Raw genomic sequence first — 121,896 nt, forward strand, 5'->3', positions numbered from 1 at the left:
TGCTCGTTGGCAGTCAAGTCACCGTGTTATGTAAATAGCACACCTGTCCTCCCACTGATGTGATGATTTTTATGGGAAAAAAAATGTCTTCTTGTGTTTGAGTACCACACAAGCTTAATTATTTTGTGTGAGAATTTAGTGGCATAAAGTGGCACTGCCTTGCCTTGACTCAATGACGACCCAATTACACAATAAATCCAACATCCACAATTGAATCCAACAATTCTGCATTTAGAAAGGTAATGATGCTCAGTTTTATTGACACTGTCAGACATTATCATTTCAACAATCATCATGTTTATGATTGTAGTTGTATTTTGCTCTGGTGGAAACCTGTGATGCATCATGAAGGCTTGAATTGTTAATTGTATTGTAGCTCAATAACCAAAAATATTACTGGGTTTCAGAATGATGGAATGTAATTCTAAATATACTGTGCAATACTGTAGGTAACTGAAAAAAAGTTACTTTGAGGTACAAACTGTGGCTATTGGAGTTTACCATAGCGGACAAAAGCCGGTATCTTCAACAATGATCAAGGGCTGCTTATCCAGTGCCATCATTTCCGAGATGGAATCTGGAATCTGGGAATTCTTGTTTATAAAGAAGGATCTTTTAATACAGCTTATGCAGCTCTATGTAAATCTTGGACTGACTGTATACAGTACATGTTAAAGTTCTCATTCTCCTTCCAGTGTTGTAACAATGACAAATGCTGCCATATCTATCTTGGTCTCTTAAAGTTTAAATTCAGTCCAAGTTGGATCCCTCTGACTTGCTTCTCCATGTTATTTTTGTCTTTGTGCAACAAGAAGAACAAATCAAATAAAGAGAAAAAACAATGACAAGATGATGATAGATTGCAACACCATCCATTTCACAAGTTCCTTTCCAAGCACGCCAGCCAGTGCATTGAATGTTTTTAGCATCTTGTAATAATCTCCAGCACGAGGCACACCTACATGTGGAGGTGTAGCGGCCTCACACCATAAACAAAGAAGCCGCTCTGCTATAATGACTGTGAGGTGATCCACTTGTGTCTCTCAAATTACTTTTATCAGCTTCAACAGAAATCTGGTGAGGAGGAAAATCCACACTCGATAACAATGAAAAATTCATATTGTTGTTTTTTTTCCCCCCCATCCTTCTCTGTCTCCCTTTCTCTCGTTTCTCTCATCTCTCTCCCTCACGCCTCTACCGCTCCCACTCTGTGATATATTTAAATGTTAATAACCATTCATTCCTGACACCCCATCTATGAGGCCCCAAGTTTAACAGGAAATCTATTTAATCTGAAGAATCTCATTACATGATCATGGTAGCAGCTAAAGCCATGACTATTATCAATAGATTTGAGTTTGGAGGAAGAAAGCAGGGCACCAAAAAAAAAAAAATGAATACAGCACTATATTAAATTTGATATTATTTAATTTTACCTCATCTTGTGCAGGGAGCTACACAAAGATGGCATAAAGAGCTTGTGTTCTTTTATTTGAGGAGATAATGGCTAAATGTTTTTATTGTGCTACACAGCTAAAAGGATTAATCCTTCTTGGCAACACAGGAAAAAACACAGCACACCCTTTAGTGCATTTTATACTAATTTATATATAAAGTTCTTTGAAGGCCATTAAACGATTATCACTGATTTAACAAAATGCCTGCTTAGAGCATTAGCTACAGATGGTTCCCAAACCACTCTCAACACCATTCTCTGAGCTTCTATTATCTCATCCACCCAGCACTATTTAATTTCATTTCCATGAATATGCAATGAATTTAATTTTGAACACTATTTTCCTCTGCTCCTGTAATCACAAAAAATGCCAGCGTAATTAGTTTCTAATTACTTGGTGTAATTGTTGTAGTAATCATTTTAATTACCCAACTGCGCAGACATTAGATGCTAAAAGGGAAGTAATCTGCTTGTACCTCCTACTGTTTCTCTCCTTCTCCAGAGTTTGATATCTAGATTCTGACATGAACCACTTGGGCTGTTGTTTTACACACATGATGCATATATAGGTGGGAGTATGGGGTGGGGGGGTGGGGGCTTGCACGGCATTACAGAGACAGACTGACGGGGCCAGACTTACATTGTAGCATCTCTGCAATCTGCTCAGTGCAAATTTGCATGCTCCGGAAAGCCATTAAGTTAAAATATACAGTTATTGTACCTTTCTGGGACCGGCGCCATACAAATGCTTATTGCATGTGCTTATAGCTCAGTCTACCAGATGGTAAATCATGAAATTTTATGAAATTATTGCACCAGTGAGGTGTTTTGAAAAGGAGCAGCTGTGAGGGAGATGGGACATTATAAACACTCACAGGTGTTCTGTCTTTCTCCTCCGCCAGCCACAACATAAAAAATTAAATTATAAATAAACCAGCAAATGTTGTAATCTCTTTCATGGATACACTAGTTACAGGAGACATTGCTTAAACCAAGCAAAGAATTGAATTTTAATTTGCATAAAATATTTATTGAGGCTCGGAAATGTCTTAGAGGAGCCGGCTCATCTGCCAAGTTTGGAAACTGCTACAGTGTAGGTTCAGCTAACATCCCCAGATGAGGATACATTAGGGAAAACTGTAATGTGCACTTCACTCAGGCACATATGGGCAAGTACACCTAATAAGAGAGAGCTGGTCAGTGCCAAACTCCACGCCAAGCTTGTGTTTCTCATTAAGAATTTATTCGTTCCTTAGTATTTAATTAGTTCATCTAGCACAGGGACCAAGGACGATGGCTTTGCATTCAATATGTTGCCACCTTCCAAGTCCAGGATGCAAAGTGAAGGTCTCCAGCTCCCAGGTCTACAAGTCCTTGTTGCTTGGTTTGAAAATTATATGCAGAAACTCGACTCATGCCCAGTGTGTTTGCGTGTGTGCGCGTCAAGTTCTCAAAATGGGATTTGATGGATGCCCTGCAAGACCATACCTCTTGATAGCCAGCTTATATGATCTCTCACATTATGATTATGGAAACTACACGCTTTTCATGGAAGTTAGGCTCTGGGACCACCAGCAAATGGCAAAAATCTGCAAGTAATAGCCACGCCCAAAGAGTGTTTGATTTGAGAAACGTCTTGCTAAAAGTAGTTCATTCATTCATTTTCTTCCGCTTTTTCCTCATGAGGGTCGCAGGGGTGCTGGAGCCTATCCCAGCTGTCTTTGGGCGCGAGGCGGGGTACACCCTGGACTGGTCGCCAGCCAATCACAGGGCACATATAGACAAACAACCATTCACACTCACATTCATACCTATGGACAATTTGGAGTCACCAATTAACCTAGCATGTTTTTGGAATGTGGGAGGAAACCGGAGTACCCGGAGAAAACCCACGCATGCACGGGGAGAACATGCAAACTCCACACAGAGATGGCCGAGGGTGGAATTGAACCCTGGTCTCCTGCTAAAAGTAGTTTATATAATAATTATATTCAATATGGCAATAAAGATAATTACACAGAAATCCACAATAGTTCAGCACCTCATTACCCGTAATATGTCAAAATAGTATAAGTATAAGTCAAAATAGGTATGTCGCGTTCACTGGCACACACAGTAATGAATATCAACCGCCATGATACCGAATAAGAACAAGACATTTAAAGACACGGCAGAGACGTACGCCATAATTCTGTGAGCAATGACCTACAGTCAACCGCTGATGACATCATAGAGGGCTATGGAGATGGTGGTACATGACTCCCAGTTGTGGTTTCCAGTTGAGAACATGCTAATAGGCTGCTAAGAGGCACATTTGTGTATGTTCCGAATTTTCTACAGACAACCGAGGCATGCGCTTGTATAAAATGCATGCTCTCAGGCCTCTTATGTCACCTGGGATAGTTTTTGCAAGAATTTCAACATCCTTTACTCCATAAATATTATCTAATGTGCATGTATTTATGATGTATGACAGGGCCTTTTAACATATTCAAATTAGATGCATGTGTATCCTTTCTCAGAAAAGGCTGGTGCCTGGACACGGGGAAGTGCTGCAAGGGTAGCTGGGATAGTCATGCATATTCAAATCCACTGCTGGACATGGCTGCCCTAAATAGTTGGAGAGCGTGCAGCACTCAAGGGGGGATAGTTTTTCACGTGCTATTTTTTTTTTCTTCTCCACTCCACTCCCATGGGAATCTATCACCAGTTCACTTATCTGTCTAGCTAGCTTGCTATCTAGCTTTCTATTTATTTAGCTATCTATCACTGTTGTTTTGGCTGCTGTTTTATTTTTAGACTTAGTTTTTTGGACCATAATTCTTCTTGTTTTAGTCACATTTTAGTCATAATTTCATAGCTTTTTTCCAGACTTAGTCAACAAAAACTCTATAAAAGTCACCAAAACTAAAAATGTTTTAGTCTAGTTTTAGCAATAATGTAAAAAAGCATTGAGAATTGGGTGAGAGGAAAAAAAGCAAATGGGATACAATTACTTTGCTTGTACTCGATTGTACTCAGTGAATTTCTTCGAAGTGGGATTTCTTATTAATAAATACTTTTTTAAAACATTATTAGAGCCCTCTAGACACAAACTAACAGCCCTATAGCCACTGTTACATTCATATTACCAAATATAGTAGACATAATAAGAGCACATAAGCCATTTATAATAAAACTTGTGCTGGTGTGTCTCGATATAAATGCCACTCAGCCTTGGAGCTGAGTGGCATACGGACAGGAAGTGAGAGTTGAGGTTACATTTGCCGTGGGTGACTGCTGTAACAGGAGCCTGTATTTTTATTAGGAATTATGTGCCCTTTGTGATATAATTCAGACCTGCAATAAAAATCTGTTATCCCAGCTATTAAATCTGGTGTGTGTCTCACCCAACATTACAATAACATTACTGACACCTAGTGACCAGTGTAGAGTACTACATACAGTATCATTCACAGCATGGTTGAATATGTCTTCTGAATGCCTTATATTTAAGTTCATTTTAGTTAATTTAGCCCATGTTGCGTTTGAATCTGCTTAATTGAAGGGAACATGCATAACATTTGCATTACTATGCTATAATAATGGGCCAAAAAGCACATGATTTATGAATTAATATATTTTTGAAAAACCATGATAGAGTGAAGCCATGAACCGCTATGTGACTTACACGATAAAACAAGAAAATGTCCAGTGGGATACATTGTTGTTCCGTTGTTTTGTCTTTCATGTAGATGCTTACACAAACTCAGGTAGAGTCGCATAACTAATACCGTCACAGTAATTGATGAAGGTATCTAAATGTGTTAATTTAATTAATGGTTCTTCCCCCCTGAGAGTATAAACTAGAATGCAATTATTCTGTAAATAAAATAGTTAAAATGATATACACAATAAAGAGTGGGTGCTGGCTAGCTGATGTTGTACATAGTGACACTTTCTTTTATGAGGCTTTAAAACCAGGCTTCTTCTCACACCACCAAACAAAGCCTCTCACGAGGAGAATCTCATTATGACCCGTAATGACAAATTCAGCCTTTGCAATTATTTGCTGCCATTTCCAGGCTATATCTCGCAGAGAGAGAATTCAGTTAGTGCACGGTGGGCCATAAACTCGGTGAGGTAGTGGCCCAGCCTGGACAGTGATATACTTGCTAAGGGCAATATTACTGATGAGATGCAATGACGTAAATAGGGTATCAGTGTTGTTTTGGCCATAAAAAAAAACAGCTTTCCAGCTTACGTTGCACATGGCTGGAGTTGTTGGCTATTCTGCAATGAAAACTGGACTGCAAAAAGTAAGTCATGCACACAAAAAAAAATGTAGTGTATAAGTGAAACATCTTCCGTAGCTAATGTAGAATATGATAATCAAATGCGCCCATAAATGATCTGAAGCTCATCAACGAGAGCATTTAATGAAATAACATCCTTAAAAGACCGTTGGGAGAGAGTGAAAAGCGAGCAATGGCTTTTCAAGCTAGTTTGAATTTTTTATTGCCTGAGAATATTAAATAAAGCCTGATTAGAAATAAAATGAAGATCTCTCCTGAATGTACGTATATGCTGGTAGACACATGAGCGGAGAGAGACATATATATATAAAGTATATACAAAGTAGCATTTGAGGACCGTGACAATGAATAATTTCATCTGTTTATGTTCATTACCATTATATTTCAGAGACTCTTATTTTAATGTTCATTCACATTGAAGGCAAAGCCACTTCCCATACCTTCCTTCTGATAGCTGCTAATATAACTGATATAACTTAATGCTTTAGGCCAGGAGTGTCCAGACTGTTGCCTTTGTGCAGTGGTTCCCAAACCAGTCATGTACTGGAGACATTTGACCTGAAGCCATGTACCCCCTACTTTTGCGCACTTAAAAAACATAAACTTTATTATGTTAATTAACTTGAAATATCAAACATAATTCAATGTTTCATTCATTTCATAGTAATTCCAGGTAAAAAATGTGACAAAAGGATAAAGTTTGACATGAGCACTGATAATTCGTCAAGTTATCATGCACATATTATTGACATATTGACGCAGATACTATATATTTTTTTGCCTGAATTAAGCATATTCATGGATAAAAATGGCTAAATGAACTAAAATGTAAATATAAGGCATTCAAAAATTTGTTGCTATGTAGTATTTTATACCGGTCATTAGGTGTCAATAATGGTACTGTAATGTTTAGTGAGCCACACAAGCACAAGTAACAGGCTTTTATTGCTGGTTTGAATTATCTCACAATATGCACAAAAAAACAACATAATAATAATTAGTATAATAATAACATAAGCTACTTTTGTGGCACTAACCCACTCCAAGCTAAAACTCAACTCTGAACTCCCAACCCGACGGATCCCGAGGCGTTCCTCGGCCAGTTGGGAGACATAGTCTCTCCAATCTGTCCTGGGTCTTCCCCAAGGCCTTGTCCGGACCGCATCACAACCAGATGTAGCGATTCTACTCCAGGTCTCTCCCGGATGACAGTGCTTCTATTTGGGTTTATGCTTATTTGGAAGGGACAGTTTATTTTAATGTACATACAATAAATTGCAGTAAATAAACCAGATTTAACAGACATAAAAACATAAATCCATGCAGTAAAAGTAAGTTAAAGGTAAAACTGAATAATGCCAATACAAAAATTCAGTAGCACAGTTAAGATATAATCAATACGATAAAAACAAATCAAATTAAATAGAAAACACAAATGTGAAGATTCATGGGTTAATGTTTAAATACATGTTATCTTACATTACAGCATGCAGTAGTTTTGGTCAACTTCATATTTTGTCGTTTTATTATTAAAAATATTACATTTTTAGAGTCCATGGTGTAATCGAAGGCATAAAATTATATTCATGGTGCACGGTATATATTGAACACACGAGTGGTGGTTGACCTATAAGTGTATAAATCATAAAATCCCTTAATGTTCAATAAAATTTTACTTTAAAGAGACTGCTGAAATTCGTCATGGGGTAATCGCTTTAATGATCTTTTGCGATAAAGGACCAGCGGTGAGGGAGCCCATCTATATAAAATAACTACTTCCAGATAGCAGAGGCCATCAGAGTGACAAGCGGGTCAAGAGGTGGTCAGACTGCCGAGCATGTGCAGTCGGCTGTGTGAAATAAAGGACACAGGGGACAAGTGAGCTTGCTTCGTCTGACCACCATCAAAATATTGGCTGTTCTTTACTCACAGCGTATAAAGTAATAGCGAGGACATGTACACATTGTCTTTACTGGACACACAAACATAGCTTCTCTTCTTACGTCCAACGTATTCGCAAAAAAGGGGAGTCAACTTATATACAACCTGTTCCAGACAGCAATAAACTACAAAATAAATATTTATTTAATCCCAACAATCGCAGCAGTTGCATGGGCCAAACTGAACACGGGCAGGTGGAAAACATGTCTGTGTTGTTTCATATATCACTGATTAGACAAAATAAAAAAGCCATAACATTGGGTCAGGCGAACACAGGGTGCTGACATTCTATCACAGCAGACACATATTGACTGGCGCTCTGAAAGTAGTCACTCACTCATCAGTGTGAGGCAGCCTGATTGAGTTGCCAGCAGCCACTAAATGAGGCCTCCATCCAGCGTGGGTCGAAATGAACTGCAATCTTTTCAGACCTGGTTGTATAAGCCCAGAGACCAAGTGAGTGTGTGTGGGGGAATTTTTATATGTGTGAAGCAGAGCAAAAGAGGTCTAAATCTCAAGAGGATTCAAAATAAGTTGCTGAAGGAAAGAGAAGAAAGCAATGAAAACAATGCAACTGGGCTTCTCAGCTTGATATCCAGAAGTATATTAAGCCTGAACTGCATCACGTTCTCTTCAAACCATTAGACAACCCTGAAAAATGATGTAAGTCATCAGTAGCAAGAGGCCATCCGAGGACACTTTAGCATATCTTTTCCCCAGCATCCTCACTTTCAACTTGAGCTCTCTTGGTAATGCAAAAAGAGAAAACCATGCAGTTAATTATGGCTAATGAAGGCGTGTTTGACCAGAGGAGGAGGGGTGCGCATTAGGAGAGAGTCAAGCGGCATGAACTAGGGGGTTCCACGCACAATTTGTTTGAACCTGGGTCCTCCTCACTCTTGTGCATGCTAATTTACCTTGGGGCTGTGCCGCATGTTTTTAAATATCGTTAATTGACTTAAGAGCTCATCAACGTGCTTCGTCTTCATTAGGTTAATGAAAAGGCCCAGTGTTTATTTTTCCTAACAGATTGTGGCAATGACATAATCTAATCGGTTACTTCCACTTCCTGAAGGATTGAATCTTTCTGATGTGAGCCATTTGGGTGTTGTGAATTTGTGGGTGTTTCTTACAAAGCAAAAATGCCGTAGAAACACATTTAGCCCTTGGCATCAATCTGTTTCACCCTTCTCTAATTGACACTGTGAACTAACAAGTACGAAATGGCAATTTTTAATGTGTGGCTTGTTTGGTTGGCTGGCTGGAAAAAAAAAAGATGGGACTTCCTCTGTAAATGTGAAAATCACACATTTGTCTTTGTAATTATAATGGTTGCAAATAAATCAGCAATGGTGGAATGTCCATAGTCCCACCTCTTCCAGGAGCTAATATGCACTTTAAGACCAAAAAGAAGAAAAACACAGCAAGATTTCATTTTTCGTTGGGAATTGTTGGTTGGGAATTTTGTTGGACGAAATTCCAAAACCAAAGCAAATTTTCCAATATAAAATTATGTGAATCCAGTTACTCCATTTACCAAAAATGAATTTTATAGACCATAATCATAGTTTACAATGCAAAATAATGATAAATTAAATGTATTATTATTATATTATTATTATAACTGCCCAATGGCTGCAACATATTGTTGATGGGGACTTCCTGCACAACCCACAAATTTGACAGGCTGTGTTTCTGAACAAGTTTACCAAGTAACTTTAGATATAAACCAAAGTAGAGACGAGCCGAAGAAAACATTAGGTACAAGGGCGGCATCAAACATTCTGCACTTAAGGCTGGCATACAATATTACTCCCCTCTTAATATGTTGCAGTATGCACCTTGGAATCTTAAACGTGTTTCACAAAATACTTAGTGTTTTTAACAGGACAGCGAGCACGATCAGGCATCGGTCACTGACGGTGTTTTTTCTTGTCTTGTCTGCTTGTTTCGGGTCGTGGCTGGTGATATAAAGTCAGTTAGAAAACTTTAATTAATTTTATTAATATATTATTAATATATATTAATAAATATATATATTATATATATTAATATATAAATATTTAAAGAATAATGTCTCAAGGATCTCCACCCTCTGCCATCTCTGTGTGGAGTTTGCATGATCTCCCCGTGCATGCGTGGGTTTTACTCCGGTTTCCTCCCACATTCCAAAAACATGCTAAGTTAATTGGCGACTCCAAATTGTCCATAGGTATGAATGTGAGTGTGAATGGTTGTTTGTCTGTATGTGCCCTGTGATTGGCTGGCGACCAGTCCAGGGTGTACCCCGCCTCTCGTCCGAAGACAGCTGAGATAGGCTCCAGCACCCCCCGCGACCCTCGTGAGGATAAGCGGTAGAAAATGAATGAATGTCTCAAGGATCACTTACTAATAATAAACAATACATATAGCAATAATAACAAAAGTGGTCACATCGTAAGATAATTTGGGCTTCTCTCAGCGTGGTTGTTTTTGTTTCCTTGTTTTTTTTTGTTTTTGTTTCCTGTTGTTCAGTTGTTGAATGAATATATTCTGCACTATTAAGCATTCTGAACTAAAATATGATGGGTGGACATCTATTAAGAGGGTATGTCAGTTAACATTTAAGCAATGTGTACGTACCTTCCTCTTGATGCCAGTTAGCCATGAGGGCATATCTATCTAGCAGTTAGGCCCATAAAGAGTGGCATGGTGGTAAAATAAATCACCTCTCAAGCCAGGACCAGCCCCTGTACTCTTCACCATATGGGCTGTGTGGCCATCAGAGGGCTGCAAAAGGTCATCAATGAGAACTTGTGAATCCTCTTCGGAGCTGTTCTGGGGTCATCTCAGCCTCTTGTCATCATAAACAGCTCTCATTGCAGGCAGGTTCCTCCCTAACCGTTTTCTGCTCACTGTCCATCCTTGTACTCCCTTTCTAGCACCGAAAAGCAGACACTTTCAATCATTCATTTGACACCCCCCACCCTTCTTCTTTGGCAGTTGTCTAGAAGCCCCCTTGTCTGTCCCCGACTTAGCCTGAGATGATGCGTTCGGCTGAAGTCACTTAAATAAAAAGATCGCAGTGGGAGACATAATGTGTTAAAGTAATAAGATGGTCTCTGGCAGGTCATGGCCCCTTTCCCTGCTCCAGTGCTCCTGTGGAGGCTCTTTGAGTTAATGGGCTGTGGTCAGTGCACTGGTGAGCCATAAAGGCTGCCCTCCGAAACTACAGCCCCATTCAGAACATGAGCTTCTCCAAAAGCCACTAACTGGCCCATCTTGATAACCGCACAGCCAGCACTATTTTCCACAGTGCATCTGACACTCCCTGGACCTGTAAATCTTTTGTATTTATCATCTCCTCCTGGACCTTTCCCCCCTGACGGTCATCCTTACACAACTGTCCTTCCTTGTCAACTGCAGTCCAGAGTTCCGGGTGAAATACAGTCTCAAAACGTGCAGAAAGAGTCTAGTTGCCAGGCATGTTTATGAAATGTTGTAATCCACATATTCCGAGTCTCGGTGTTGGCTACTTAATATCACTGCAAGTATCAGTAATGTATACAAATCATCAGGTTGAGTTTCAGCAGCAGGGTATTTTTGTGAAGGCTAACCTACCGCCACTCGTGTGTGTAATCTTCCTGAACAGAGGGAGTGACCGTTAATGAATGTAGCTTCGGGGATTAATGAGAAGAAGCAGGAAACGTGTCATCGAGAAGTGTTCTGGCATAGCGGGGAAGGCGCCACAGCCCCCATCTATGCCTCCACTTACAGTGATTACATGTGAACCCCTGTCATCTGTGATAAGTGGTTTTATGAAATTGTATTAAATGCCATTGTTTATGCGCCGCTTTTCACTTCTTCATTGGTCTTCCACTATTTATTTTTTGCCCACCCTTATCACGCTTCATTTAAGTTTCACTTTGGCTTTCATCATTGAGGGGCTATCGTGTTTAGTCAAATTAACCAATTATTCCTCTTGCCAGATTCATAGAACCTTGTGTTTCTTAGCCACATGCATCATTTTGGTAGTGAATGATTCATTTTTCATGGTTCACACGCTATCAGTAACAACAACAGACTTTTAGTGAAACAGCAGCAGCTGAAGTAGGAGGATTTACCAGAGTCAAGACCCCTACTGATATCATTTCCCCTTTTAAGCCGGCAGAACAATTCAATTGTTGGCAGGTTGGTGACTGCATTAGAATTAGAGGCCGACACCATTACTTTTTTAAATAGAATGTATCTGAACGTGAAGCACACTGGAGAGGGAGACTGATAAAGGTAATTTGAACCCTTCTATCAGTCATATCAAACAAACCTTGAAGGGTTGTTTCTCATTTTAAGCAAGACAAAGTCAAACTTCAGTGCAAAGAGTGGTATATGATAAAATGTTTGATCAGCAATAAATATTTCAATTGAATGATTGTACTGGCATGTCTAACACATCAACATATCAATACTTTGATAGTTGAATCATTTGAGGTAATGAACATCATTAAGGGGAACACAGTTCAGTCTCAGTCGGCTATTTCATTCTTAGTATAGTAGGTTTTAATAATTAATCATTAATAATTATTTTTTCTATTATTTTATTTTTTAGAAATGATTTAAAACACCATTTTCACATATTTTATTTGATTTGTTACATTATTATAAGTGTGAAATTGACATGAATTTGCTATATGTATTGTTTATTATTCAGCTATATGCGTACTGTGTATGTGTGTAAGTGATCCTAGAGACTTTATTCTTTCATTATTTTCAATGAGCTGTGTTAAGTTGTGATTCATGCAAACATGGCAAACAGGGAAATAATTTGTCAGCCTTGTTGACTGTATATTTCCTCTAAAACACTGCGTTCAGCTCTACAAGCAGTTTTCCAACTGGCTTCCCAGGTGTATCACCAGCCAAACAGGCCAAAGCAAACAGGTGAAAAAAAAATACTGTAAGTGACTAATGCACGATCGTGACCCATTGAGAAAAAAAAAGCACCATGTACGTTATGAGTTTAAGATTGCAAGGTGCATACTGCAACGTATTGAGAGGGGTGTAATATTGTAGCATGCCTATTTCAGCCATACATGCAAAATGCTTGATGCCGCTCTTGTGCCACTGTGAAAGTGTAATGTTGTGGCCAGCCAACTCAGATTACCATTACCACTGTGTATGTACCGCTAACTGAAAATTAACAAAATTCTCATATTGTAGGTAGCACGCCTGTTTTATGATGACTTTTTTATGAAATCGGAAAAAAACACATTTCAATGAAGAAATGGGGTCATGATACCCCAATTGTTGAGTAAGTTTAGTTGAGTAAGTAACTTTAGATATACACCAAAAGAGGAAAACCTAATAAAGTGGAGGTATTGTGACAAATGCCAAGCTGTTTTCAACTTCCCAATTGCGATGTGTACTGAATGAGGCACTGCTGAACTCCTCTGTGGCTGCCACTTGTGGTCTAGGGAAAGGCAGTCGCTGGCAAATCACAGAGTATGAAGAGTGACTACATCATGAGCATTTTCTTTAAACACAAATTCGGACAGTGACGAAATGTTCTCGTATCCAGCAAAAATTCATTATCTGTAATGGCTCATCCCTACTGCAAACACAATGACTAAACAGGGGAAACAGTATTGAACATTTTGTTCAGATCTGTCATGTATAATCTGATTGTTTGTGCATTGCCATTTTGTAACATACAAAGGTCTGTCACAAAGACGATGGAATAAGTAATACAAAACCGGAAATTGCATTTCAGCTGCTCGGATTTCCAAAGTCTAACACCTCATTGTGCACCAAAAGCATTTTGTGGCATTAAAGGCGTGTACGCCGACAAAATGTTATGCATCACGATGGTAACCAGCATAGCCTGTACACAGTGTAACAAAAAATTAATCATGCAAATAAACTCTACCTTGACACACAATGTGAACTTTTTGTGAACTTTTCTGTCAAAATTTAGACAATAATGAAACTGACACTGATTCAAAATCAGAAATATACCATAATGTCCAGGATGCTTGTTACTTCTCAACAGATTAAGTATAACCTTAAATGCCGGATTTATTAGCGCTTTTATTGTGTGTGGTTTTTTTTTGTTTTTTTTAGCTGTTTCTCACTATCTTCCTTTACCTATGCAACATAGTGACATAGAAGACGGCGGAGAGCAGACCCCTGCACAGACAACACTCCTGCCTCATTCCACCCTGCTTGTAATAACCTCCTGGCTTTGGAGCACACTCTTTGAGAGATATCCTTGAGCCTCACCTCCATCTCTCTAACAGGTCACACAGCGATCCAGGAGATAGTGAGGCATAGTTAAGGTCCAGATCTGCTATCTAGACTTGAATGATGGAGGAAACCATGTGGCGACATGTTTATTGTCACCCAGATGGTGCACAATGCAGAGGCTTGGCGAGCCACATCCGGCCCTAATATAATTCATGGGGTTGGCACCATTGTGGGGTGACTGATAAGGCCTTCACTTTGCCTTGCACTGGTCACTTGTCTCAAGGAGACTCCAAAGAAACTTCACACTTTACAAATGGTCACCAAAATATCTAATCCCACCAAGGGTTAGGCTTTAGTGTTAAAACTTCAGTGCTGAGAGGCCATTTATAATAGGAGAATTCAGTTTTTTGGCCATCCGGCTCTTTTGTATTAAGAGGGGGGAAAAGCAATCTCTTGCAAGAAAAATAAGGACAGGCAGACAAGAGGGACTTGAACTACTTAGTAGGAGCCCACCCAAAGTGGACCTTGAGGTTTCTAAGACTGTGACACAGTTGGGGCTGTCCACACAAAATTAGGCCTTGGCATGTCAAAATATTTTGTCACCTTGAAGTTCAAGAGAAAAGTGCTGAGAAAATGTTATTGTCACAAATGATTTAATTTGCCCATGTTTGTTGTCATTTGGATAGTGAAGCACACCAACAAAAACAGAGGAGTTAAATGGAACCAAATGTATAAATGGCCTCATAAAGGAAGGAATGGTGAACGCTTAGATCTGTTTCCCATTTGACCCTTGTGCAGCTCCTGACAAAGTAAGTGTGCATAATTGCACTCGGTTATCGAGAAATCTGTTCACCATTATTCATAGGCTGATGTCATCAGTGACATAACACTTAAAGGGTTACTTAAAAGTGGTCATGACTGCAGACCCATCGACTTATCAGTGTGAAGCATAATGACATAAATTGTTACTTTAGAAATTACCACTCTCTTTAATAACCAATTCATTGCTCTTGTAAGAATGTTACCATTACATTGAAAGGGTACGGGCACTGTTTAGTTTACCTATTTTTAGTATTAAATAAATATCATCATTTTAGATGTTGTTACATCATTTTTTTATATCAAGATTAATGACATCAGTTAAATCAAGCGATTGTAGCCCATTTGTTCACTGTCAACAGTACCTCGGTATTAAGGCCACAATTCAGTTAATTTTCAGTACAGTAAGCAACCAAAATACAAAGCATTAAACTGCTTAGCTTTTGTGTTTTTAATGATTTTAAAATAGAGCATGAAAATGCAGTTGCAATTTGCTGACATGTCATTCTCATATAAATACAATTAAGTAAAACAATTAATTGAAATTACTAATAAAATGAACAAAAAATAAAACATAGGGCTTATTATGAATTAGGGCTTATTCTTATTATTATTACTGAACTATTTGAATAATTTGAGTAACTTTTACATATTTTTTTTACTTAGAGGAATCGCTAACCGCACCATGTAAATGTTTAAATAAACTACTGGCTATATTAAGCGTCACCAAGGTTTTTTCTTGTAAGAGCTACTTTTACAAAATGAAAATGGCTAAGTGCTCCTCATTTTCGGAACATTTATTCATAGCTTATTTCAAGCCAAACAAAGCCAATATGCTTGTTTTACCAAAACATTAACAAAATGCTGATATTCACAACTCACCTTTTTTATTTCACAATGCATTTCTTTCTAGCCTTCTCACATTATTAACTGAAAAGCTGAATGAAAAGCAGGTATCCGTTGCCTTCTGAAGCGCAGATGCAGCCGACTCCCTCTTCTGTGCCCGGGAATGAGATACAATGTCAGTGTGATATTCGTTTTCACACCGCTTGTTTCAAGCGCGGCGCAAACACTCACTCATCACACGTCACACTAGTCTCACGTCACACATCATCCGGAGTCCGACACAGCCACAACAAAACACACAACAAAAGTTCCTGTTGTACTAAAAGTGCTACATAGCACTCCCAAATCCTTACTGATGTGGTACTCGGGTACAGCCAGTTGGAACCGGGGCTTGATCGCCGCTGCCTGATGGATGATAACATTGTGAGCCTCAAACTCATCACACCCTGTGTTTGGCCCCAAATGCCACACTAATTAAAGCTTTTTAAAGCGCCACCCCAGTGAATATTGCATTCTCTTCCGCTCATCCGGGTCCAGGTCGCGGGGGCAGCAGTCTCAGACGGGAAGCCTAGACTTCCCCGTCCCCGGCCACCTCCTCCAGCTCCACCAGGAGGACACCAAGGCATTCCCAGGTCCTAGGTCTGTCCTGGGGCCTTCTCCCGGCTGAGCATGACCATAACACCTAACCAGGGAGGCATTCATGAGGCATCCAGACTAGATGCCCGGGCCACCTCAAATGGCTCCTGTCCATGTGAAGGAGTAGCGGCTGAGCCCTTCCTGAATGACTGAGCTCCTCACTCTATCTCTTAAGGTGAGTCCAGCTGCCCTACTTGAGGAAACTCATTTCAGCTGCTTGCATCCGCAATCTTATTCTTTCGGTCATGACCCAAAGCTCATGACCATAGGTGAGGGCTTTACCTTCCGGCTCAGCTGTCTTTTCACTGGTACCGCATTACTGCAGATGCTGCACCGATCCGCCTATCGACCTCACGCTCCCACCTTCCCAACAACTAGACCGCAAGATACTTGAGCTCCTCCACCTAGGGCAGGACCTCAATCCCAACCTGGAGGGAGCACTCTACCCGAGAACCATGGCCTCTGATTTGTTTCACACAGAAGCTTCACACTCATACAAATCATCCCAGTAAACGCTGAAGGTCTCCGCCCGGAGAGGCCATCAGGACCACATTGCAGGGGTCCCTCGACGCCTTGACTGCACCTAGAAATTCTGTCCATGAAAATTGTGAACAGAATTGGTGACAAAGGAAAGTCTTGGCGGATGCCAACGTTCACCGGAAACAAGCTGTACTTACCGCTGGCAATGCGAACCAAGCTCCTGGTCCGGTTGTACAAGGACCGAATGGCACGTAGTAGAGCAACACCAATCCCGTACTCCCGGACAACAGGTAGGTAAACAGGGAGGGTAATAGACAACAAAGAACTAACAACATACACATAATTCCTAACAATTATTTACAAAAGCGCCATAAGGAATTCTTGGAAGTTCAGCAACTTCCTCCGATGTAACACTAAATTGGATCAAAGGAATGTATGAATGTACAAAGATGAATTAGAACAACCAGTGACTTTATTTGAAATCCAGACAAGTTGGTTAATTGTTCAAATGTGTTTAATTAATTGGAATTTGTTCTAATAGAACCGTGCAAAAGGTTACAGTAATGTGTATTCAGTACAAACTAACAAACAAAACATATAAGTAATAGTGAAAAGTAAGCCCAGCCATGACAAATTGCCTCTTTATCTACTATGTGTTACCTGTATTGCCATACTGGACAGATGAAATTGCATATGTAAATGAAAATGCATAATATTTTTCAAAGACATCCATACATGGACCTGCGGTCTACATAAGCAAACATGGCTTATTTTTCAGTGAGACCAGTATTTGGAGCTCAGCCCATCGAAGCAGCATCTTTATTCAGATGGAAAATGAATCCTCAGGAACATGGCCAGGAGCTTTATTGTGTATGCAGTGTGTGGCCAAGTTCAAATTGGCAATCAATTATCCAATTAAGGCTGACAGAAATGCACATCAGGAATTCCAGCCCATCAGTCCAAGCTTCTGATTGGAACACGATTAGAGGGACTTAATTAAACCCTAGGTGCTGGGTGTTTAAACATCATTTGCAAGCGTCTAAGAGCTTGGAAAACACATATCTGGTCATTGGATTCTTCACAGCTATCCTGGCTACAGAACAAGGAGGACAAAAATTGTATTAAAATGTCTCTTTGACTTCATCATACTTGTGACCATGTTGGTAATACAGAGAGGTGCACAGAGCAGCGTAGAATTGTCACATTACAATGCGTACCCTTGGGAAGATCAGACCAAAAGAGATAAATAAAGGGGAACATTGCACAGTACAAAGCAATAACAATAGCGACCATGATATTGTGCTACATTAGTCTTAAAACCATTCCCACAGTTTTAACAGGTTCTGAATAATTCAAGGACACCCCCACCATGGAGAGCACTACAAGTGTGATGTGTGGAATGAAATGCAGCTTGCTGCTGAGATTCTTAAGAGTGTTTAGGGCTGTTTACTCGGCTGAGCTCTGCTTCTCCTGTGTCGTTCTTTAGTGCCTCTATTGATTTCTGAGCTGTTTCTTCCTCCCTTGTCAGGCTGTACAAAATGGAAGGCCCTGCATTTTGATATTGGGTCGTGAATAAATCATTTTTTTTTTCCTGATAGTTAAGCTCAGCTCTGTCCCTGTAGGAGAACACCTTATCACAGCAAATAGGATTCAAAGGGAGAGCAGCAGTATAATCCACAGCTAATTGGATGAAATGGCTGTGCTCTTTCCTTCTTATAGGGGCTAGCGTCCACGGAGTCTCCTCCACAGGGATTTTGCAGCCACCGAACAGGTTATTACAGTTTGTCCTAAGGGAGCATTAATACCTTAGCCCTTGTTCAGACATGCAAATAATCTAATTCAAGGTCTAGCTAATTAACAACTTAGCTTCAGTAAAGATAAAGAGGCTCAATAATAAGCCAGACCTTTAGTAGGAGGGCAATGCAGTAGATACACAAATGTTGCACAATTGTTCCGACCACACAGACAATAAGAAACAATCTTGTACCATTGTGAAAATTACATCTGTAAGCACGAGAAGAGTAGCCACATAAGGACTGGAGGAACATTAATAAGGCTGCAGGGTTTCAAATTTTGGGAGAGCGGGGAAGGGTCATTAATGATGGAACCTTATCTCTCCAGAGACGGCATCATTTGTCATTATCTTTTAACAGCTCCCACCTTCACTTAAGTCTGCATTTAAGCAGAAAGCAGACTTATGCTAAATTAAAATATGACAAACAAACTAGAATGGTGCTCAGACGAGCGCGAACCACCATCAATAAAACTGAACAATCCTAATTTGGATCAGTATCAAATTGTGCACCTTTCTGAATTTTGAAATTGTGATTCATCCATTACTCATTGAAAATTTAAAGGAAAAAAAGTTTGTCCCATTAGGGGTCACTACAATGAGTCACGCTTCGTTTTTACACCGGATGCCCTTTCCGACACAACCCTCAGCATTTATCTGCAGTCACCACCAAAGTAGAAGCGCAATAATAAAATTGTAACATGAATACCTCTTTTACAATGTCAATCAAAATTGTTACCTTTGTAAAGAAGGTATATGTCATGCAGTATTTTTTACTCTACTTGGATACACATCATATCTATAGCTTAGTAGGGATAATGCGATTGCAAAAGCTTTTTTAAAGTATGTTTGTTTTTCATTTTATTATTGTTTTTTTTTTTTACAGCCTATTCCTTTTGAAAAGCTTGTGACAGCATGCTGCGACTAAAACAGCAAATGACAGTTTGCCTGACATGGTACCATTAAAAATGACATGGCTGTTGAAAAATTTTGTTTTTCTTCTTCCTACATGTTCATTTATTAACTATTATTAATTTTGTGTCTAATGTTACTGAGTGGCACTTTGTGTCAAACTGCATTTGTGGTAAATGATGGCACTATTATTTAAAGCTTGTACTATTAAGTACGGAGATTAAGTGACAGCAATATTTAAAGGTAATGTAATATATGCTTTTTTCAGTGAGTGACCAGATGGATATGTGGATATTTTTTTGACACTTAGCATGCTTAAGTCTAATAAGTGTTTCTCCTTGAGTGCTCATGCAGTCCAGTACAGGCATTTATTTAAATAGTGTCTCTAGGCTGTTGTCTGTGAACAAGTAGCAGAAAATGGAACATGTTTTAAGGCATCTCTGGCTTTACCAGGGTAAAATGTTAAAGCAGCTTTAGCAAGGTTACATGGCCAAGGTTGCCAAATTACAGACATGCACTTATCGTCGTGCCTGGGAGTGAGCAGCTCTGAAGCAGCCACTGCAGAACATTGATTGCAGCCCTACTGTGGTTGTTCCCCACTCCAAGTTCCTTCTTCTGCTTGTGAAAGTGGGCGTTACAGTTTCACTTTACATCTGCCAATGCCAAATAAGTATTTTCTTAAATATGTGACATTTCTGCTACAAAGGTTGTGTGTTGTCGGTGTGAGGTTATTGAAAACATAATGTTAGTGTATTCAGTATATATCAGCAGAGTTTAACAAACATGACGATCACTGACCTTTAGATGTTACAACATTACCATCAAGAGGGCATCAGCATCTATTACTATTGAAATATTTCAGTCGGGAAAATGTGCACATATACTTTGTTTAGATCTGGTTTAAATTGACCATGAAAAAGTGTGTTCGCCCAGAATAAAAGCACTGACATTTACTAATAAATAAACGGACACACTGTTTTCTCTGAAAGGGTGACTAAAGTTCAGGGTGGGTGTTTATGATTAAATAAATTCCTCTATAAAACACGCACTTTGTGTCTTGTGAGCCACAGTATATCGTCACATTCTGTTTATTTTTTAAATATCCATATGCATTATGACTGACAGACCATATCTGTCCCTGTACTCATTTTAGTTTTGGGTATGCAATGTAATGATATTTATATATTTATTTATTAGGGGTGCAATGATACACAAGATTTGGTTCAATATGTTTGTGTTACAGTTCAATACTTTTTCGAAACAAAAACAAAATGACCTTGCCTATTTTAATTTGAATTTTATTAAAATTGCCTATTTTTATCACCTTAAAATTACAGTTTTGCTGCACACACTTGTTACCTTGTAATAAAAAAAGCACTGTGTAATAATACAAATATAAAAATAAATCAAGTGTATATAGTTGTGACTGGAATTGTGAATTGTGAAATGCCGCTGAAAGATGAAAATATTTTATGCCGGGTATCACCAAATACAGTAACATCTGCCTGACCTTGTTTCGTAAACAGAATAGCAGAGATTGGGGAAAGGAAGAAAGTTTATCTGTCTTACACCCACACCCATATAAGGAAATCCACCTCTCTGTGACATCACAAAGGGGCAGTTTTACTACACTTTTTGAAACAGAACGTTTTGAGCCATCCTAAACTTCTTTCAGGGCTTACTTCCAAATATGAAAAACCTCATTATCTGAAACTTTGGCATCGTTTAACATGAGAATACAACATTCTAACTCCATTTATAGGTCAGAAAAGTGGAAAAAAAACATAATAGGTCCCCTTTAAGTCATGTCAGCTTTGCAGTAATGACCTGTCGTGACACTAGCTTTGAGGCTAATTAACACACGATTTATAAATTGGGTCACTATGAATGAGCTTTGTCATTTCTAATTGACAGTAAATATATGGTATAACTGTACATAATACATGGTTTACTTTTTGTACACGCCTCTGTATTATTTCTGTTAACGAAAGTACAGCAGCATGGAATTTGGTATACCAAGTCTTACAGTCCAATCACTCTCTTTAATAGCTTTATAGTGGCCAGAAAATCAAGTATTCATGAAGATTGAAGATGATCCAGTGAACTTCAATTTAATTGGTGCAAATTAAAACAATCCATCTTTTGCAGCTGTCTATCTATCTGCTATCACCACTCCATTGCTCGTCTTGCACCTTGATTGCAATTATCTTTTAATAGCAAAACTTGTCAGCAATGTCTCTCCCTGCTGATTTACTTCCCAGCCCAACACTGTTGTTCCACTCATATAATTCATGTTTTAGTGTAATGCCGAGTAAGCCTTCACTGGGCAGACAAGATGTATTGACACCATCTCCTCATATGTGCTGCATTGCAGTGACATATGGAAAAGTGTCTGTCTGTCTGTAGTATAGACACACATCCTTTCCAATCTAATAGAAAAACACCATGTTTGCAGGATCTCTGTAGACTGTGGTGGTGCATGAATAAATTACAAACTAAATGCATATGCTGACACTAGTCTTTGGATTGTCCAATAATAGTTCTGCACCATAGGACTACAAGATGACACTCTTTTGACTTATAATGTAAGACAAAGAGCTTCCTTTCTCCTCTTTTATTCTCCACTGACACAGCACCTTTTGCTGAGTTAAGGAATTTTCTGGTAATAGATAATCAAAGCATCATTTCAACATACATTTAATTTTGACAGTGGCTGGCAGTGACTGGAGTTTCAAAAGTTTCTCCTAAATAACTTAAAAGGACGCCTGCACTGCGCAGGCCTCACAACTAGGAGACCCGAGTTCAATTCCACCCTGGGACATCTCTGTGTGGAGTTTGCATGTTCTCCCCGGGGACTCCGGTTTCCTTCCACATTCCAAAAACATGCTAGGTTAATTGGCAACTCCAAATTGTCCATAGGTATGAATGTGAGTGTGAATGGTTGTTTGTCTATATGTGCCCTGTGATTGGCTGGCGACCAGTCCAGAGTGTACCCCGCCTCTCGCCCGAAGACAGCTGGGATAGGCTCCAGCACCCCAGCGACCCTCGTGAGGATAAGCAGTAGAAAATGAATGAATTAGCTTAAAGGGACTATTTTCAACTGTTATGCATTTGCCTACTGGGTGCTAACATTCTTGCTCAGAGTACCAGTACATAAGCCACGCCCCAAACGTGCACATTCATTACGTTTGTTGTTGCTACCATTAATCTATAGTTATATCATAACAACAAAATCACACATTGTTGATGGATGGATATGTCATGGATATGTACATGAATAAGTACGTATATGTACGTGCTTTGGTCTGAACCCCCAGATGTCTTCCAAACATGACAGATACAGATGATATCCTCCAACTTTCTCGTGTGTTGGGGAGGGATATTTTCAACCTTGCTTCCTGTCCAACTACCACCCACATTTATTGCAGAAAACACAAGCTTGAGTTTTCAATGGCTTATTTCCTTTTATTATGTCTACTACATTGGGTAACATAAAGTGCAAAGATTACTATAGGGTCATTATTTTAATGTCTAGAGTGTCATAATCTGTTGTGCTGCCTTGCTGCCGCCTGTCTGTTTTTGGTTACAGCTCACAGGGGCAGGGGAGGAGCTACCTCAGCACACCTGCAGCCAATTATGCCGGGACTACTTATGTTGTACTGTTTGGACTGTTCTCTGACAGATTGTCCTTAGTACTTTGTCTGACTCCTGTTCCTCCCTGCCTGGTTGCCTACCTTGATTGTGCTTACTTTCGTTCCCTGCTCGGCGACTCCAACGGTGGTTAGCTTCTTGTTGCCTGTTACATTTTCAGCAGTGCCTTTAGTTTTTGTATTTTTCCTACTTGATTTCCAGCAGTGCTTTTTGTTGTTGTGTATCTTTTGTCCTGCTATTTCCAATGTGTAGCTGCGCCTTTTGTTTGTTAGTGTTTTTTACCTTGGCTAAGTCCCGGAGTATTTCTGTTGTACTTTGTCTGTTTTTATTTGTGCATTTTTCTCCTTGTGAGTCAACCTCTGCTATAATAAACTTTCACTTTTGCCTCTGCATCTTGGGATCCTGTAGACTGGCCAGGGCCATTCGTGACATAGAGTTCTCCAATGATGTGAAAAACTGTAATGAGAACAGGCTTTCTATGCTCTAAAGATGAAAAAAAATTTTTGAAGGACTATAAGAATAGGAATGAGGAATCCAATATCACAAGAAACAAGATAAATGATAATTATTCATTTAGCAAGCTCACGAGAGCTTGATTAAAAATTGCAATAAACGAGACAATGAAAAGCTATCTTTAGGTTGCATAAAATGGCCAGAAAATAGAAATGATAGACATTTATCTTTTCTTATGACATATACAATGTGTTGCGTTAAGAAAATAATTTGGGAATTGTCTCTCTATTTCCATTGTGCCCCAAATAAACCTAGATGTTCACCATCCATCAGGTGACTACATGGAGAGCTGACCTGTCATAAATTCATGTGTGGGAATGATGACAGGGCCGTAGCCAATCTTCATGAAAGAATCAAAAAAAATGGTACATGGTTCCCATCCCCCAACTGCCAAAGCCCTCTTCCCACCCCAGCTCACCCTTTACCCTCAGCAGTGGAGCACCCTTTGCTCCTTATCTTCCGGCCTCTCTCCCTCTCTTTCGCTGTCTATTTCGGTGTCTCTCTCTCCCTTTCTCTCTTCATGGGTAAGCAGGTAATCATGAGCTGTCACAGAAAGGTGACCCATTAATGTGATGGATACGGTGTGAAAAACAAATGGTGTGAAACGTGTGGATTGCTGTCCTTACTGCACCTTGGCCTTTTGTTCTGTCATATCAATATCCACACAGGGCCTCATTACACCGCTGCACTACACAATGAGTGGAGAGCCAGGGTCAAGACTGCGCCACGCTCCCTTTGACTGGCTCTGACTGGGCTTTTCAGCTCAACTATCACCCCAGAGGACTCCCCCTGTAAACAGCTAGAGAGCAGACTTTCCAGCCAGGGAAAGCTCACAACATCTCAGAGTAAATAAGCAACCCCAAGCGCTGTTTGCATTTGGGACTTTGTTACACATACTTATGCGTCTATAATCGTAAATGTTGTCGACGTTTCATACATGTATTATGCATTTTGTAGTTAAATGCAACTTTGTAATTTAAATGTCCATGGACATCATCGAGCCATTTCTATGTTATATCGCCAAAGCAGAAATTGAAATGGGGACAATGTTGTCTCTGATACATATACAGTAACCTTCGAACCCCAAAACAGTCGCCTTACCCTCTGAGCAAAAATAATACTTGCTTTAGCCATTGATGTTTCATGAAGGTATTTTTCTGCAAATGTTCATATTCCTTTGCAATCGATCACATTTTCCCCAGACAATGACAGGCTGCATTGTAATAATTGGAACTCTACATCGCTGGGCTTTGTGTGAACGGTAGCAAAAGGATCAATAAGTAGGACTTACTGGAAAGTGTATGGACTCGTAAATTGCTTCAGGCATACTCTAAGATGGGCACTTAGTTTTTCAAAGAGCCATACTGCCAGTCAAGGTCGAGAGGGGACGCAGTGAGGAGCTATCACAGTTCTGGCCTAACCTCACACTGTCCATTATACTTCGCCACTGACTGGTCAAGCACTTATTAAAGACTGAGGCGAATTCTACTGCCAGGACCTGTGATCCACAAAGTAACAGCTAATCACCAATTAAGAAATACTGTATTATAGATTGCAATCAATTCATTTTATGTGCAGGATAAGCCCTGCAGAATTAAGTCACACTTGTAAGTGCCATCAAAGATTCATCTAAAGGAGTAAAACTTTGTGAACAGAAACATTTATAACGCCAGACACATTAAACGGTGCCGGTTCTCTTGCTTTTACAGAAGATCACCGCATAACTGAGAGTAGAACACTGTCACACAAACAAGTACAAGAGATGTCAATACACCCTCTGTGTTCCCCCGCCTGAGGGCTAAAATGGTGGTCTGGTGGACGTCTCGGATAAAACACATGGGACTCTATTAAGGGTGGTGGTTACGGACCACAAACTAATCTTATATGACAAACCATTATATTCAGACCTGGTGATGAATTGAGAGCAGTAGTCCCCCATGCTGTCAAGTCAGTGTAGAGCTGAAACAGATTGAGAAGGGTCAGACAGTTGCGTAATGTTGAGGAATCTTACCACACCTTTAAAAATATTATAAAACAGCCCAGAGGCATGGTTGAAATGATTAAATTGTGCACAGATATCTAAAACAGTGTGAGGTAACCATTAGAATAGATTTATTATCCAAGGTCCATCAAGTTTTTATTTTTTCCCTTGACTGTTATTGGAGCTCACCATTTGCTCATATTACTCTGAATATTATTTACATTAGCAATGGCCTAGCAAAGGCAAAAGGTTCAAATACATTCCTATTTGCACACCTTATCCAGACACCCATTTCCTAATCACCCATCTTCTAATGTCCAAGAATGCCAACACATGATATTTATTGTGACAAATTTTGGCCAATCCTGGCAACATACATATTGTCACATATTAATAAAAACCTTTGATTTACACCCTGGACTGGTGGCCAGCCAATCACAGGGCACATATAGACAAACAACCATTCACACTCACATTCATACCTATGGACAATTTGGAATCTGCAATTAACCTAGGATGTTTTTGGAATGTGTGAGGAAACCGGAGTACCCGGAGAAAACCCAAGCATGCACGGGGAGAACATGCAAACTCCACACAGAAATGGCCAAGGGTGGAATATTGTAACATTTCAAACAGTAATGCAATCAGCAGTGGCTCTGTCCACTACCTCCAGGGCCCCGTTTCACGAAGCAGGTTTAGTGAAAACTCGGAGTATGTTAACCCTGAAATGAGGGAAACTCTGAGTTTTCCGTTTCAAAAAGGGAGTTAAGTCAAACCAGAGACAGAGGAGTAACTCCAGCCTGTTTCACAGAGAGAGGTAACTTAACCTCGGTGTCAGTTACTATGGCAACAGACTCTGTGAACATAACCTGGTCGGGACCAGGTTTTCTTCAATGAACCTCGAGTTTCTTTCTGTCTCCGCCCTCTTACGCTACACACGGTGTGATTCATTCATTGTCGCGCGTGTTTAAAGCCAGTTTGGTCGTTTTTCACAATCACCATCACCAACAGCAGTAAAATAAACAGAAAGACAAAAAAATTTTTTATTATTTTTTTCTTTATTTCCTACAAATAAAAAAAAAAATGGTTTCTTACTTTTTAATTGTTACAATCATCAACACAATTCACCTATGACCATGCACCCACTTGTGTTTTAATAATTCAATTTCCAGATCCGTTTTAGTTATCTGGCGGTCCAGCAGCACCATTTCTTTTTCTGTTTTTTGTACTGATTTTAATAAATGCACTTTGTAGATTTCTTTTAGTGGTAGCTGGGAACTCATAAGGATGACATTATACAGTTGCACATGAATTCCACTGAATTAACCTCTGGAATTTACTGAATATCTCACTGTGTCAATCTGTGCTGTGGAGGTTGAGGGACCCTCTTCCTGCTGCCCAGCCATGCTCTGTTAAAATGGATAAGAATCCGTTAATACTTCAGTGTAGGCTAAAAGTCACTATAATCCACAAAAGCATGTAAAGACATGTGAATGGAGAGGAAATCAGTAACATCAAGATTTTACCTCTGTAGGCCTCTCAGGCTCCCTCTCAGACACCACAGAGAAGGCAGCAGACATTGTGGTCCCATCATCTTCATCATCCTGTTTAGAGTGTTGTGTTTCACTATGCTATACTTTAAATATGGCATCATCTCTGGACTATTGGCTACTTACAGTTAAATTGGCACATGGATCCACTAGACCAAGTACGCCTTCAGAATCTGTTGAGACAAAGGAAAAACACATGAAAGGGAAATTAACATTGAACTATAGGCCCAAAATAAGTTTGAGGCCTAGGCCTATTACATCTTATCAAGGCTGGTGGCTCCTGTGTAATCATGTCCGAGGATGAGGTTCCTCCAGGGATCCCCTCTGCGACTGGCCTCCCGACAGTCTGACTCATGGCCAGCTCCTCTGCCTCGGTCAGACGTGGTGGGGGTGGTCCTCCGCCAGTTTTGCGGGCATCTGCCCGCTTTCTGTTGGCTGAGTAGAAGTTAGATGTTGCTTTTCATATGTCTGATTTAACTGTATACAGGCGAGGACATTTATGTGTGTGAAAACAATATTATGTTGGAGATAATGCACACTGAAACAGCCGCTGAATGATCATCTAAGTGACATCATCATCTGAATGACATCTAAGTGACATAAATTGTAGCTGTAACACCATTCTACTTGTTTGCATCTGTAGCCTAATATTATTGTGATTACATAAATGTATATAATAAATGTAAACTTACGCATTGACTTGAGCACTAATCTTCTCCCACGCCGACTCGCGTTCTTTCGCTGCTGCAGCCGTGTTGCTTTTCTTTTTAAAAACGCTTTCAATGTTGCTTTTCTTTTTAAAAACGCTTTCAATGTTGCTTTTCTTTTTAAAAACGCTTTCAAATTCGCCGTATGACCGCATTAATATATCCAGTTCCAGAGGACTGAAATATGACGATCTTTTCTTATCACTCGTTGCCATGGTGAATCGAGGGAACGGGGCTCCATTGATCAGGGCTTTTTAAAGTCGTGGTGCACACGCTTAACTCAGAGTGAACAAACTCTGTGTTGATTGAACCAATTGAAATCACCTGTTCTGAAACCTGTAAGTCAGAGTTTCCTGTCTCAGAGTAGATCAACTCAGAGTTCAGGGTTAGACTCCAGAGTTGGTTGAACCTGCTTCTTGAAACGGGGCCCAGGATTTTGCAAAGTTGTAAACACACTAATACTAATTCAAATGTGTCCCTGCATCGCCCATCAACGTCCCCACTTCCTTGTTTACATTGAAAGGGATGTTGATTGTGCATATTTTTGGAATGTGGGAGAAAACCGGAGCACACCGGGAAGATGCACCGGGAGAACTTGCAAAATCCACACATAGATTGGAACCCTGGTTTTCCAGATCTCCTGACTGTGTGGCCAACATGCTAACCACTAGGCTACTGTGCAGCCCCCACACAATAAATTATTTACATAATTAAAACACTTTAGTGAAAAAAGATTATACCTATGCATGGATGGAGCTTTGGCTCACTTCCGCGTGCTTGCTCAAAGGTTGTGTTACCTTTTGTTGACAACTTGTATTTAATTACCAAATAAATGCATGATCAAGAAACTTGATGAAAATGAAAATGAGAAAATGTGCATCTTTACTTGCTAATCATAAGGACCAAGTCACTAAAATGTCAATGTTTATGTATGAGGTGCGTTATGAAATGGAACTGGTGATTGAGGGTGCTTTACCAAATGCAGTGAGCGTCAATAGAGCCACTCTGTAGCTAAGGGTGCGGACAAGTCCCAACATCTACACAATCTGACATACCTTTAAAGTAAGGTTGATCAAATGTAGAATTACTACAGCTTCTGCTTTGACATCAACAATTAGCAAAAATAGCCACACATAGCCTCACTGATGATGGAAACATCACAGTAGGTTGGATTCCAAGGTATGGCTGAAATGTACGCTTCCAACAATGCCTTGCATGCTGCAATATCATTCACAGTAGCGATGGCATAGTTCGTAGTCTTATTGGCTTCTGGCTGCCCAATGTCGGTCGATCATAGGGCATAAAAAAAAAATCAACATCAGCCGAGCATCCATCCTCACTATGACGTATGTCACTTAATTGATATACAGGACAGCCAGTTGAACATTATTCTGCCATACACAAACGTACACTCCGACAATGCTGCTAGCTTTGTGTACACCACACATCGGATGGCTGCCACTTTGTCAGTAGCAAGCTACCAAGCCAACGGCCGCGACTACAATTTATTTATTTTGAAACTGATGGGGAAGAAAGACAAACACTGCATACAAAGACCTGCATCCGACACAGGACATTGTCTAATAATTTTGAGATATCTGGTTTTAAGTCGTGATGTTCTGACATATCCTACTCTAATGCCTATCGTCAGACATCTCCGGATACATACCATCTTTGGGGCTGCCGGAGGTGTAAAACTATTCACACCTTGAGCTCCGTGGGGGCGGGGGCATGGAGTTGCCATGGAGAATAATCCCCTGGTTCCTTCCAAGGGAGTATCAGCATTTCACACTTTTCACATTGTTGGTAGTTTTGGCCGCACTGGTCTCAGTTCTTTTGGTTAAACAAGTAAGGAGGTGCTTTTAAATTTAGGATAAATTTAGGATAAATTCATAATGTATTTTTTTTTCATTTTTTATGTATTTAATGTGTATGTGTGTGTATATATGTATATTATTCATTAATTCATTCATTTTCTACCGCTTATCCTCACAAGGGTGACGGGGGTGCTGGAGCCTATCCCAGCTGTCTTTGGGCAAGAGGCCAATTAACCTAACATGTTTTTGGAATGTGGAAGGAAACCGGAGTCCCAAGAGAAAAGCCATGCATGCATGGGGAGAATACTCTTGCATATGCCCCTTTTCATGCAGTGAAGGTAAGGAAGCCAAAACGTACCACTTCCACACGGAATGGGAAAAGTTGTTGCAATGTAATGTAAAGAAATATCTCATCAGTCTAACAATACTGATGCCTTGTGAACAAAATACTACATGATTTGTATTTCATTATTTGTTTGACTGATAACAGGCCAAACACCGATCATGTATTAATCAATTACTTAATTTTGGAAAAAACGTGATAGAGGGAGGGAGCGATACAGCGACACAGTGAGGATCAACTATACTTTGTCTTATATTGTGGACATACAGTCTCTGTGAGCTATGAGTTATGTGAAAAAGTAAGTTAACCTTTACACACTCTTAATGGCAATTGAAAAAAATGACTAAAAGTGACAAATGGCAAAGGTGTAATGTCAGGGGAGTTACAGCACAGATAATCTTTAAACATTAGCTGTCACACAAATGTAAAAAGAAGTTAACCAGATGTTAACATAAAGTTACGATAAAACACTCATTAAACACACATTTAACACATTTAACACTCAGTCACACAGGTGGTGACTGAGTGTTATTTGAATTTTGTGGTGTATTTTTTCCAGAAATATTGGCTGAATTAAGGGCAGGTTTGACCTGCGCTATTATGATGTGCTCTGCCAAGCTGTGAGAAAATCTGTCTCTGAATCGGCAGAGTTATGAACTGGCCTCTATAACTTTGCTCACTGTATAACATTGTTGATGTATTTATCACTGCTGCCCAATGAAAAACATACGGCATGTGCATATGCACAGTATTTCTCCTGTACAGTACCTTTATTTGGAGTTACATGTTTTTTTATTGCAATGCAACTTAGTGTTATCTGAGGGCGTCTATTATTCTTTAGGGCAGCTATGATTTTTTATTAATAACAGAATAATGCAGACAATGACAATGCTCCATCGTCTATTGGTGCGCTTTTCCTCCTCACCCTCCCTCCTCACTCTTCTTCCAGTGATGACCACATCCCCACTGTAATGTACCTGTGTGTGAAGGACACTCCGACCGGCAGGGCTATCACAGACACAATCTCACAGCACTTTAATAACTTTGAGAGCGGTCAGCACCCTGTGCTTTAATAACACTCCCTGTCAGCTCACCCCACATGGCACAAAATTGTGTCGTTGGAATTCTTTATGGTGGGGGACCACACAAGTCTGGTGATGGGGCTGGAATATAGCTGCGATCAACCCACTTCTTCCCTCTAAATGGGTTTCCAAGAGCATGTTTTTATCTGTCTCAAAACAAACATGAGAAACGACAGACACTGGCCTCATAATCCTTTAAAATGAGCGTTGTTGTCTTTGAAAAAAAAAATGTAACCGTTTTCTGTAAGCGGACCTAAAATTCACTTACTCATAAGATTAAAATGTCGAAGCTTTGTGGGCAGAATGCTCACATTACATAATATATAAAAAATATATACCGAATTTTCCGGACTATAAGTTGCACTTTTTTTCATAGGTTGGCTGTTCCTGCGACTTATACTCCAGAGTGACTTATAAATGAAAATGTCTGTTACATAAACACTGGACAACTTTTCTGTTCATGTTTATTTTTTGTGTAGCTGAATAACTATTGTGTTAGCATATCTTACACCTATTCAGCCTCATCTCTATTATTTTATTTTTAGAACTTGCCTTCCAAGAGGACGTAATGTCTGTTTTGGTCAAGTAGTTTGTAAAATAAATTACCCACAAAAAATGCGACTTATAGTCCAGAAAATACAGTGTATATATATATACTTTCTCAGAGAATACTCAAAAAAACAATTGACAAGTCCACTGAAAGGGCTGAAAGACGACACAAGTCCCCAAAACAAAACAAAGTGAAATGATGTCCAAGCTTGGGTATTTTTGTGTATGCTGTCAAAAATGCATTGATTAAATTTACTGTATGTACTGTATTACTGTACTGTATTATTGCTGCCATTTGGCTGATCATTATGCACATATACGTATGTTAGGAGAGCTCACAGCCAACAGCATCACAAATGCAGCATGTTTGTCTCCAATATCCCATATGAAAGGATTCAATTCAAACTGAGCAAATGAAGTGTAAATCACTGTGTGCCACAAAGTTATTGGCTGCGTTTTCCAGCTAATGATGGGCACGGGCTGCGTGTTTTTGTGATACATTTGAGATTATAGCCTCTCTTCAGCACTGCTGCAATCCTGCTCCTCCCTGTGCAGTACAACTGATTAACATAATCAGCCAACATTAGTTATTCATGTGATGTGCAGAAGCGCTTGGGGGTCAAATCTTTGCCCTGTCTAATAACCTATGTTAAATATTAAAGAAGTACATGGGCTGCCTGATTTACATGCCTCTCATCCTGCCTTTAGATGCAGTTGTAAGAAAAAATATCACTCTAGGTCTGGGGTGCATTACTTAGAATGCAGAAAAAATAGGTGGTGCTCTGAGGAGACATTGCTTGTTCATGAGAGGAAGTGAAGAGATCATACCAACTGTATCCAATATGAGATCATGTTCATGAACTTGCACTACATGCTGAAGTACAGACAATATGAGATTATTGCACAGAAAAACAGCCAGTGACTACAACAGCCATGCACAATTGCTCTACATGTAGACGTGCACAGGGGACGTTTTCCACTCGGCTTCACCTAAATGACCCCAGTGGGCATGCATTAAATGACTTGCTGCATATTTGTGTGACTGCATCTCCTGATTTCCTTGATTAAGGACAGCGAGTGCTGAGAAAACCATGTTGGGTGTGCCAAGCACCGGGTGGAGGGGGGGGAGTTGATGGTCTGCATAGATGGAGGCTGGCTATGAAGCCTGAGGAAGTCATTAGGAGACCAGTGACCTCACTGGTACAGAGCTCAAAGAAGCTGCCCACTGGCATGATGTCATACTTCAAATGTCAGCCTTCATCATGGCAGCGCAATGACGGGTCCAAAACTGTGAAAACCACATCATGCACCTGGCAGCCTCATTGCTTTTTGATTCCCAGTTGTGGCACACACACCTACATCTACATCTGCATCTGCATACACTCTCCTTTAAATGCAGATGCATGCACTCTACTTGAATTAGACTAGATTTAATTGTGAAAATTAACAAGCCCCGGGGGATGCATACTGTACATAAAACATAGTCTATCACTGATGAGCTGTAATACAAAGAATATATTTTGCATCACTTCGAAAAACAGTTATCTTCTTGCTAGGTTTTTTTATTAATAGCAGGAACTTAGCTGATATCTATTGAATGTTTTTGCAAAATTATATTATTGGCGACATGCTCACATACACAGATTTAGGTGCCACAAGCCAACTCAGTGTGCACTCAGACCATAGGCGAGGTTCATGCACAAAGTCTGGAAGCCATGCTCATGGTGCCCTTACCTTGCGTTTGACTTTGACTTTGCCTTTGATCAGGAAAAGTGCAAATTTTCTTAAAACAATCAGAAAATAGATTAATAATACAGTTCATTTATACTATAATATTAATATTTATTCAGTTTGACAAGAAAGGCGATACAGTAGCACGATTGAAGCCCCCTGGATTGATTAAAAGCAGCCATAAATCCGTAGATTAATCAATTGTAGAGAGATGCACTGAGTACCACAAGACTAGCAACCGGTTGACAGTCTCCTTGACAACAGTAGAGCCTGGAATTGTTGCGCACCGCAGCTTACTGTGACTGAAGATGGGACTGGATGCAAAAAGTAGTAATGCATACATTGTAGCAATCTAATTAATCATATATAAGGTATTTTTTAAAACTAACATAGGAACATCAAATTAAAAGCATTCAGAGCCATCCATCCACCAGTTCTGTTTTGCAGAGAAAGCATTACATCTCACTGTTTGCTAGCCTGAATTAACTTGAGGTTGTTAATATTCACATTAGCACTCAATAACATAATCACATCTTACCTCACTGGACCCAGTAGCACTCAGCACTCACTCAGCATCCATCTCTCAGGTGGTTTCAGACCACCTCTGTTGTCCAGTCCTGTGTTGGGAAGATTGCGTTCACACATAAGCAAACAAAACATTGCAGCAGAGTCAACAGGCTAGAGTCCAATTTAACCAAACCAAACATGACAAGTGTGAACACACCCATAACAACTACTGTGTAAGACAGGGGATAGAGCAGGTAATGAACTTCATTCAACCCCTTGTAATGATAGTACTACTCAGGATATCCACTGCCTCCGTGTTTTCCTTTTATAATGCGTTCCCGACAAAATTATGGCCCTTACTAGCACCGCTAATCACTATTGGGCTGTGTTTAGGAACTGAAATAACTTCTTATTTAGGATAGAGCAAACGCCTTAGGGTCTGCATGGGAAAATGAACATTATTGTGTTTCAGAGGCTGTAGAATTTATATATATATATGTATATATATATATATATATATATATATATATATATATATATATATATATATATATATATATTAAGGTAGGCTGAATTATATGTGGTTGAGAGACTGGCTCTTTGCATGCACATGCACCCTTTTTCTTATTCTGATCTTTGAGATCTTCAAATGTTTCTTGCTCTGCACACATCAGCGTTTCAGCCTGTTTATCTGCCATCACTTTATAACAATGTGTTCCTACAACTTTCCTGACTGTTTGAATTATTTTGATTATGCAATTGGCAAGAACTGGTAGGAGGCGTAATCATGATAAGACTGCTATTATATGCTATTATTGGTCACTTCTCTACAACTGCTTTGGTGTGTGTGTGTGTGTGTGTGTGTGTGTGCGCGCGCGCGCGCTATGGACATGTATGTGAATAACAGACAGCCATGAGTGACCAATCAAAACAAGTATTCGGGTCAGATGACAATACACAACAATTTTTATGCAGTTCACTTCATAGTTGTGAAAAATATAGCAATTTTTTTCTTCAATCTCTTCTATTGAAGATATTATTACACTATTGGTAAAATATGCTAGCCGGTGGTTGTATTCTTTTATTTTTGAGTTGAAAAAAAATGTTGAATTGTGCGTGAATTGTGTTAGAGTGTGAATTACACCATATCAGCTACTTCTGGCCTTGGGTGACCCATTTTGATAGTGGCTAGGAGAAAACAACATTGTATATCCACATTTATATTTGCAGGTGCAACAAAACTGAGTAGGTTTTGCAGATGTACCATGGAGCGATCTTTCAACAAAATCATGTTTTTTCCTACAAGTTAGAATTAAATCGAATATTATATCACATAATGGACAGTTGAATTTCGAGGTATAATGTGTCAATAATTTTCCAGGGATGGGGAGATCCAAGGAACCACTATTGATGTTGTGCCTTTGTTATCTATTCATGTGTTCCCCAGTTTATAAAGCAAGGTCTGTAAAGGCATGGCTGGATGAGTTTGGTGTGGAAAACCTTGAGAAGCCTGAACGTCTTCCCAGAATAATGGAGATTGTTATAGCTGCCAAGAGGGAACAAATTCTTCAATTTTCCATTCCAGTTGGCATATTACATCATGTCTTAAGTCAAAAGACTGTAGCATCAACAGCTCACTTAAACATTAGTAATTGATTGCTTTGAATTAAAACAATAGCTGTATGAGTAACATTACATAAACTAGTTTTAAATGGCCACAAAGGTCATTGGTACTGTACATGACAGCTCAGTATCTCAGCTGGTGAGACCACATTCTTTAGAGCTGATGGCAACAATATGCTATTTTAAGAAAACTGTGACACTGCCAAGGATCTGTTCAAATATATATGATTATTTATGTCTTAGGTAATGATGTGCACCAGTCATACAGCACTCACACTGCATCCCTCTCACCAAACATAAATATGATGCCAAGCTCTCTGTATTTGGCAGTGACCAATGTCCAGCAGTTTGTGGATGAATGGGCCACAATATTGCACTGAGTGAACGTACTCCCACATCGAGACTGGACTGCTGTTTAAATCAAACGGGCGGTCACACTCGATGTGTACATCACCACTGAGGCATGGTGAGCAATGAGACGCCTGTACAAGGCCCCTGCCGGCCCATTGCAAAGCTGGACTGCTGAGGCCCCTGGGCTGCCTAATCAAATCTGAAACCATCACATTCACTAGCTTCGCCGGCGAGGATGCATGCTTAAAAAAAAAAAAATCACCAATCATTCCCCCCCTCTAATACAACCATTCGGAAGGAAAATGCAGACATGGAAGTACAGCATTTCTTTGTAATGGTTTCTCCACAATAAGTAGCTTTGTGGTCCAACGGACTTCAAGAAAATAGTAATAGTTAATCCAATTTACGGCTAAAACACACTTGTGATATACATACAATATCATCAACTATGCAGCTGATAACTTCCGTCTACACTCAATCCCTAACTTTCCAGACCTCTCAAATTGATGTGTTTATTTAGCGTGTCCAAGCTTAAGCAGAGCAGTAATAGCCTTGTCACGGGGCCCAAGATAGAATCCCATTGCTTCCCCATCTATGCAGAATAATGGTTTCCTTTGATGGCGATTTGGACCATCTAAAGATAATTAGGCAAGCGTGAACAATGATCTCCATGAAGTGAGTACTAATTAAAACAGTTCAGCATTAGAGCATTTCAAACATGACAATAAAAATAACAAGAGGGCCCAAATGGATTGCAGACTGTGCCAATAATTCCAAGGGTATCAAATATTCTTGTGGAATTATAGTTCGGCAGGGATAATGACGACAGAAAGAAATATGAGTGATACATCAAGCTAGCCTTCTGCAGTTGAATCCATCAAGTTCAAAGAAAAATCATTTTTGTCTGAGAGCAAGATCAGTCTTAAGCAATAATGGCTTCTCCAAACTCATGCTTCACAATTATTACTTTGTTTTTATTCAGACTGAATCAGCTGTGTGACTTATGCATAACTACGCAACAGTGTTTTGACTGCTAAGTATCTGCAGTCAACTGTCTACCCGCATTTAAAGCCCTCAAAGATCAGAATACTAACAAAAAGGTTGCATGTGCATGTGTGTGATGCAAAGAGCCAGTCTCTGAAGAGCCGCATTGATTCCTAAATGAATGCAAGCCTAGAGAAAAATGGATTTCTTCCTGAAGATGTGACTTTATATCTCTTCTTTAAATCCCTGCAGCTCTGTGTGCATTTGATTACACTCCGAGAAGGAGGAAATCTTTGCATCTTTATAAAATATTCATCAGCATGGATGGGTGAGGCAAGGCTGCGTGGATGTTTGCTGGGTGATGGAGGAAATCTTTGGAAGTTCAAGCGGGTGCAAAGTGAAAGAGAGTCTGTGTCTGCTCTGCATGTCACATAAGTAGATCAGATAGTTCATGCTAAAATTGTCAAAATCCTCTGAAACATATTTTTTACATAAACTGTATTTGGTGACAAGCTTATTGTTATTTATTTAATCATTAGTATGCGTATACTGTAGTAAATGAGCTGAAGCCTTAAGCCTTGTGAATCAGCCACAGACAAAGGTTGTTTTGGATCATTCATCCATTTTGCACCCAGAAAAGATTGATTTAAGATACAATTGCGATTTAATTAGTGCTGCATCTTTTATTATCCACTTGGCAGTTTGCTCTGTTTTACCCACCTGATATGTTTTATCATCTACCTGCTTCTATATGCATGTGGTCACAGAGTTAATGTTAAATTTACTCTTCGAAACTCTCTGACATGTCGTACCACAGTTTGATGTTCTGTACTGCCTTCTGACACTATTTAACTTTTAAAATATAGTAAAAATAAACTAATTAACATGCCGAAATCAGCAAAGAGGGTCAAAGAGGTGAAATGACTGGATGGAGAATAAAACTGAAATAAATTCTGCTGCCTGTGTGCAATATTATAAAGATTATATGTGTAATTTGGACATTATTCCACTGTAATCCGTCATTCAACATGGTTAAGTGGTTCCAGATATGGCATATAAAACATGTTTACAATCTTCTATATACTGTTTTAAACATCAGACATAAAATAAAACCCATAAATTCACCTTTACATTCGTATTATCAAATCATTTGATATAATCAGAGAAAGTCAGCCATTTAAGACATAAATAAAACTCCTGCTCATGTGTGTCGCAGTAAATATTAGGTATGAGCGAGTACACCACTACCTGTATCTGTTCACCCATCTAATATCGGTATTTGTATCTGTACTTGGAGTAGGTGGGGCGCGAACCGGAAGTGGGCGTGGTTTAACCAGAATTGTGTGGAATGTCTGAAATTGACATGGATTGATTAGACGTTGCTATATTTATTATTATTCCGCTCTGTGTGTACTGTGTATATGCGTAAGTGATCGGTAAGACTTATTATTTTTTGATGATCTGTTTGAATGATGGCAAACAGATCAGCAGTGATGGCAGTGACGAAACTCTTGTAAAACATGCAGTGTACAAAAGATTACAACGTGGATACTGCAGCATATTGAGTATACATAAAGTATACATATATTTTTTTTAATTAGACTACAATATATTGTAGTTAGTACAGTGGAACCTTGGTTTATGCCCCAATTAGTGTGTTTTTTGGTTACTGATGAAAATTTACACTGCAGTTTTGTGTGCGTTTTACAGCTCGAGTACAATACGGCACGCAAGTTGTCTAGGATTTATCAAGATTTCTTTTTCTGAGGTGGACGAATTACACAACTGCAATTGCGGTTTTAAACTCATGTAATCATTTTCCCAAACAAATCCAATCGTTAAGAATTGACTATACAGTTTAGTTTATATTTGGTATAATGTTGTGAATTCCGATTATTACCTTGTAAAAGTCAATTTATACATTTATTTATATATATATATATATATATATATATACAAGCCCATGTATGCTTTAACTAATTATTTGTTATTTTGAAGTTAAGTAGTTGGACCGGTAATGTTTATGACATTGATGTGTATATTCAGTGGTCTCATTCATCAGATTTCTGCCTGGTTTAATTTTTATTGGAGTGACATGTTTGATCAACATCATCATCAATACGATAATAAATGAAAGGGATGTCCTGTGGAGCAAGTTCATTCCCCCAGTACAAAAGTGGACTTGAGCTGTTTAAAGCTACACTATATATAGACTTAACCATCCGTTTTTAGTGTGTTTAGTGTGTTTATACAGTCTAACTACAATCAATACAAATTCTATCCAACATTATGTTCACTAATATGATAATGCTCACTTGAGGTTTTAAATTAACATTAGTTGAAGATGACCCAAGAACACAAATTAATACAAAATCATGATAACATGAACTACTTTTTAGGTACAATATGCCATATGTGAGTATGGGTGTTATTTCCTGGGTGTTATTTCTGCTTTTTTATTCCAGAATGCCAGGAGGTGTCACTGTTCATGCAAAACTTTGCTACTTGAAAGTTGTAAGCTGCCACCTGCAGATGTTTGTTAGCGTTTACATTTTGTAATATCTACATCTTAGGTGTGTATGAGGATATTTCTTACAAAAGAAATGTTTACATATTTACATAAATTAAATAAATGATCTAAGACACACACATTCAGGGTGGAAATACATAAATGTACTATATATATATATATATATATATATATATATATAGCCAACATTAGTGAACTATTTACAATTGTATAGATTTGACATTGCAAGCTAAAAATATAATTACAGTATTTCGTCATATGTGATATTTATTAACTCAACTTTATTTTAAGTCATTTTTAGTTTTATTCATTCATTCATTACAGACTGGTTGCCAGTCAATCACGGGGCATACAGGTATATACAGTAGATCTCTGATTTCTGATCTCTGAGCCTGCCCTGCACACTTCCAATTCTGCCTAATATTATATATAGATTTGTATACATTTTTAACCATTTCACCTGTTATTACCTATGTGTCTCCTGGAATGCTTAACTCCAGATAATAGGACGTCTCCACATACTCCTCTGACCACTGATAGTATAATACTGTAACTGTAAATTTTAATGAAAACTGTCCTAAATACTCAATTCAAATGATAATAAAGACACTTTAAGTAAAAAGATAAACAAATAAACAGAGGTGGCAAAAGTGGTGGCACACACACTCACAGATTGAGTGGAAGGGCTTGTCAGAGGAGTAATACTCCTTGCTTGGTATCTTCAAAAGTGACTGGATGACAAACATGTCTGTCAGCGCTGTGCCAATATAGTTTAGAGCCTCTCGTGATGGGGCACACACCCAATGACAGAAGCAGGTCATTTCCGTTCCCTGGCATCATAAATCCACCGTCTGGCCCCTGTCCGGCTGCTGATGCTGCAGAACACCACACACAGTGGACCTGTCGGAGCACCATGAGCTACTGCGCTGTCCCTGTGGCACACAGTCACACACACATACACACTGCAAGCCTTTTAATGTATAGCAGTAGTTGTGACCAACACACTGTCCCATCTACTCTTGTATACTATCTTGAGTGTGTCAAAAATAAATGATCTTTCCATTTGTTGGTCTTTCTATCAATCTATGATGCTTATTTTAGGGTTAAAGCTTACAGAGCATCTTTCCCATGATTCTTGGCAAGGAAGAGAGCAAAGCTGCCATGCTGCGGCTCACCTGTCCTCTGTGTGCAGCCTGACAGCCCATATTCCTGTCTGCAGTAAAAGCTGCACTTAATATACAGTAGCATAGCCAGAATACAGTTAGAGCGCATCACTTGGGCTATGAGGGATACCGCACATAATATATTCATGTTTGCTCAAGGTTAAAACAACACCTATTTCTCCTGGCGTCTCATCTCTTTGGCGCAACGTTTCAACGTACCAAACATGACACCTCGACTCACTAATACAAGCGAAATAAAGGATGAATGAATGATAAGTGAGCTGGCATTTTTATAACCTTCCGCTGCACCCAGCCGCTTGTGTTCATCTCCTCTCCCAGACAGAAATGCAAATAGGTCATTGAGCTTCATTCCCCTTTCGCCTTAACGTGCGATGACAGATTTTAAATTCCACTTTGAAGCCACCTCCCTAAGAACAATAATATGAAACTCCTCCATTTAGCATGAAAAGGTATTACTGTTTCCCAGCATTAGGGCAGGGATCAAAATATGTGCTTTAGGGGAGGCATGACCGCATTCAGGAAGCCATGTCTGAGGTTGAGAGGAATGCTAAATGCCATACATCCTCAAGGTTATCTCTGAAGACAGAGCCCTTTTGGAATCTGTGCCTGCTTTATTTTTCCTGAATGCATGCATCAAGTCAGCTGAATGGAAAAGATGAAGGTGACTCCTAGAATGAGTCAAAACCTTTCGCTTTGTGCACGCTGGCGGCGTCTGCTACACCTTGCTGTGTCTGCAATGGATGGTGTGATTTGGTGGACTTGTTCTAGCCAAGCTGTCTCCACTGCAGCATGCATGTATTGGAGTTGGGCAGTGGTACAGTAAGCCAGGGGCTAATACATTGCACGTAAATGTGAAAAGTGTCATTTCTATCCCCAAGTCCCTGAATATTGAAATTAGGTCATCAGTGCAGCAGAGGCCAATTGCCACCCTCATATATCATGGCTGCCCCTGCACCCAAGGTCTCATTAGACTATACATGGTCAATAAGCCATTAGCATGCAGCACACAATGTGTAATGTTCACACAAAGACAAGGTATCTACAGTAACAGTAGTGTTTGAGAGTAACATCTTATCATAATTTATCATCAAAGAAAGGCAATGATAAATCTTAAATTGAAATATTTTTTTGATACAGTGGATGCATAATAGGAAGGAGAAGATTTAATACGCACCATCTTTTTCCAGCATCTATTTACCAGTATAATATTCATTTGGTGGAAGCTGCGCTGCATAAACAAACAACACCCAAGGCTACTTGTGGCTGGTTAAACAACCAGCGGCTGTTTTTGCTTTTCTCCATCACAGCACATTGTGAATTCTATGCTGGACCACAACACTCTCTGCTGTGTTTATTCAACAAATAACTGGTATGTACTGACAATTTTACTTTCTATGTCATATCATTTACACTTTTCTGCTTACATTTGTGTGTGTTTATTTGCTTGCATGTCCAACATCACAACAGCATGATACTGTAATTGTCTTTGTAATGATTAAACGGTTTACACGTCCTCCCATCCTCCCTAATCGCAATGATATAAACGTCCCTTTGTTTGTCGGCATCCTACATTTCTTCTGCCATTACTGTGCAATAAAGTGAAAGCATCAACATTCTTCTAACAAACCAAAGGCAGATTGAGGCCCCCGGCTGCCAGAGCTGTAACAAATGGGCCAAATCATTGTCACAAGCCATGTTTCTTTCTACTTTAACGTGGTTACACTTCTGTGTGGGGACATTTATGGACTGTCTGATCCAGTGCTGGCAGATTAAAACAAAATCACGCCAAACCAGTTTAGACCACTTCTGTGACAAGTGATCCCGCACATTGTACATTACGAAAACAAACATTTTATAAACAATAAAACACTGTGTTATTTTATTTTCTACCTCTGATTTAATCTATTTTTCTCAAGTTTTCTTCTCCTTCCCTGAGCTGAGTACCTTCTTCCTGCTTGTGAAAATGGGGTTTGTATTGATGAGCCAGGCCCAATATTGATTTCCCATCATTCCTGGTGTGGACATTTTCTGGTCTATTATACTACAGTCGCAGCATATTCCCACAGCAGCCGTAAAGTGGATATATGGACAACCTGACCTTGGCAATATGGAGATAATGAAATATCCTTAATGACCCTTCCTGAAAGATTTTACCGGCTGGACTATAGACTGCCAACCCATGTACAATAATAGTTAGCAGAGGAGTATTTCAGAGGCTTGACTAAATGTAAAGCTTGGAAGACGCATTGGGAGGACTGTTAACTTGTCTGTTTTACTAGGCAAATGTAACTTATATTTAAGGACATTATATTCAAAGAAATACCTTGACTAAAGGACTGTACAGTGGAAAGGAAAATATACTTGCCCAAATAAAATTCAAATAAAAAGTTTTTGGAATGTAAAAATGTCACTAATATTAGGAGCTATAGAAAAATGTCAGCATTAAATGAAACTGAAACCATTAGTCTGCACTGTTTTATTTCATTATAGCAGCCAATTTTGGAATTTGGCTCCAGCATACCATCGGTTAATTGACGAATCCAAATTGTCCATTGGTATGAATGTGAGTGTGAATGGTTGTTTGCCTATATGTGCCCTGTGATTGGCTGGCGACCAGTCCAGGGTGTACCCCGCTTATCGCCCCAAGACAGCTGGGATAGGCTCCAGCATAGGATAAACGGCAGAAAATGAATGAATGAATGAATAAATGAATCTGTTCATATGAAAAAAACTGCTCCAGATCACCTAGATGTGTCGAGGTTTGAAGTTTTTTGAACCCTTTAAAAATGGACGGTATGATTTAGCCTTCAGCAACACTTAATAAACACCTAGAAATGAGTTTTACGTAAAAAAAAAAAAAAAAAAAAACCACACAATATCCCACAGAAATTTCAATAATTTTCAACACAGATTGAAAATAAGTACAACAAAAGAAAGGCTGAAAAAAAAGTTGATTCTCTGAAGTATAATAGTACCGTAGGTATTTACGTGTCAGAGTTGCTCAGGTGTCAGCAGTTGAAAAAGGAAGATCATTATTCCCATGTCATGCTGACAGTTGTTCCAGGGCTCTGTGCCGATAGCAACCGATAATCATACCCGCAGCAAGGCGCCAATGAACTTGCCCTACTACTCTACTGTCTTCTCAACACTTCAAACATCCTCCACTTCAAACACAAAAGCAGCCGTCTCCTTTGAGGTCATTGTCAAAAAATGAGTTTTGTTCCGTCACATTTAAACTCCGCCCCCTCTGTTGAAACCTTGATGGAGCTGAGGGAGAGACAGTTCGAACATAAAAAGAACATCTGTGTTGTCTGACACCATCCTTGAATGCGCCCCATCAAGACAGAACATAGCCTCTGCCCAGATGACCTTACCATCTTTGTGTAGTAAGGAAATCATATTTAAGTAAATTGATAAATAGAAATAATGAAATGGAATTTCTCTGTTTTGTATGATATAACTTACGGATAAGCCTAGCAGAGCCACAGAACCCTCCGGTTAGCTGAACAGAACCTGGCTTCAGAGGCTGTCGGACACAGTTGCTTCATAATGACTATAATCACAGAAGATAAGCAACTAGTGCATGGGAAGGAGGAATGAGATCAGAGGGTGAAAGGGGCAGGAGAGAAAAAGCAATTGAATCTTTTGGAGACATGTTCAGATGAAATCCATTGACTGTGTGGGAGATGCTTTTCAGTGAATGACATTTAGATTACAGAGGCGGCGTGTTCGCCATCACGGTCAACACCTCCTCCTTTACAATGGCACTCCTCACAGTCTTAGCAACACATGCACAAATGTATGGATATTATCTGGATTTTGTGGATACACAATGCCACACAAGCGTATTCTGAACATGACCATCACTGTTTAAATATGGTGAGTTGCTTGCACAGGTGTTTATGCCAGATTGGCTTATAATGATTTGTGGTTATGAACATGCTTCCATACATTAATGAAAAACAATTTTGGATGCCGAGGAAGGATAACATTGCTTAATACAGTCATCCCTTGCTACATCGCGTTTTGACAGCACAATGGCTGTCACGATGCGGGCGTTACCCTCTCTTGACAGCTACTTTAGTTTCCTTCTTCCTCTGTTCCGGTTTCCATGCCCTTATTTTTGTAACTACTTCATTTCTTGTTCCCTTCTGTTTTCTCTCAGACTCATTTCACACACCTGTCTCTAATTTCACACTCCCTATTTAGTTCAGGTGTGTGCTCTTTCCTTTGTGGCTTCATTGTCTTTGGTTTGGCTTGTTTGGTAGTTGCTGCCTATTATGCTGCTGCTGCTGCCTTTACTTCATTAAAAACAACCTTTTATCTGCACTTTTGGTCCTGCTCTCTGCATCCTGGGGTCGCATCGCAAAGCCCGCAAGCGCGAACGTGACAATGGCTCCCTCTTTCTATCACCAAAGATTAATTAATAAACGGCTGCAATCCCGTGGTTGACTTTGGCTAGTGATTAATCACAAAATATTGAAAGACAAGTCATATGAAGTATTCTGGTCACTAATATTACATTACATTAGTGCATGGAGTGGCCATTCCGTTTTGAATGGTGCATGTTTGGCGTCTTACCGTGATCTTCTTCCTCACTCTGTTTGAAACACTTTCTTAAATTCAGAGCAAATAAATTCTCGTTTGTGCGGTAGCTTGCTATATGCTATCAGTGCCAGACGTTTCTTATGTTTCTACAGTGATCACGAAGCCTGCACAATGTGGTGTAAAAAAAATTTGGAATGTATAGGGGTGATTTACAGGGTTTTAATAAAGGTAACAACCATATTTAGAAAGTCATAAAAATGTTTTCTGTGATGTAACTATGAAAATATTCAGTTCATTAATATAGTACTATTATATCATTGTATTTTATACCGTATGTCCTTCTATGAGTGAATGACGTAGGCAAAATTCACACTGCAGCGTATGATCTTCATTCATTCATTTTCTGGAGCCTATCCCAGCTGTCTTCGGGCGAGAGGCGGGGTACACCCTGGACTGGTCGCCAGCCAATCACAGGGCACATATAGACAAACAACCATTCACACTCACATTCATACCTATGGACAATTTGGAGTCGCCAATTAACCTAGCATGTTTTGGAATGTGGGCGGAAACCGGAGTACTCTGAGAAAACCCACGCATGCACGGGGAGAACATGCAAACTCCACACAGAGATGGCCAAGGTGGAATCGAACCCTGGTCTCCTAGCTGTGAGGTCTGTGTGCTAACCACTCGACCACTGTGCTGCACTGTAGTGGTTCACGTTTATTTAGTTGTGTGTAATTTGAATGCAAGGCATCCGGAAAGTGATGCACATGCAAACAAAAGCAACAAATTAGTGTATACAACAAAGAAAAAACTCACACTTTGTTTATTGCTAACTTCATACATGACAGTGGTGTTACGTTTAACAGAAAAGAACGATTCAGAAACACAAACATTGTTGACAAGAAAGTGACAACAACACATTACATAGAAGAATCAGAATCAGTTTAATATCTGCCGTGTATTGTCAACATTGGGTCAAGTGTTGTAGCCCACAGCAACCTAATAACCTCATACTCACACAACTTAGAGCCACCCTTGCTTGTGTATTGACAAAGACCAGCATTTATAGGAATCCCATATTACCCCGGTAACACACTTCAAATGTATCACAGATTAATGATATATCACGGCGAGAGATCTACAAAAACCATTAGTAAGGCTGACACCCTGACGTCAGATTTTAAAAAATTTCCAAGTAATCTTTTTGATTTATGAAAGTGTGTCCAGGTTCATCGGGAGTGATTCCAGATTTATCACGTCCTGGTTAGAATTATTAATGATTTTCAATTTGTAAATCTGATGCTGCCATGTTCAGAGGAGCTCTGCGGAATCACCAAAGGCCGATATCCATGCCTGAGGTTTGCTCTCCAAGCATGATTACTTTATCAAAATATCGCTATCTTATATTTCACTTCTTTTCCGCTCTTGCAGAGCTGTCAGTGCTACCTTCATTTCTCCCACCTCACGTACGACTGCCACACACATTTTTCAAAAACTGCTTCTAAACACCAGAGCAGCCACGGCTCATGTCATTGCCCGGCTAATCTTCTGAAGTTACACATTGCACTATTAGTTACTGACACATGCACTTTTAAGGACCTACTGTGTCAACATGTCAAATGAGTGTGGCCTGCAGACAGCTGTACATTGCAATCTTTCTCACTGTTGATGAGCAGCACAGCAAAGATCATCATCACCACTTTCCAAAGATAGCCAAGAAGTGTTGAGCTTTGCTTTAAATGTCAAGTCAGTGCATCGGTGCTTTAGTCCGACTGTGCGTGCTCACAGCGCAATCAGTTCTGTGTGAACACTCCTCTGTGTGGCATATGCCCATTCAGACATGAATAAGAATGGCACTTTGCAAGTAAGCACAATGAACATGTACGGCATGCATGGACGTGACACCTTGTGCTGAAATGAGCTTTTCTGCAGCAGCCATTGGAACAAAGCACTTGATGTGCACAATAAAACAATAAAGACCTCACATACAGACTGGTGTGCGGCAATTACTCTATAAATAATCAGTGGATGAAAATGTTGCCAACATTCTGTGACAGTTGCTGTTCACATGTTTACTTCTTTATGGTACATCTCACTTCGATGGGAATCAATAGACGTGTGAAAGTACTGATAACCCTCCCCAGTTGCTGTCCTGTTCTCAGATAAATACAGCTCTTCCGTGCCACATCCATGATTCATTGCTGATAGTGCCAGCATAAATGTGTTAGGAATAGCGTCTCTTTACTTATTCAAAAGACTCATTGTTTCACTTTTCAAGACCGTAGACCTTGTGCGGTTATTAATACGAATAGTTCTTGTTAAATAACATTATGGATTACAAATCTGTGATGTACATGATATACACCTGATGTAATAATTAGATTAAATGAATATTGATGAGGCTGTGTCTGGGTGATGGTAAGCTAAGGCTTGCTTCAAGAAGCCTCAGCAGGAATGTTAGAAATCCATCCAGCAGCCTAACCCATGCAAGTCAGAAGTGTAAAAAATGTTTTCACAGGGTCATATGCTGTATTATTTTTATCATTTCTTAGCTATGTGCAACCACATTCTGAGGAAGCCAGACTTTTAGCAAGCTGCCAGCTGACAAATAGCCTCCTGGAAAAGCACATCTTCTCCCTTTTAAGCAGTTTTGTATGGATTGAAGAAATTAGATTTAACATCTTAATTAGTCCACCGGAAATTGTGACTTTCCGACAGAATTAGGTTTCCCAAGTTGTACTGTTCCTGTGTTGACCAGAAGATGCCATGTTGCCAATAATAAGTCATTAGAGTGCAGGTTGCAAAATAACAAATAAGCAGTAATATAAACAAATGCAGCACGTGATTGTGGACATATATAGTATACCTATGCGTTTATTTTCATAATTTATTATTTGCAATTCTATTTCATACATTTTATGCTAGAATAGGTACAACATGTATAGTACTGTAAGCAACATGCATTGCAATGAAATATAGAGACTTGGGGTGTAAATATCCATCCACTAGATCGACGTAATAATGTATCAATGATCCAAAGACGTGCAGCAAGTTGCCATTCTGGATGACATATATCGATTTAACATTGTTTAAAAGTTAATCAATTGATTGCACCGATACTAGGAAAAAAGCACTGGATTTAAGCATAAAGATGTTAAACATTTATCGATTCAGTCAGCCTGTGTGTGACATCGCCACCTGCCAGCAGACAACAAAATGTATGTAGGATGGTGGATGGTAGTAGACGAGCTGGTGAGCGGCAGAAGGCACCATGGGATTTCACACAACACTGACCGTCCATGCACCTCCTTGCAGCAGCAGGTAGGAATGTTACAATCCCCGTATTCTAGCAATGCAAAAATCTAACACTGTTCTTGCGAGCTCGATTTGGAGAGTTTGTGGGCGTCTTTAAAAATGTATTTTTTCCCATATGATATCGGGTGCATTTTCATTCATGTCTGTTAGGTAGTATAAATCTGATACGAAATTGAAGAGGAAAAAGTAATCTGAGTGTTGGATCATACCAAAGTATATACATAAGATTTGAAAGTTCAGTCCAACTTATAGATCGGAGCATCACTCACTTTTCCATGTGTTTACAGAAGTAAACATTGCTGCAGTGTGAGCGTTACTGATGTGTGATACCATAGATTTAGTTCGGCTGGTATCGGCGATAACGAACTGATCTATATGCAAATTCACCTCATATGTTTGGTAAATTTTAAAAAGTTGTGTACAGTATTTCAAATCATAGCATAAAGAATACATTATAGTCCTTTATCGATGTATTTTAAACCCTTGAACATATTGAGGTAGTGGGGTGATTTACAATATAGCCAAACGAAGAAAAAACAAAGGACACGATCATATGGCTGACAAAATTATCACTATTTTGATTTCAGACTAAAATTTACAGCATGAAGGAGCTAACACCTTTTACAATAATTTCCGGATGAGAAGAACAACTTTGCCGACATCGAGGAGTAACTTTATCCAAGTTTTGCACGATAACCTATGCCTTTTCATGACTGCTTACATCATCGAATACCTTTTTTAAAGTCTCGGTAAGCATGGCAATACATGCCTCTCGATGATGGATAGGTCGGACAAATGTGTCCTGACCTTTTTATACTACAGTCGCATCGCATACATATAGGATTTATATCCACATATGAATGAGGCCTGAGTCACATTTGGATTGTGCAGTTCACACTGACATGAAACAATCAGATACAGGTCACATATGAGCAAAGGAATTGGAATTGACCTGCAGTATGAACATAGTCATAAAGTCACTTTAGTATCTATCTGCAGATGAAATGTCTTTAAAATCTGAAATGTTAAATTTCACCTGGAATTACTGTACATACAATTGGTAGTGTGTTGTGGGAATGAGAGCTGGGTGTCATCAGCAAAGCGGTGAAACTGGACATTGAACCTTCTGAAGATATTACCAAGGAAGAGGAGGTACAGTAAATGATGAAAAGTATGGGCCCCAGGACAGAGCCCTGAGGCACACATAGTGACTGAGGAGAAATTGGACTAGAAGGACTTGAACTGTATGAATTGAGGTGACCTGTAAGATATGAGTGGAACCAGTCTAGGGGTCTGTGGGTGATACCAATGGATCACAGTCCAGGAGGATGGGGTGTGAGATGTTGTCAAAGGCTGCACTCGGGTCAACCAGATGAGAATGGTGACTCGGCAGCAGTGGGAAGGTCATTAGTGATTTTAAGGAGGGCTGTTTCTTTGCTGTGATGTGGACGGAAAACAGGGCTGTTTCTTTAATCAAACAGATTTCAGATTAGCCTCACGGGGCGAGCTCACTGGCTTACAATAACACCAGCATTATTATTTAATTATATCAGTCAGATATATGTGTCTGTATTTTTAATATTGTGTGAAGTGTGAGCCTCAGTCTATCCACTGTAAGAGAGCCTCAAACTACGAAGTAACTGCTCCATATCCTATTCTTGCCTACCCTACACCTGCCCTGCCCTACCCCACCATCAGTGGTGTGGATATGTATGTGTCTGCATCTAACCGGTTCAAGCTCATTCAGTGTGTGTGTGTGTCTTTTAAGTGAAGCAAGTTGCAGCAAGCTGCAGCAAGCAGATAAGGTTGTCAAGGAGCCTGTCTGTACAAAGTCCAAGCAATCGTGCCTCTACAATGCTTCTCACTTCAAACATTGGTTTGAGCATGCTCGATGCAAGTGTTTCTTGCAGGCTATTGGGGACATAGTTCCAGACAATTATGCCCTTCGTGAAGCCATCTTCACCATTTGGAGCAGATTGCCATTTTATAAACTTCTCTTGTGATCCATCCTCAAATGTTCTCTCTGTGATTTAAATCAGGGGAACATGCGGGATGGTCCAAAAGAGTGATGTTGTTCTCCCTGAAGAAGTGCTTGATCAAGTGAGCATCGTGAACTGCAGCGTTGTCCTGTTGAAAAACCCAGCTGTGACCACACAGACTAGGGCTCTCAGTCTGTGAGCCTCAGGGCTGCAACATCTGCACGTACCTTTTCGCCTTTTGACGACCCTGCACAACCTAAAACCCCAGTGTTCCACTGAATGAAAAAGCACTCCAGATCATGACGGAACCCCCCCTCCACTGTGCCAGATATAAAACATGGTTGGATCTCCTTGTCATGTCAGTAACTTTGGAAGCCATCTGGACTGTCAGGGTGACATTTTTTTCTCATTAGAGAATAAAACCTTTTCCACCTTTCAATGCCCCATGTTTGATGCAAAGTCTAAACTGGAAGTTTTGTGTCTTTGAAGGAGACAAGGTCTTCAAATTAGCTTTTTGTTTTTGAAACCCTTGAAAGCTTAAATATCACCTACTTTCGGTGTGTGTGTTATGATTTATAAGTGCAGCACTGACAGCAGTTTGCTAGTTTTGATCCTACTTGTTGAGTATGAAATGTCCATTATCTGACTGGAATCTTTCCATGATGTCCTAACGCTAAAAGAACCACGACCCCCTTCTTCTGAAATACAAAAATAAATACAACCAACAATTCATGTAAATGGAGCGTTGGTGGTGGTTTTTTGAGCTTTTTTTCACAGGGCTTTACAGGTGGAATGGTTGCATGATCTACACGAGCTACTTAGTAATATAATATTGTCATTTTTTTAGGATAATTACTATAAAATCACATGCCTTACATAATCCTACATCATGATGATAATACATATTGATGCATCTCAACTTGTGGAACCCAGGCAAAACAGCTGTCAGCTTAAGGACTTGAAAATGATCATTCATTTTCTACCGCTTATCCTCATGAGGGTCACAGGGGTGCTGGAGCCTATACCAGCCAATCACAGGGCACATATAGACAAACAACCATTCATGCCACACTCACATTCATACGCATGGACAATTTGGAGTCGCCAATTAACCTAGCATGTTTTAGGAATGTGGGTGGAAACTGGAGTCCCCAGAGAAAACATGCAAACTCCACACAGAGATGGCCGAGGGTGGAATCGAACTCGGGTCTCCTCGCAGACTTGAAAATGATCAGTCACAACAAAAATATAAATTTTCTTGATGACTTTATATACTATTGTGGTTATAGGTTCAACTGTAAAAAGTAGCAGGACATCATTTGTGTCAGATGAGCAAGGCGAGTAATGAATTCAAGCAGTTTGGGAGGAATCTGTGCCAAGGTCTTGATATTCATGCGGTGAAGAGCCCTGCATGTTGATTACACAGACACAAATACATTCGACACTCATTCATTGCTAAGCCAACTTTTAAATGATTGCTAATTTTCCTCGATGTGAATCAATTCAATGATTTTTATGTCCTCATCAATTTTGTAAATGACACTGCATCCCAGGTCAAAAGCTAAGCCATCGATTCATTACCAAGTTCTACATTTGTTGTAAGGTTGTGAGGCAATGGAGCCTGATCATTTTGTCCGTCCACAATAAATGACCTTTTATTGAGAATGTCAATAGGAGGATCTGGTTACCTATGTTGAGCGAGAGGGAGGAACTTAATTGCTCCCAGTGAGTGCAGTCTGAGGACTTGATTAGACCTTGAACCACTTCTCATGTTTTTCATTTGTGTGGTGACGACCTTCCTCCTGACTCAAATCAGCCCGGGCTCATTCCACGTCTAGCGTTCTCTGGAGATTCATGCCCCAGCGACTCCGACTGCTCCGAGAGACTGACTTCATTCTGGGAACTCTTACTCCTAAAATACCTGTTACCTCTATGAATAGCATACACACCATTATATTGATACTGGGGGGGGAAATGTTACACAAATGAAATGCATTACCATGTCACTGCACCAAACCTGGGAGGAAAAAAGAAACAAAAACTAATGACCAAATGTAAATAGCAATTAAAACAAATGAAAAATGTTAGTATTTGTAATATTTACGACGGGTGACGATGTTGATGGATGACAGAGATGTTGTCGCTTACAGGTCTTTGTCGTTTTTTATTAGATCAAGGAAATGCAACAGAGAGAAAAAAGGAAAGGACATGGAAATCACAATTACAGCGCCCAACTGACCCACCTGCCATTAGCAAGATGAATTAGCTGGCTCCATGCTAGTGACAACAGCTACAGAGGGGAAAATGATCCTGGTGCCTTGGACTCCCAGACAGCACCAGGAAGCAGACAGGGCCCACTTGGACCCCACAGACCCAGTGAGGGAGGGGGGGAGACATGAATCAGATAAACACCCTCACTAAGGCTGCATAGGAGGGTGATAGAGGTTTATTCTACATGCTATAAAAGGTAGTGACCGCACAGGGTTCTTTCTGAAGCACATTGCACGTCCAATGTTGAGAAAAGGGTGAAGTCTGGTTTGATTTGGTAATTGTATGTACATAAATATGAATTACATTGATTTGATGGTTTTAAGTTAATGCACATTTGAATATACTGCATCTGTATCTTGTGACAAATACGTTTTCTTAGGTCTTGTTCACATTGAAAAGAAGCAACTCCACTGATTTCACAGAAAAAAAAAGTCAAATTAATAAATAATGTTGGTATATGCGTGGATATATATCAGATATTTCTTTTGCCCTTTAAAGGGCACTCAGTTATCATTCATTCAACCATACTTTATAATCATTTCACTCCTGTTCTGTGTGGAGTTTGCATGTTCGTTCTGTGCTTGCATGGATGGAATACAACTCTTGGCTATGAGGCGGACATGCTAATCCTGTTGCCCAGAATAGTATATTTAAGTACAGTAGCTCACCAAAGTCTTGTTGTACATGTGGATTGTAACCATATAAGGCATTGCATTTTATTCTTTTTGCGGAGGTTATGTCCAGGACCACCAGGAAATGGCAAAAATATTTGACGTGTGGCTCACTCCTCCCCCTCCAACTCTGCTGCTAGCTTGACGTTCTTGACATTTTCTGACAATGTGTTCATTATTTTTTTGCTTATTAAATTAGACTCGGCTCCAGAACCATCCTTTTCTCTTTTCAATTGCCATTGTTCACTTGGATACAACCCAGCAATATGCCTCACACAAAGACTAATCACATTTAAAAGATACAATTTATACGTACTCACCACTCATGAATGATAATGTCAGATGTTCAATGAACAGATGGAATGAGTGTCATTGTGTGGCCAGTCACAATACACAACATGCGTTCAAGGGCAGTTGAACAAAATGGTAAATCTCAGTACTTGACAAAAAAAATAATGTCAGTGAGGCAAAAATACAATTATGGGCCTTCTAACAGGGGTATATATATGATATACATTTTACACTTTCTTAAGTTTACAATAAGTAAATCAGAGAGGCTGACTAGTTATCTCACTAGCTTGCTATGCTAGCAGCAGTCTTCCCTGCAGAGGTCCCGTAGCCTGCGAAATGTGATGTAAACAAAGGGAGTGTAAATAGGAATGTAAAGTAATTATTGGGGTGTAATTTCATGTTATTTTATCAATGATGTTGACACCTGTATTTAGAAAGTCCTAAACAGGTTTTTTGTGCTGTTTATTTATTTATATTCTGTTTATTACTAATCAATCCTACTTTACAGAAATTCACTTACCGTGGTCGGGTCTGGATCCAATTAACCGCGATAAACAAGACAGGATAAATAAGGTGTGACTATGTTATGAAGAAACCCCAAATCTGCATGCATAGTATGTGTGAAGGCCGGCAGTGGCCGGGTGACTGATGGAAGGCAAAATATGATTTCATGCCGGTGGGCAGCTTATTTTTCCATTTCTGCACCAGTGGTGTCACTCGTCTCCTAATGACATCCTCAAGGCTCATAGTCAGCCATTGTCCCTATCCTCACCCTGTTTTCTATTTTCCAGCAATTTGCCAACTTTATGGATCTTGTTTCCTGACTTTTTTTGATGAAATATTTTTATTTGCTGTCAATCACAAAAAATTACATTTATTAAAGCAAGGAATGGTCTAAACGACCAAAGTACAACAAAATACTGCATTACATGTTATTATGAATGTGCCTGTTATATAAAACAATAACCCGTTGGAGGTTTTTGAATGTTTTTTAATAGCAGCCATTGTAAGTGGAATAGGCCTGTGCCATTATATGCAGTAATTACTGCAGTTGCATCTTTTCAGATGTTTTTATACAGTAAGAACGCACAGAAAAGAACATGTCTCACACAAAGATTGGCGATGATGGGCAAAATTCCTAGTTTTCCTTTACGGCCAGTTTCCGTTCCAATATTGAAAGATTTTACATTTTGTACTGTTGGATCTTAAGGAGGTTCTAGTTGCAGCTTCAAAATGCAAAAGAACAAAAATTAAAAAATGAGGAAGCAATTTAGTTTTACCGCACCTTCTGAAACCGAGCCTTTTGAGCCATCCCAAACTGTTTGGACATGCTTGATGCCGATGTTTACTGGAGGCTAGTGAGAATGTGAGAAGGTGGCGAAGATGTCTTCATGGAGAGCTGTCTTGAACTGGAACATTTTTTGGGGTCCATCACTTTACTTTTTGGTTCTATAATCCTCAGAATTAAGGTTGGGTTCTTTTGAACTTTAATTATTCCGGTTCTGATTACTTTTTCCATTCTGCTTCCTAACGACTAAGAATAAGAGTAAAAAAAAAATTGTATGATTTAAATCAGGGTGCTAACCAGAATTATTTTTGGAATTTTTTCAGTTAATGGTTTTTTGCAATAAATTGCTTATTCATTGTTTTTCCTCACTCCTGTTTCTTCTTTTTGCATGTTCAAGCTCTTCTTAGAACCTCCTCAAGATCCAACCGTGCAAAACTGAAATACTTTTTCCATACTAATTCAACTCATCTTAAACTTTTTTTATCAGGAGTACATGCACATACACACACTCACTTTACATTTGTAATATAAGGCACACCACCCGGGTTTAAATTAGTACAAATGTTTTTTGCTTTTTTTTATCCGCGGCTGTGGACAAATACTGTATGTCCTGCTTATAACTGATCTGTATTTGTTCTGCTCTGAATCATAGGTGGCCCAAAGCTGTCTTGATAAATAGCTTCTCCTTGCAAGTACGGTGTATGCTCTCTGACACTATAGGTCACATAACCTTGTTGTCAGGACTAAGACTAATGCAATGTGAAGTGTCAAGTTATTATACTGAAACCAGACTGTGGAGTGCAACCCGAGCCACTGTGGTGATAGTAAGTAGGAGAACAAGCCAAGGTGAATGTAAAAAGGTCATAAAAGGGGGAGATACAGAGTAAATGAGAAGGTATGGATGGAAAATCCTTAGTACTAAGTGCCTCTTGTTGGAGGGGATAAAAAGCACTGGATGTCTTGGTGGCCGGCGTGAGTAATAATTGGGTGCTGTTGCATACACAGCATAATGCTGACTTCATAGTCACACATCATGCCAGGCAGGCAATGTGTGTTTATTTCAGGAAAACTAAATAATGCAGTAATAATACTCCTCACCCTGTCTCCTGAGCAAATGTCTGTGCACCTGTCAAAAATCTGCAGTGTGCTGTCTATGGAGAGAGTTGCAAGAAGAAAACATGGTATTATTACAAATCCGACTAAATTGTCTGCACATGGTGAAAACAAGACACAGCTGTAAATACAGTGTGAAACACAAAATATGAAATATAAATGTTGCAGCTAGGGACAGAGAACAAAGTGAATCAGGCCAAAATCTAATGACTCCCCATCACACAGAGCAAGCCGAGAAGCATTACACTAGATGGAGCCTTGCTGAAATGTGTTGTTTTGAAGAATTACAAAACAATCTGTGACCCATACATGCAAAACAGTGACTGAGATGGGTTGTCCACTGTATAAAATATATGTGTTCAGTTTATTCAAAATACATGTCTTAAGTTAAAATATTTTTTTAATAAAGTCAATATAATAATGTGTTTCGTTATTTATAAGAAATAATTGTGTGTTGCTTAATCATGAAAAAATAATTTGAGTGAATTATGGTTGAAACACTTATTACCCCCCAGAAGGCAGTATGAAGAAGATTCAAAAGCTTCAAACTACACACACTACGTATGCGCAGAAACAATCAGCTTCCTTGGTTTTGGCTGTGAGGTAAAAAATAGTTTGTGAGAGGTAGAATGAGATTTTGTATCCATATATGTTGTGGTATTTTCATATTAAGCATGATTTGATTGTGGATTTGGGATACAACACTTCTATAATTGCATTTCAGGGTATTCCTTCCGCAGTATTAAAATGGAAGTTGACATATAATATTTTATAACATCAGGAGTATCAATAAACCATAATGTATTAATGTTTTGTATACTTTGTATACATTGTATATGTATATATATATATGTATATGGATATATGTATATGGATATTCACATCTCTATTGCACAGTGAGGCAACATCCATTATCTTAATGTCCTATTTTATATCTTAGTCCTATTTGGAGTGTCATGTTATGTTTTTTTATGCGATGAAACCTGCAGATTTCCTTTTTTTGGTAATATTTAATATATCTGGATTGGTCACCATTCATTCTCATGTAGACACGTACGTATAGACAACCTACCATTGCCAAAAATGCATTTTTGTGGACCATGGAAACATCTCTTTGGAAAGTGCTTTCCTCAGAAAGCTTAGCCAGATTCATCACTTAAGGTATGTACTGCATAAATAAATTAATATATGTATAAAAAATATATGTACTTAAATATATTTTTGTTTGAACCTTTCTTGCAAATGTAACAATACAGTGATGCAATTATATCCTTTATATTCCAATATACGCACCACTCTAGTGTAATACATTATAACATGGGTCTGTGAACAATGCCCAATAAGCAATAAATCAAATTCTGAAAAATACATTTTATATCTAATTTAATAACAACTCTACTTTAATAATATAAATGATATCTTTCTCTAATTTAATCAGCACATGCTTGGTGTGTATTGCTAATGTAATTCTAAATCTCCATATTTAATGATGCATGCTTTTCATAGTGCATTTTACTTAGAAAATGCCATCTTTAATGAACCTACAAGAAATCTCTAATAGGCATAATCTCAGAATATGTAACTTCTCTGTTTAAAGGGTTCTGGGGGCAATTTTGCTGAGTGTAGTACTTAAAATCCAATACTTGGTAGACTAGAGGAAGTACATAATATATCTATTTATAAAAGGAAATTGTGCTAATAGACTGTAATGCAAATGGCCGAGTGGAGCAGTAATGGAGCTCAAACTCTCAATATTTCATAATGTTTAGTATGTAGGCATGTGTTAGTAGAAAACAGCACTTAAATGTCGCTGCTAATGTTTTGTACAGAAAGAAAATAATAGACAAAATAGACAATAGACAATAATAGAAAAAAAATTGTAAAATCGAATAGTGGAAGATATGTTATAGCAGTAACTGTGCTTGTTTTCCATATTTATCCTAATCTCTAATCTGATTGTGTCCTAACACTTAACAGTAACTTTGATTAAAACCATATTGACATACAGTGGAACCTCGGCTAGTGTCATTATGTCATTCCAGAAGGTCTGACTGTATGCGGCGCATGCGGCTTATCCGCCTTTTTGTTGTGGCTCCCTTTCTTTTTTTAACACCCAAGTGCAGAAAATACAAGTCTTTGTCATGAGTTAAAAAAAAAAAATCAAGCGTTTTTAGAGACCATTGAAAGCATCCTGGCTGAGTTCTGAATGGTGATTGGATGAACGCAAGGAAGGCAGGAGAAGCTGGTGTGTGGCTGCCTGCGCTGATTGAGCCGTGACAGACACAAATTCCCAACTATTGGCAGTCTCTCTCCAGCCAAGACGCAAAATCAGTGGGTGTTAAATTGTACGACTGTGCATGTCATCGCGCACACGCTGGTTTGCGACGCAATCCCACAAAGTTGAAGAGTGTTCAACTTTTTTCGCTGTTCCCTAGCTGAGGACCAATCAGTGGAACTTTCACTGACCGACCAATGAGCGGACAGGTTGCTATTCAATACTCTATCACAGATAAACATGTAAGAAAAAAGCGGCAGATTTCCCTGAGCTGGCTGACATTTCTAATAAAGAAATTAGCGATATAACGAAAAAATATATATGCTCAACTAGTCTGGGAACGCTTCAGGAGCTGGATGAAGTAACTCGGGAAAGGGAAGTTTGGTTTCCCTGCTTAGGCTGCTGCCCCGCGACCTGACTTTGGTTAAGTGGAAGAACATTGACAGGTGGATACTGGGTAATAACTATATAAATGCACTTCACTCACAAACTGTATTACAAAAAAAATCAGTTCTGATGATCCATAAAGCCATTCATTATGCTTTCGGTGCTGGTTATTGTGTGTCGCTGCTCTATAGGAGTCCACAACTCAATACAAAGGGCAAAATAAGCATAATAGGTCCCCTTTAATGTACAAAGTAATCATTCTTGCTGGTCTCCTCGCACTGTGAGTCATTCAGGCGCACTCGTAAGTTTGTGTGTTAGGCGCTAATTGTTTTTTAATTACCCTCCACGGCAATGGACATACCCCACTTTGGGAACCACTGGTCCAGAGTTTCATACCCTGTACTTTGCTTTGTCCCTATATGGATGTTTGTACCACATAAAAATGTGCAGCTTTTCAAATCGTATTGTTGATAGCATTATTTAATGGGATCCGTATTTGTGAATTTACTCAAACTAACCTGTCTTACTTGTTTATAGAATGCATGCATGGCCTTTTGGTTACGATTGCTAAATGTTTTATTGCTTAAAACAATATGGTACATTTTCTACATTGCATATTGCAGTAGTCTCTTGTTTGTGAACCACATCCAGAGGCATAACAGTAAAAACAGCATGTGTTCATTCCTTACACATGATGTGACCTGGCAGTTTGAGAAAATGGCTACTGCATGATTGGATATCAGTATCAGATAAAGCCAATGTCAAACATATCTAATTATAAACCATTACATTAAACTACTTCAATGTTCAGTTGTGAGCTAACTTAAAAAAATATCCAATTAGGATGAGTGGATACCGTATGTTTCTATTATTTATTGGCAGTTTATGCCACCGGTGAAGAAAAAGAAAACCAGCATGTTGTCATGAAAGAAAAGGTTTTATTCATGTTTGAAATTACACAACTACCACAAGGAAGACTTTTCAGTCCAGGGTGTAGTTCGGTTAGAAAGCAACACTAAACATGTTTATTACATTAGAATCACTGCCACAAATCATTTGTCATGACTTTTCAGTTTCAGAATCACATACAATAGAAAAAAGAGAAAAGAAGTTTGAACCCTGTTGAACAGAGCTGGAAATATACAGTTCTGAATACTGAAACTTCTATGCATTACAGTTTTAATAGTGACTTTTTTTTCTTTGTTTTTTGGGTATGATTTAGTAATAAGATGAGCAACATTCAAAATGTTTTTTATTTCAGTATTTACAACAGTTTTACTGTAAATTTCTCGCAATTTTAATCGCACCCCCTTCATAAAAGCCACAGACCAACAATGTACTCGCTCCGCTATTCTTCATGGTATTAATGTTATCATGTTCACTTTTTATTTTGTGTTTTTTTAAGCTGCAATATAGCAACAGCATTTTATTAAAAGATTAAAATATACATTACATTACATAGAGAATGAAGAGGCTTACAGTGTTACAAGATGTCATCAAAATAAGTCAAAAAATTAAACAGAAGTAGGACAGAAAAAAAAACCCCAAACCAAAACAAAACATGGTGATGATGTTTAGAGGTAGTATGTGAGCACTCTAAGCTACAGGAATGGAAGAATCAGTATGAATGCTAATGAGGTAATAAAGCTGTATATTTATTGGTGGGATGTTTAATTACTCTGAAGCTAAGTGTTGTACAAGGTTGTGTGTGTGTGTGTCATCGGGCTTTGCAAGTTACGAGCTGTTGTTGGGGATTTGATGATTTCCACAAGCAGTACAAAAATGTTTATATGTACATACTAAACATCACATTATGAAATATGGGTGATATCATGTTACGGTAAAGCAATTGATTACAATTCTTTATGCTCCAGACTTTGAATAGTCATTGACTTGTACTAACGTATACAGCCAAGTAAATTGTGATGTTGCCGTTGAGCTGCCAACGGTGGTGCTGTTGAGTTCCAATTAATTAACTATTAAAAGAAATCAAAGAGAAAGCAATTTTCAAAAGAGAAAAGAAAAGAGTAAGTGCATACTGTTGACATTTAAAATGCCATGTAAAATACACGTCATCCTGCATTTTCAATACAGAGGATATAATGAAAGTCTGAGTGACTAACATTGGAGGGTTGTTTGATATTGACTTAATCCTACAACAAACAAGCTGATTTACAAAGAAAACACTGAGACAACCAAGAAATGTTGGCTCTTGATGGTGGAAAATGGCATCCTCGCATGTGGCCTGGTTTTCGGACATTATCAATGTACAGGAAAAAAACAAAAAAACAACTGTGGCGTGAAAAGGTTTTGTATGTCCTCAGTAGTTGGGCAGCCAGTTAGAGTCTATGCCCAGCTTGAGACTCAAATGCATGAAGAGTTGATCAATTGGAGGTATCGGAGTGTACACTGCCAGGTCCCTCTGTCAGCGATATTACAGAAGACGGAGTTGTTGCATCTTGCCACCCCCCATTAGTCTGAGACACAAAGAGGCGAGGGGAGAGATGACTATCACATTTTCAGCAATATGACACACGTGACAATATTACACCCAAAATGACAACAGACTGCTTCAATTGAGATGATAACACTCTGTGAGCCGATGCCGCTAAAGGGCTCGCTGGGTGTTATCATCTCAAGTAAAAACAAATAGCGAGCCAGCCCTCACTTTGGTTTCTATGAAGATTCAATACAAGAGTTGTATTAAAAATACTGCCTTTATAAAAATAATGTCCAGTTTTGTTTGACACTGTCACAGCAGTATTCAATTCCCAATATATTTCTTATACTTGTTATATTTCTAAGACTGTGGCTACCTTATACCTAAGATGCTTTATTTTTTTTTCCATTTATACATGTGCACACAGTTTGGGACATTGGAATTGTTTGTGCATCAAAATAAAAAGAAAGACTCATCAGAATAATGCATATTGAATTGATGTGTCAATGTCACATTATTATCTATGTAAAAAAACATCTTTATTCAGCTCTTAAATTATACGTTTGTGGTTCATTCTAAAATTTCGCAACTGATTAGCATACTGATGTCATTTCAGTTATGACCAACTGGAGAGAAGGGAGACAAGAACAGGAAGTTAGAGAGAAATAAAAGAACAATCTTCTGACGTTATTATCCACACGTGAATTTTACAGCTGAATAACACCCCAGTATTAAATGTGAAATACTTAATAGACAATTTTGGGGAATATATTCAAATAACTGATTTGTCATATTATGTCATTATATTTGATTTGCTCATTTGATAATTGAAAAAAATTAAATAATCAACAATCAACCAAAGCTCTTCAATAGCAACATCCAAAATGACTCATAAATTGTGAGATTTGACTCTAGTATGTCTATATTTAATGTTCCTAGTTATTCTAACGTATTTATTTTACCTTTACCTGAACACACCATGTAAAAGATATAGTGTGAATGATTTATCAAAACTAGATATGCCCAAGGAGCTGGATTAAATAAACCGTTCCTTTGTACTCCTTTTCGGTACAACTGTATAATGTGATGTTCATCAATGTAACTTGTTAAGTATGTTTAAATCAAATAAACCATACCAGACCAAACTATTCCATTGTGTCACAGTACGGTATGTTGGTTCCATTGTGAAAACCTGTTTACTCTTTACAAAATGCTTCCTTACCCAAAAATGGGTTACAATGTTTTGTTCCAGCCTTTGAGCCATGGAATCAGCAAAGACAAATTTGTTTTGCGCCCCAACCAATGGGAGCGATGCCTCAAATCAGTGTCTAAGCAGATTTCAGCAATGTCCGGCAGCTTGTCGCTACATATTCTTCTGCCAGTCAGGAGGAGGGAGGTCTCAGCTCGGCTGAGGTGGGGGGAGCTGAGTGGAAGTGACAAGGCAGGGCTTTGCCAAGAGAGCCAGTCTTAGCCTGCCTGACTTTGCCTCGCTCTAGGCATGACCTAGCCTTTACTGGATCTCTGTCTACGTCACCACCAACAACACTAAAGGTTAGTCTATGCTAATATGTCTATAAAGCATTTCCGGAATTGATGTTATAAAACAGACGCAGTGTAACAATGACTTACTGAAGAATAATATTTGTATGTGGGTCTCCATTCTCCCCCTTTTTCCCCCACATAATGTAGGGTTGACTCAGTAGTGCCGCTTGCTATTTTAGTCAGGATTGTGCAAAGCTCCACTGAGCCACTAGGCACAGGTCTACAGTGCACATGGAAGTGAGAAACCTTGTGAGAAAGTGAAAAACACTTGATCTAGCTTGGGGCTGACATGTCTGAAAAGCTTATAGTAATAAGTCTTCAGCAGAGACGAAATGACACCGAAAGCCGCCGTTACAGGCGGCATCATTTTCTTGCATTTACAGTTTCCTACTGCTGAATACTTTGGATATTCACAAATTCACTTCCTTGCTGAAAATGACTCATTTATTATGGTTTAGTTAACATGAAGAAAATGCATCTGATTGTACACAGCAAATAATCCATCTTTTACTTTAGTACTTTAAGGTGCTATATTCAACTTCAGCAAAAGGTTGACATTTATGAGTGCATAAAGGTACAGGCAATAATAATATTAGATCAGATTAGATTGGGGGAAAACATTCGGCAAACCTACAAAACAGAAGCCATGCACACATGTTCTGATTCCATCGAACAGTGAGTCAAATAAATTATTCAAAGATGTTCACTTTTGCATGTAGACCTGCAACAAAACATAGCTTAAAAATCCCAGTTGCTACAGTGATTTGACTCATGTCAGTGTTGCATTGCATAAAGATTCATAATGAGATGCAGTACTCACATTTAAGCTGTGTGGACTGTACATGGTGTTTCGGCCAAGAGCATCACTGTATCCTGCCGTCTGACTGATAACATGGCGCAGGGTATCCACCTGAAAGGGGAGACAAGGTGCACAGGCCGTTCAACTTGGTGTGTGGTGGCAGGCCAGCACTAACTGAAGACATGCTAATTGATAGGCATTAGCTATTATGAAGTAACATAGACAACTTCCATAGGAAATGTACTAAGCATAACTAGCAATTGGTTGTGAGTTACAATTGAATCTATTTTAGATTTACATCATTTGTTGAAACAAGAAAATAACACTGCAACTAAAACTGCACTGTTTTAACTTTCTCATAAATGATAATAGATTATTGTCAAAAGTGCACATTTTTGTGCATAATGGAAGACAGCAACAACAAACAATATCACAATATGACAAAGGAGACAAAGAGGATATAGGACAAATAACAAAGGGGGGAAACAAGGTACCAAAAACCCAATACCAACCCAAGAGGTCAAGTCAAAGCCAAATGCATTTACTGAATCTTTCATATCGGATGCCTGACATCTTAATTGCATTGTGTTATAATTATGTTTTGTCTGCCAATATATTCCATCCAAAGCAAAATAAGTCAAAAGACACTGTTGTGGGTATCAGAGTGCCTCATTTTTCTAATTTGAGCTCTGTTCACAAGAGCACCTTTTTCTGCTTCAGACTGCAGTGTGGATGGCTCAGTACACAGGCAAGGCAAGGACAGCCCTCTGCACCCGCAGTGAGGAACTGTCCCTGATTGTTGATCCTACCTGTGACTGTACATTGGCTCCGACTTGTGCCCCTTGGTAAGAATCCCCATTCAGACTCTGCATGCTCAAGAACATGTCCCCAGAGTTTGGGAGGTTAAAAGAACCTGAAGAACCTAGAGAGGGAAGATGTAAGTAGCTGAATAACATGAGCGGGCTATAAAAGGAAAACACACACAAGTAAGGCAAACACGCAGCTCACATCCACACACACACACACACACACACACACACACACACACACACACACACACACATATCTGAATAAATGGAAGTCAACTCAAACAGACACATACAAATATAGTGAAGAAAAACGCCCATAAAGCAAGCAAGTACCAGAGCGAAGGGGGAAAGCAAAAGGCGCAAATAAACAAACACATGGGGATGATATGCAGGTGGACTGAAAAAGGATTTGATATTTTTACCAACATGATGGGCACAAATGAAGTGAGAATCACACAACACAAGGGGCCAGTTCTACATGTGGTTGGTCGCTTAAGCTCCCAATTGCTCCACATCATCTAATCCCAATCTAACACTGGCAGAAGGTATCACATGATAAATGACAAGAACAATAAGAAGCTTATGAAAAGACCAGTACCAGTAAACATGTTGGTTAAAAGACTGTTTTTGCTCTCTGCAGAATCCAGCTGAAACTCTTCATCTTTCATCTGGAATCCTGGGTGCAAGAAAAAGGGACCACTTCATAAGCTTACCACATCCCGATGAAGCTCAACCCAGTCCAAATTCAGCACATTCTACATTCTAGTCTCATTTTCAGACATTATGTTTTTTTTTTTTTAATGTTATATGACTCTAAAATGCACATAATAATGTGTAGTCAAACTGCTCCCAGCTGTTATGTTTACACTTATTAAAGAAAATAACACACAACCATTCCTTGTGACTACATACCATTACATATAAAATGACAGGAGATTGACAGGAAAGTCAAGGGAAAACAAATCCCATGACAATATTCATATTTTTTCTGTTCTTTTCCAAAAATACATGTATTCTCAGTTCACAAGTCACGAATGTTTCCTTTATGCATGAGTTTGCTTGGCACCGAGTGTCTTATAGACAGGAGACACTGTGATCCCCATGCTGGGAGCTGAGCCTGTCACTCTCGCCTGTGTGAATGGTGCATGAGAGAGTGAGGCAAGGAGGGAGATAGGCAGCAGGTTAAGGCCTGAGGTGCAGGGCAGGTCTCTTTTCATCTCTTTTCTTTATTATGCAGGAGTGCCTACCAGAGTTAGGTGTAGTAGGGGAGTTGGCCTGGCTGTTCTGCACTGCAGCGGCTGCAGCGTGTGCCGCATTTACAGCAGTCTTGGCGGCGTACAGGTTGGCCTCCTCTTGAAACTTTCCGATATTTTTCTTGTAGCGGATCCGTTTGTTGCCGAACCAGTTGGATACCTGCGTGGAAGAGCAAGAGAGGGGAGGAGCAGAGGAGTCAGACGTCAAGCAGCCACAGCAGCGTGCACTGAGCAGTGTGACTGTTTCAAGATGTCATGTTTGGGTCCATCAAGTACCCAATTCCCAGCCCCTGCAGCAATGTCCACTGGGTACACAAGCTAATTAAGCCATAATAAGGAGCCACTTGTGTCTTCTCATGGATGGGAGCCTGACATGCTCTCAGCTGCGTCTCCTGACAAAACCCAAACACGAGGGGCCCCTGCTGCTTTGACACTTCTTCACGCTATTGTGTGTGGCTGGTTGTTAACACACCTCTGCCCTCGGTGAAATACACACACGGTTGATGAATTAAAGAAATGTATACCAGATGATACCAAGTGCTTCGCAGTTTATTATTATTATTCTTATTTATTATTACATATAATAACCCTACACAGACTTGAAGAAACTTGATCAAAGTTCAGTAATTACCTGATCTTGATTGACTTGTATTTGGGAAGAGACTCGTGTTAAGGTGAAAGAAAGAGTGAGTATTGAAGATTTAGAGCAGTTTGAAATGCTAATTTCACTGAAGTGAATGTCTAACATTAGTCAGACACTAAAAAGTTGTATGAATCTTTAGTGTGGATGCTGGCTCTGCGATAAGAGCAGAATAATGATGAGATGATGTGTGCTTTTAATGGTTCTATAAATTAGAGTGTCTCATTGCTGTGCTGCTGCCCCCACCCCACCCCAGCCCCCCACCCCTTCCTCTCTATCTCTCTGGCCTTGCAGCCCACTGCTGGACCAGCCAAAGAGCAGCTGCCCCTAATGACGCTTTATTTAATTTCCACCCATGCGCTTAAATTTTAATATCCCCAGCAGCCAGCCAATGTTGTGGCATAAAAAGCAACTGGATTTTCAGGACAACAGATCATTTCTATCCTGCACATCTCGGTGCTCTAAATCTTTAATATCTAAGCAATTAAAATTAATGACCATTCAGGCGAGACCCACTGTCGGCAGCAGGGTTTCTTTGACATCAATTGTTTGATGGCTTTACCTAGAGGTTAAACTAACAAGCAAGGTTTAATTGGAAGCAATGAAAGCCCTGGCTATCATCCCTTTTACTTAACCTGCTTATAGTGGATTGTAATGACGTAATCGTCACATGTTTTTAGAAGGGTCACAAAGTGAAAATCACATCATTTATTCACACCATTGTCTGTATCTCAACCAAACGTGCAAAAATTGGACTTTTTGTAGTGAACACTTTTAATCAGCAAGTGTCATCTTGCACTATTCTAATTTGTATCACATTTTAATGGACGCAAGTCATTCAGTGTTTCAGCTTAAGATGAAATATGAGCCATTTTGTGAGCAATTCAGGGTGTACCCCGCCTCTCGCCCAAAGACAGCTGGGATAGGCTCCAGCATACACTAATCAGGATAAGCGGCATTGGAAATGGATGGATGGATAGCATGAGACATTTTGTGTTCTTTTGTGATCACATGTAACATGAATCCACTGCTATATATAAGCCTGAGCAGGCACATTGTGAGGCAAACCCTTAAATGTCACATATATTTTTCTCCTGCCCCCTGAGCTCCGGCTTTAGTGGTTCTGCGGGTCAGGCTAGTATCGAGCAATGCAAGGTGTGGATCACAACCTAATCTATAGAACTAATTCGCTTTCATCTTGGAGAAGGCCATGCATCCAGTCGACCGATAAGTAAGGGCAGAGCTAGGGTGTTAACGCTGGAATACCTGACATCAGCAGCCTTATAGCCAGTGATTGTGTATGTGAATGTGGACTGTTTGCAAGAACACAACAGAGCCGCTACACATAGCAGGCAGAGTAGCTGCGTTATACACCATTTCAATCAATAATCCTCCACAGTCAATGAAAAGGAATGCTTGATTAGTCTGTGACCACAGTTTAGACAGCCTTGAGCTTTCAAAGCAAATGCAACATTTTCATTTTTCTCTGGAAGCAATGCCATCAGTTATGAAAGATCCATAAATAATGAGCACGGCAAGGACCCCTCAATGCACTGGGATCTGAATAGTGGATTCTGACGAATGACGAGACTTGCAGCTAATTACTATTCATTTAATTCTTTACATTTCTAGACATCCACAGCAGCAATGGACCTTTAAATAACCATGCAAAGAAAATATGAAACCATTGTCATTGTCATTCACATTTGCATTTCATCCTTGCAAACAATAATGCACAGTGTTTCGTCAGCAATGATGTATTGAGCAAAACTGCCGACTGATATTGGCATACCGCTCACGATGGATGGTTTTTACTTGATGAACTGTTTGCGTAATCAACAACTTATTTAGCTGCCAATGGACTGTGACTGTGTCAGGCTGTTGTGCTGGGAGGGCAAACATACTTGGGGTGCACTTGGCAATTGGGTGGGCATCAGACTTACTTAAAAAGAGCTGAAGCATTAATAAGTCAATAACAATGTCTGCTGTGGTCTCTGTTCTTCGAGGAATGAGTCACTAATGGGGCCTGTGATGGGTTGAAGTGAATTTTTAAAGGCATTCTAATTCTTGCAAGGACTGATTTGTTCTCAGGAGGACCGATACAGTGGCCTGCGACGGGGTGACGCTACATTTGTGCCTGTATCTTTAAGTGGTGTAATATGACTGGGCATGGGCTAGTGGAATAAATAGAACAAAAAAATTGGAGGTTCAAAACACCACACAACCTGTTGATGCCAAACAACAAACAAAACAATGTGGCAAACAATAGTCAATGCAAAATAGCAAGTACACACAAATATGATGAGAACATTGGTGTGCTTGTCAAATATGAGCTGACCAAAACGGTCAATGAAACTGTGCTGTTTAAAGGTGGGATGTGAATTAAACTCTTTTAAAAATGTAAAGTATAATCAAACTTATTAGTGTAATTTATAATAGCATTAGCAATCGATGTAGTTGTGTGGAGGAGGGGGGGGGTTCTGTGCAGTGAAGTGGCTATTACATACATAAACAAAGGAGATAACAAAGAAATGAAAACAGTGGATCAGGAGAAGTTATGACATACCTGAGATACTGTGATGGTGCTTCCCACCCCCTGAAGGCAAAAAAGAATGGGCTTTTACAGTATCTGACTCTTCATGACTACACTCAATATACCCCTCAACACTCCCCTCCCCACACAGAACAAAACACTGCAGATGAATCGTTATGGTATAGATTAATGCCTCAGTGATATTGTGCCTCATGAGGACGAGCATAGAACGATATTACGTGTTTGCGTTAAGAGCCTACATAGTAGTCAGCAGGAAATAGCATGGGAGCGAGCTCGGTAATACTTGAGGGGTGGGGGGGGGGTTAGATGTGAAAGATATTGCCTTCAGGTTTATACCTAATAAGGAGGCTATGCTGTTCAAGTGGGAGAGTTGCATCTTTTAGACTTTAAAAGCAAAACTGCATTAGTAGAATATACTATAGAGGTCATGTAACATAGTTGTGAAGCACCAGAAATCTGTTTTTTTTCTATCCTGAAATTGATGATTTCTTCACATTTTATGACTGAGTGAGTGACAGGCAGGAGAGAGCGCATGTGGTGGATGGGAATGAGTGTTGTGGGGAGGGGGGAACGAATAGCAGGGTAGCAGGCGTTGGGGCAGTTAAGGAAGGACAGCATAGTGCTTGATTGAGGCCAAGATGATGGTCCTCCCCTCCCTGTGGCCCTGCCATGACTGACTGGGACCAGCCTTGACTGAAGCATCATTAGGCAGTCACAATGTCAAGGTTAGCTGAGGACGTCGTGTCTTGGTGGTGTAACCCACAGTAACGGCCCCTCTAGGCTTCCCCCTTCTCAACCCTTATTAGCCACCAGCTACTATTCGATGAGTGCTACCCACCTGGGAAACTGTGATGCTGCACTTCTTGGCCAGCTCCTCTTTCGCCTCCTCGCTTGGGTAAGGGTTGCTTAGGTGCGAGTAGAAATACTCATTCAAAATTTCTGTCGCCTGCTTGCTGAAGTTTCTCCTTTTCCGCCTGAGTGGGGAGCAAAACGAGAGAAAGGCCGGGCGAGCCTATTAGTGGGACCAGCATTAACTCATCCATTTGGATCACACAAATTGCACAATCAATCTTGCACATAAATGCTGAAAATGATGAGGAATGGGCTCGGAGGCTCCGAGGAGCAGAATACTGTGTCCTGCTTCGAGTCTCTTGTAGACAAAGAAGACCAGGCTCAAAGTGATACACTGACAAGCACACACACAACCTCTAAACACATACAATGTTAAATTTGGTCTGTTGGTCTCCAATTTCCAGTCCAAGCGTGTAATGTGCAGAGTTTAGTGCAGCGGATGGGCGGGCTTCGTGATGGAGCGCAAAGCCCAGTCGGAGTGCATCTCGGTACATTATAGAAATCACGGCATGCACAGTTGAGCATTGTTCCTTAAGTGCCACTGCCCCGGGGATCTCCAGCAGGAACAAGCAAAGTCTAACTAGATCTGGGTCCGTGTCCCTCCCAAGGGCACTACTTATCACGTTCTTGAGCATTTGCTTATTTTTCGCCGTGTTTACTGCGCCTAGCGCAGGCAGTGGGCAGCAAATGTGCTTTCACTTGGATTGGTAGGCCGGAATTTGTGTTAAGCCCGGTAAAACATTACTGCATTGTCAACTGTTACAGTAACTCTTAACATGTTTTACACATGACTTGGTCAGTTTATTTTCAGGTGTGAAGGAAGTAGTCATGTTTAGGAGCATGGATACTTTAATGTCAATCATTTCAGAATTGTTTACACTGCCAGAAAGAGCCCACTTTTGACTTTTTATTTAAACGTACTGCTTAGTTGAAACTTTTTTAGGTAGCTTTAAGGTTTCATTACGTCTGTTACGGTACAGTTTGGTGTGTTTGAAGAAATTAAATATGTATCCCAAGCCTTTATAAATGTTTTTTTTTGTTTGATCACTTCTGATAAAAATGTCAAAGTGGCCCCGAGCATCCTTTGATTTTTCTGCATGCGGCCCTCAGTGGGGTGTCAGTGGACACCCCTGCTCTAAAGCTCCTGCAGTGATTAGGGACAATAGTTTAGTTGCACTAATGGTGTGCATAACTTTTTGAAGGAGTTTCCACTGAATTCTTGTGAGACAGAGATAGGAAAAAAAACTGCAACACAATGTAAAAAAGACCTCACCCACTGGGTTTGGCTATATGGGGCAAAGAGAAGCAGTAAACTTGAGAAAAACATGCACTGACCTGGCATCAAGAAATCTGGAGCGCAGGATCATGACAGCCTCGCAGGTGCTCTGTTTCAGTTGCATTTGGATGGAGCTGAACTTACGGTGGATGATTCCCACCATGCGCTCAATCTCTTTGGGAGAGATGGGCCGCGTGCGAGACTGTTCCCGCAGCAGGTTCATCACATGGGTAGTGAATTCGTTACATGCCTGTCGAGTAGAAACAGAGACAAAAGCAGCCAAAGTCAGTTTTGTAAATGTCACAAGAGCGGGAGCTCTTTAGAACACCAAAAAGCCTTTTGACTGTTCTCTACAATTGCACACTTTTTTCATAAGGACATTACTTCATTATATGCAAGCTCTTCTTGTTAAAAGCTTCATCTGAGTGCAGTGTTTATATATTACTTTGACATAATAGGTGAAGTCATCTATGAATATAAATGCCAATTTGCAATTTGGCTTGGCCCTAATGCAGAGGGAATTTAAACAGCTTTCCGTTAAATCAGTAGTTCATACATGATTAATTAGAATAACTCATTTATGTAGTGCACACTTTAGCTCATTACCCTGAGTAAAATTCGTTAGGTATTTACATTTAGATAATTAAAACCTGGAAATACCCCTAAGAAAGATGCATTCACTCTAGGCAAAGTGGTGCATGCCCCTGCACCCAACCCACCTTCACTCACAGAGAGTAAATTAAACTAATTTACCTCTCTGGCTCGATGAGGAATTACTGTTACATTTTCGTTTCGTTTCTTTTCTTTCTTTTTTTTTTTTTTACAGTGATGCCTCTGTGTTTAATGGCAGGATCAAAGTGTCAGGTGAGAGCATCACAGCGCACAGATTACTTACAGTTACAGAGACACTAATGCATTATTTCTACAGTGATCTGCCCCTTCTTGCAAAAGCTATTGCTTGTTAATTCATAGTGCTATACGTGGAGCATGGAACACAATAATTAGAGCAAACTTAAATGTGAAATAACTCATGTGATTACTCGCAATGTCAATTGATTCAAATATTTGATCACAATTAATCAAATTTTGTCCATAGTTAACTCAGAATTAATCACATTTAATCACAGTTGGAAATAAGTTTTTATCTATAATAAGTAAGGCAAGTTTATTTATAGAGCAACATTCCGTTAACGCGTCATTAACGCATTAACTTTGACAGCCCTAGTAATTACACCTTTAGGTGTAATGTAGGAGTGACAAAAATATCGATGATACCTACTGGAAGCAAAATGAAACAAATAATGTTGAGCTGCGCTCCGTGTGAATTGTTTAACTGTTTACCCTTACATTAAATCTTCATAAAGATATATTCATAAAGATGTGGACAGTCTACTCCCAGTATTGCTTGTTAATTCAGCCATCTTGAATCATGCTCATGATCATGTAATACTTAATTTACACAATACAAATGTATTCTCTCATAAGGTTCACTCATTTCACAAACTCAAATTAGAATGTTACACAAACTAGTCAGTTTGCTGCATCAACAATAAATTCCATCCTCGTGAAGAAATAAGAAATGAAGCCATGGTTGCAAAACAAAGCTCACAAACAATGTAAGAGCATGTTCACACAGTAATTTTCCAAGTTGAAATTGTCAATTTTTTATTGTTTCATCCACACGGCAACAACGTTCTGGGTGCTCTGAAATGGTATTTTTCGAAAACGGCTTTCAGAGAGGGAAATTCTGACAATGTCACCTTTTTTGCTGTTGTGTTGACAGGCAAACGCTACTTTTAAACAATGATGACATTGCCACCCTGTTGCCATCCCGTGTTCAGAAGTGACTAGTTATGTACAACTGCCAAAAAGCTAACATAATATCCAGAGATGTCTCGATCAAATCTTGATTGTACATCTGTGTGTACATGTTGCATGTTTTCTCTGGGTACTCCTCGCACTCCTTGCACACTCCAAAAATATTACATTAATTAATTATTCTAAATTGACCCTAGGTATGAATGTGAGTGTGAAAGACTGTCTGACTGTCTGACTGACTGCCCTCCGCCCAAAGTCAGTTGGGATAGGCTCCAGCATACCCCTGCAACATGAATGAGGATGAAGCGGCATAGAAATCAATGTATGGATGAACAAAGTAAAAAGTACAAATCAGGCTGCGATTTCTAGAATTGCAAATGTTTTCACACAATGGCAGATCACCTCATCTTATGCTCACATGATCTTAAACTGCACACAGCAGAGACCACTCCTTACCTGTTCATATTTCTCCAGCTCTGTGTGGTAGATCTGCCTGATCTGGGTGAGCTTAGCTCTGTAGTCGGAATGTTCAATAGAATTGTCAGCCGCCCCGCCTGAGGCTGCGGCTGCAGCTGCAGCAGCTGCAGATCCGCCACCTTTTTCTGGTCCTGCCACGCCCTCTGCCAGCAGCATGTTGTCTAAACGCATGAGTTGGGGGTCTGGTGGGTCCTCCTCCTGGGCACCCCGGATACTGAGACCTGCAGCAACAAAGACACAGGAAGAGACTGTCAGATGAAGTCATGCAGTGATATACATGTAACTCTACTTCTATAACACTTCTTTATGTACCCTGATGAGAGGTCATCCACCCAAAACCACAACACTTCAGTATAAAGGAGCAGTTTTGCATTGCTACAACAATAAACAGCAACAACTGATACTGAGCATTATTATTGGGCAACATCTTTACAAAATGGAAACTGATTAGGCCTGAGTGATCTATTGACAACAATTAAACGCATTATGTCTACATAGCCTCCAATGGTATGATTTTTCCCCGCAGGTAAGTCGTCAGCGCCTCTGAGAATGTGCTGTGTTCCTGTCGCCAATGTCTAAGCCTGTTCTTTTATTTACACACAGCAGTGCACACTGTGTACGGGGAGGTTGACATGACAGCAACATCCATAAACTGACAAATGCTCAATGGTGAAGTGGCACTCCTACTTTGTGAAAAGATCCTAAACAGAGAACTACATCTCCACTGTCTTTGTTTTTGACATTGAATGCCAGGAACTCTGCAGTGCACCTCCTATTTAACCTTTCCCTTGTTTGCTCTGAAGATCTGAATGGGCACCCTAAATTTTGCAGCGTTTGTTGTCTTAGTAGGACGAGCACCCGATGAATTCTATGTGGAACATTCGTTAATTATTCTCATGCAATTAAAACCTGCTGTTTTCTGTCTCATGAGCCTGTCAGCAAGTTGTAATCACACAGTAGATAGAATTCATGCACATTTGGATGCACTGGCATTGCAGGTATCATTTCCGACTTTAATTTGGAGTCGCCAATTAACCTAATTTGGAATTTGCGAGGAGAAAACCCACACACACAAGAGGAGAACATGCAAACTCCACACAGAGATGTCCAAGCGGAGAATCAAACCCAGGTCTTCCCGATCTCCTGACTACATGCTAACCACTGTGGCCACAGTGCGGCCAACAACAAAAAATGCACTGGATAAAACAAGCGGGCAGTAAACACAGAGTGTCTACTAAAATGTTCTTATTACCAGTTAGTTCAACTCTTGCAATGTTGGGATTTTCAACAGCTCATCACAGCTACATTAAGATATGGATAGCCCCTGGATTCTAAATAAGAAGATTAGTTGCTCTATTGTGTCCGCCAGCAGACATGCAATCAGAGACCGACTGGCTGACCCTGCACACCACTCACAGGAGTCAACACGAGCCAGAATATTTGAATTCCCCTTTTATGCTTTATAACGTAACCAAAAATAAGCAAAATAGAGACACCATCTGTATCCACTCCTCCAATGATCCTATGTATTGTTGAGCTGCAGTGTCAGTGAAAAACAAATTTGCCTCTATTTATGGATTGGCTGGCTTTGAGTCTTTGAGGTGTAATGGTGTGAAAGGAGTGGATGAATGTGGCTATTTGTGTTGGAGACATTGAGATGCTGGACAAGGCTCCATCAGGCTCGCATAGCCAAACCAACCATGTGGACAATACGCCGCTTGCTCCACTAACCCTCGTCCACATCACACTGCATCTGCACAACTCTCACACCCAAAGCTCTCATTGTAGGGGGGGGATGTTCCAGGTTGTGCACACACAAAAATGGCACATGATTCCAATGTTGATATATTTCAGCATGCTCTAATAGCTGGTGGTTTGTCTGCCACTGAGGCTCATATTTTCCTAATTCAGTCTTTACGCTCGCTCTCGGATTCAAGGCAAGCTGTGCACTTTGTACTTTTTCTCTGTGCTGTGGGTGGTTGTAAGTAGCCAGGCACGTTTTTCATGTCAGGTATATTAAATATAACTGGTATGCAGTGTACATTTCCACACCAAACCCAGTTGTCAGTTTTACTCCACTCACTCTGTATCCAAGGGAAATGCAGCTGAGGGAATTTACAGGGCTTTTCAACTAAATGGCATAAATCACTGGTTTCATTCAAACTAAATAATCACAGACCATAAAGACCTACTTGTCTCTCACCATATATTACCAGAAACTTCCTGTGTGTAATAATGTGGCCATTCACAGCAAAGAAAAAGCGCAGCATTAGTAAGTGACATGTAATCCTGTTAGTCCGCTGACATGCGGAGTGGCCGTGACATTTTTATCATACATGTCCATTTCTATTTGGGAAATCAGCAGGATAAAAATGATTACTCGGCTACGCTGAGAAGCGAGCGGCCCCGCAGGAGTCCGCCAGGGTGTATTTGAGCCACAAGCAGCGACGGCAGGTCATTCATAACATACACGTTTGGAGGGGTGAAGTGTCTGTCCCTTGTTCAAGCACAGAAAATGTGAAAAGCATGGAGAAAAAAAAACAGCAAAAATGGAAGAATAACTATTTTAAAATAACAGCGCAATCTGTCTCTGTCTCTGCACCTTTGTTGGCAAAGCTTAAGATTGCAAAAATCACAGTTTCAGCTCAGCATCATCATCCAGTTCTCACCAAATAGGCTTGAGCCAGATAATATCTTTAATTTGCTGTGTGGTTGACAAATCTGTATAGTAACTTGCAAAGCCACAGTAAAATTCTACCTCGGAAATGTTGCTTGCCTGCTCAAATCTTTATCCCCTTTTTTGTCTGATGATATGGGTATTAAAACAAGTTTGGGCACCAGAGTTAGTGTTAATCCACCTCCGCAGTCAAAGTGGGATTTATCTCAGTGCGGGGGAACGTGCATGAGCTGTGTCACCTTGGTGCACTCCGTTTGCCAAAGCGACTTGAGGATGAGAAATCCATATCTGCACTGGTTACTTCACAGAACTCCAATGGCGCTGGTTCACTAAATTACCAGAAATTATTGAATGATGTAAAGGGGGGAACAAATCTGAAATCCTCATACCAGTCTAACGTGTCCTTAATCAGCCTCATTTGTCATTCAAACAATACAGGTGGAGTTTTTCTCCTCTGTGCATGAAACAAAAGGAGAAACTATGATGAATCCATCTCTATCAGTCAGCTCTTCTAGCCATTTTTTTACAGGTTTCACGGTTACTATCTGATATGAGCAAGTAACACATTTGTGAGATAAAGACAATGCAGCTTTTAATCCCATACAATAATTTCCGGTTTGTGCCTGTTGTCTCGTCCATCACTCCCTGCTTGAATCCCTGACAGTGATCTGAGCACTGCCTGGGGCTGCTCTCCTTTTCTCCCACTGCCTCTTCCCATGTGCCCTCCTTTATTCTTTGGGCTTAGATGACCTTTGGCCCGCTGCTTGTTTACTCTCATCACTGAAGTGTGAGCAGGAGAGCCATAAAGGCAGAGCCCTGCTGGGTTAATGTGGCCTGCTGAGGAGAGAAGGGGCAGCGTCGGGGTCCTCCACCTCATTCTGCTGCAATGACTGCACCGTCAAACACCACACAATAGATGAGAAAATTTACTGCCGCTTGCAGATATAGTCAAGATTTGTGTACTTTTTTGAAAAACTAGTCTGACCGGTGTGGATATGTTGGATGGCACACTGTGTGTCCACCGCAGGACATACTGCTCATTACCGTAACCCTGACCTCTTGATGCTCTGCTCCCAGCCTGTGCCTTTAGTGCACAGCTCCAGCCACATATTGACACCGTGTTCATCTAATTGCATTGATCCAGAAAGGTCTCCCAAAGCTAACCAATCGAAACAGAATTTATTTTCTGTCAATATTTGCAAAGGTCATCTCTCTTAAAGGCGTGCAGTAGACAGTGTGAGAAGGGAGGTGTCTCGGTGAAGGAAGAGGAGGGGGATGAAGACGGAGACCGTGTATCCAGCCTGTAACTGGGGCTCATCCAAGGTGAGCTTTAACTCCAAGTTGGCAGTCAGGATCGGAGGCTTCTAATCCACCGTGTTATTAAAACCCTCTGCCAAAGCAACACACTAGAGACTACAGAGAGCTTACAGTATTCATTTCACAAAGAGGCCAGTGTCACCACAGCCGTGTTCAACGTCTCCTTTGACTTCACATCATCCCTTTTGTCGTGGCGCCTGGATCAGTGACTTTCAGCTCCAGAAGCTGGGAGCTGGATCAAATTACCACTGAAAATCTTTTGTTCTGACAAATGAAACATAAGGATTCTCTTTCACTCATGTTCTTAAAAGCGTTTTTTTTTCTTCTTAAACCTTGGCCTACATCTACATGGCACAAAGAATCTGAGGGACTGCCTGCGGGGTTTCTATTGCATGTACAATAATTAACATGCCATTAACACATTAATACACATTAACTATTCCCAATGTTAATGGCAGAGTAATTACCATACCTGATACCACACTGTAGGGAGGCAAAGCACATTTGCCACTTTGTGTTTCACCGTCTCAGTTGAGTGAGCGAAAATGAATAAAGTTAAATGGCTAATTTTGCATAGAAATGCTGTCTATTGGAATAAAAAAAAAGTCACCCCATCTCTGGCAGGGAACGTTTTTTTTTTTTTTTTACAAGATTTTGAAGTGTGTCTGTGTCCACTCATCCAGGCGAATATTGATGCAATCAGGGGTCACTGATAGTAGACCTGGTGCAAGTCTTGTTCTAAATGACCCCAAAGGTGTTTTGATGGGGCTGAGGTTACAGTATCCACGCATGTCCTTGTCGACATTGTTCACAAGGCACTGTCAACAGAAAAGGACCTTCTATAAACTCTTTCTGAAGCATACTATTGTCCAATGTTAGGAATAATGGTCAACACTGGCATAACAATTAGAATTTGGTTCATGTCGGTACTGTTTTTCTGCCAAGAATGATGGTGTTCTCACCAGCTTGCTAGTTCAGTATGTCTGCGGTATAGAATTATTTCCATGTTTCACCTTTTGATGGTAAATACTACATGTGTTACAGAGGGTCTTAATAAGACATCCATAGATGTACAAGCACAACACAACAAAAGGACGGCAGCCATGAAGCTCGGGAGGCACTTCTAATTTGCACACAGCTCCATCTCACCATCACACCACACAGTCGTCAAGAGCCTAGAGACAAAACTGCATCCTGTCATACGTGATAACAAAACAAGGGTCACAGCTTCAGTTCTCAATGAAAGCACTGGTTCTGCAAAGGGGAAGTAAGGAGTCATGATTTCTATTGACTTTTTTTGAGACAAAATGTTTAAAATAAGTATCTCACTTTCTGTAACTTGTACTGCGTATTAGTGAAATACATCCATTGGCATCACAGGAAACAAGGCATAATGGTATGCACATTGTAAAATATCTAAAAATAAATGGCTACCTTTAGTAAGTTGCACACTTGTCAAATGATTCAGGAAGGAATGTGACCTAAACTGGGGAATCCCTGTCTAGATTGATGGTGTATTTCCTCCCAACAGAGTGAGTGATAAGCTAATCAGCTTTGCTGACAGTGAAGTGTTACAGCCCTTCAGTGCCAGAGCTGGGTCAAGTCTTTCCCCATCACACACCACCAATACACAGCAAACAGGCAGCGTGTGGGGGTAGGGGTGGGCTTGGGTGCGATGAGGGGTAAAGAGTAGTCATAAAAGACAGGTCAGGTTGCTTTCATAATAATACTCCCCCTTTAACCACCCAACAAATGTCTGCAGGAATGGTGGAAGGTGAGGTGAGGTGCCACTCGTGACCCACAAGTAAAGATGTGGGCAGTTGGGGCAGGCACAAAGGAGAGGGACAACAACCAAACCACAATCTTGAAGAGTTTTTGCCAAGCACACCAAAATTAATCACTGTCCCGTGGTGGCACTGACATTTCTGTGAAGTGACACCCATGACAAACTAGGGTGAAAAAAGGGGGCGTCTAAACAACAGTTACTGTCACTTGCATGTGCACAATACACATGTGTTTGTACCTCCGTCTGTTTATATTTGGACATTGAGTGCCCACTTTGCTTCCTACTCTCAAAGACTCATTGTGGGCAAATGGCCAAGTGGTGCAGTGATGGCTGACCAGGCCTGGTGGTGGCGGCCGCACGCAGCGGTCGGGGAGTCTGGCCAAGTGAGTGGACAGGACCTCTGCCATAGATCAGCAAACTGACTGACCCTACAGGACACATGCGGCATGGGGCTTCAACATGGGGCTTGCATGGTTCACAAGGTCCTCTTGTCAAAGAATAAGCTACAGCCACAGAAACTCTTGTACAGCATCAAGTAGAATCTGTATCCAAATGGAACCTAAAAAATATCTAATGTATTTAAGCATAGAGTTAACATCTAAACAATTGTTGGGTCTTGATGGTTATACTGCATTTCATTTTGGTGTATTTTTCCTGGCATCAAAATTTGTGACATTAAATTGTATATTTAATGTGTTAGAGTATTGAGCTGCTTACCACAATTTGTTGCAAAGGTAGGCTGATTTGTTATTCAGACCCCAAGCAAATAATGCAAATGTGGCACTGAAAGCCACTTATGAAATACCCCAAGGCAACTAATCAGTCCTCCTTTCGTTTCAGCCTTTCTGCAGCCTCCCTAATTAGAAGATGGAGATTGCATGAAACCAGGTCACACAGCAGGTCTTGTACACACAGATAACCATACATAATATGCAAGACAAAACTTTGTCCAGATACTAAGTCAAGCATGCACTATTTTAAAGGCGAGGTGTGGGAAAAAAAATGCCATTTAGGTTATTAATGTCATTGTTTATGGCTATATTATCAAGATAAATAATTAAACCTCAAAGCACTTTGTTTTTCTGTTGGATATTTTGTGTTGTGCATTTTGTGTGAATGTCTGCATGCATACTACATGGACGTATAAACAAAGAAACATCATTGGTAACATACAGCCAACCATGATCTACTGCCAGAGATGATTCTTTGCAGTGGCATTTCTGCAAGAGAGTTGACAGTCCATCATTTAGATTTTGCAGTGTATCCACGAAAAGGCTGCATTGCCTGAAGCAGAAGGAGCTGCTCTTTCCCCCAGTGTCTTTTGTAGGAACGAATTCAGCTCTAAATTGTAAAGCCTTTGCTCGGCGTGCTAGCGTGTTAAGGACTCTGCTGTGAGGCAACTGAGGTTACAACTGAGCTTGATGTGCTGATTCTCAGGGAGAACTGATAAAGCTCACAAAAAACACATCCACTTCATGTGTCTTAGGCTGCACGCACCTTCACGACAGCCTTGTTTCTGGAATCATCCAAAGCCTGATGTTGCAGGTTACAACTAGGTCTGCAGAGTGCAGTGCGAGGAGTGGGTGGGCAGATCAGGTCCGAGCCAACAACAGCTTGTGACAGAAGCAGGCCAAAGAGGATGCTGAGACACGCACAGACTTAACAGGCAGCCGGCCTGCCATCCACTCTTTTTCAGCTCGCCTTACACTCAACACATCAGTTCACATTCATTGCAAGCGTCTCTCTGAGATTGACAAAACAGTTTCTTATTACCATAAAAAAGTACAATGCACTATGCAGATGAAACAACTTAATGAGGTAGACCTGAAAAATGTAAAGATGTATATCAATATACAATACAACTTGTATCATATGCCCTTCTTATAAGTAAATGAAGTAACACTTATTATGTAATTTCATTAGACTGCATGACCAATGGGTAATTTTATTAATAAAAAAACATTTGTGGTAATTATCACTGATTGTATTTTACAAACTATTTCATGGCTGACTGGAGAATGGAGGTGTGTCCATTGGCTGTGACTTGCTCATCCTGTTACCAAATATGAAACATGCAGTCCCCCTCATGTCATGTCACCCCTGTACCGAGTCCCCTTCCGAATCCAATTCCCTGCTTGGATTTCACTGAAGTAGAGAAGAGGCAGTGCTGAAGCAACACAACAGCTCCCGTAGCGTCTCTGCACGTGGTGAAAGAAGGGCAGGAGGGGGGCTGAGCTGGGAGCACATGCTCATAATTACAATAATTAACAGTTGCAGATTTAATTGGAAGGGAAGGCATTAACAGGAGGAACATTGTGGCCCCGCATGCTGGGAGACTCTCTGCTTCAAGACGCCTTTGTCTTCCTGGGCACCTAATGGTGCTTTGGCTGCGGTTGGCGAGTGCTGACATGACACAACACAACCTAGTGAGGGTTCAGATGGCAGGGCTTGTCAGGATTCAAATTGGAGGCAGATAATTAGGTGTCAGGTTAATGAGAACGTGAGTTCTTGATTGCATTTGGTTACTGTATGTTGGCAATTAATGGCATTGTTTTTGTGTTTTTATTGTTCACTTGAGTGGAAAAGCATACTGCATGATTCTAGTCAAGTATGACAACTGTTTGACAGTGAGGAAGTGAGCAACTGGAAACAGTTTTTTGTTTGAGCATGTTGGATGAGGAGCTATCGTTATTGTTCAGAGACAGTAACACATGTTACTATGAGACAGGAACATGATTTCTCTTTTTAAAAACTAAAGAAAAAAAATCCTGGTCGCAAAAATGATCCTTCCTCAGACCACTGCGAAGTACAGTAATCCCTCATTTATCACATTTCATTGACAGTAAAACATATTTTCCACAAAATAGAATTTCTTTATTTATATATAAATATTTTCATAGTCAGAGCTGTTACGGTCGTCTAAATATGGTTTTTAACAATATTGGAGCCCCTTACACATGAAATAACACCCATGTAGTCAACTTTACACTTGTATTACCCAATATAGTAAAATGAATAAAAGTAAACCATTTATGACAAAAATAATACTCATGTTGTCTTCTCTACGGGAACTGAAAGCAAGACCGACAGAAAGTTGCGTCTGGGATTAAGCTTTCAATGAAAATGCTTAATTTAGGCAAAAAATACGTAACATTTGCTTAACATACATGGTTTGACTAATAATAGTACATATTAAACCATATTGCTACCAAAGTGGCAACTCCACAATAATCCAGATCCAACTGTTGTTATGAACCATAAATAAATATGCTGACTTCATGCTGTGAGCCTTACCATTTTCCCCAGAAAACTCACATATTTTGGCGTATTTCCAAATTTGCTCTCACATTTTAACTTTTGTGAAAACAAGATGTTCTTTCTTGTGCTGTCGGGGAAGCACCGCTTCCGTCAACACTCGGGCAACAATGGCATAATACATCCTGTCGCAAAATAAAAACACGGCCATCAAAATAACACAGTTGCACCATAGTAGGCAGGGATAATATAATTATATGTTTCATTTAGGAAATAGTCTCATGCTCCGAAATATGAATTGCAACAGGACCTTAAAAAAGGGTTAACACAACACAGTATGGAGTTTTCAAAATGTAATCTCAGTTGGCTCACGGTGATCACATTGCATGACCTTTTCAGAGTGTATTGCCTCATGTCAGGCTCCAAAGATGTCAAGCTCAAGTGAAGTTGGAGGTCAGGAACAGGACATTGTGGCCATAAGAATGCACAAGAAAAAAAGAAACCAAACCTTAAGTGTGGAGTTAATTCAGCATACAGTACATTTTCCTACGGTTTTTGAGAAATCACATCACCCCCAGAAAAAAAAAGCTGTGCTTTCAATGCAGGAGATTCATTGGCAATGAATCCACTGAGAGTTCTGAGACATTCTCTTCTATGGTCCGACCACACAACACCTCCTATTTTGGACTGGCTTGTTCTTTGCCTGTGGTGGCCAATTAAAGGGATATAAGATAAATGGGCACCCACAACTTTGATGTCCATCTTTTTAATAAGCTTTGGTTAAGAAGACATCTCGGTGAAAGGGTTCAATATCTTCACAGTGGGAGAGAAAAGAGGTTTATTCTAAAATGAAATAGCATGTAAATACTGCTGGAGGTTTAGGCTGGGTGGGGGGATCATAGTGTTGGCTGTGACTTTGGTGTTGGCATTCATTATCTCCCTCTGCAGTTGTGCAGATTAGTCAGCGAAAGATGATTCTAAGAGCCTCGTGAAATCAGAGCTTTATACTACTGAATAAACTTGAGCGCAAACAGAGAAAAAGTCCTCCTTTTTTGGCATTATAGTCAAATATTCTCAATTCATGAAGCAGTGAAAACAAGCTGCCGTTGTTTATGTTCAAACCTAAATCAGGCCAGCTGTTTAATTACTTGCAAAACCCAAAATCTTCAAGGTTGGCAATACAGAGCAGTAACAAGGGAAAATGTAATGCAATGTAATGTAATCTAGAATGGTGCAGAGGGCAATAAAGTGCATGAGTGTGTATGAACGTAAGAGAGGTGGAAGGAGCGCATATATCTAAGCGGCCCTACGGAAGTGCTCCTTTATAAGTGTGTGTAACTCAGTCAGGAATAATGTAAATGTCTAGAGAGTCTTAAGAGCGAGCAGACCCGTTTAAAAGCACCCCGTTTCAGCCTAGTAAAACAAGTCAATAAATACAGCGGGAAAGCCGCTGCTGTCTCTTGCTCTTTCCTGAATGAAAACAGAGGTGAACCGCTTATTTTCAGTCTGGCACCTGAGCTTGACAGCGGCATTAATGTGTGCTCATACGTTCTGACTACCACTCGTCACAAGCTATATCTGTCAGCATTACACTGGAGTACATTTTACATGCAAAATAAGTTCTCTCCAGAAGGTATATTTATGGCTTTCTAGTGGTCAGCTGCATCATATGATCACACTTATGATGTTTATACAAGACTGCTCCCTCTCGTTCACTTCATTGGTTTGTCTCTTTGTTGATTCTCACAGGCAGAACAAACACAGATGGATTACACACCAAGCCTCAATAGGCCAGCAGTTAGCGGGGAGAAGGCAGCTTCTTTCTGCCTACACTCCAAATGGGAAGCCGATGACACAGACTGCGGCTAAATGGAAACACCATTAGGAAGGCAAACACTTCACCACAATAACTTGTACCTGATTACCACGGGAAAGCAAAGGCAAGGTTCCCTTTTTTTTTTTTTTTTTTTCTTTTACTGTGTCAACACTTTGGGAAAGCAAATATTTCACTGACTACCCTCGCTGCTCTTTAATCCATATGCTGCATTCTGTTTGACACCACAGACTCTCTGCATGGGTTTGTGGACTAGGAAGAGTTACTCGTCTCCAAGCTGGCGCTCTGTGCTACACAATGAATACACAGAGGTCACACACCATATCACACCGAGGCCAGCGCCAATCCTTTATTAAATTACCTACCTATCTTATATGCTGTCACCACATTGATACAAGGGTTATCTTTTTCATTTATGCAGCAGGTTTTCGGGGGGATTATGCATTAAAGATTAAAGGTGTGTATGCCTGACACCTCGGTGCAACAAAATGCAATATGTGAGAAAATACACTATTGATGTGTGTGAGGAAAGGGAGGCACTAGAAAACAAATCTTCAGCAGCCAGAGCCGGACAGGGTTTATTCTCCTCAGACAATACAAGCTGCGACTACACAGAATGTTTCCCACCTAAAATACTGTGGTAAGCAATACAAATCCCTCGGACAAAATGAAATGTATTAAACATGTGGATTTCATAAATCTCCCTTCCCTCGGTCTGGGTGAGAGGTATATTCACTGTAGAGCTCAGCTGGCACTTTTCCCTCAGCATTGTTACTTGGAGTCGCAAGCGCTCCGAGTGGCTTCTAAATGAATGTCAGCAAAAGCTGCATGTGTATGGATCTTCACGGCAACACCATTCAAATCACTTACCCTTGCTACTTTAAAAGAGCATTACAGCAGTGGAGGGATTTAAAGGTCTGCTGCTGAAATATTGCAGTTGGAATACTGAACTAGATATGCAGCAGGATCTAGTAAATTGATAGACTGTACACTTCCAAAGGTTAGCAATTCTATATGCCGTACATTACTTTTCTGGCTTCAGACACTATGATTTACATGAGGGGACACTGTTAAAAACACAACAGGGATCCATTTAACCTTGAGTGGCATACAGAAGGTAAATGGAGCCCGGGGCCATAGGGAGGACCACATCTCCCAGTGCCATGCTGTTCCACACTGGGAGTATAAGACCTCCAGATTTTCAGGGTGAATTCATCTGTGGCAAATATCCATTACTGCAACATTATGTAGTCTCTTCACCTTGAACCGTTTCAAAATAAGTTTTAATGGTAGAATAGTTGGTAATAATTGAGAATCGTGTTGTCTTAGCCACGCCCGATCAGCTTTTTTAATGGTCTATGAAACTTGAAACTAGCGGGCCAGCAAGGGCAATCCTCTCGTTGTAGTAATACAATCATTGATACTGTTATTGTGGAGTGTTCCTACAATTGGACTTGTAATAAAAATCATTTTATGTCGTATGCTTCATTTCCAACTCGAGTTGCATCCAACTGCTAATTGTTTATGTTGATGTATAGTTATATAGTTATAGTACACCTACTTGACTTATATATATTTACCATATTTCCTGGGCTGTAAGTTGGATATTTTTCATAGTTTGGCTGGTCCCGCGATTTATTGTCAGGTGCGACTTATAAATTAACATTTACCTATAATTTACCGTTTTTAAATGTAAATTCATGCTGACTGACAGAAAGAAAGAAAACAAAGAAATTGGCACCTAAAAAGAACAATAAAGAATGTAGTAATGCGGATGTACAATTATATTAGCTTTGTGTTTTAGATACAATACAAAATGATTTTAGTATTGATGTTAGAAACGATGCATATTTGACTTAGTTTTGCTTTGTGTGTGTCCTGGGAAAGGAGATGAATAGAGGCGGCAGAAAAATTAACATGTGAAAGGAATATTATTTCTCTGCAGCGCACAGTGGAGCTGAAGCTAAACAAATAATACAGCCTACAAACTCTGAGCCACTTTAGCGGCATTGTATAATTCAATCATTATGGCGACAGCTAACAATTACTTCATCACATAAAGACAGATTTAAAAGTTGTCAAATTAAATATTAAAGAAGGGCTGCAGGCTGTGTGATTTTTTTTAAAGAAATAACACAGATTGGTGATGAAATGAGGCACCTATATGCATATTTTATGCCATAGGGAACACATGCATGTATTATTCCTCGAGGCCACCTACTTTGTAATAAAGAATAGTGAGTATATAGATGTGGTAATGCAGCCCAGTGGAAATGATATGAAAGAGAAATTGGTTTTACATAATGATGTCAAAAGGAATATGGCTCTGCATGGTCATGCGGAACAAAGATAAGATTCTCTTCCTCAGCGACTGAATATTGTGCTAATGGTTTCTTCATTTCCTTAAAGCATGAAGAAGCCAGCTTTATGTGAGCCTCGGATGAGCTTCTATTGAATGAAGGTAGCGTTTATCTTTCAATAGCAGACAAGATCTGTTGAAAATGCCCACGTGTGGTGCAGCATGCTGAATGTAAAAGCTTTGTCATGTGTTGAAATAAAGGGAAAGTGACAAGTGACAGTAATGTTATCACATTTTCAGCACAATGCCGGTTTGAAGTGGGGAACAAAGGCAAAGCGAGAGGGTTAAATCTCCATAAGGAACAGAGAGGAGACTGCATTTCACAAAGTCAGCACCCCTTGCAGTAAACAATCACTGATCAATACACACATAAAAGGCTCATTCGAGCAAAGACTTGCAAGTACATTTCATATATTGTGTCTAACAAACAAAGTGCACTACAAACGCATTTTCTCTAGAGTGCGCATTTTAATTATTCTTTTATATATTGTAGTACACACATACAGTACATTCATGTGTCCTTATACTGTATGTGTCCTCATGCAATAAGCATCATTGTTTCAGAACCTCCCTCTTTAAACGGTTCAGCCTCCACCATCTGCAGGCGTTCCCAGGCACACTTCTTTGAGCCTGCCATAATGATGCATGACTAAGTACAGTTAAAGTGTTGCAGTCTGTTGGCAAAAAGCAGTCAAGCACCTTGCTATAGTGTCACTACAGATAAACCATAAAGCTGAAGGTTGACAATGGATAAAAGGCAGTGACAGGCCCGCTGAGGTGTGTTTGTGCATTAGTGTGTGTGCAAGTGTGAAGTCGCATGTGGATGTGCGGCTAGAAACCATGGCACAGCAGATTTGGAAGTGCGTTTAACGAGGATGTGAAATAGGGTTGGGCACAGTGAAATAAAATGCTGCGCTGGAGTCTGCTGAAAGTGGGACACTGTTTCAAAGTTATCCTCTCTGCCAAAGAGCGGCCATTGTGTTGCACTGCTGTGGTTTTAAAGGCAATCACAAATTGCGTTTGTCACACACTTTTCAGCAAATGGTTGTTAGACAGAGAAGAGGACGTCTTAAGCTGCTGTCCCTGTGCATCCCTCTAACAAACACGTCAACCTATTTGCACAGGGATTCAGGATCTCTACCAAGGTCGTACATGGATCATAACTAAATTATACACATTTACATCGCTTTCATATGAAGCCTCAGAAAGTTCTGTGGAAATTCATATCTTTGCAAAACACTAAAACATAACATCTTAGGCTGTTCATTTATATTCCACTCCAGCCTTTACATGGTTTACTTTATTATTTGCCTCATTCCTTTGGTGACATTCACAAACCCAGCCCTCATGTCAGCGTGGCCCCCAGCATCGCTATGGTAGATAATCAGCATACAGTTGAATACAGAGGAGACAAAGGAGCATTTGCTATACTGTACTCTGTTCGGCAAAGTCTTTAGTGTCAAAACGCTCCATAGACTTTGTTGCTGCCTCTGTCAGGTTCACCGTCGCAGCTGCTTTCATGTAAATGGTCTTGAATGTTATTTTCTAAAGAATGCATTTTTAAGAGAATATCTCAAATTCTGGCACTGCATCTTGTCACAAACACTTTTCCTTACCATCGACCCCCCTCCTTTCACCCACTTGGAGCTGCCACAGCCACAGACTGCATAATTGATGCAAATACTGTCACGTGTGTCAAGACTGGAGACTCTTATAGTCTACTTGTGTGGAACACTTTTTCGGAGGACATTAAGTGGAGAAAGCGGCCTCATGCCAGGGGTAGAACATCAGCTTGTCAGTGGTCTCACATCACTTCAGGATTGTTTCATCAAGGCAGTTGACGATAAATACCATGAGAGAGAATTCCAAAAATTTACCAAATACATTATTTGCATTCTATATATTCTTTTCTCATCAACCAATTACAAGGAGAGGAAGCATATCCAATAGGACATATTGGTGTGCAGAAACAGGATTTATCTGCAACAACAATACATGAGCAATGATGCAGAATTGTAACTTACAGTACCATTGTATTTAATGAACCATGTTCGCTAATGTGCAAGTGGTAATAAAACATTGGCGGTTGCACTGCTTCTGTCTATTTTAAGCTTTGTATGAAACAATGGTGCACATTTAAGCTAAGTCACTTGCATGTCTTAGCTGTGCATGCAGACGGAGAGGAGCAGTTGCCTGCTGTCCTTTCTCCCTCCTCCCTCTCCCTCCATGTTCTCCCTGTCCTCCTTTTTTAGCTCCAGTCTACGCCACAGATTAAGTGACTTGATCCTGCAAACATGTGAAGAATTCAGCTCCACAAAGGGGTCAAACAAAGGCCAGGGGATAGCCTTGCAGGTCTTCCTCCATTAGTAGGTCCATAGACATACCACCAAGGTATGAGAGTAAACAAAGACACCTCAAAAAGAAACAACAGAGGCTCATCAACGTCAATGCCTGCTCAAATGTCTACCTGAACATTCACGATTCAGCATTCAAAGTCTCACATCTCATTCACCTTTAGTCTGTTTGTAATACATGATAATACAGGTAAAAAGGTACAGCATACCTGAACAGCTGTTAAAAAAGGCCACAAATTCTACACGTTTACGTCTTTGTGCTTCCCTGATTATGTTTTTTTTGGCAAGATTTTGCATGCGGACCTTAAATGCACCATTGTTGTTATTGAAACATGAAACATATACAGTATACATATAAAATATGGCCCCAAAACATGCAGGAAGGTGAACACTGGTTAATATATGATTGAAAATTGATTATGTAGACGCATTTTGGAAAAATGCCTTCTCTGACAACTCAGCAAGACAACCCAGCGGACCCTGGGGAGGCTCATACTACCACAATTATTGAGTACCTATGCATTTTTCAAATGTATAATTTTTATAATGCATTATGTAAAATGCATTTAATATATGTGTAGGGGATATATTTCATGCCTAAACCTGGATTGTGCATTTAGCTTGTTAGCTTCTGCCGGTAGCGACCAATGGCAATTGAGGAAAGAGGATTCTGGGGGGTTCTAATGTAATATTTTCAACATTTCATTGCCAATGTTGATCTGAAATTGGAAGAAAAGCTAACTATTTTTGACATTTGCTGGCAGGTCAGGAAGGGAACCCTTGTGAACTGCGGGGCTCTACTCCACACTGAATGGCATCATCTGCTTTATCGTGTTTAAAGTCATTTTTTCATACTTGACTCTGTCTTTTACAAACAATTTTTGCAAGTTTTGTGAGTGCTGCAATACTAAAGCAAAGTGCCTACTGTCTCTTTGTTTACAAGTCTCTTGATATAGGAAAAAAAAAAAAAACACCCAGAATTTTTCAGGCGATAGCATTCACAAAGAATCTGGGAGCCGCGTGAAAAACATTTCAACTGTAATAATAAGCCTCCTCCATGAGAGCCTGAAACATTTCAGAGAGCCCCTTTGAAGCCCCTCTCACTATGTTGGCTGTTCATTTATGGACTGTGCTTGGAAAGCTTGAGCGCCATATCGCTGTAACCTCGCAATGCATGAGCATTAATAATTAATTATCAGTGCAAGTAAACACCAGGGTAAATATAAGAATGCTCCAATCAACACAAACTACTGCTACAACCCGCTTAAAGCTTTTTACATTAAATCCTTCAGCTATGTGCTGGTGCTATAGCTGAATTGGTATTGTATTAATTTAGGAAGGATGTACATATAGTGTATATTTCTTTTTTACTGCACCTGTTATTTAAAATTGTCTCTATGTACAGATACAATTTAAGCAGGGGGCACCATCCTTCATCCTGCAGACATCCATGTTTAGTCGGACCTGCTCAAGAGGAGATTTGGAGGTGTTTCACTTGTGTAGTTACCCTTTAGCTTGCAGGCAACACACTGTGAGTTTACGACTAACACAAGCTCATTTATATTACTTATGGAGAGGAATGTAATTTGCCGGGCCTGTAGAACATGCTGACCTTGTCATTGTAACAGCATCCACCTCGACTAGTAAGGGACCTGCTGGTATTCAGCGTCTCCATGCTCATGTTACACATAAAGGAAAACTAAGGGCCTCTGAATATGACAGCATACATTGGTTATTTCATCGCTGAGTTGTATAACATGCCCGGTGAGCTCTGATTAAAACAAATATGAGCACATTACAAAGTCAAAATGCATTTTTTTCAGCTTGTTTTAGATGACAATAAAAATCAAAGGTAGTGGATGTGTATTATTAACTATGCAATGCATACACTTAGCCTATTTGTGTAGTTGCGTATGCATCACCGATTTTTGGTGGGGGTGAAATTTGGTCTGCCGTTCAGGAAGAACCAGGAGTGTGTCCCTTTCTCTTCCTATAAATCCTCATTATTTCTAATAGCACTTGTGAAGGCTAAATAGTAGAGCAGAGCATGTTCTCTTTATACTGCAGCCACTAACAGACATGGCCAAGCACTATGGGTTAATGTAATATCACAGTTGGATGCCTCCTCAACTCACTTACATTCCCTCTTAGCTGCAGAGTCATTGTGTGAGAGGGAAAAATTATGCATTGCACGGAATGATGACAATCTGAAAAAAAACAATCAATATCAAAGATATTATTAAATGAATGAAATCTGTGATGGCAGTAAAGTTGCTCATCTAATGTGCATATTATTACATCACCAGGCTCATAATTTGTGATAACCTTTCTCATTTCTCAAACACACCCAGACATCATCATCATCATCATCATCATTGTCACTTAAAACGGGATCTTAAACAGCCCTGCTATCTATCTATCTATCTATCTATCTATCTATCTATCTATCTATCTATCTATCTATCTATCTATCTATCTATCTATCTATCTATCTATCTATCTATCTATCTATCTATCTATCTATCTATCTATCTATCTATCTATCTATCTATCTATCTATCTATCTATCTATCTATCCATCTATCTAAGACAATAGCCACCGCAGGAAGCGCTGGGGAATTAACCATGATTAAAAAAAGGATCTCATGTTTGAGCAGGCAAGTAGACCTAATATTGTGGCCTGGTATAGAAGGATTCTTTGAGGAAAACAATACATGTAATTTAAGTTCTAAAACGTTCACATCTACAATATCCATAGTTCCATTTTGTCAAGGGAGAAATGTTGGTGTAAGAATAGAAAAATGGACTGTAAAAAGTCCATGGTTCATCTACTGAGACTGGCATATCAATTAGGAATGTGAATAAGAATGTAATTGAAAGCAACAGGAGCAGAAAGAAGCGGAAATTCATCAAGACAAGCATGGAGAAGCACAAATGAGCTCAGAGCGAGACACAGCGAGCCTCTTCCCTATTCCTCTTCTCGGTCTTTGCCATACAGACACACCTAATCAGTCCAGTCATTACCAAACAATGAAATCAGAAAGCAAACAACTCTGCTGACTATAGTTTCCTTTAATAATTGTAAAGAGGCTAATTGTTTTATTGGAGGTACACATAAATATCTCACGGACTGTCCCTTTCAGGCACAGCAGATTCATAAAGTTGTGTTAAAGGCATACCGGGTGTTAAAGTGTGCAGCCGCAGGGACTCAATAAACAAAGAAATGAGATTTATAAAAGAGAGAATAGGGATGCTGGATATGTAACATTAACCAATTACTGTTAGCTCATCAGTCACAACCACTTCAATTGGATCGCCGCTTCTTAACATTTGTGGACACAGAATAACTTTAAGTGGTGATAAGGTCGGAGGTCAGATTAATGTGACTTTTATCAGTGGGCTTTATTGGGTGTTTTGTTGCTTTGTGTGTGTGCTGTTGTGTTCCTTCAGCACGCAAGAAAACACAACAGGACAGGCCGCCATCAAAAATACCACAGATCTACTGTCACTAAATCCAGCCCCAATCCTCCCCTTCCTAGACATGGGCTTCTCCAGCTGCAGCCTAATTTCCTGTGACTTGCCTAATTACTGTAATTAAGGATTAATTGCCATTAATTATTCACACATAAGCTCATCGCAAATCATGGGGTAAATGTCTTCTGAAAGCTGCCATACAAGGCATGTATAAACACACTATGGATGCTCCAGGCTGCTGGATCGAACACTCAGTCCTCCACAGCCAATAGCCACAGCGTATTCAGGAACACGGCACTAAATACTTCACTTGTCAAAGAGTTTTGAGGTGATAAGGGATCAAAAGTCACTAAGTTCATCACAGGGTCACCATGCTGAATTCATGCTCCACGAGAGGAGGAACATATTCCAGAACAAGACTGCGTGATAACAAGAATCCAGGCCTTTAGTTGGCAGAATTTCCGTGATCAGCATTATCGCTGCCTGCATTTAATTTACTGAGCTGAGCTAGTCTTATTTTATACGTCCGAAGGATTCATGGGCAGGGCAATATTTTATTTTATTGCTGTGGTCTTAGATCATTTTTGGTTTATTCAGATTACCTGAGATTTGAGCTCAAGTCAGTGTAAGAAGTCTCCATTTCCACCTATTGAGTTTTTCACTGAAATACAAGCCTTAAAGCTGGGTTCCTCCATTTTCCTCATAATATTATGACTTTATTGTTGTAAAATTATGACTTTTAATTGAAAGGTTATCCTTTATTTCTGATATTTTTAGAACTGTATTCTCCTAATATTTTGAAGTTATTCTCATAAAATGAATGTTCTTTTTCTTCAATTTTTTGGTATTTTTGCCATTTTGGTTTTATTTTATAATGTCTTATTAAAGGGAATTTTTTGGGAAATTTGCAATCCTTATGTTAAACATGCTGTAATTGTTATACACCTATTTAAACTATGAAGCCATGTAAAAAAATGCTGTGATCATGCATTAACACGTACACTGATGATAACATGCAATAGTTGCAGTATCTTACCATATTTTGATTATTTAAAACACTACCAAAACGTCTTTCCTCGGCTCATTGATAGCAACTAACTAATAAGACATCTCGCTGACGGCTAGTCTCAGCATCATTCACGGACGGAAGAGTGGATACCTAGCTCTCAATTTCGTTTTCCGTCAGCATTTTTTATACACAGCCGTTTGCAGACATCGTAAATGTTGTCGCTGAAGTAGTTGTTGACGGAACTAGCATAAGTATGGGTGTCTATGCACCGAGAAAAGAGGTTTCCGTAGTATTTCAAATCATCAAAATACGACAAGATACTGATGTTAAAGTTTATTCGATTTTTTTTTTTTTTTTTGCATTGTAAGCTAGCTCAAATTAACTTGTTTTCTGGTGTTATAATGCACAGAAAAAGGAAAGAAGTATGGGTTCATGTTTCAAATAAGGATTGTGAATGATGGGCAAAGTTCCAAAAAAAGTGCAGTTCCCCTTTAAGGGTCATTAAAAAACAGCTGTGGGCCGTTAGCTATGATAAATATGACTTTTCAGTAAAAACCTGAGACTTGTCTAATTGTGCCGTGGTATGAAAAAGGAAATGTGTTGTAAGGTGGGTGGCGGGTGGGCGGGGGTTATATCATGTGAAACCCTGCAGCTTGTGTAGAACCTGCAGCCCCCACACATTTCACACTCCCACCTCTGTGACACATCCCAGCATGCAATGCATCATTACGTCACTAATTGATACTTCTATACTTATTGTCACCTTCTCTCAGTCAGTGAGTTCTCTATGTCGTTTTGCATTTATAGTCTCCCATATGCCTTGATCCTGGTGATTAAAATTTACACCTTAATTGGTGTAAATAAAGTACAAAGATGGGAGGTGCACACACTCACTTCACATTGTGCTATAAATTGTCTCTGCTGAGTGTGGCTGTTAGCGACAGCAACACACGTCTCCTGTAAAGCAATAATTTTGACTGCAGATTCAGACAGATGTTTGGAGGACAGGAAGTGATATCGGGGGTATAGAGGTGAGTTTTAGCCTGGCATGGGTTACGCCTGTAAAAGTAGCCTGTGTTATTATTCTGATTGTCATTATTCTGATTATTATCCATCTGTTTCCTATGCCGCTTATCCTCATTAGGGTCACGGGACCATGCTGGAGTCCCTGGACTGGTCACCAGCCAATCGCAGGGCACATACTATAGACAAATAGCCAGTTTGGAGGTGTGTTCTTAATGCCTTGTATTTGTATTTGCTTAAGCATACTTTATTTATACTCCAAATTGTCCATAGGTATGAATGTGAGTGTGAATGGTTGTTTGTCTATATGTGCCCTGTGATTGGCTGGCCACCAGTCCAGGGTGTACCCCGCCTCTCGCCCGAAGACAGCTGGGATAGGCTCCAGCCTCCTGCGACCCTCATAAGCGGTAAAAAATGAATGAGTGAATGAATACTTAATTTTTTGTACTAATAGAACATATTCAACCACAGAACAGTCTGATTAATTATATCATACATTTTTGCAAAACCACTATATAGTAAAGTTGTGATATTTGAACTGCAATGTTGCAAGAGGACGACTGTCAAATATTTTACTGGACTATATTAAAGTTTGGGAAAAAAAAACTAAAAGACCTTGACAAAGTACAAGTGAATTTTAGGTCTTTTTTCATGTGTCGAAATAAAAGCGTCATTTATTAGTTATTGGAAATCCTGAACAACAGAAAACATCTGGTGTGACTCCTATTTCCGTGTAACATTTCTTATCTACTCCAAACGGATCCATTTCTCTGAAATGTGAGACACAATTATGCAGATATGAAATAGCAAACTTTTGCACTGATTAAAATCGTGATCCGCTCGTGCGTTTGCGGAGTGAACACGGATATGTATGTTTTGATCGTCCCATTTCATTTTCAACTTGCTTCTTTTTCAACTGTGTGCTGTGTGCAGATGTCCCTCTAACGGAGACAAAGAAAATGAGAGGGGGCTGGATATCATCAGCATAGAAATGAGCCTCCTCTCGATGCTCCTTCTAAGGCACAGCCACAGCACCGCTCCAGCCACAGCACTACCTTTTCAACTTGCAAATGACAGTGTCACCAAATGCTATCCTTCCATCAATCAAGTCGGGGGGGTCATGAATATACAAAAGGGAAAGCGGAGACTGGCTGCCTCCCGCAGCTCTACTTGGCCCAATTATACAGGCTGCGCTTTCTCCTCTGAGCCTCCACTTTTTGTTTCAGTCAAAAGGGTACAGTCCGGGGCAGCCCTAGGCTTAATCAAGGTAGGTCACGCATACTGGACCTCTCAAGTGGACTGCAAATGCAAGTTAAATGTGGACACCAAATGTCATCTTTCTTTTATATCATTTCTGCTCGGGGGGCAAAGACAGCATGGGGTCAGTTGTGCACCTCCCTTTTTTTTTCCTGTGCACCCTCCACCATGAAATCTCCCTCTTACCAAAAACACAAGCCCAAAGCACTTGGTCGCTGCAGTACCCTCAAATCCTTTTCGCGGCAGCCCGCTTGGCCCTTTCTCTACCCCAGCTGTCAAATCATAGTGGAGAATTAGTATTCTAACGGATACGCCTCCGCCTTAACATACAGGAGCAAGTAATGACCGCCCAGCTGAACGGGAACCTTATTGTCCATTGTACCGTTGGTCAATATCGGATAGTTTCAACTCAACACATATTCATGTTTTCATTATTGTTAGGAAAACAGTCAAAGGGTACAGTACATGCAATTCAAATAATCAGGTCCTTTCCATACAGACACCCAAAAGACCTGGTTTGGGAACTGGGATGAGAAATCAATAGAACTATTGTCCATTGAAACCTCTGTTTCTGTATAAATTAGTTTTTGAATGCAATTACGGACACAATTCCATCACAGTTTTGTAATCAGCCTCAGGGTGTTTGCATCATTTAGATTGCTTCGGTTTCATTCGGTTTCAATTCAGTTTTTGACTTTTTGGAACAGCTAACTATTGAAAACCAAGGTTTCACAGTTTTTTCAATTTTTACTGCATCAAATCTTTTCAATATTTACAATCCTAACAATAGACATGTTTTTTCATTTTTATTTAAAAATACATATATATATATATATATATATATATATATATTTTATTTTATTGTAAAATACATATATTTTATTTTATTGTAAAATATATATATTTGATTTCAGCATTTTGGGGGATAGAAAACACACAAAAGTATGTGAAAACTGTATTTTCAAAAATCTAACTTTGACCTGGTCGATTCTGGTGTCATTCTCATGTGTTATTACTTTTGGAACAGCATGTTTAAAGATGCTTCAAACTTTAAAAAATGTGTTTAGATTTCGGTTTAAGGTTAATGTTAGGACCAAATTGGTGTAGGACCAAATCCAGTGTAAAGGGTATAATTATATATTCAATACACTTTTTAAAAACCAAATGTACACATTATGGTCTCCCATGGTGCCTCGGGGGTTCTAATGTAATACTGATGTATGCTTACAGTATACAATGCTAATAGTGCCCTACTAATATAGTACCTATGTTTGGTTAGCTCTGCTTGTAAAGTGAGAGTTTCATTGTCAGGTTGTTATAAAACTAATAATAGGGAACAAGATAAGGCAAATGTGTCCTGTTGCTAAATAGCTTTACTCACACAGTGATTCTGTTGTGAGTGGACGGCATGGCAGTTCAACACTTTCTGAGCAAGCTATCGTATCACATTCATATATTCTGCATACATTAGACAAATTGATGACGCAATGACAACATCAAATAAGGTGTCTATCCGTGAAGGACTAAAATGTTAGGTCTGAGAAAAAAGACAGGGACAAGTAATTTCAAAAGAGACTTTCGTTCTCATGTTCAAGTGTCAGAGGAGACTCAACAGTCAAGACCCAAGAAGTCTCCAAGGAGTGTGGGAAAGCAGAGGGTTAATGTGGGCCTACGGCTGAGAAAATAAATTACTCTAAATATGTACACGGACATTGGAATGGGCTCTGTAAGAGCAGAGCGGGTTTGGGTAAACCAAGTCTGTCTACCGTAATTTATAGACCACTATGATAAATACTATTTGTCCATGACAGTCACATGAAATAATAAACAGTTGCTGGCTATAAACATTGCTAAATATGACACTATTGATTCATAATGTCTAACAGTGACATCAAACCAAACAAGTGACAGAAACAATGCCGGGGCTTTAAGAGCTCTTTGTCAACTATTAATTCTGTCATAGGGGGTTTCGCTCTAAGCCGAGAGAACCTGTCTTGCACTTGTCAATTACACTGGAAAACGACTGCAGCCCGTCCACGGGTACGGGCCCTAGGCGCTACTCCGTTAGCCCTAATTACCTCCACCCTTGCTTTGGCAACGACAAGACCAGGCCCTGTTTAAAATGCATGTTAATTATGCTAATTATTAATTGGGCTGATGTTGGAGGATTTGTGTTTATGCCTGGATTAGGGTTAATAACTGTATCAAGCAACGTTTTAAGCCTGACCTATGACAAGTAATGCTGAGGTGCTGAAAGGGATATTTTCCAATACATTACCCACTCCTTTCTTCCAAGTCCATTTCCCACTACGGAGCGCTAAATAAATGACATCCAGATTCTCCAGCCTTCTCAACAAGAGCCCATATAGTGTATAACATCCTGTTATGCTGCTGCACCCACTGTGCGCTTTGTGAAACAATTGTGGGTCTGCACGTTTACACATGTGTGTGTGACTATTAGGCACATGTGCATTCACACTTACGTGGGCAAAGGCAGATACTTAAACACATACACATAAACACCAGAGGCTTGTATTTCATGACGATCCAGAACTAGCTGTCAGGCTAATTGCACACACCTGTGATGGGGACCACACACACGCTGTGTCACCACCTGCCATGAAGAAGAGTCGACAACTCTCTGCATTCTACTTCATCAGCATACACAAGCATGAGGGAATCTACTGAGGGTATGTTGGCTATGGTTTGGAGAAGTTTCAAGTACAAAAACAAACGAAAAAAACATTGAAAAATTGTCAAAACAATCACCACTCACACAATGCTCCAAGCTAGTATGCACAACAAGCCAGTAGTTGTCACTAAAAAATAGTGCAAATGCTCTCATGATAACTTTTGGACATGTAAGTATAGTTTGTATTTACTCCATGAATGTGGGAATCAAAGTAGGATAGATTTGTTTTGGCTTTGCACTTCAATATCATCTATATCAATCCATTGTTTACAGGAGCCCTACAGATTATTCCCTATTTATAAATAGAATATTTGTGTAGTTAGCTCATAAAAACCTGTTTACAACTTTCTAAATAAATTTTTAACATGATTAGACATTCCATATCTTGAGGGTTCTAACCCCTATAGTCACTTTTACTCTGGTATTACCTAATATTCATTCATTCATTTTCTACCACTTTTCTTCACGAGGGTCGCGGGGGTGCTGGAGCCTATCCCAGCTGTCTTCGGGCGAGAGGCGGGGTACACCCTGGACTGGTTGCCAGCCAATCACAGGGCACATATAGACAAACAACCATTCACACTCACATTCATACCTATGGACAATTTGGAGTCACCAATTAACTTAGCATGTTTTTGGAACGTGGGAAGAAACCGGAGTACCCGGAGAAAACCCACACATGCACGGAGAGAACATGCAAACTCCACACAGAGATGGCCGAGGGTGGAATTGAACCCTGGTCTCCTAGCTATTACCTAATATAGTAGACAAAATAAGCCGTTTAAAACATAAATAAGACTTGTTTGTGTTACTGTGAATGTGTTCCCTAAGGGACCTGAAAGAGAGGTGGACAGGGGCTCAGAGTCTGATCTTTGTGTGTCTCACAGAACATTACAGTAACACTATTGACACCTCCAACTTAATAATAATAAAGAATTCTGACTGTCTTGACCAGTGTAGGATACTACATTTCATCATCGCCCTGGACTGTGTTTTTTTAAATAATTTATAGTATATACATAATTTAAATATAATAAATTAGAATGTATATCAATCCATCAATTTTCTATGTCGCTTATCCTCATTAGGGTCACGGGGGTATGCTGGAGCCTATCCCAGCAAACATAGGGTGAGGGGCGTGGCCACCAGCCAATAGCAGGGCACATTTAAACAAGACCATTCACACTCACATTCATACCTATGGACAATTTGGATTCGCAAATTAACATGTTTTTGGAATGTTGGAGGAAATCGGAGTACCAGGAGAAAACTCAGGTGCACACACGGTGAACATGCTAACTCAGAGATGCCCAAGCGGGGAATAGAACCCATGTCTTCCCAATCTCCTGACTGTGTGGCCAACATGCTAACCACTCATCCACCGTGTGGTCTATATTCATAAGATATATATAGTATACCTTCTATCGTGTTCTTTTTCAAAAACACACTAATAAACCACTAAGAGTTTGTTCCCTGTTGTCAGCCATGTCAGCAGTCTCTCTCTACTTCCTGCTACGACCAAGATGGTTGAGGGTGCATTAAGCTGTTTTGTTCAATGGTCCTTGACCAATATTAAGAAGTAGTGGGATAGCATGCTGCGATTTATGTGCTGTGAAGACATTATGAATGCACATGCATATGACAACACACAGCTAAAATGGATGGATGGATGGATAGACAGACAAAGACCGATAGATGGATAGTTGTGTTTGCTTAGATCTAAATTATAGCTTGATTAAAGTCCAACAGAGGGCTACAGTAAATCCAATGTGAATGTCTGCAGCAGTTCCTCCAAAATGGCAAATATTGATCAGCATGATTTCCCTGGGTAGTAGGGAGCTACAGAGGAAGAGTGGGAGACATTATATAAGGGACTTGGAGCTTGGGTTTTAAAAAAGCCGAGAAAAAAATGTGTCATTATGGATCATTTCTTGAAGCATGGCTTCTCTGAGTGGTCTTTGATAGTACGGCAAAAGGGTAGTTTATCACTGGCTGCATGGGAACCTAAGGAGTGGTTGTCTTATGTTGGTTTTACGTTATTAATTTGAGCCACAGAAGGTCATCGAGGTTGCTATAGTCGTGAGAACCAGTTGTTATCTTAACACAGCTGTCGAGCTGAATCTGGAGTGACTGATTATGCCATTGATTGTTAACACTGCGAGAGAGGAGCCTTTGCAATCATTCTCAATTCACAGCTTTTTTTCAATTCTATGATTGCATTTTGTCAGGAAAGCAAACAGGCATTATTGCTTCTTGACTGCATTTTCTCCTGGAGCCAGCAAGAAATGTAGTCCAAATATCTTCTCACCAATTACGTCTGAGACACCTTCAATCTGCTGCAAGCCAACCAAATGTCAAATTGTTCCAAACGCATGCTAATGCAGGAGAAACCTGTAAGGGTGGAGATGGGACGGGGGCTAAATAGAAAATAAACATGACAAAAACTGTGAAATTTGAAACAAAGAGGTTGAATCCTGAGCAGCTGGCAAGGAATGAACTCTTCTGGAGAGGGAATGCCAGTTTCAGAGCGCCCCGAGCATCGATTTGGAGCCAAGGCAGTAAACAGCTTTTATCAGCAATAATGATGGCATAATCCCAGCTAAAGAGGAAAGTAGCATATGGTGCAAAGCTTACAACTGCAATCCTAACAAAGTAGGGGGGATTTTCATCACTTTGGCCATTTGTAAGACATTCTGCCAATTATTGCCCCCCCCCCCATTCAAGGGTAAATATATACACTGTAAAATGCACAAAACTTGTATCGTACACACCTCAGATACACATCAATTGCATCAACAATTTCTTTACTGATCTTCAAAATATAAAAGTGCACTGCTAATATAATATTCAGTTGTACATATTCTTATAGTGAGATGCTTTGCAAGGTGACAACAGCTACCATGCAAGCAAATGGGGAGACACTGTGATGCCATACAGATGCACATATCAGGTGGGAGTGAAGCAAGCATAGCAAATCCACATGAAGTTCAGACCGTGACTATAGCTGCCACTTAAAGACAGCAACTTTCTTTTCTGCTGTGTCTATATTATGTTTTATTGTAGCGCCCTTCATTAAAACAATAAACTTTTCCTTTAACGTTGCCAAATAACACTCGGGACTGACTTCAACCTCCTTGGCATTGATTTTCCTACGAGCTGTGACCATTCATTGTTTGTGACATTTTCCTGTCGGCTCCATATTTTTGTCAATTACTTGACACTGGAGCATCCGAATGAAAATGGGCGTTGTATAATTAAGGATGTCAATTCTCTGGCAACAGTTTTATCTGGCGAGTGTTACATATAATAAGGAACATGAGAAAGATGTCAATTTGATATAGAGTAGGTCAAAAGTCGGGCTAAAAATTAAAATGACATTAAAATGTGCATCATATTCTGAAAACTCAGATATTGGGAACTGACTAGGCCTATACTGGCAGAAAAATGACATACTCATTCATATCTGTATATTTTTTTGCACATGTGTGATGTTGTGATGCTCCACACAGCAACAAGCTGTGCGAGGTCTATATGAAATTATTTTCAACAAACAAGACAAACAACCATTCATAGCCACATTCATACCTATGAACATTTTAGAGTCATCAATTAAACCTAGCATACATGTTTTTGGAATGTGGAAGGGACCCAGAGTACCCAGAGAAAACCCATGCACGCAAGCAAATAACATCCAAACGCTACACAGAGATTCAAACCGTGATCTTCCAGATCTCCTGACTGTGTGGCCAACATGCTAACCGTACCACCGTGCAGCCCCAATGAGATTCGTATTTGTTAATTTATTAAGACTAACCTGGGAAATAAAGACTAACCTGACTTACTTGTTGATAGTAGGAGATTTGAGTTGACTATTTGTCATGACTTTTAACATGTTTAAAAAAAATGTTCAATTTTTTCAATAACTTACATTATATATTGCAGTATATGCCTTATTTGAACAAACATTTTTTATTTGTGAAACCCATCCTATGACATCTCAGTAAAAGACATATAATAGTTAGTTTATTCATTACATGAGATATAACCTGACATTAGTTTGAGGGAAGAACTGCTTGTTACGCTTGGGTAAACTGCATGACACCATGATGCAGAAGCATGGCTCAAAGTGCAGGTAACAAGTCTGTAATGCGTTCAGGCAGGGAAAATGAACAGTAGGCGTCCGTGCAAACTGAAATAACAAAACCACTAAAAGGTCAAAAAGGTAATAAAGTTCTCTGGGTTTAGACTCAAATGGTTAATAATGTTGCAAATATAGCATGTTGCATAGACAATGAAACTGTATCGGCCTATTGCCCACGGTCAGTCTAAGAAGCCATCTAATTACAACTTACGCTGGCATCAAGCCAAAAACTGAACTCAACACACAATAACCAGAAAAAGAGCACAAAAGTGCAACTACAGAAATCCAGATTGGAAATGAGGTACAATATTGGCAAATTGGATACCGGTTAGAAAGGCAATACCGATCATCTTTAGCACTGACTGGGCAAACTGCAGCCATCCGGCTACATCAGGCCCGCCGATCGTCATAATTTGGCCCACTGGGCCTTTCCAAATTCCTGATTTTTTTTTTAAACCTTTAACATGGAAACTGTAACCATCAACATGACTTGCGATCCTATTGTGACACACTTGAGTTGCCAAAATAGTCAAATGCAATCAGCTGCCTATTGCACCATGTGGGCATACAAACATTCTCACCGCAAGGCATGCTGGGTAGCTTGTTTCTCCCGACATTTTGCCGTATTTTGTCGCATTTTTGCTAGATTGCAAAATATGTTGAGGAGGTCATTAGAGAAGTAAAGAATGAGGGGTTAACATGCTCTTAATATCCAATGTTTATTTCATATTCTTGTTGCAGCTGGACTACCCAGAATGCCTTAAGGGCATTTGGAACCAACATTTATAAGTTATGTGTTATGTTTAGCACTTCGATTTATGTGATGCATTAACTTGCTGTTGATGTGAGCAAGTATGTCGTTCTGTTTAATGTCGCCTATATACGGACGCCCACTCCGCCAAATTTATGTAACCCAATGTGCCCTTCGAGTCAAAAGGTTGGCCCACCCCTGGTCTGAGGTGTTATAATAATGACACTTAAAATTGCTTGAATAGTTAATAAAGGATGACGTTAATAATTTGATTCTGGAATTGATTTAGAAAAATCAAAACAAACTGGAGGATCCTTGAACGGATTGTGTTCGACCTTTTAGGTTCCACACTCTTCTTGACCAGCTCTCCCAAATGTATTTTTCCCACTTTATAAGCAGACCACATTGTTTGCCCTCTATTATACCCTCAATATCACGTACCAAGAACGACAACAATTATAGCACAAGTAACCTTGACTCCCCGAATGATATTTGATATCAATAATATTAAGTGCAGCTATAATGAGATGAATATTCCCTATTTAGCGTGGCAGCTTCAGGACATATTCTGAAGGGAGAAGTGTGTGCTGCAGCTACATGCTGGTCACTCTTAGTTGTCAAGGCTGATTTATTGCCTCCTAGCTGTTCAATTTCACATTTTGTCCTCGTCATATCCCCGACTCATGATCATTCTGCACTGACCCTTGTAGGGCAGGCAGGGAATATTGATAAAACAATTATCTGCTTGCCGTTCATTTGATTTTCCATTTCAATTACGGATTGGAGGAGGCAAAAAGAAAAGATTGCAGCATTGATTTTTTTTTCTACCTTCCACAGGAAGCAGACAGGCTTTGATGGGATGCTTTGGTGACATGAAGCGAGTGAGAGGGTTGAAATACGCTCTAGCTTTAAGCGCAGTACAAGTTTTCAGGGTGATATACTATTTATTATGACCCCACCCATCTTCTTAGGTTCCTATTCTATCAAACGCATGTACCTCATCTGAGTACAGTAAATTATTTCAGTGATTAGTGAGCAAACAGTATTGTAAAATTATAGAAAAGGCTTTTATCCAAAGGGAAGGACCACCAGCCAACAAGTTCACACTGTAGCTGTCCGGAGGTAAAAGCTGTATGTGCCGTGCACTTTGGAGGCCAAAGGACCTAAAGGTCATAGCAGTTTGTCAGTGACACCATTTCACTCTTCCCCCTTTCTGATGGTCTGCCACTGTCTATTTGTCACTCTAAAATGACAACAGAGCTGCATCATCCTTTTTTTTGCCTACAGCACTGACACAATGCTCCACCACCTACACATAGTGAAGCACTGTGAGAAAATGCAGAGAAATAAACGATTTCACATTAAAACAAACAAATCCATGAGAATAAACTAAACAAACTAAATGTACAGTGAACGTTTGGAACAGTTCAATGCCAGTAAAGTCAGCCATAAATCCATTACCACATAAACCAAATAGAGTCTTCTGTAAATGATTTGGAACATTGCTAATGGGTAAAGACCAACTGGGAATCCTGGTAAAATAGCCTTTGGGGAGCCTGAGAAAATCTGCCTCAGTGAAGTGGCCGGCTCACGGCCAAAACCCTGTGCAGAGGAGCAGGGAGGGGAGCCTACACAGCCAGACACACACATATTCACACAGGCCAGTGTAATAAAGCATGTGGGCTTTCAAAGAATGTCCATCCACAGACAAGAGAAGGTTAAGTTCATTTCTTGAGCATTATCATGTATAAATGCGTACGACTTACAAGGACTGATGATAAGTCTACTCTAATGTAGTATAGTCCAGCACAGTCACAAGCAGCAGCAGCAGCAGCACGAGTGCTTCCTATGCTTCACCACACATGCAAGCTCCCAGGGGATTTCACATGGCTCAACTTAAGTAAGTTTGGCTTTGATCAAAGTTTGGCTTTAGCATGATTGGTCTGCTAGCTACAAATCAGGGGATCAGAGAGATGAGACCAGGGCCAGGGGGTCCTGGCAAAGACTCCTTCCCAAAGCTCCAGTGCAGCCTTCCAGCACCAGATTATGTTGGGCAATTAAGGTAATGAACTGGATAACGCAACAGTGTATAATGAACCTTTTAAAGCCATTCTCTACGGTGTCTCATATAGCTTTTCTATTACAACTTCCTCATTCACTTATAACACTGTCTCCTATTTTGTAGGACATTGTATAACATTTGCAAGGAAAAAATGTAAAAAGCGACTGAATTTTTATGTGAGAGCAAAATGGTCGAGAATGTTAAGATTTGTATTGCCTTTGTTAACCCACCTGCTTTTCATATAGCTTTTCGATAACAACTTCCTCATTCACTTATAACACTGTCTCCTATTTTGTAGGACATTGTATAACATTTGCAAGGAAAAAATGTAAAAAGCGACTGAATTTTTATGTGAGAGCAAAATGGTCAAGAATGTTAAGATTTGTATTGCCTTGGTTAACCCACCTGTATGCACACACTCATTCTGTGTTAGCTTCACCGGTACAGTACATACAGGATTGGACATTCAAGTTCCCCCCACGAAACCACCGTGCTACTGGTCCGCCTGCTCCCTTTTCATTTGAACACATTTTCTAACCCAAAATTTCACTTCAATCTCACCTCATCTCTCCATACTACATTAACCCCTGGCAATTGCCTTCCAAATGACCCCATTAAGCTGTAATTGCCTCAGCAGGCCTGCTCCCTCGCTTGTAATTCTGTGCAGCGAACCCACCAGACGTTCCCCCGGCATTGTTTCATGTTCTGGCTCCCATCATCCAGTTCAGTTCAGATGCTGACCCTCCCCTCCCCATTTTACTTCCATCTCTGTCATGGCCAGAACTGGGGCCGCTCGCCACTACCAGGAGTAATAACGGACCTTCAGCACAGTACTTCATCTCCAAGGAAGAGGTACAACCAATTCAGATTACCTTATTTGTTGGCTCCATGCAGCATTCAAGTCCCGGAATATCATCAAACCAAGGGTGTGTACAAGGGTTCAGTTTCAGTGATGGGTTAGTGGTAAGAATGAATAGTGGAGCATAAAAAAAAAACAAAATTTGCATATTCTGCAGTCCCTGGGTCACTGCTGGATGCTTCGAGTACAACCTGGTGATGACACTCACTACACAGCAACTCCCAGCAGAACTTTGCGGTTCTCGCTAGGGAGCAAATGCCAAGACTACTCAACTTTTTGACAAAGGCCTCCGTGGGTAACTAACGGACAAATGTGGAGAGGTGGAGAAAATGATTCTGACAGTGATGTATTGCAACTAGTTTCAGGTGTCAAAAACAAGATGCTCTCCCCAACATTAGTGTGCATGCACAAGATACTGTATATGGATGTATGCATACACTTGCACTTGCCCCCCCCCACCCATGTGTGTACATCCCTGCATGTGGAGGATGCTCATGTTGCCTCCAAGCCGTTACATGTGACATGGGTATGAGGAGGGACTAGGACTAATAATCCTTTCTGCACTCCCTCCATTTCAAGCAGCACATCCTCCCTGCCGCCCAGAACAGATTGGTTAGCTCATAAAATCCCTCAGCAAACACATACACACACATGTGCACAAACACAAACACACACTCTACGTTGAACCTATAACATTAGTAACCTTCTGTTGGCTTATGTGCTGTTTGTTTTAGGAGCACTTTTTAGCAAACACTATGTCGACAATACAGAATTCGATTTTCCCTTCCGCACTGCTGCTCTTTACCGTGATATGAAACATGAATTGCAAATGAACTCTAATCATGAGCTACACTATCTCTCTGTGAACACATAAAGCTTCAGGAATGCTTTAGATCACCGCATTGGCTGTTTTCTTGTTTATTTAAATTCACCCTTTTCCAAAGCAAATGTTCCCAGGAATCAAGGTGTTTTTGTTGCAAAGCTCTAACTGATCCGGTGGGATTTGCTTCCAACAGCCTGTCTCTCCCTCGCCTTTCAACACCAAACTGTGCGCTCCAATCAAAATGAACCACCAGGGACCCCCTCTTCCTCCCCCCCCTGAGCTACGCCTGCTCCAGGTCCTGTGATAGCAGCCTCTCCGCCATTGATCGCCGAGTTTAGCACAGCGCATGCATGCCACCGCAGAAAACAAAGACCTCGCTCCCTTTAATAGTGGCTCACACCATTAATGCAGCTAATGTCTTCTGTTTGCTTCTGCCCTGAAGAATGAATGAAAGAAAAGACGACAGCAATTAAAAAGGTTAACGAGGATCCAAGTCTAGTTACAACTCATCTTCTTCACACAAATCCTTTAACCTCATAAATAGGCTGATATCCTTTGAGACATGCATTCACACGCCATAAGTGGAAAAAAAAAACACACCTTTGTGTCTTCATCATAATTTCATATTACAAATCTAATTGCAGATGGTGAATTCAAAAGGGGCGACACGGCACCATTGATCCACCCAACACAGACTAGGAGGATCTCATGAATTAGGAATGAGATAAATCACCATTAACCCCACACAACCCAGCTTGTGGTCGACCACGACACTTGACAACCACAATGCATCCCTTTTTGTTAATATTCAACACAGCTCTTCTTGGGAATGTACAAATATAACCCCTCAACGAATAAAGTGGCTCTGTTTGTTCAATCAGGGACTGATTTAATTGTGACAGAGAAAAAAATTCTTCTATTTTCTGTGTGCCTAGATAAAATTGCCATCATTTTTAATTAATTCTTAATTAAAATATATTACACCACAGCTACTACCCATCTCTCTTGATATTGTAACATAATCAATTCAGAACCATTTACATATCATTAATTAAAAGCTTTCCTCTCTCATCCTTAAAATCATAATGAGGGCTGATTCCTCATTAGGAACCTATAAGGGAGAAAATAACAATGCAGTAGAGAATAGATGGTGCATCCCGCAGTGGCTCCTTTGTATCTAAGACAATTTTAGGAAAAAAGGATTTTGAATTTATTTAGTTCACTCATTTTATGTCCATTATACTTTATCAGTCATTAGCTAAATCCCTTACAGTAAGGAGTAGATCAAATAATAGCATGACAAACATATGAGCCCAAAAATATTGTACAAATGAAAGAAAGCTTGGCATTCAACACACAAAAACATAGTTAATTATTTTGGTTATACATACGCACTTGTGTCATCTACTCAATCCACTTGTGGGTAATGATGCTGGACCAGAATAAATAAATGCCCCAACCTTGGAATTAGTTTACATGCAAACAAAAACATGCATGGTCATTTGCGTTGGCAGACAAATAATCCTGTATAAATATAAACACGGGTTTTATACTTGTTGAAAAGGCTGCATAATTCAGTTGAATTGTACATTGTACTGAAGCTATGCTAACAAGGACAGGGGATCATTTATTTTCCAGACTTAAACACACACACATACATATCGTTCTATCTTGGGCTCACTTTTAAAGAAAAGTAATAATATCAAATAATGATGGCCATTGTTATGCAGAGGATGCGTATGTCCTGATTTTTATCACCCGTCTTTCACAGGTGTTTCGACATTACGTGTCAGTGCTGCACGTGTGGGGCTTCCACATGTCAGATAAAAATCACTGCACTTGCTGTTACGGAAGCCTGACAGCAATTTATTTGAATGTTTTGTCACACCGCTGTTGGTGCATTTTGTGTGGGCTGCTCGGCGGAATGGCAACAGCTCGCAGTTTCATGACAATTGTGTGCACATACTTGCAGCGCACACGCTCAGATTAGCCACAGATCACAGATGCACGCTGCATTTTCTGCATGTGTGCATCCTGAGCACATAAATAACCATTTGTTTATTATTTAACCTGTGAAGGCAGGTGACAGTAGATAATTAACATCTGCATTACTCCAAAATACACTTTCACCTCTTGGTTATATTTATTCTATGAAAACAATCATTTGAAATACTCCAAGCTATATTGGAGCACATCAACAAGTGTGTTCAGATGAAATCATAATTTAACTTTTCTACAGTATTCAAATAACATTTTAATAACCACCTGGTTTAAAGCATATAAAATCCAAAGCTCTGTGCATTTTTTCTCTTCTTGACAAAGAATACTGAGTGAGTTAATGAAACGCCGCCAAAGACAGGAACTCTATTTTTACACTGTGATAATTAAAGTACGACACAGTTATAATTTACAGCTATAGCTTAATTGCATAGGAAACGTTAAATGGGAGAGATCTATGAAAGGAGATTAAATGTGAGTATTATGTGAGTGTGTGCATGTGTGTGTGTCTCGCTCAAATAGAATGACTGAAGGTGCATCGACAAACAACAAGACTGTATCTTTTAGCATCAGAGAACATATCAAAGAGTAGCTAATGAAATATGCATTGTCCTATTTTTCAGCTAGCAGGCCCTTTGACAAATGGACTACAATCCAAAATCTCCATAAATCACTATTAAGGACAAGTATATCATCACCAGCGCATACATCTTCCCCAGCCTGACCTGTAGACTAATGAGAAAAGGCTCAGACTATCTTGTCTGATTAATTAATTCAAAATGTCGGCTGTTATTCAAATGTGAGGTTGGTGTTATTTGAATAACACTTGACAGCAATGCCTGAAGAAATAATTTCTGCTTTGTGTGATATTACTGATGATGATGCTCCTCGAAAAAAAAGAACCAAAGAAGTATTTTTTTTTCCCTGCTTTGCCCGTCCATTTGCTTTCTCTGCCTCACCTTCACATTCACAATCGCGCAAAGAAGTATTTCATTACTTTACCACCCCCGCCCCCTCACAATTATGGTTCTTACTGTGTTTTTTTCCCTCCTGTTTGTATTCCCACCCACCGCCAGCCCAGATCTACAAGGCAGAGGTTTGGCTCTGTGAGAGACATGCTGGCAAAGAGGAAGGTCATGATTTTTACAACTGCAGCTCCCATTGCTGACAGCCTGTGCTGCCAAAGTGACACACTCTGTTTGGCTTTCCCACGTTCATACAGCACACCAGCACTTTGTCTATATCACAGACCCCCACCCCCACATACACACAAATGCAAATTCACACATGCACAAATACACATTTAGACTGTGTTCACAGTGTACCAAAAAAACCCCTGTCCACAACAAAGGCATTTTTTTTAATGCTGCCCACACAAAACACATTTACAGGCTGTCAGTTGTGTGCCAATACAACAGGTAGAGCTATAAACTCCAACAGTAAGACCACAATTAGTGAAAAGTCACAAAAACAACATCAAAATAAGGAAAATGAGACTCATTCTTATGAGTTATGGTAAAGTATAATTACTACAAAACCTTACCTGTATACAGAAAGTTAATTTAATTAATCACATGACATTTTTTACCATAATTAACACATGTAACATGACAAGCCACACTTCTCTGTTACACAGTTACACAGTCTGACACTCTTTTTTTTTAAACTTTACTGCTACCTTAACACACCAACAGCAGTGTTCAACTCCAACATCATATACATGTGTATTTCCAATTGACATATGAGTCTCTCCGTACAACCTCGGAACTACACATCCTCGTTCTCCACCACACTACAACGAGATGCATTGACTGACTCGCCAAGCGCCGAACTTCTGCACAACAAAGGCAGGTCATAGGAATTGACTGGATGTCACTGTGTAAGAACAACTACTAACGTTCATTCAAGCAATCCTGTATTTTCCACACAAAAAAGCAATGGCTGGATTTAATTGTGCAAAATTAAAGTGTGGTATTCTTTCTTCTATCCATACTGTACTATGTTTTATTTATAGGTGTTTAATGTTTAAATTATAGGATCTGAATATATGTAACTCTGGACTAGTTCAAAGGATTGTTGAGAGACAACAGAGAACAATTGCAATAAGACAAGCAAATCATATTGTGGTGTGTATTATGTTTTAGCATGATTTTGATTTTTAGTTTATTTGAATCCGGTATAATAATAATAATGATAACAAGAAGAAGAATAAACATTATGTTTAAACTATACAATCGTCTCACATACATACATACATACATCTGTCTAGGGTGTGAATAATTTTGGTTTTTACTTTGAATGAAATCTCAATTTAGGAGATTGTGGTGCATACATGCCAAAGACAAAAGCACACAGGCGTTCTCATCTATCCACAAAAAGGTTTTGGAAATGCATACGTTTTCTAAACTGTAAAACATTTGTGGAAAAAATACTTGTTTATAAAGTACCTGTATTTGTGTGTCATGACCGCAAACAGAATCTCAAAGTTGGAAAGTTGGAAATTCTCAGACTTGCTTTCTTCTTTTCATCTTGAGAAAAAAGTGCATGAAGGGGGTGGGTATAAAAAAAAAGAAAAAAACACACCAAGACCGTGCGTGTGAGGGCCTGGGGGCAGTGCAAACCCTTCTATCGCTTCCCTCATCAAGCATGGATTCTAATCAGGGCTTGGAAGATATAAGACGCTCAGTCATTAAATAAATTAACTCTGCCACTCCATGCTCTCCTTCAGCACCCGGGAGAGGCTTGTCGTGCTCTGCATACTTACATAGGCATCTCCAAGCATCACACACTTCACCTTCACACATTAGCCTATCAGCCTGCCAACACACACACACACATATATAAACAAAATTTAACATCTAATGTTGAATATTTACAAGAGAGGAACCACACCTCCTGCCCCTCAACAACTGATTCCATTCGCATGCAAAGCTTTTACTTAATTGCATTAAGAGAGCAAAAACAAGCCTCAGGAAGGTCTCATTGGTCTCCCTCCTGCAAATGTAAGACGACATGAGTGAACAGGACCATAGCTGAGGGTCTTTCATCAAACAAATGCAGCCATGAAAAGGACGAGAGCTCACTGTCGGCATACTATCGCTTACACAGGCGGTCAAAGCTGACAACCATCTTCACGGAGCACCTGCACTACAATGGATCAATAAAGGAGGTGACTCATTCACTGTTTAAGTCATATCCTTGCACCCACATCATCTTCCGGAGCGCTGTGATGTAAAAAGTGCACGCTTAATGCACATCAATCATGCTGGGACAGAGGGAGCGCTTACTTCAAGAAGCCAGCATGAGGCGCACACACCAATTCAGGAGAATAGCGGTTGTCGAAATTTAACATGTAAATTTTAAACTGCATTTTGCAGAGATAAATGCCTTTAGAAATTCCTTACATTGCAATTCATATCATTTTAATCCACCATTACTTTGTGAGGAAGGACCCGGGGGGGCACATTAGAGAAAGTAAGAAATGAACAGAAGGGTCTGGGGATCTCTCTTGCAGACACAATTAAATATTCATGTGTCTCCTCCTAGGACACAACAGATACAGGTCATAATCATGGCAACGGCACACCACCATTTTGTTCACACGCTTGGCTCTGCCTCAATGGGTGTGTGTCATTTAAGTGAAACACATGATCCAATTTTGAAATTAGAACCAATTCATTGTTAACTCTGCCAAATAGGTTGGGATTCCACTGACTATTTGTTAGATTTTTTACCAAACTTTGACGAGCAATGGGGCTTCGGCCAAAGAAGAGACCACAATATTTTGGTGCAGAAAAATATGTGTAGCCAGGATTTTAACTTTTTGTTAATAGCACAAGAGGGCTTTGTTCGACATGTTCCTTATTTTTCAGTGAATAATGCATGAATACTAATGAAAAAATACAAACATCCAGTTTGCATGATGTGGGTATCGAAAGCGGGGGCTACAATTTGGTGCTGATCCAAATTAGGATTGTTTGGTCTTGGCAGTGCCTACACCTCCTGTGTGCCAGTATACCATATTATCACTTTAAATCATCTTGCATAATGTTATGAAAAATGCTTTCAGTGTGATATTGAGGACATTTAATTGTCTGCATTCAAATTACAAGCACGTATGGCTGTAAACATTACTTTACTGCTGTGCATTGTGCCATGTTTGCTACATTAATGTACTCTGGATGACCTCCACTTTTGCAAGAAAAAGCTATTTCTCCTTTTTGTTTTGTATTTCAAAGCCAATCCACGAGGAGGAAGAAGAGGAACAGCATTCCCCCGTTCACCGTCATTAATCATAGCTTTCTGGGAGCAAGCGCATATTAATTTCTGTCATCCCAAACATCATTTGGTATTGTTAAGCCACGGCTTAGTGCTCGTTCACCAGCAGACGCTGGTCATTGCTGCTGGTTGAGGGAAGACAGGGCCTGTGTGGCTGTGTTTCAGAGCAAGAGGCCTTTATCCCCAGGGCTCTGACACCAATTAAGCCATTTCACCGAGAGACGAAAACAGGACCCGCTGTTTCAGTGTAACATGAGCCAGCACCTAGCCTGCTGGCCCCTTGCCATCTTTCCATTACTTGAGACACAAAAATGCACTTCAAGGACTTAGAATAATAAAAAAGATGGTTTGCTCAGCCAATGGTCATACCTTACTGACAGCTGGCTAAATTACAAAGGCAGGCGAGTCAGTGTTTATGCAGTGATCAGCGGCTGGGGTCATTGCAGTCTCCCAGTACAATAGTTAATTAAAGGCACCGTGCATGCATATTTTATTTCAGAGACAACATCAAAACAATTTAATAGTAGTGTGCCTCAACTCATATAGGAAAATGCTCAGTCTGCACTTCATTTTCCCCACAGTTGCCCACTGGCAGGCAGCAGTGTGGAGCTTAACTCTCGGCTAACACGGAATAATGCAAGGTTTGTTATGAATTAAATATTAGAGATCTTAACACAAGCAGCCAATAAGAATTATTTGCCTTATTAAAGCGGCAGAAGATGCTGATTAAAATTTCATTGCATAGCCGTCTTTTTCCTATTTCTGCCTTCAATACATCATTCTAATGTAGGAAACGCTGAACAGCAGAGCAATGAGAAGAGGGTCTTCATTTGCTTGCTTGCAAATGAGAGCAATAATAGACTGGATTCCCCTTTTTTTTCTATTTTGGAGAAACAACATTAGACAAGAGCGGTGATGTATTTTCACCAGAGACTGATATCAAAAGATGTGTGTTATAAATGGCTTTTGAACTATAATTCTTTCATTGCTCTCCATACAAAGATGGATCATCTGTCGGGGGACACTGGTGTGTATGAGCACACGCAACAGCAATACCAAAGAATACGGGAATTTAAGAAAATAAAACACATACCAACGCATGCTAGCTGAGCAACAGCGAAGGACAGCCAGATTCTTCCCAGCGTCCCCACACTCACAAATGATTGGTCATTTAGTTGTCCACGTGTAATGTGTACAGAGTAAATGAACATCATGGTGTCTATTGTCCCAGGAGACAACACTAGAGTTAATGAAATAGGGACCTATAAATAGCAGAGTCATTACTGAGAGAGGACTTGCTTTGCGCCAGTCTTTCACTCAAGCCCTCCTTGCACTAATAACTGGCTGCTTGGCATTAGATACATAGCAGCGCGCCCATTGAAGGACACGGGTGTAAACACCCTGCTACTGGAAACTCTGGAGGTGTAATGTTTAAAACAAATTCGGTGAAACGGCAGCGCTGAAAGCTGGTGGAATATTATGCACACTGTGGAAACAAGCAATGCCATAACACCTCATAAGTCATGGTTATTGTTGAATAAACGTTTTTTTCCTCCAGTGTGTGAAGTGTTTTTTAAAAACCCACCTTTGACTTTTCTGTGATATGGTAGTCGTTTATTTTTGTAAGCTGTGTAAAATGCAAACACAAACTTTTTATTTATTTCCAAGATGCATCCGAGTGTTTTTAAATGTTATTAGAATAAAACTATATACATTTTGCAGAGCAAGCTGTATATACTGAAGTCAAATTTTGAGCTTAGTAGATCCCACTTTCACAGAGGTTACTTTCCAGGATCACGAGTGAAATCTGCGACATGCTGATCAAAATGTTAGACACAGCGTGCTCCTCCCCTTCCAGACCCTCCTTCTAACTTGACATCGACGTTCTCCTCTAATTTCAGATCAACACTTGCAATAAGAGTGTCTAATTATAAGATTCAATTTAGCTCCAGAACCCTCTCCTTTTCTCTTCAATATGCCCCACACTTTATTAAATGCATTTTAATGAACGATAATGGAAAATGATCAATGGAATGACAGAATCTGAGTAACGGTATAGAAAGTTTCACTTTCACGTCTCAGAGCAACTATGTTGCATTCAAGGACCAAACAAAGTGTGAAACCTAAACGCTTAACCAAAAAACATTATCAGTGAAGTATAAACACAAACATGTAAAAATTGTGGTCTTTTGTTAGCAGTGGTACATATATGCTGTACATTCTACCTACATATTTATAAATTATGACCAATTTAGGATGAATGAGGTGTTTTTTTGAAAAAAAGAAAAAGACAGTAAATCTGCAAATTACCCAGGCCATGCATGTAGAATCATTAATGTGGGGGTTTTCACAGTATTCTGCTTCAGGTTTATAGTAGGTAATACTAGTTTAAGCAACATAGAGCAAGAGGAGGACAATAAGTAGCAACCACACACCAACTGCTGTAAACTCATTTCAATCAATCCTTCCTTTTTGCATCCCAAACAGCCTCTGCTGGCTGCCAACGCCTGAAGATAACTATTTCACCACCTCTGTCATGCCTAATTAACAACTCAGACGTACAATTCAGAAATTTTGCAATTAACCTACTAAAATATTGTTGGAGGATGCTAATTGTTATGCCAGTTGCCATAAAGACTCATTTGCATAACGTATGTGCAAAAAACAATTATGAGCTGTTGATCGCACAGGAGCCTGCTGAAAACGCTTCCAGGGACAGAGGAGGAGGGCGAGAGAGAGAGAGAAAGAAAGGAGAAAGAGAGAAATGTGCAAGATGGGTGCAGATGGTGAGACACCACTGGATCATTGTGCAAAAAGCAGATAGTAGCAGTGCAAGGCATCTATATATACACGACACAAAAGCATTTAGCCTTCCAAATGAAACTGATATATCCTTTGTTTTGTTTAGGTTTTTTGTGTCCTCTCTCTTTGCCTGGCTTGCCTTCATCTCCTTTTTTTTGCTGATGGAGAATCGGAGGGTGTTTGGAAGCTGCGTAGATAATAGCCATATCTTCCCGTGTCCACATCGCGCTTTAGAGGAGGAAACACATGCGGCCCCACTATTGAAAACAGTCAGGAACCCAGCTGTGTGTGAGCCATTGGGCACAACACTATCTAGTCACTGCAGCCGCATCACTGGGGCTCCCGGAGACAAAAAACAGCCAAAGTCAATTGTCTTTGCTGCTGAATAGCTTGCTGTTCTCTCCTGTGAGTGCACTGGAGCTTTTTCAACACCAGTCAAACCACAATATTTTGTTGCTATGTGGTTTCATACACAAAAACGAATAAAGCAATAATAATAATCAAATGTGCATTGATCATGATGACCGTCTGATTGAAATAAGCAGCCTCATTAAGTTTGTCAGGTAACATTGAAATTAATGTTCCCCGTAGATTTCAAAAATGCTTATCTCCTTGCTCCTAACTCTATTTACTGCAGGTAATGCTTTTAGTCTGCCTTGCTTGTGGTTAATTACAGCCTCATCCTGGCCTGTATTTAGTTAACACTGTCTCCCCTGCTCAACATCACATATAGCATGTAAGAGTCGATAAGCATTCCTGAAAGCATCTTTAGCTGTTTGTGAAAGGCACATCAAACATGCACGACAAGATTCCTTGCGTGCAGTCCTCACTTCATTCGCAGCACAGTATCTCACCACTAACTTTGCAGACCTCCCAACTGATTTTGAACCTGATGAGTCAAAGGTCAGGAAAACAACAAGTCAATACACAGCCAAAAGCAGCGCGATGCAGCTGAGAGAGCTGTGGAGAGGACTAAGCCTCTCAGTGGCGCTCCGTGATTTAGCCTGTAATAGTTCTGTGTAATCTCTTTCTATTGATTAAACCTCACTTCAAAGAGCAGTCCTGCAACACAACCTCTCTTTTCCTGGTCAGAAATACCATATGGAGGTAATCTTTCACCTTTGTTATTCTTGCCTCTCCCGCTGCTGTTGCCGCTGTGAGCCACTCTTCCAAGCATGAAAGCAAGACAGCAGGTTAAAATAAACCCAGCGCACAGGAATAATGCAAAACGCTATTTTCTGTGAATGCATTCACTGTGCATAGCAAGGGGCCATAGGTATCGCATGAATGTGCTCTTTGTCCCCCCAAAAAGAATTGCATATTTAAAATGGACATTCTTTTGTACAGCAAACAAACTATTAGACTGAAAGACACCTCTGACATGTATTTTATATGAACGCAAACCCAAAGAAATTATATATATGTGGGTGGTCCCAAAAACACTCAATTCGGTGACAGGCAAATTACTTCATGCTGCCACTTAATGTCATTTTTTTGCGTAATACTTGATTAGCATATCAAAGTGAATTAATACTTCCAAGCCAATAGAAATTCCAAAATATGCTGAAGCTCAACAAAGCCAGAAAGTTCTGAAAGTCTTTTAATGTGAGTTAATTCTCACTGAGTCTCACTGCTGCTTTGAAATAGTTTGCACTCCAGTATATTTAACATCGATGTGCAGGTAAAAGCCCAAAACTGTATTTGCAGTACACAGCGAGGTCCTACAATATAACAATTACACTCTGCAATTATTTTCTTCGCTCACTTTCGGCTTCACTATTAAAGACCATTTCCATAGCCCCCCCCCTGTACCATTTGAGGAGACATGAAAAGGGCTACGGAATCCCTCTGAGCGATGCTACACGGGCCAGTGAAAGGTGCACTGTGTGCTGCAAAAACAAGGCGGTCAACAAGGCCACCACACCAGCTGAGCTCTGTCACTGACTCCAAACCACAGGTTACCCATGCACATGCACAAAGACACACACCAACACTTACACAGTCTTCACTGTAATACATGCACTTGTTTCCATGCGAAAACCTATCAATATCAGCATCTATAATTTTTCATCTGCAATTATGTAATTTTTGCCTATTTTTGAGACTCGGTTAAAACATCATGCAAAATACTATGTTATATTGGAGTTGCAAATTCACTGAGTGCATGACATTACCTGAGTAGTAATTGTAAAAATGTACAAAAATATATATAGTTTTTTTGCAGTTAATGTAAAAGTCAGCACAAGTATTTCTTCATTGTGTAAGCTGCATCCTCTGTCCCTCTTACTTTGTCTTAGGTGCCGACACAAAGCTGAACACCTCGGCTCGACTACTACCGACCTTCTGTGCGCCTCTGTGGCCGCCACCTGAGTAGGGGGGAGTTCATAAACTTTTATGATCTCCCCTGAGCCAATTTCCTCATAAACCGCACACAGGTCACAAATCTGACAAGTTATCAGGTTTGCTAAAATGACTCCAAATTCACACCATTGTCTTCGTCCTATTTCTTCTTTTGCGTGAGAAACGTAGTTATGTAAGAAGCAATAGTTTAAATATCATATTGCCTTTGCAGAATCACCGTCATTACAAGAACAGTTGTTAAAGGTAACAACAACGCTGCCTGTATGATCTATTTTCTTTTCAATTGCCTACATATTAAATGGTATTTTGGTCTATAGCCAGTGTATCTTTAAAAAATGCATATGGACATTATATATAAAGTGACTGTTAAAATACAATGTAGCAGCTTTTAACATATTTTGAAGAAAAACTGAGTGACAAGTGACAATATTAGTATCAGTCTCAGATAGACTACTGCATTCGCACACATGATGAGAGTTTACACATCATGTATGATGATTTTTTTTGCAGTAATTTTGGAAATGTGATATTTGTTGTGTAAGAATGAAAAATGCATGCTTCAACAAATGTGTAAGCCTTTACATGTAAAAATATTTTAAAAATTCACAGCGTTCTTTTTAAAGCATAGGTTTTGTCCACTGCGTAGAGCATATGTTGTGTGATTTAAAACTTGACTTTTTTATGTATTTTTTTTATCAAAGCAGTTGCGGCGTGAATGATAGGGAAATAGAACTTTAAATTTAATTAAAAATGCATACTGCAGATACAATATGAATTGTGTGACACACAGTCATATTTAACAGTGTGACTAATTCATCTCGGCAAAGGTCGCCTAGAACCTGAATGCAGTCATGGGAGGCAAAAGTGTGTGATTGCACTGTGGCACTACCGTTACATATAATGCGGTTTAACTGCTTGAAAACACAGTATGAACAATCTTACCTGTCTTTTCTTTGATTTCGCAGAGAACGCTGAAGAGTGCTGGTTTCATTCTGTGACAGTTGAGTCCATGTTTCCTGTTTCAGTATAAGACAAGATAACATATTGAAATAAGTTCACTGATATGTTACCTTATGCATTATTAACTATCATTTACTTGCAGGTGTTTGGCTGCTCAAGGTAATAACCTTTTTTTTTACACTTTACACTAATGGGTCAGAGCATCTTTAGGTCAATAGGACAAATGTGATGTGTTTTCAAATCATAAATCATACACCTTTCCATCATATACTTAGACTACTGTTTGGCAACCCGAAGATGTGTGCATACAAACTTTTGAACACAGCAGTCAAAACATTTAAATCAAAATCTGCTGTCTCCTCAGTGACAACTATCACATGTGCTCCAGGTTTCATGAGGCAGTAAATGCACCTGATTGTCATTAAATGCACCCCGGCATGGGAGCATATATTAATAAGAATGATAACGTTGTCTATAGGGATGTAGTACAAGTTACAAAATCATATAAAACAACCAACTTTGCTTGCGCCTCGTCCAGGCTTTGATCAGTTATGGTCATAATTTGATGAAGGATGTCGCCAATGTCTTGTTTGCGTCCGTCCCCGTCCGTGCCATCATGTCCGTGCGGAGGCGGCAGGGTCATGCCCCCTTGTACCGAGTGGCCGGCCAGACTGACACCGCCGATCGACTGCATGATGCGGGCTTGATCGTCCATCGGAGCCGCTAAAGAGTCTGTGCACTGAGCCACACAAATTGAAAAACTCATATACGAAATGGGCTAGAACATGTGTCGGAGACAAGGAGGGTTGCACGGCAGTGTGGTCCGAAACACACACGTTTAAAAAAGAAAAAAGAATATAGCAGGAATTTGGTGGCGAGTGTGCCCAAATTGACGCTTCCTCTTTACGCGCAGTCCAAATTGGCAAAACGGGAGGCGGCTTTTGGAGAATCTTTCATTAATATGACTATTTAAATGTAAAACTTCTCTGTCAAAATTGCCGATAGTTGTCCATCTTATCCGGCACGAATCTTCACGCCAATTTGTCTTCTCTCTTTCTGTTGGATTTGACGGCTTTGGACACAATTGCTCCTTTGGTGATCTCTCATTTATTGGCGCTCCGGTGCATCTCTTCACAAAAATGTCCACAAAAATCCTCCTCGGGGGAAGCAAAAATATCCAACGTTGCGAATACTTCTTATATATAAAAAAAATCTTAGTCTTGTGCAGAATCCCACGTTAAAAATGTGGTAGTGTCCAAATATTTTACAATAAAAAATGTGCAAAAAGTTGTCAGATGTCTGATTAGAAAAAAAAGAAGCAACAAGGATTGTAAATGAATAAGGATGCAGCGCTGTTCTAAAGCAATGCGCCAAAAATAAAAACTAAAAAATATCTCGCCTTGCTAAAATTTATGAGGTGCAGCGCGTGTGCCTGTGTGTGTTTTATGTTGTTTGATAGTGAGCGATTGACAGTGTGCCAATGCCACTCACTCAGTGCAGACGTGTCAGAGCAGGCAAAAAAAATACACACGCCAAAAAAAAAAAAATAGAAAATGAAAATGCACGCCCCGCCCTGCAGAGGAGGGGTCTATACACTCCTGTCACTTCTCAACGGAGCAGCGAAAAAGCCCAAAATGTTACGAGCGAGTAGTTAGGCTGCTGATTATAGTGATGAAAGCACAGCCTCTGAAGGAAGGCGTCCTCGTGCGTGTCCTCGCGCGTGCACGCGCAGCTATGTGCATATCCCAGCGCAGTAATCAAGATTTACTTCTGCAAAGCAAAGCAGGCAAATACATAATGAGACTTTTATGCAGTTTGATGTAGAGCAACGCGCTATCCTGCGGAGGCTTGGCTCACACTATAGGCGAGCGGCAGACATGTTTATATGATTGCAAAGTCAAGCTGGCTCCACCAATCCACGTCTAGAAGGAGCAAGAGTGACGACGCGCGCGTCCTATTGCTTGGCAGATGCATGATGCCCAAAGCCCACCCACTCAATCCCTCCATCTTCACACTGCCCCTGCACAGAAAAAAAAGGATGGCAACTTGTGATTGGTCGTTGCTACGAGCGACATCAATTGCACAAAGCAGGCGGCGCTGCTCGGTGCTCCTCCGCAGTTGCTATGGTAGCAGACACGTTGTTGGCCTGCAGGATGCAAGGCAGCAAATATACTGTACAGCCCTTCATTGAGATGACTGTTTGGGGCTGGATTATGGAATAAGTTTTTAAACGACAATTCATGTTGGAAAAAAAGGCCTTGTCTTGATAAGAAACTTTTATCAAAGATGCATTATTGTGGTTTGTGTTGTCATGGTAATGATAAGTATATTCACAATTCAGCATGTCTGAAAAAGAATCAGAGGAAGCAAGGCTGAATTAACCCTACGCTTCTCCGAGTGTCAGAAATTCCTGATAATCGGTTCACGTGTTTATAATGTGTTCACATATTTAATGAGGTCAGCAAAGAAGAAAAAAGTGTAATAGTATAATTGAGTGGGCGGCAGGTACATGCAGTGAGGTTCATGGCTGGTGAGGCACGGACTCCTCCAGAGCTTTTTTTGTGTTTACCTTAATCGATGTTGCTCATTAAGAGAAATAAGAAAAAGGAAACTAATTCACTTTTGTTAAGAAATTTTAATCCCGTGCAGTTGTCCCTCACCACTTTGTAGTTCGAATTTTGCAGTTTCGTTGTATCACGGTTTGTCAAAAGTATATTAATGAAT

The 121,896-nt window shown here is 39.9% G+C and overlaps 1 protein-coding gene and 1 long non-coding RNA gene across 8 annotated transcripts; both read right to left on the bottom strand.

Annotated features, from left to right (window-relative positions):
- Positions 1–51,959: 51,959 nt before the first annotated feature.
- Positions 51,960–52,495, bottom strand: LOC131128609 (uncharacterized). The gene is made up of 3 exons (XR_009129675.1): positions 52,449–52,495; positions 52,344–52,361; positions 51,960–52,274 (listed from the first exon to the last, which is right to left on the bottom strand). It is a non-coding gene; the product is annotated as an uncharacterized LOC131128609 (long non-coding RNA).
- Positions 52,496–59,564: 7,069 nt separating this feature from the next.
- pbx3b (pre-B-cell leukemia homeobox 3b) lies at positions 59,565–121,025 on the bottom strand. Of its 7 annotated transcripts, XM_058070266.1 has the most exons (11): positions 119,691–121,025; positions 119,155–119,228; positions 73,080–73,321; positions 70,865–71,055; positions 69,516–69,651; positions 68,690–68,719; positions 65,478–65,643; positions 64,829–64,906; positions 64,231–64,343; positions 63,443–63,532; positions 59,565–61,117 (listed from the first exon to the last, which is right to left on the bottom strand). In XM_058070266.1, the coding sequence occupies exons 1-11, from the start codon at positions 119,936–119,938 to the stop codon at positions 61,025–61,027; spliced, it is 1,461 nt and encodes a 486-aa protein (XP_057926249.1). In that variant the 5' UTR covers positions 119,939–121,025; the 3' UTR covers positions 59,565–61,024. The 7 variants fall into 7 exon arrangements, with proteins under 7 accessions (XP_057926249.1, XP_057926245.1, XP_057926244.1 ...); XM_058070262.1 differs by lacking the exon at positions 64,231–64,343; XM_058070261.1 differs by lacking the exon at positions 64,231–64,343 and having other exon boundaries at positions 119,155–119,234.
- Positions 121,026–121,896: the final 871 nt, after the last annotated feature.

This window comes from Doryrhamphus excisus, chromosome 4 (assembly GCF_030265055.1).
Source record: "Doryrhamphus excisus isolate RoL2022-K1 chromosome 4, RoL_Dexc_1.0, whole genome shotgun sequence".
Taxonomy (NCBI): domain Eukaryota; kingdom Metazoa; phylum Chordata; class Actinopteri; order Syngnathiformes; family Syngnathidae; genus Doryrhamphus; species Doryrhamphus excisus.

What these genes read in the sequence shown, in the direction of transcription:
- pbx3b (XM_058070266.1), bottom strand. Translation starts at nt 119,938, where the DNA reads ATGAGTTTTTCAATTTGTGTGGCTCAGTGCACAGACTCTTTAGCGGCT. An exon ending in AGCTGGAGAAATATGAACAG is followed by an intron (nt 71,056 to 73,079) that starts GTAAGGAGTGGT and finishes TCTACTCGACAG; the next exon opens with GCATGTAACGAATTCACTAC. An exon ending in GCACCATCACAGTATCTCAG is followed by an intron (nt 65,644 to 68,689) that starts GTATGTCATAAC and finishes TCTTCCACGCAG; the next exon opens with GTATCCAACTGGTTCGGCAA.